This window comes from Cibotium barometz, chromosome 33 (genome assembly GCF_041138505.1).
Source record: "Cibotium barometz isolate CiBa-2024 chromosome 33, ASM4113850v1, whole genome shotgun sequence".
Taxonomy (NCBI): Eukaryota; Viridiplantae; Streptophyta; class Polypodiopsida; order Cyatheales; family Cibotiaceae; genus Cibotium; species Cibotium barometz.
The window spans coordinates 37,341,712-37,485,890 of record NC_141078.1 but is presented as its reverse complement, the minus strand read 5'-3'; the positions used below and the strand labels follow the sequence as shown (position 1 = coordinate 37,485,890).

Sequence of the window (144,179 nt, the reverse complement as noted above, 5' to 3'; positions counted from 1 at the left end):
GTGATTACATCAATAATAAGGAAAAGATGCCTAGATTATGACTAATTACATCACTAATCTTGATTAGGAGTCTAAAAATAGTAATTTTTCATAGTCCTAATCAGCCCAAACTGAACCTATAAGGTTGTAGAAATAGATCTCCCGATTCCAACGGTGCTTACGAAATCAAATTCCGAGTTTGGGACCTCAAGTTATGACCAATTTAGTGCTTGCTGGAAAATAGCTGAAAAAATGACGATTTTATTATCTCCTAATTAGTGCTTAATTAATCCCTATCTCAATTAACAAAATGCATCTAAATGCTTCTATTAATGCTAGGAATGCAATGCTTATGATTTTTTTAATTTTTTTTAATTAATGGGTGAGATTAAAAATTAATTAGATCTGGTTTACTTCATTGTACAAAACTTTACAGAGAGCCAAAACAGACATTTCGACTCCATTTTTCTTTAAAAATCCAATGAGAAAACATCAAATAAATACTAATCTACTCCATACATTATCAACAAGAACCTCAAATCAAATGAAAAACACAAAATCTAACAACAAAAACACAAAATAACCCACTCAAATCCTTAAGTGAACCAACCTTATCCTTTTTTTCTCTTCTCCCACTTAGGATATTTTCACACAATTAGCTCACAAAATGAAAAAATACTTGGAAAACTATCAAAAACTACCACACAGGCTAGGATAACAACCATAAATCCTTGACAGCCACGCCAATGTTAATCCCTAATGCTAAATGCCAAAGCAATCAAACAGAAATGCAATGTACCTACACAATGTACCTACACACTCCCATCGATCAAGCTTTAGGTTTAGACTCACCGATTAATATGCCATGGGGTTTAAGTCAGCTTCCCAAGGGAGGCCTTCCAATCATCACTATGTGTAGTAGCTAGCTCGAATGGTAGCTTCCATTGCCTGTCTCACCGAACAATGTTGATAGATAGACCAAGGACAACTCCTCTCACAACAAGAAGCTATGGAGATAGAGAAGAAAGCCCTCAAGCTCACACACTTAAGTTTTTCCACGTGTTGATGAAGCATGTCTCAAACATTTGATGCAACTAGATTGGTTGCATGTCTCAAACATTTGATGCAACTAGATTGGTTGCTTGTAAATGTCAACTTTCAAGGGAATAATAAATATGTGGAGTGGCTTTTGCTGAGGTTTCCAAAATGCTTTCATTTCAAAACCCAACTTAAAGACTTTATTCCCAATCGGCTTCCACACTCATGGAAGAGTGTGAAACGTTTAGGCAGCTCTCCAGCTCTCAAGATTTTTAACTACCTTCAATCAAAAGGGTAAAGGACCATAAGAACTCGCCACAAAAGTGGGAAAAAATTTAAATTTAATATAGAATCCCTATTCGAGTTCTGTGGGTTTTGGGGTAGAAAACACTTTATGGGATGCATCTCATTATATCAGTACTTTCTCACTATGATTGAAACAAGAAAATTGTTGACATAAACTGGTGAGTGCAGAAATCATGCCTACCAAGACTCACAAAGCTCTGTGGCAAGCTCAAAAGTAACTATGAAAAAGAGGAGGCCAGAATTCCATGATCTGTCTACCTTGGATGCTGAAGGATGGACTGTCAAACACAACTATTCAAAAACTTGGCTAGTTGATGCGGGTGAAAATAGAGAAAGAGTCCAGGTGTGCTTAATGAAATACGAGCCTGACCAGCAAAAATGGGTATTTGTGTACCATTCACTTGTATGTTACTCAATTCTACAAGAGCCGGGAGTACAAGAGAAGCTGCAAGCCATGAGACTTGGTCATTTAGCAAGCTCTTGGTCATTTAGCAAGCTCTTGGTTAGAAGATTATGATCCTATTTAGATTTTGAAATTCCTCAGCAACTGTGATGCAGATTTGAATATGGGGATAGTGGAATTGGGAGGTCACACAGTGGAGGTTATTGCCATTAATAAAGAACTTATCTTAGAAGCCCTCCAATTTCCAACTTCACCTCGATACATAAAACTCACAATGGAAAGCTTGGATTTAAAGTAGGTACTTAAGGAATTGGCAAAAGTAAAATGCAGGAGTACCTTTTAACATCATCATAGATCCAGTCCTTTATAAAAGCAAGCCAGGATCTATGCATGCTTTTGCAAGTTAAGTACACAGACATACACAATAGAATTAATCTAAGACCACTGTACATGTTAACAGCTGGAAAAGAAGATGATCATGGTTTTCAAATTCACAAGGATGTACAAGCTTACTGCAGAGAACACAAGAATACTATAGCAAGTCCATTCTTACTGTATAAGATTTTTATCTTTGGAGCAACAAAGGCACTTGCTCTGAAAGGGTTCCTTATACCAACTCCCAGGATGGAAAATCCAACACAGGAAGAAAGCCGATTAGGAGAATTTTCTAAGGAAAATCCATAACAGGACAAGGGAATAGAGGCTACAATTGATAAAGGAAAGGGCAAACAGGTGAAAGAAGATACAACAATCTTAGAAACTTCGCAAAAAGCAGGAGCAGAGGACACATGAAGGCACACGAAGCAGAAACCTCTACAAGACCTTAGAAGAGGCTAAGAACTAGTGAAAACAATGAAGATCCTGAGGTGGGTAGGATTCACGAGGCGATGATGTGGTAACTCTGCTCGGATTGGAAAGTGAGGATTCCAAGGAGGATCCAAGCAAAAAGTTATTGAGGTTAATGAAACCCTTAGTGGAAACTGTAAAAATATTTTACAACAAGCAGAAAGTAGACAAAAACAATAATATTATGCAGCAGCAAGAGGAATGTATTACCAAGTTTGAGGCAAGGGTAAAGGAGAATGAACAACAAGATCAACTCATAGTTGACCTCCTTGCACATCTTGAAGAAGAAAAATAAACATTTACATTATGGGATACAAATTACAATAAGCTTAAAGGAGATAAGGAGCGACTTGAAAGGACAAATTTAGATTTGATAAAAGAGAAAGAGGCAACGAGTAAGGAGCTAGCCATTGTAAAAAGTGAAAGAAGTCAGCTACATGAGGCAGCAAAGCATCTCTCAACAACAACTCAAAGAGACATAAGCCAAGTTAGCAGCAGAGGAATCACTCAATGCATAGAGATTTATTGCTCGTTGAAAGGACAAATTTAGATTTGATAAAAGAGAAAGAGGCAACGAGTAAGGAGCGACTTGAAAGGACAAATTTAGATTTGATAAAAGAGAAAGAGGCAACGAGTAAGGAGATAGCCATTGTAAAAAGTGAAAGAAGTTAGCTACAGGAGGCAGCAAGCATCTCTCAACAACTCAGACATAAGCCAAGTTAGCAGCAGAGGAATCACTCAATGCATAGAGATTTACTGCTCGTTGTGATGATGAAGTGAAAAAACAACTTTGTGAAGCCAAAGAAAACTTCATCACACAACTGCAAAAACATCAGTAGAAGAAAAGAAGACAGTATTGAGAAGTAGAAAGCACTTTCTTCCCAACTAGAAAAAGCATAAAAGGAATGCCTTAAGTTCAAAGTAGAAGGAGAAGAAGAGAAAAGAACTGGAGTCCTCTTCACTCTACAATTGGTAGAACTCAATGGAGAGTCCTCCCCAAGAGAATAGGACCAAGGTACGCTGCTAGATACTACTACAAACCATGCAAGCCAGTTGGCTACACTAGCAGTCGCACCTAGAAACCTTGCACAAACCCAATCCTTTTTTACATCGGCTCTTCTTCTATTCCTCATTGAAAAATAAATTAATTTTGAGTCTGCCCTTATACATAAGGATGTAGAGTATATGGTCCAAATAATTTCTAGACACAATGCACCTACATTAGTAATGGCCAATTTTCACAATGACTTGGACTGAAAAATGCTAAAGACATCTTTGTGGTTCCAATTCATCCTATAGTACTTAACTTCAAAGCATGAGTGAGAGTCTTGATGCATTCTCAAGAATTCATAGAAGATAAAGAGATAATCCCCTTAGGTTTGCCAAAAAAATATCTCATTTGATTCTCCTTGCCCCAGGGATTATATAGCTAATAGCATAACTTGGCTGACCACATATGGGCTCTATGAGGCAAGGAATTGCTACAATTATCTAAAGATTAGAAATATCAAGTCTTACCAGCCTTTGGTATATGGAAGTTATACCTTCTATTGTGCACTCATTTAGAAAATCTAGAAGCACAGGGTTCAAGAGAATTTGATTTTATTCACCTTAACTACCCCATACTGAAGGAGGAGGAAGAAACAAAGTTAGAAGAAGGTATTCATGATTACTTCCAGGATAAGCCTGAAAACCCAGATGTAGATGAGGATAAGATCAAGAAACTAAATAAATTAACATATCCTTATAGCATGTCTATCTTCTCTACCTCTCTTGGGCAAAGCACATCCAAAAGTCAACCAAGCAGTCAAGACAAGCCTATATATCAAAAAGAAGTGGATACACCTCAAGAAGATGTAAAGTACCACGAGCTCAATACTTAGTATATGAAAGGAAAAGATGGACACACAATGCTCAATGGGCAATTTATGAATTGAAGCAGTTGTTCTGGAGAAGATGTACAAGTACCATGAGCTCAATACTTAGTATATGAAAGGAAAAGATGGACATACAATGCTCAATGGGAAATTTATGAATTGAAGCAGTTGTTCTGGAGATTAAAGGTCAGTCTAGAAGCAGCTCAAGAAGCACATGCTATTAATCTAGAATTTGTAGCAGTTATTGTGACCCTGATTCAGAATTGTGAGACTCAAACCAAAAAGATGCTAGGAGCACTCATGATATCTTTCATCAAGAAAGGGAACACTGGGAAAGTAGGAAGGAAGTGGTTGTTAAGGAAGTGGTTGTTAAGGAGGTGGTTGTTAAGGAGGTATAAAACCTGGAATACACTCTGGAAAGAATCACATAAGAACAAAACCTATTGGCAAATAGTGACATTTCTTATAGAGCATGCATTTGATAGATGGAAGAAAGATCATCCAATAGAAGGAAGAGGTGGATATGATCTACCACCAAAGTACAATGAAAAGAATCAAGGATGGGAGGGTGAACAACCTGAATGGTGGTAACAATACTTATAGGTAGAACGATATGCCTATACTTACTTCCACTCCCCATGCATATTAAGAGTTGATCCATGTTATATGCCATATCCTAGATGATGGACAAGGAAGGAATTCATAGATAAGAGGGACAGGAATCCTCAATGTATCTTTAATTATCCAAAGTTCAAACTGTCTACCTCCTTCACAAAACGATCCAGGAAATGCACCAACAACTATTATTATGCATGGAGGTAGATTCCAGATCTGGCTTTTATGGCTACCATCAGGTTCATATAGTTATTAATCACTCTCATAGATGTGCCTCACAAAGGTACAAGATGGGGAGCTCAAGTTACTTTATGATCTAAATATAGGGCCTAACTCTCATATGTGCCTCACAAAGGTACAAGATGGGGAGCTCAAGAGTTACTTTATGATCTAAATATAGGGCCTAACTCAGATCGAGCAACTTTCTACTTCCATTGTCTCAGAATTTTGTTTGGACATATGTTGTGTGATTTTGAGACTATGGTGGATACAAAATTATGGCCCCCCTACAAGGCATTCAGAAGAAAATATTCCTTGGAGCTGTGACAACTATATTGGCAAGTATTTGCCAATCATTTTCTATAAAACTGAATGTAGATTACTCATGTCCAAATTGTAAATATAAGTCAAAGTTGCCTTCTGTTTTGTTGGGCAGAGGGCATAGTTCATTTCTTATTTATTTAGAAAAAACACATAAAAATATATTGTCGCTAATGGTCTTCCCAACCATTAGCATAGTCCTTCTTGTTAAGGGTCGCTTGAGATTTTTCAATCAAAGACATACTCCAACATTGAGTCAAGCACTAGCACGTTGTATCTATGCATTCACTTTTACTATCATTTTTTTATTATTATTATTTATTTATTAAGAGAGAGAGAGAGAGAGAGAGAGAGAGAGAGAGAGAGAGAGAGAGGAGATTACTTTGAAACCTTGCCAGCAACAAATAGCCCTTCAAGTAAATCTTCGGATAGGGGGACCTTGGCAGTGGTAACACTAGCCCAAGGTACGCCCTATCACTTGAAGAACCCATCAATATGCTTTACTTGCACATCATTCCATTTTCTTTTTGTGACGCATATAGGTGCTTGCATTTTTCAAGCGCATGAATTAGGCACTCTTTGTTGGTTTCTACCTGTGCACATGCATTTCACTTTAAAACCTCATCTCAGCAAAAGCCACTCCACATATTTATTATTCACTTGGAAGTTGACATTTACAAGCAAACAATCTAGTTGCATCAAAGGTTCGTGATGCACTTCATCAACACATGGATAAACCTTCAAGTCAAACTTCCATGTCCCCAGATTCTTCTACAACGACACATGGATAAACCTTCAAGTCAAACTTCCATGTCCCCATCAAAGGTTCGTGATGCACTTCATCAACACATGGATAAACCTTCAAGTCAAACTTCCATGTCCCCAGATTCTTCTACAACGACACATGGATAAACCTTCAAGTCAAACTTCCATGTCCCCATATTCTTCTACAGCGACACATAACTAACCCCTCGACTTAATTGCATAGGTCCGAGGATGGACCTACATACCCCATTTATGGCGGTTAACTGGGCAGATGGCTTCAACTAGACTTTTTCGAAGCATTCGGAGTAATTACAAGTGATTGGCATCAAAGGTTTTATTAGTTTGGATCACTTTGTAGTTTTGTCCACTCCAGCGGTTTTTTTTGCACTTAATGCATAACTTATGAATTTTTCCTCTCTAATAAGCTGCACACGATGTAAACAAGGGATAACCAAGCTAAGTGTAATGCAAGCATCGAGTTCACATGTATACTAGTATTCTAGATGATAGATTTACTCAATGGCCACCTGTGCTGCCTGGGTCCTTGGCCAGTTAATAAATTTGTATAAAGGATAACTTATCTAATGAGAATGGACACTTCCCTTGTGTGAGAATAACTTATCTAATGAGAATGGACACTTCCCTTGTGTGAGAATAGAGAGATCTTGCTTCTTCTTCTTTCCTCTATCTCTTATGCGTGAGTGAGAGAGTGAGTGTGAGCTTGAGGGCTCTCTTCTCTATCTCTATAGCTTCTTGCTCTGTGAGAGAGATTTGTCCTTGGTCTATCTATCAACATTGTTCAATGATAGGAAATGGAAGCTACCATTCGAGCTAGCTACTACACATAGTGGTGATTGGAAGGCCTCCCTTGGGAAGCTGAATATACGGGTACAACCTTACACACCACGATATATTAATCAGTGAGTCTAAACCTAAAGCTTGATCTATGGGAGTGTGTGGGTACAATGTATTTCTGTTTGATTGCTTTGGCATTTAGCATTTGGGATTAACAGAGTACGATAACCAAAATGCATCAAAAATAATCATTGTGCTTAAAGAGAATACACCAATAGGGTACACAACAATAGGGTACACAACAAAGCAAGTATGGGTGCCTAAAAGGATTGACAAAGGCAAGGCCAAAGTAGAGGAGGCATGGACCAAGAGAGATAGGGAACAACTTCAAAAGCAAATCCAAGAGCTCTCATCAACCTCTAGCCTCAAGGAGATTCCTTTGGTCTAGGTCCCAATAATCCCTACTTACTAGGAGCATAAGATCCTCTTGTCCCAACAACAAACCTAATTCCAAGAAAGACCAAAGAGCCCCTCAAGTCTTCAATTCTTACATCCCTCAAGTCTTCAATTCTTACATCCCTCAAGTCTTCAATTCTTACGTCCCTCAAGTCTTCAATTCTTACGTGGGTAGAAGCTTTATTGGTAAAAAAAGTCACTACCAATTACATATCAAATCACGGGACATAAGAAGTTGTTGCTCACCCAATAGAAACACAAAGCAAAAAGGAAAGCTAGTGTGTAACCCATCACAATGTCAACTCATCAAGGCCAAAACAAGGGCATAAGAGTCAAGATTCCAGGTACAAAATGCCAAAACAAGGGCATAAGAGTTAAGAATCGGGTTACAAAAAGCAAAAAGATTTCAAATGTAAATCCTACGCACATCACATGGTGTCTTTCAACGATATCTTTCAAGTCAAGTTGTTTGTGCAAGAGGGGCAAGCATAAACATCAAGTTAAGTTATTACCTATGCAAGATTTATGTTGGATGCGGTAGGCATAAGAGTCAAGTCCATATCTAAGTCAAAGGAGTGAAGGAGATATGTCCCATTTATGCTCTATTCACATAAAAATTTTAAGCAAAGCCTCGACTTTGAGAGCCTCTTGGTACATTTCTGAAGGGGGGGACACTAGCGCAAGAGGATGGAAGGGAAACATTTCTCTACTCGACCTAGTGTACTACCCATTGCTCTGAGAAGTGCTTATTTAATTCTTTCTCACACCGCATGATTATACCACAAAATTCACCAAGAAACCAAGATAAAAACCTCATCGCACCCCATGGGAGCATACTTACACAACATGTTTTGTGCATTCAGATTCATACCCAAGTGTGCCTATATTACAAAGACATCCCAAGTTTGAGATCATCATCAATTTTGGACTGTTGATCTTGATTTCAAATCACAAATCCCAAAATTAGCAATTCTGATCCGATTCCAAAATTAACAATCCCAATTGTTGATCCCAAAATTATTAGATCATCCACCTTTTTGATCTCGCTGATTTCATTTTTTTGATCGTCATTATGTTCGAGTCGCCACCATTTGGATTCGAATAGATCACCACCTTTCGGATCGTCACCATTTGGATCATCACCTTTTGGATTGTCGATCGTTTGGATCATCACCTTTTGGATCGTCGATCCTAAATTTTAAAGTTTACTCAATGGTTTTCGAAAGAAGCTGAGTACGTGTCTCTTCATAGTGCTAATGCGTCAATTTTTAATAGGCTTTCTAAGTTTTTAAGTTCCCAATGCTGAGCTGTCTCGATTTTATTGATTCGTTTTATTTTTTTAATTCCCAATGCTAAGCCGTCTCGATTTTACTGATTTGTTTTATTTTTTAGATTCCAGGGCTGACGTGTAGAGATCATAATAACTCATTGGGGAAATTCTTGAAAAATAATTGTGGCTGAATTGACGGCTCAGATGCTCCCTCCCATGACTCCCATCCATGACGGTTGTCATGTAAGCCTAGGATCAAGTGCAGAGTTTATGAATGAGTGAAAACATGAATCAGGACCAACCCCATTGCCAAAACTCTACCAGAATTGGTGTAGAGGCCTACAAATTCACTATATTAATTGCTAATTTCATTACTTGAAGTAATCATATGCACAACTTGCTTAGGGGCACACAATAGATTGCATATAGCAGAGCTGCAAGAAAGTGTTGGAAACCATTCCATACCACATAACCACCGACAAGGTGGGTTACTTCTGCACAAAGGAAGTGGGGGATTCATACACGCTTAAGTTCCATACCACATAACCACCGACAAGGTGGGTTACTTCTGCACAAAGGAGTTAAAGCAAGTGGGGGATTCATACACGCTTAAGTTCCATGTAAATGCAGACAATAGTTATTATGCAATGGTATCATCCAATAGAGTGCTACCACCTAATTCTAGAGGATGTAGAACTAGCCAACTACTCCAAAAAGTGGGCCTCCTAAACTTATTTAGCATGGGGTATAGATTACTTTAGATGCCCTCAAGTACTAAATTCTTATCATCACTAGACAACCAAGGCTTTCCAAGTTGATCCTATCCAAAGCCAAGGAGGATAGAGAGTGATTCTCAGGCTAACCATAGAGAGGACAAAATGCCACTGTTGCCAAGAGTCAACCATGCTTGGGTAATGCATAATACATCAGAAGTAGAAAGAGCTACCATGTTTGGGTAAACAAAGATTACAAAGCCCCATTAGACTGCTGTGAGACTGCAGTACCTAATTAAGTCTAGCAAAGTAATATGTACTACTTTTCTTTCTACAAGCCCATAAGACTACTGTGAGACTGCAGTACCTAATTAAGCCTAGCAAAGTAATATGTACTACTTTTCTTTTCACAAGCCCAATAACTTGATTGAAGTTGACTCAGGTGTGAAATTAAATCTCTACAAGGCATATAGAGATAGAGAGCAGGATGGCAAAGTTGCAGTTTAGAATTTTGATGAGCATGTTTACATGGAGATTGATAAGCTCCTAACACTAGGAGGAGAATCCTCAATGTAGGACTTCTTCTTACACGGATTGTCTGCTCAGGCATTGAAGCCCTTCATGCTAGAGCCCATGGAGAAGCTAGTCTAGGCATCTACACAAACTCCAAAGAAGCCAAATAAGAAGGAAGAAAACTCACCTAGGCCAACTCTCCTACCTACAAAGATGCCAAGAGTGGAAGACTCCTCAGACCACTACAGAAAGGCCAGCTGGAGCCAAAGGCCAAAAGCACAAGCTTGGTGCTCAGGGGCATTAACCTATTGATGACCTTGGAGTCTAACACTGACTTATAAAGAACACACTCTCTAGAGCCACAACCATAAGGGAAGGGTAAGGAAAAAGAATAGGTGGTGTAGACTATGTAGTGTGTGGCAACAACAAGTAACATGAAAAAGAGGCCACCCTAAATGCTAAGCAAACAATCGAATGGAGGGCTAGAGATGTATGTGCCAGTAAGGTTGCCTTTGAGAATGCTTAATTTCCCAAGGACAATTGGACATCCAAACATTCAAATGGATGGCTAGAGATGTATATGCCCGGTAAGGTTGCCTTTGAGAATGCTTAATTGCCCAAGGACAATCGGACATCCAAGTTGGGTTTATTGAGTTGATCCAACACTATGTTACACTATTGGATGTGAAAGGAGATGCACTGCATAGACTCACAGACAAAACACACACACGAGCTCAAAGAGTGATAGAGACTATAGAAATAGCTAGAATGTACTTAATAGATAATGAGCGAGGGGAGTGCAACGGGGAGTACAACGTACTAGTAGCCCTAGCAGGTCTGACATGGCTGCTAACACACTAAGGGTGTGTTCTCATCTTCTAAAGGTAATAAGTTTGGAGCTTATCGGAAAGCTTCAATATTCTCCCTAGAAAGGGGCTTAATAAATCCATCTGCCACATTGGCCTGTGTCGAATGTAGGTCAAGGCTATCTCTCCAACATGTAGCCATTCCGTGATATAGTGATAATGCACCTCAATGTGCTTCGTCCACACATGGAAAACTAGATTTTGTGCAACTGCTAATGCGCTATGACTGTTAGTGTAAGACACTACTGTAAAACAATGAATAGTGCAGATTAGTTTTGGAGAAGCCCATTTGCAAGTGTGGGTGGATATTTGCAAGTTTGTAAGATTTTGGTAAGTGTAGGACGTGTAAAATCTTATGGAAAGTGACCTAAGGGCAAGCTTAGGTATTAAAAATATGAAAATAATGAAAAATCTCATAATTGAAGGTCGTGGGAAGAAAAACGTAGAGAAGGAGAACGATTTCGATCTCCAGCCATTCTTTTCCCTATTTCTTGTAATCTAGTGCATGCAATCCCCTACTTAGTAGTCTTGCTTAGCAATCTCTTTTACAGTTTCTTATGGGATTCAAGTTAATGGAGTGAAACACTCGATAGAGTAGTGCTTAGGTATGGCTGGATGAGTGTTAGTCTTTGATTAGGTGAGCTTTATTTTTCATCTCCATATCATCTTTTTAAGTATATGTGGTCAATTATGGATCAATTGGGGTGTTAAAGAGGGTAATGTTAATACATAAATGAAGGACTACTTTGTTTGATGTTACTATGTTGTTAGAGCTAGCTTATTGGTGAGTGTCATGTGTGACAGATTGAAGCTAACAAGAAGACGTGAAGAGAATTTAGGATTGTGCTCGTGAGGATGCTTTGCAACAATTAAGTGTGGGGGAAATGACAACCCAGTATTTCATAGCAAAAAAGTGGTTATTTTTGGCAAAATTGGGATCAAGGTGGTGTTTAATGTTATTTCCCAATAAAAGAATTTATTTTAGGCAAGAAATTAGTTTTGGGGAAGCCCATTTGCAAGGGTGGGTGGATATTTGCAAGTTTGTAAGATTTTGGCAAGTGTAGGACGTGTAAAATCTTATGGAAAGTGACCTAAGGGCAAGCTTAAGTATTAAAAATATTAAAATAATGAAAAATCTCATAATTGAAGGTCGTGGGAAGAAAAACATTGAGAAGGAGAACGATTTCGATCTCCAGCCATTCTTTTCCCTATTTCTTGTAATCTAGTGCATACAGAAGTTTGTTAAAATAGGGGAGATTCAGTTTTTTTTATATAGAAATGATTACTAAGAAATCTTAGTTAGGGGATTAGATTATAAGCTTTGGGATTACTTTACCAAGAAGGTTGTACTAAAGAACTCTTAGTTAGGGAATTAGATTAATCTTGGGACTTTTTTTACCAAGAAGTTTGTGCTAAAGACTAAGGTCATAACCTTAGACACTCAATAGAGTAGTGCTTAGGTATGGCTGGATGAGTGTTAGTCTTTGATTAGGTGAGCTTTATTTTTCATCTCCATATCATCTTTTTAAGGATATGTGGTCAATTATGGATCAATTAGGGTGTTAAAGAGGGTAATGTTAATATATAAATGAAGGAATACTTTGTTTGATGTTACTATGTTGTTAGAGCTAGCTTATTGGTGAGTGTATGTGTGACAGATTGAAGCTGACAAGAAGATGCAAAGAGAATTTAGGATTGTGCTTGAGGATGCTCTGCAATTGAGTGTGGGGGAAATGACAGCCCAGTATTTCATAGCAAAAAAGTGGTTATTTTTGGCAAAATTGGGATCAAGGTGGTGTTTAATGTTATTTCCCAATAAAAGAATTTATTTTAGGCGAGAAACTAGTTTTGGGGAAGCCCATTTGCAAGTGTGGGTGGATATTTGCAAGTTTGTAAGATTTTGGCAAGTGTAGGACGTGTAAAATCTTATGGAAAGTGACCTAAGGGCAAGCTTAGGTATTAAAAATATTAAAATAATGAAAAATCTCATAATTGAAGGTCGTGGGAAGAAAAACGTAGAGAAGGAGAATGATTTCGATCTCCAGCCATTCTTTTCCCTATTTCTTGTAATCTAGTGCATGCAATCCCCTACTTAGTAGTCTTGCTTAGCAATCTCTTTTTCCATTTCTTATGGGATTCAAGCGGATGGAGTGAAATGGAGAAGCAGAAAGGGGCTAGACGGGCTTTGTGAGAAAGGAAATTGAACAAAATTGAAGAGAGAAGGTTTAATTGGAGCATACTGGAGACTGGAGATGGAATAACAATGTGCACAGGATGCTAGTGAAAATTTTAAAAAAGTAAAATTTTACTCATAAAAATGTTTCAAATTGCCTTCATAATTAGTGAATTCATCCAAACCTTGATGTTATAGTTTTTTGTGTTATATAGTGGTGTAAAAAATCTATGGACGATTATCTAAACTTGATTGGAGTCCATTTGCAAATTTTTAAAAATCAAAAACCTATTTTGGGACACTGAAAATGGTATATTTTAGTCGTAATAATTAGTAAATCAATGAGTCAATTATTGAGGTCTTGAGGGAAGATGTATTTAATTGTTTTTTCATCACAGTAAATTTTTAAAGTGGTAATGATGAGAAAATGTGGAAATATATTTTTTAATAAAAATTATGAAGTTTGAGAAAACGTCCAATGCAATTTCGGTAAGGAATTAGGTGAGATATTGAATTGAGAAATTTTTTAATATGTTGGAAAAATTGTAGAAAAAAATTTAAAGTTACCAAAAAGTTGTAGATGGAATATGGTTTCTTAATTAATGGAATATGAAGAATTGAATAAAAATTAGGTTTTATGGTCAATTAAATACATGATAATTATTAGAGCTATTTTATACAATGAATGTTTGAATATAATCTTAATATCCCTAATTCAATAGGATTAAGTGCTTAATTATACACTTTACATAATTAGAGTATAATCAAGGTTAGCATAATAGAATTGGTTTAATTATGTTTTGTATAATGTGACCCTCAATTGAGTAAATAGAGATGAAAAGAAGCATGAGTCTAATTTTGAGGGATTCAACAGTGCCCTTGATCTTTAAGGCATATTCATTGAGGGACATGCTTTTCTTTTACACAGTATACAACTCTTGCTTTAACTGCAACTTCCTTGCCTTTGTGTTCATCTGAAACATCTGAACCAGATTCTACCGTGCAAGTGCTAGAGTGTTTGCATCCTTATGTGTCCTATCATAGTGTCTGTGACACTAATTGAAAGCCAGTACTACATGACTTTTCTTGCGCCCTGATTCCAATCCTTGAATGCCTTTATATCTTCATCAGGAGTGACATTCTCCTCAGATAACTCTGGAGGCTCCTCATTGTCTCCTTCTTCATAATCCCAAAATCCTTTACCCATGAAATTGGTCATTCTGAACTTCCAGGCATGGAAGTTATTCTTATCCAGCTTCTCACTAACAATCTGATTAATTCCGCCAGACATGTTTTCCTGTAGCAGCAATCAAATAACTTGCAAATAGACAACTTCTGTATGTAACCTGTAATACAGCGCAGTATCTCCTGTGACTGCTCTGCAGAGCGGTACTTCAACACTGCCTGTGTGTCACCAAATGTGACCAGAGTACATGTACATACACCCAGTATCAACAATACACCCAGTATCAACAATGCATGTGCAAACCAGTATCAACAATGCCTGTGTGTCACCAAATGTGACCAGAGTATATGTACATACACCCAGTATCAACAATACACCCAGTATCAACAATGCATGTGCAAACCCTGTTTGCACTTCAAAAATGCACTTCTGCATTGCAATAACCAGATTTTGAGCATAAATAGTTCTCTAAAAGAACTTCAATAAAACTGCATAAAACTGTGGACCCTGCAGTGACGAAACGAGGCCCGTATAACGTGCTCGAAACATGAATTTGGCTGAAAAATCTAAGTCCAATAGGACAATAATATACCTGCCCTATAACTCCGCTCTCGCGAAGACAACTCCTCAATCGGAGATGTGTAGCTCCTAGAGCTACTCAGAGGGTGTTGTACCTAAACCAAGAAGGGGAAAGAGATGATGGTGCTCTTACCCGTGTAGTACCACTTCCTTCCTTGCTTATTCTTGCCTCTTGCTTGTCTCCTTTGCTCTCACACGAACCAGGCTCTGATACCATAAAGAGAATGTGGAGGAGAGGGAGAGCTTCAAACCCTAGCAAGCAAACACACACACAAGAGAGAGCAAGACACAAGAGAGAGATGGATAGCTGAATTCAACACGAGGCATTTTGCTCCTCACTATTAGAGGCATTTAAGGATGTCTAGTTTTGAAGGTTTTCATCCTGTCTTATAGATGTCTGATGTGATGTTTTTAAGCAAGGCTGCATAAAATTCTGGAAATGTCAATTCCGAGATCGATCTTTCTTTTGCCATTGCTTCACTTGGTTTAGATGAGGAACACCTGGTATTGGTCAAGCTAGAGTTGACGGATGTAAGGGGGTATAGAGTAGTCAAGAAATCCACGAGTGTTTGAGCTTACTCTATTCTTGTGGGAAATTCTTTTATCTTATGTGGTGTATTTGTTTGGGGGAGTGTGATAGACTTTATAGTCGACAAAGATGAAGGTGAGGTTTTAGCTTATTTGCCTATAGTTAGTATGCCTTTTCATAGTTTAGTAGCATCATTGCCTCTTACCTTACAATAGAGTGTATGATTTAGATGCAAAAGCATGATACTAGGAAGTGGAAGCTCAGACTTGGATAGAATTGTTTTTAGTGGATACTGATCCCGATGATGTGGGTAAGCTACTGTTTGGAGCTTACTGAGGATGAGATGTTGAGATAAGGTAGACACCATGAGAGTTTAGGACTTTAGGTGTTTATTTGTTTATTTAAAAATAAATAAATAAATATAGTAAAAACCTAAAATTTTAGTTTTGGATAATGTTTTTTGGTGTAGTTATGGTGCTATGAAACAAGTTCTAAGTTAGAAGTGTGATGAATGTTGTGGTATGAGAGGAGCTGTAGATGCAGACAAAGAGCGTAGGTAAAGAAGTCAAGTTTTGTAACAATGTGAAATATCAGGTGTATCCAAAACTTCTATTTATTATTGTTAATTTTGACTTAATGAGTTATTTTTAAAATTTATTAATATGAGTGGTTGAGAAAATGTGTAAGCAAGAAATAAATGTGAAAAGGGAAGTCATAATTGGTATACATTCTATGAGAGTTTGCTAGTTAAATTATTTTTAAAGCTAGACCTTCCTTAGAGGCCGATTTAGTCCTAGCTGTACTTAGACTCACTTTACGGTGTGTGTGAGAGTATGGTGAGATACTCAAGCTACCTCTCGAGTAAATGGTTCATAGCTTGTGTTCTAATGTCAGAATTAGGTTTTAAAGTAAACACTAGCAATATGTGTTTTTTTTTAATGAGGGAAAAGATAAAAGATAGAAACATGAAAGAAGAAGGAAAAAGGGCGGGGAAATTTGAGCATTACAGGAAGATAACCATTGCATGAGGATACTTGGTAGGTTCCTTCACTTTTGTAATGGGGCCTTGGACGATGGGACCCTATAAGAGGTGGCAATAAAGGAAAACTCGAAGATCACTATCACCATGATAGATTCTAGTAGGATCCTTGGTTTTCGTAATGGAACCTTAGGGGCGGATGCTTTGGTTTTCCATGGGGTAGGACCTTGCGAGATTCTAGTAGGATCCTTGGTTTTTGTAATGGAACCTTAGGCCGATGCTTTGGTTTTCCATGGGGTAGGACCTTGCGAGATTCTAATAGGATTCTTGGTTTTTGTAATGGAACCTTAGGTCGATGCTTTGGTTTTCCATGGGATAGGTCCTTGCATGAGGAGGTAAAAGAAATTGTGGTTATAAAATTGTGAAGGAAGGTGTGGAGAGGTTTGTTAAAATAGGGGAGATTTTGTTTTTTTTTTGAGAAATGATTACTAAGAAATCTTAGTTAGGGGATTAGATTATAAGCTTTGGGACTACTTTACCAAGAAGGTTGTGCTAAAGAACTCTTAGTTAGGGAATTAGATTAAGCTTGGGACTTTTTTACCAAGAAAATTGTGCTAAAGACTACGGTCATAATCTTAGACACTCGATAGAGTAGTGCTTAGGTATGGCTGGATGAGTGTTAGTCTTTGATTAGGTGAGCTTTATTTTTCATCTCCATATCATCTTTTTAAGGATATGCGGTCAATTATGGATCAATTGGGGTGTTAAAGAGGGTAATGTTAATATATAAATGAAGGAATACTTTGTTTGATGTTACTAGCTTATTGTGGTGAGTGTTATGTGTGATAGATTGAAGCTGACAAAAAGACGCGAAGAGAATCTAGGATTGTGCTCGTGAGGATGCTTTGCAATTGAGTGTGGGGGAAATGACAACCCAGTATTTCATAGCAAAAAAGTGGTTATTTTTGGCAAAATTGGGATCAAGGTGGTGTTTAATGTTATTTCCCAATAAAAGAGAGGCGAGAAACTAGTTTTGGGGAAGCCCATTTGCAAGTCTGGGTGGATATTTGCAAGTTTGTAAGATTTTGGCAAGTGTAGGACGTGTAAAATCTTATGGAAAGTGACCTAAGGGCAAGTTTAGGTATTAAAAATATTAAAATAATGAAAAATCTCATAATTGAAGGTCGTGGGAAAAAAACGTAGAGAAGGAGAACGATTTCGATCTCCAGCCATTCTTTTCCCTATTTCTTGTAATCTAGTGCATGCAATCCCCTACTTAGTAGTCTTGCGTAGCAATCTCTTTTACCGTTTCTTATGGGATTCAAGCGGATGGAGAGAAATGGAGAAGCAGAAAAGGGCCAGACGGGCTTTGTGAGAAAGGAAATTGAACAAAATTGAAGAGAGAAGGTTTAATTGGAGCATACTGGAGACTGGAGATGGAATAACAATGTGCACACAACGCTGGTGAAAATTTTAAAAAAGTAAAATTTTACTCATAAAAATGTTTCAAATTGCCTTCATAATTAGTGAATTCATCCAAACCTTGATGTTATAGTTTTTTGTGTTATATAGTGGTGTAAAAAATCTGTGACAATTATCTAAACTTGATTGGAGTCCATTTGCAAATTTTTAAAAATCAAAAACCTATTTTGGGGCACTGAAAATGGTATATTTTAGTCTCGTAATAATTAGTAAATCAATGAGTCAATTATTGAGGTCTTGAGGGAAGATGTATTTAATTGTTTTTTCATCACAGTAAATTTTTAAAGTGGTAATGATGAGAAAATGTGGAAGTATATTTTTTAATAAAAATTATGAATTTTGAGAAAACATCTAATGCAATTTTGGTAAGGAATTAGGTGAGATATTGAATTGATAATTTTTTTTATATGTTGGAAAAATTCTAGAAAAAAATTTAAAGTTACCAAAAAGTCGTAGATGGAATATGGTTTCTTGATTAATGGAATATGAAGAATTGAATAAAAATTAGGTTTTATGGTCAATGAAATACATGATAAAAATTAGGTTTTATGGTCAATGAAATACATGATAATTATTAGAGCTATTTCATACAATGAATGTTTGAATATAATCTTAATATCCCTAATTCAATAGGATTAAGTGCTTAATTATACACTTTATATAATTAGAGTATAATCAAGGTTATAGCACAATAGAATTGGTTTAATTATGTTTTGTATAATGTGACCCTCAATTGAGTAAATAGAGATGAAAAGAAGCGTGAGTCTAATTTAAGGGATTCAACAATGCCCTTGATCTTTAAGGCATATTCATTGATGGACATGCTTTTCTTTTTCACAGTATGCAACTCTTGCTTTAACTGCAACTTCCTTGCCTTTGTGTTAGTCTGGAACATCTGAACCAGATTCTGCCATGCAACTGCTGGAATGTTTGCATCCTGTATGTGTCCTATCATAGTGTCTGTGACACTAATTGAAAGCCAGTACATGACTTTTCTTGCGACCTGATTCCAATCCTTGAATGCCTTTATATCTTCAGTAGCGGCATTCTCCTCAGATAACTCTGGAGGCTCCTCATTGTCTCCTTCTACATAATCCCAAAATCCTTTACCCATTAGGAAATTAGTCATTCTGAACTTCCAGGCATAGAAGTTATTCTTATCCAGCTTCTCACTAACAATCTGATTAATTTTATCAGACATGTTTGCTTGTAGTAGCAGTAATCAAATAACTTGCAAATAGACAACTTCTGTATGCAACCTGTAATACAGCAGTATCTCCTATAACTACTATAGAGCGGTACTTCAACACAGCCTGTGTGTCACAAAATGTGACCAGAGTACATGTACATACACCCAGTATCAACAATACATGTGCAAACCTTGTTTGCACTTCAAAAATGCACTTCTGCACTACAATAACCATATTTTGAGCATAAAGAGTTCTCTACGAGAACTTCCAGAAAACTGTGAAAAATAGCCTGCAATGACGAAATGGGGCCCGTATAACGTGCCCGAAACATGAATCTGGCTGAATAATCTAAGTCCGATAGGACAATATACCTACCCTATAACTCTGCTCCCGCGAAGACAGCTCCTTAATCGGAGATGTGTAGCTCCTGGAGGAGCTACTCAGAGGGTGATATACACCTAAACCAAGAAGGGGAAAGAGATGATGGTGCTCTTATCGTGTAATACCGCTTTCGTCCTTGCTTGTTCTTGCCTCTTGCTTGCCTCCTTTGCTCTCACACGAACTAGGCTCTGATACCATAAAGAGAATGTGGAGGAGAGGGAGAGCTTCAAACCCTAGCAAAGCAAACACAAACACAAGAGAGAGCAAGACATAAGAGAGAGATGGATAGTTGAATTCAACACAAGGCATTTCGCTCCTCACTATTAGAGGCATTAAGGATGTGTGGTTTTTTGAAGGTTTTCATCCTGTCTTATAAATGTCTACTGTAATGTTTTAAGCAAGGCTGCATAAAATTCTGGGAATGTCAATTCCGAGATCGATCTTTCTTTTGCCATTGTTTCACTTGGTTTAAATGAGGAACACCTGGTATTGGTCAATCTAGAGTTGAGGGATGTAAGGGGGATATAGAGCAGTCAAGAAATCCATGAGTGTTTGAGCTTACTCTATTCTTGTGGGAAATTCTTTTATCTTAGGAGGTGTATTTGTTTGGGGGAGTGTGATAGACTTTATAGTCGACAAAGATGAAGGTGAGGTTTTAGCTTACTCTATTCTTGTGGGAAATTCTTTTATCTTAGGAGGTGTATTTGTTTGGGGGAGTGTGATAGACTTTATAGTCGACAAAGATGAAGGTGAGGTTTTAGCTTATTTGCCTATAGTTAGTATGCCTTTTCATAGTTTAGTAGTATCGTTGCCTCTTACCTTACAATATAGAGTGTATGATTTAGATGCAAAAGCATGATAGGAAGTGGAAGCTCGGACTTGGACAAATTTGTTTTTAGTAGATACTGATCCCGGATGCAAAAGCATGATAGGAAGTGGAAGCTCAGACTTGGACAGATTTGTTTTTAGTGGATACTGATCCCGGATGTGGGTAAGCTACTATTTGGAGCATACTCAGGATGAGATGTTGAGATAAGGTAGACACCATGAGAGCTTAGGACTTTAGGTGTTTATTTGTTTATTTAAAAATAAATAAACAAATATAATAAAAACCTAAAATTTTAGTTTCGTATTATGTGTTTTGGTGTAGTTATGGTGCTATGAAACAAGTTCTAAGTTAGAAGTGTGAAGACTGTGGTGGTATGAGAGGAGCTGTAGATGTAGACAAAGAGAATGTGGTGGTATGAGAGGAGCTGTAGATGTAGACAAAGAGAAAGTGTAGGTAAAGAAGTCAAGTTTTGCAACAATGTGAAATATCAGGTGTATCCAAAACTTCTATTTATTATTGTTAGTTTTGACTTAATGAGTTATTTTTAAAATTTATTAATATGAGTGGTTGAGAAAATGTGTAAGCAAGATATAAATGTGAAAAGGGAAGTCATAAGTGGTATACATTCTATGAGAGTTTGCTAGTTAGATTATTTTTAAAGCTAGACCTTCCTTAGAGGCCGATTTAGTCCTAGCTGTACACTTAGACTCACTTTACGGTGTGTGTGAGAGTATGCTAAGATACTCAAGCTACCTCTCGAGTAAATGGTTCATAGCTTGTGTTCTAATGTCAGAACTAGGTTTTGAAGTAAACACTAGGTTAGCAATATGTGTTTTTTTTTAATGAGGGAAAAGATAAAAGATAGAAACAGGAAAGAAGAAGGAAAAAGGGCAGGGAAATTTGAGCATTATAGGAAGATAACCATCACATAAGGATACTTGGTAGGTTCCTTCACTTTCGTAATGGGGCCTTAAAGGATGGGGCCCTATGAGAGGTGGCAATACAGGACAACTCGTAAGAAGATAACTATCACCATGATAGATTCTAGTAGGATCCTTGGTTTTCGTAATGGAACCTTAGGGGCCGATGCTTTGGTTTTCCATGGGGTAGGACCTTGCGAGATTCTAGTAGGATCCTTGGTTTTTGTAATGGAACCTTAGGCCGATGCTTTGGTTTTCCATGGGGTAGGACCTTGCGAGATTCTAGTAGGATCCTTGGTCTTTGTAATGGAACCTTAGGTCGATGCTTTGGTTTTCCATGGGGTAGGTCCTTGCATGAGGAAGTAAAAGAAATTGTGGTTATAAAATTGTGAAGGAAGGTGTGGAGAAGTTTGTTAAAATAGGGGAGAGTTAGTTTTTTTGTTTTTGAGAAATGATTACTAAGAAATCTTAGTTAGGGGATTAGATTATAAGCTTTGCCCAAACTACTTTACCAAGAAGGTTGTGCTAAAGAACTCTTAGGTAGGGAATTAGATTAAGCTTGGGACTTTTTTACCACAAGAAGAACTCTTAGTTAGGGAATTAGATTAAGCTTGGGACTACTTTACCAAGAAGGTTGTGCTAAAGAACTCTTAGTTAGGGAATTAGATTAAGCTTGGGACGTTTTTTACCAAGAAGTTTGTGCTAAAGACTAAGGTCATAACCTTACTCGATAGAGTAGTGCTTAGGTATGGTTGGATGAATGTTAGTCTTTGATTAGGTGAGCTTTATTTTTCATCTCCATATCATCTTTTTAAGGATATGTGGTCAATTATGGATCAATTGGGGTGTTAAAGAGGGTAATGTTAATATATAAATGAAGGAATACTTTGTTTGATGTTACTATGTTGTTAGAGCTAGCTTATTGGTGGTGAGCATTATGTGTGACAGATTGAAGCTAACAAGAAGATGCGAAGAGAATTTAGGATTGTGCTCGTGAGGATGCTTTGCAATTAAGTGTGGGGGAAATGACAACCCAGTATTTCATACAAAAAGTGGGTATTTTTGGCAAAATTGGGATCAAGGTGGTGTTTAATGTTATTTCCCAATAAAAGAATTTAATTTAGGCAAGAAATTAGTTTTGGGGAAGCCCATTTGCAAGTGTGGGTGGATATTTGCAAGTTTGTAAGATTTTGGCAAGTGTAGGACGTGTAAAATCCTATGGAAAGTGACCTAAGGGCAAGCTTAGGTATCAAAAATATTAAAATAATGAAAAATCTCATCATTGAAGGTCGTGGGAAGAAAAACGTAGAGAAGGAGAATGATTTCGATCTCCAGCCATTCTTTTCCCTATTTCTTGTAATATAGTGCATGCAATCCCCTACTTAGTAGTCTTGCTTAGCAATCTCTTTTACCGTTTCTTATGGGATTCAAGCGGATGGAGTGAAATGGAGAAGCAGAAAGGGGCTAGACATGCTTTGTGAGAAAGGAAATTGAACAAAATTGAAGAGAGAAGGTTTAATTGGGGCATACTGGAGACTGGAGATGGAATAACAATGTGCACACATTGGTGAAAATTTTAAAAAAGTAAAATTTTACTCATAAAAATGTTTCAAATTGCCTTCATAATTAGTGAATTCATCCAAACCTTGATGTTATAGTTTTTTGTGTTATATAGTGGTGTAAAAAATCTGTGACAATTATCTAAACTTGATTGGAGTCCATTTGCAAATTTTTAAAAATCAAAAACCTATTTTGGGGCACTGAAAATGGTATATTTTAGTTGTAATAATTAGTAAATCAATGAGTCAATTATTGAGGTCTTGAGGGAAGATGTATTTAATTGTTTTTTCATCACACAGTAAATTTTTAAAGTGGTAATGATGAGAAAATGTGGAAATATATTTTTTAATAAAATTTATGAAGTTTGAGAAAACATCCAATGCAATTTCGGTAAGGAATTAGGTGAGATATTGAATTGAGAAATTTTTTAATATGTTGGAAAAATTCTAGAAAAAAAATTAGTTACCAAAAAGTCGTAGATGGAATATGGTTTCTTAATTAAAGGAATATGAAGAATTGAATGAAAATTAGGATTTATGGTCAATAAAATACATGATAATTATTAGAGCTATTTCATATAAATGAATGTTTGAATATAAGCTTAATATCCCTAATTCAATAGGATTAATTGCTTAATTATATTTTTTACATAATTAGAGTATAATCAAGGTTAGCACAATAGAATTGGTTTAATTATGTTTTGTATAATGTGACCCTCAATTGAGTAAATAGAGATGAAAAGAAGCGTGAGTCTAATTTTGAGGTGCTTTACTAATTATAAATTAATTTTTAAATATATATAATTTTTAGAGTTATTTTCAAGAAAACAGACTTTCTAGATCAAAAAGACACAAGCGAAAAAAAGCCTTGGTAGAAGAGCAGAGCAAGAACCAAGAGGATATTGGCCTAGATAGAGAGTAAAGAAGATGACACAATGGACTTAAGACTGGTCCCTGATCATTGTATAAATCATATATAGTGGGTGAATGAATAGTTATTTGCCTTACAGCCAAACACTCTAAGGAAAGGGCAAGAAGGAATCTCATATGATAGACCTCCTAAACTCAAGAAAGTAGATTATAGCTGAACCTAGGGAGAAGCCCAAACTAGTGTTTTTTGCTAAGGACCTGACTCCAAATGAGGAAAAGGAATTGATAGACCTGCTAAAAGAATTCAAGGATATGAAGGGAGTGCCACCCAAGGTGGTGAATCTCATAGTGGAATGGACATTTTCCAGGCAAAGTAACAGCAACAAGGAAGATCTTACAGTTAGGGTTATGGTGGTCATTTGTATAGGAAGAAAAGTGCAATAACAAAGTGATAAACTTTTGTTGTGATTTCATCTATGAAATCGAGCACACTGATTAGGTATCACTCATTGTTATCATGCACATTCAATGCATAGAAATCTAGCAAACGTATCAGACTAACAGTCTCGACGTAGGAATGGACACACAGGAAGTGTGAAGAAATACAAACACTACCTTTTGGCCAACAAATTTATATTCTTTGTGAATCACTAGGCATTGTTATGTCTTGTTAATAACACTTGTACCATGGGTAGAATTACACGATGGTTACTTCTACTTTTGGAGTTTGACTTCACAATCATTGTTAGGAAAGCAACATAACATGTTTTACCTTATCATCAATATCACAAATTCCTAATGGCGAGCCTACCCCAGGAGAATCGATGGTGATATGCAAAATGTGTGATTTTTTTAGATAGACATGGTGCCTAATTGGAGTGAAAAATTATCTTGATATCTCACATATAGTTTTTTTGCAAGATCAACCATTGATAAGAGTAAGATGTGACAGCTTATTAAGCTAGTTGCACCATATCAACTGGGTAAAGATGATATTCTATGGCAATGTGTGTCCATGAGGATGAATTTATAATGAGACAATTATATAAGCTGGATAAAGATGATATTCTATGGAAATGTGTCCATGAGGATGAATTTATAAATGTGTTAGTAGATGCACACTTTGAAATTGCAAGAGGACACGTCGCTAAGGGAAGTGATAACACGAAAAGTTCTCCAAGCAGGACTATGGTGTCCCAACACTATTTGGCAATATGGCTAAATTTGTCAAAGGTTACGATGAGTACAATCCTTTGAGAAATATGGAATTGGATTCGTAGGACTCATTAGCCTTGCCATGTATAAGATCTAAGCCTACTACATCATAGTAAAGTGACATATTATTTTAAGAAGTGGGTGGAAGTTAGGGCTACTAGGAAAATTGATGCTTGTACCAATACTAAATTCTTATACAAGTAGGTCATTTCTAGGTTTGGGTGCCCCCCTTGGATAGGAAGCCAGGTCCTCCACACTCCACCAAGAGCTTCCCACTATCACCTTCGACGTCTTTGACGCCAATGCCCTCCGACCGTTGTCACCACCAGTGCCCTTCAACATCTCCGACGTGCATGGCCAACTACGATGGCACTCATGGAGGCAACACCCCTCTCGCTTTCCCAAGGGATGGCGATATCCTCTTCAAGATCCTCTTGAGCACCATCTTCCACTTTTGACAAAAGATCTTCCCTCTACACTACATGATGAGGGTTGGGACTTCGAGGAGGAGGGCACCCAAGGAGGAGGAGATAAGGGGAGCACACTCACATAGACACATGCTCTCGGACACACTCTCTCTCTTGTATCACATTCATTGTAGCACCTTGGGGCAGTGAGCACATTCTTTGTTGGAGAGCAGAGTTTCTCTTGTATCATTCCTTTCAGTATCTTGATATACAATGTTAAACTCTTGTGGTGTTTGGTCTATCTCTCTATGTGAGCGAGGTGAGTGAGTGGTTAGTGGTGGGTGTGGTGTGAGTGAGAGGCCTGTAGGGATACTGCGATGCTAGGTGGTGGTCGGAGAGCACAATAGACAGTGTAGAGTGTAGGTCTTGCATGTCTAGCCAGTGAGGTCGACTTGCGTCCAAGGATTTATGTAGATCCTTCATGGTGGACCTAGCCACCAAGGGCATCCCCACCCTCACCACCGCCTACATAGCTGAGATCTTTTAGTTTCCCACCACTCCTAAGCCTACAGATAACATGGGGTATTCCAGGATTCCAGAGGATGATTGGGTCCTTAACCTCCAGGAGTTAATCCCTGGGATGATCCCTTGACAGAAATCTGCTCGTGAATCGGCATACCCTATCATTTCCCTCAACGACGCCAGCACCTTGGTGTCTCCATACTCGCTTCAACCCCCACATGCATTCATCTACTATCTCCTCACTCGGCTCACCCCTCATCCCCAGCCAGGAGTACTTTGCCTCCCATTGTTTGATGCATTTCTCTCTTTGCACACACCACTTGTCCCTTTTATTGGGCTGCACTCATCTCCACCATCCTCCACTTTGCTGTTGCTCATCTCATGTCTACACGCACACTAGCCTTATGTTTTGCTCATCCATTGTTCACACACATTGCCCGCTATTTTTACACTCACTCGGTGGCTCATCCTAAGCGCCATCCCTCACCGGACCTTGGTTCCCCCTCCCGACCTCGCACCCGAGCCCGCGTCCTTAGGGAGGCGCTGATCCCATCGACTACTGTCCCTTTTTCACCCTCGCCATCGACACCCTTCTCATCATCGACATCCACACCACCACCACCCTCGTCACATCGACACCCTTCCCATCATCAACATCCATGCCAATGCCACCCTCACCATCTACACTCTTCCCATCATCGACGTCCACACCACCGCCACCCTCGTCATCACAACACACTTCCCATCATCAACTTCCACACTACCACCCTCGTCATCACCACCCTTCCCATCATCGACTTCCATGCCACCACCACCCTCATCATCAATGGTTGCACCATCTCAATTACCTCCATGGCACCCTCGCCTCCCATTCTCCTTCCCTAGATCCCTTCTTCCCCGGGACCGGCATCACACCACATCTCCTCGCCACCCCCATCTCCCTCACCTTCCCAGCAGCCTTGGAATCTCTTCCAGCAGAGGTTCCTCTCCCGTTGCGTAGTCCACCCCGCCCCTCACCTCGCCCTGCCTCGCCTATTTTTTTTACGCCTACTCCCCGCATCACCACCTCATCTTCCACTTCGCCCCACTCTCCTGACATGGACATGAGTTACTTACTCCAGCCTCTTCCACCCTCATCATCCCCTGCGACACCTTCTCTCTCGACAGCACCACCACCTATTCCACCGACCTTTACCTCCACCACTCCCTGGGTTGGGTTCTTTCCAAGTCTCCCTCAGACAGTCCCGACCACTCCCTCCAACCTGAAGATAGGCTCCCTTTGGAGTGCTATTTTGTGGCTGACACATTGATGGAAGCCTCTTGATTGATCACGACCATGGGTCTCATCCACCAGCGAATCGTGGGGGTTTTCCTTCACCGACGCCAAAACTGACACTTGCGTTAATTGATCTATTTAGCAAAGAGGGCCGCTCAAGAGGCCTAGACTGAGGATACAGAGGAGGCCCTTCAACCGTTATAAAAGGAGACCATCGCACATCAGAATGGTGAGCTCTTGGGGCTTTGTGAGGAACTATTTGAGTTGTATCTATCTCCCATTCTTGATGAGGATGTCATGGTAGCCATTCGGGAGTAGGAGTGCACCCTTTTGGTAGAGACCCAGTAGCAACATGGGTCAGAGATGCAGGCGCTCTGGTTGGAGCATGAGATAAAGCTCGCCACCTTTCAAGATGCGCATGCGTTCACTCTTACAAAGTTCAGTCTCAGTAGCATGCTCGTGTGTTAGTCCATCTCCGTCAGCAGCCTTCATCTGCAGAGGGCGACCTTGTGGAGTTCCAGTGTCTCATCGAGCGTGGCATCGTTCGGTTGGCCACCCACATTCCACATTCACCACAGATCCGATAGGGCATGAGACCGAGGCCTTATCACATACCACTCATGATGGTTGATCGGTCTTCTGTATTTCTATTTTTTATGTTTGCTTATAGGCATATATTGGCCATGGCCATGTTTTATTTTGTATCTTTGTATGCTTGGACTTCATGAGAAGTTTTTCCCGAATGAAGTGGCCAGTGATTCTTGTTTAGATTGGTTATGTGCTTTTGTTGGTGTCAGTGTAACCTTCCTACTGGATGCTTTGCTTGGGGGATGATAGTGGTGTCAGTGTAACCTTCCTACTGGATGCTTTTCTTGGGGGATGACAGTGGTAATATAGGTAGAGATGGCTTTCTAGATGAAGTTCCCAGGAGCTCTTAGAAATGACTTGCTGGATGAAGTGCCCAGGAGCTCTCAGTTCGATCACTTATTCCACAGCTCGCTTACTGGATGAAGTTGCCCAGGAGCCTAGTTGAATCATTTTTATTTATGATATATCTCTCTAGAAGGTTTGCATGGAAGGATCATTGTATGAGGTATATCTAGGAGCCTAATTGTCAGATGTTTTGCCCAAAGGCTAGGTTGCTAGAGAACCACCTGTGTTTTTTCTGTGCCATTCACCAGGACGGTGAATTGAGCAGAAGTGGGCGACATGTGGATAAGAAGCTAGGTCCTCCACACTCCACCAAGATCTTCCCACCATCACCTCCAACATCTCCGACCATCGTCACCGCCGCCGATGCCCTCCGATTGCCCAGAGCCCTCCAACCACTTCAACCGTCGATGCCCTCTAACATCTCCGACCGCCATCATCGTCGGTGTCCTTCAACATCTCCGATGTGTATGGCCAACTCTGATGGCACTCATGGAGGCAACACCCCTCTCCCTTTCCCCAAGGGATGGCGAGATCCTCTTCAAGATCTCTTGAGCACTGTCTTCCTTTCTTCCTGACGAAAGATCTTCCCTCTACACTACATGATGAGGGTTGGGACTTCGAGGAGGAGGGCACCCGCCGATGAGGAGGACACCCAAGGAGGAGATAAGGGGAGCACACTCACACAAACACACGATCTTGGACACACTCTCTCTCTTGTATCACATTCATTGTAGCACCTTGGGGAAGTGAGAACATTCTCTGTTGGAGCATAGTCTCTCTTGTATCATTCCTTTCAGTATCTTGATATACAATGTTAAACTCTTATGGTGTTTGGTCTATCTCTCTGTGTGAGCGAGGTGAGTGAGTGGTTAGTGGTGGGTGTGGTGTGAGTGAAGCAGAGAGTAATAAACAAAATCCTATGTGGTATTTTGAAAAAAACTATTCAAGCCAGTAGAATTGATTGGGAACACAAGCTTATAGCTGCGCTATGGGCTTATTAGATGTTATACAAAGTACCCTGTTGGGGCTGACCTATGGGGTCAAAGTGGTGATGCCTATGAAGTATATCATTCCCAATTTGAGAATTGCTATCAATGAGAGGTTAACAGAAAATTCCATGATTGAGAGGTTAACTAACCTAAAAAAACTAGAAAAGACTAGACTACTAGCCATGCATGGGCTAATGGTGGAAAAGCTCCGACATAAAAAATGGTTTGACTAAAACATTCAGGATAAGGAGCGTAAAGAGGGAAATTTAGTGTTGTTATTTGGGACATGGAGTAATAAACAAACTAATCTTAAACTCTGGGAATCAAGACCCTTCAGGATCACTAAGATCACTCCACAAGGGTTAGTCATAATTGATGGTATTGAGACCAATGGGTACATTAATGAGAGCAAGCTGGAAATTTATTATGGAGACCTAACTCAAGACATGCTTGCTCAAATACATAAGAAGAAAGAGGAAAAGAAAGAGGAAAAGAAAGAGCAAGACATGCTTGCTCAAATACATAAGAAGAAAGAGGAAAAGAAAGAGGAAAAGAAAGAGCAAGACATGCTTGCTCAAATACATAAGAAGAAAGAGGAAAAGAAAGAGCAAGAAACGGTGAAAAGATGCCCAAGAAGAGGCTACAGCCGAGGCTATAGCCAGAATCAACAAAGCAAAACAACAGATAGGAAAAACATTATCCACACCAACATGGCTATGCTATCATCCATGAAGAATGATGACTTGGATATTGAACCTGCAAAAGGGTCAATATTCAAGTGTTAGTAGCTAGAACCGCTAACACAAGCATAACTCTAATTGACACAGGGGAAAATCATAACCTAATGTCATATGAAACATGGGAACCTCTGGGAAACCAAAATTGGTACAGACTAATGCAAAGGTGCATAGTATCCAACTAGTGTGGTAAAGGTTGAAGGTTGATTGAATGTGTGCGTTCTTATCAATAATAACCCTATGGTTGAAAAGGTATATATTATGCATGTAAGTGTAATAGAAGAGTAGATATGGTTAGGAAGAGTATATATTATGCATGTAAGTGTAATAGAAGAGTAGATATGGTTAGGAAGAGCATGGATTGTCATATGAAACATTGGAATCTCTAGGTAAACCAAAATGGATCATCATATTATGAAATGTGGATTGTCATATGAAACATGGGAATCTCTAGGTAAACCAAAATTGGTACAAACTAATGCAAATGTGTGTCGTATCCATGCTAGTGTGCTAAAGGTTGAAGGTTGTCTGAATGTGTAAATTCTAATTTCTTATCTCAATAATAACCCTATGGGACCGAAAAGGTGTATGTTATGCCTATAGGTGTTATGGAAGAGCAAATATTGTTGGGAGGAGCATGGATTGGTGCAATGGATTGTTCCACATAATGGAAAGAATAGACCATCCAAGTGCAAACAAAGAAATTCAGAATAACATTACCTCTTTGGTCTCGCTAAGTTCTAAGTTCAAAGGATGATCCAACAAGCCAAAAGATTTGTATTGAAGAAAGACAAGTTAAAGTAACAACTCCAATCACAGCTTATAGGGGTCTTGTTCATATGTCTACTTATTATCAAAGTTGTTGAATCAGGATATGAATCGGGATATGGCTAAAGTTCTTGGATTCATCTAGGTATATCTTTATGTTGTATTAGCAGACATGCAAATTTCACATTGTGAAGTTTTCATCAACCAGTTGATATTGTTTTAATTCTTTCTATTTTTAGTGATGCATATGCCCTATTAACTACGTTTGTTATAATAATTCTTTCTATTTGTTTATGATCCTTAGTGCTAGGCTCCATTATGTGGCTGAGTCTGCCCTATATCTCTAAAGCTCTGACAGAAACTCAATACATAGACCTTTGTATGAATGTATGCTTTTACGCGCGTGTGTGTGTGTGTGTGTGCGCGCGCGCGCATGGGGGGGTTGTGTGTGGGAGCATATATTGATACCAAGTTCTACACCCACTATTGGGCGCACTGATGACATTAGTGGGGTTGTCAGAGTATCCACCATAATTATGATGGAGTTGATGGTTTATTGTCTTGTGGATGACTACCATGAGGTTATAAGTTGCACATTCTTATAAGGTGAATTTGGCATGTTCCTAGATTCATCTAGGTATATATTTCTTTCTTGATATGGTTGGCTCTTGTGCCCGTATCTGACTTAGGATCTTCTTTTGGACTTATGCTTTTATAATGCCTAGATTATGGAATATTATAGATTGGCAGTGGATTTGCTACACTTGATGAACATTTCAGTATTAGGCTTATACAGTTGTGGACAACTACTTTATAAGACGGAGGGGATGTCACCATTTGGTCCCTTCACCAATTTTTATCAGTGTTTTGGGGAAAGCCCATACACAGAGAAGAACCAAGGTGAGAATAGGGATTTTCCACAAAAGAAAGTTGAAGCATTTAGCGACAAAGTTTGGCCTAAAAGATGGCTATAGAGCATGAGCAACATGGGATTTTATTCATCAAAGTGACTTATAAGTCATGGTTTTCACACATCATTAATGAAAGCAGAGATTGAGCATGTCAAAATGTAGTTATATGCTAGGGAAGAAGAGCTCAAGATGACATCACACAATAGTTTGACTTGTGCGCTCCCTGAGCTCCCCCCCCTCGTCGGTTTTACCTAGGGCCCCCCCATCCCTCTCTACACCTCCCAATCTATTATTTTCTTGTGTATTTGGCCCTAGAGTTGGCAATGTTTCCCGGTGTCTTTGTTCTACTAGGACATGTTTAAGGGCCTCCTTGAACTTCACCTCTATTTACATCTCCTTATTTATAGGGAAAAAGATCTCTCCAATTTTGGAAATATTCTCCATGTCCTCTGTATCCTAGGAGTGTAAGATAATTTCTCTTAGGAAGGGTAAAGGTTTCCCTTGGCACAAAAGCTTGCATATGCAACTCCTCTTCCCATTGGGATCCTTTGCATATTGCTCGATGCATAACCCTCAATGGTAGAGTGAGCCTCTTGTTTCCATATCCAACTATAAGCAATGTTCAACTAGCCACTAGAAATTGTAAAGGAGCTTGAAAGTCTCTCCTCCACTTGCTTATAATCATCTGAGCATCTTTAATGGATTCCTCATTACTAGACTTGCTTTGAATGAAGACCTCTCAAGAAAAACACACTCTCATGTGTGTTGGCCAAAGGACCAAATCCACCAATATTTGAGCTATCAGCTTCTACAATGATCTTCGAAGGATGGGTTGGTTGAGGGATTACTGACCATCAAGGCTCCATCTTTTGCATGTTCCTCTTGTTTACAGGGGAAGCAACACTGAGCTGCCTTTCCGAAGGAGGCGACACAGACATCTTTGACATCACTTACTCTCATTCATGCAGACTTATGTGGTCCTATGAGTACCGCATCTTTGAGTAAGGCGTTGTACAAGCTCGTGATGGTGGATGATTTTACTAGATATACTTGGTTTTTCTTTCTGAAGACCTAGGATGAGACTTTTCAGCACTTTTGTGATTGGAAAGCTGAGGTGGAAAAAGAGACCGGTCACTCGGTCAAGGCTCTTAGGACCGAAGGAGGGGGTGAGTTCACATCCCAAAAGTTTCAGCAATATTGCAAGACACATGGCATTCAGAGACAGCTTACTACATTATATACTCCATCACAGAATGGAGTTGCCGAGAGGAAGAATAGGACCATTATGGAGATGGCCCGTGCTATGCTTGAGCATTCTTCATTACCTCGACATTTCTGGGCTGAGGTGGCTTCCACTAGTGTCTACATTCAGAACAGGTCTCCTACTACTGCTCTTCCTGACAAAACGCCATATGAGGCTTTCCATGGTGAGAAGCCCTCCGTTGTACATTTTCGGATATTTGGGTGTACGACGTATGTTCATGTGCCTAAGGAGCACCGCTCCAAGTTGGACTCAAAGTCTCAGCGCATGACTTTTCTCAGATATAGCACTGTGTCCAAGGCATATCGTCTTATTATGATCCTCAGGCCGGTAAAGTTGTTGTGAGCCATGATGTGGTGTTTGAAGAGACTCCTACATCTTCAGAGGGGGGTGGTGAGCTTCTTCTTCCTTCACCTCCGTCTCCGCCTCCTTCTCCTCCTCCTCCTGCTCCCACTGTTTCTATTACACCTCCAGCTGAGGATACTCAGTCAGATGATGATAACCCTACTCCTCCTCCGACGAGTTTGAGCAGATCTGTACCTGGTTGGTATTATCAGATAGTTCGTGATTCTGGGTTACGTGAGCTTCCTTCTGCTCCTCTGCCTGGTTCTCTTCGACATTCTTCCAGAGTTATAGGGAAACAAATTCATGAGGGCAACATGTTTGTTAATTATGCTCTTATGTCTACAATCATTAATGGTCCTTTTGATCCCACTTCTATAGATAAGGCTCTTTCACATGAGCCTTGGCATCATGCTATACAGGCAGAGCTGGATGCTATCGAACGGAATGTCACTTGGATTTTGGTGCCTCAACCTGTAGCGTAAGGTGATTGGTGTGCATTGAATTTTCAAATCAAAGTTCCGAGTTGATGTTGCAGCTTGGACAAGCACAAGGCGAGGTTGGTTGCCAAGGGTAATGCTCAGCGCCCTGGTGTCGACTTCGATGAGACCTTCGCTCCGACGACCCAAATGACTACCATTCGCACCATTCTTGCACTTATAGGACATCATACATGGCCTGTTTTCTAGATGGATGTCAAGTCAGCCTTCTTGAATCCAAGATGCTACCAATCGCCTTATCACGAATGGTAATCTCATAACGAGAAAAGATCACCTCCGCACCCTAAGCTGTAAGAGCACTCACTGACAAAAGGTTGAAAGCTAAATCTGGAATATACAGAATGTCAGAGAAGTACCTCTTGTCCTCGTCAGAACGGAAGATGGGGACAGTGCCATGTCCATGCATTGGCACAGAAGAAGAATCACCTAGAGTGATCTTGCCTGACCTGGCAGTGAAGTCCTTGAAAACCAATCTCGATGGGGTGTCATATGAGCAGTAGCACCGCTAATCAACAATCCAAGACCATGACTGAGAAGTCACAAGAGCAAGTATATGCCGAGTACGTACTAAGAGAAGTATGCCATCATCCTTCTTGGGTTGAGACACCGTCATTGAGGAAGAGTTCTTTGCTACTTCATCACGCTTCTTCTTGTGACATTGGGGTGACTTGTGACCCTTCTTGCCACAATGATGACATTCAATGTCCTTATTCTTTGAAGATTTGTTACTTTATCCTTATCTCGGAATCCTTGGAGTTCTTGTCAAAACCCCCTTTTCCTTTCTTTTGTTGATTCTTTCTTTTATCTCGTGCTGCCGCCAAAGCTCCATCAGGGCCACCAGAGGTACCAGTCCGCTCTTCTCTGCATGACGGAGAGGAGAACTTCCTCCCAAGTAACTAAAACAGGACAAGGAGAAGAAACAAGAGACTAAAAGTATGCATCAAACCTCTCTGGAAGTTTGGAGAGCAGCCGAATAGCCATATCCTCTGTGGAGATGTCCTTGCCACCACAAACAACAAGCTCGTCCCGGAGATCTTTCATCTTCGAGAGATGAAAGAAAGCAGATAAAGATGGAAAGGCAGAAACTGATAAGTTCATTAGTTGCTTTTCCAATGCCAAAATCCGACCTGGAGGCTTAGTCTCATAGAGATCTACAAAAGCCTTCCAAACTTCATATGCAGCATCTGCTGTACACACATGAGAGAGAACAGCATCCTGACAGTTCAACATCAAAAAGGAGAAAACGCGTCGATCATTCGACTGTAAAATATCAATCTGTGCCTGAGTCGCACCACCGGAAGCAAGGGGGTAGCATTGGCTGGTGTAACAAGCCAATCCCAAAGATCCACGCCACGCAAGGTCGATTTCACCTTCACCTTCCATAGGGTGTACTTGGAACCATCCAACTTGGCAGACTCAACAAACATATGAAGAGAAGTTGGTGTAGCCATCACAAAAGCTTGGGCTCAATCTTAAAAAAAATGCACAAACTCTGAAGAAGAAGTGTCCTCCACAGGTACCAAGAGTGCCACCAAAGCCTGCAACACCACAAACCCCCTTTGCAAAGGGGAAAGGCCATTGGTGGAGAGGAAAACACAGCACAAAAGGTTGCTGTCCCTGTAGAAAACAGGCCACCTATGTCCAATCTCCAAGTGGGAAGAAAAACACTGATCAGAAAACACCTGATGGCTGTGCAATTGGAGAAGCCAAAACTAGAAGAGAAGTGATGAGAAGTTGCTGCCCAGAAAATGCAGCAGCAAGGGTGTGGATCTGGGAGAAAACACAGAGGAGAAGGTGCTAAAAACAGGGCTGAATCTGGGGTAGCAAAGAGGTTGGTAAACCGGGAGCGATGATACCATGAAAGAGTGCACAGAGCGGAAGCAAAGTGGCACTAGAATGTGCTGAACAGAGAGTGCAAGAGAGAGAGATATAGAGAGAACTATGCTGAATATACTGAAGCAAAACAATCCCAAGCAAGAGACACACAGTCTCATAAGTGAGGGAGCAAAATATGTACAAGACTGAATGAGAAAAGAGAGGCCAGCACCCACTATTTATAGTAAGGGAATGCTGGCCGAATGGAGCTGCAAAACAGGCCGACTGGAGCTACTGGACATGGCTGACTCGTAAATGCCAGAAAGACTGGGAAAAATCCCAAAAAAATAGTAGAAAAAGGTGTGGCTAGGCCACAAGCAAGGGCCATGCAAAAGGGACCAAATGGGCACCATAAAAAAGCAAAATCTAGGGATGAATATGCTAACACTTGCTAATAACAATCTTCAAAGAACACCAGCATGAGATACCGCAGACAATAAGTATTTGACCACACTCTTCTAAAGTGGTGTACCTGTGGGAGAATTTCCTATTGTAAGGTCAATAATAACTTCTTTTGGGGTGCTTACTATAGTGTTGCTTGACTCTCCTATTATTGGAATAACAAGGTATTCTATTATTATATCTTTATCAAAGATATAACATGGTTTCTCTCCAGCGGGTCTAGTTGACTGGATAGGTATAAGATGTTCTACATCATCATCTTGTGGTTTGATTGCAAAAACTTTCAATCCAAAGTGAGGACATAATATTTCATCAAAATCATCAGCTTTAGTAATATAATAACGACCTTGTACAGTTCTAACAATGGGATCTCTCCAAACCTCCCACAAAAATATGAAAAGAAGTGCTCTCCATGGCAAGAAAAGCTCTCCGAAAACCAGCTCAGAAACACATAAGCTCTCAAAAACCCATCTCACAAACATACAACAAAGTAATGACAACAAATTCAAAGTCTAAACACGAGTTCTATACATATTAGAATTTTAAAAAAAATATACTCATTTTATAAAAATGATTATAAATAATATCATAAATACACAAAATCTAAAATTCATTTTCAATAATTATACTATTTAATAAATGCATGCATAACTACCTCTCACTTAATGATTATTCCATAACTAACTTCTATATAATGATTATTCCATAACTAATTCTTAGATAATGATTATTCCATAGTCCACTATCATATAATGATTGCATGACTTTTATATCCTGCCGTGATCCCAATTTAAGTTTTAACCTTTTCATCATCTCTTTTATGATTCCATCCATTTTTATTTCAAATAAAGAGTACATACTTGTATTGCCCAACAATGCATGGGAGAATTTGAAGACATTAAAAAGGCAACATTTGAGCATGTCTATCATCATCATGGTCATTGTCATCATCATAATAATAATAAAGGTCTCTCCTTTAAGTTTAGCCACAATTTTTAAGGTTTTATAGATGCTTTAAATTGATCAAGAGAGTGTAAAAGAGTTCCATAGTTACCACTTGTTTTTTATCAAGATCCCATGGCTACATGGCAATGTGGAACGCGTGTTATTTGGAAGGAAGGGAGAAAGCCCGTTATTTGAGAGGGGGGAGAGAGAGCACGTTATTTAGGGGGGAGGGAGAGAGAGAGAGAGAGAGAGAGAGAGAGAGAGAGAGAGAGAGAGAGCGTTATTGGGGGGTGCTTGCCCACTAAGGGCGATCGCTATCCCTCTATTTATATCACCTCTATTTATATCCATTGTTTTTTTGCTCTATTTTGCTCTTATATCTTTTAGGACTCTTACTTTCTTGTTTATTGTCCTTTTGTGTTACTCCTCATGACGTCTCCCTAATTCCAAGCATGGACACAAGTCTCCTTGATGTTCAGATCGTTTTGCATGTATACTGCACCATGGATACTATCCATGGAATTACTTTGCCGCATGGTCACGTTAGTGTGTCGATAGAAGATGTTGAATTGGGAGAAGTTCCTCTTCCTTTTCCCCTCGAAGATGGTGATATCAAACAAGTTAAATCAAACCAAAGAATACATCATTGTGTGGCCAGCCAGAGATTGTGTAAGTCTTATTTTATCTCTCTCCACTTTTCGAATTATGCTCTTTTTAGTGATTTTTTTTAGAGCAATCTGTCTTGTATATGTCGATGTGTTTAGATTGTTACAAACACATCAAAGGAAAGCCCACATCCAAAGCGTGCAAAATGTGTAACGAGAGCACACCTGCTAGGCAACAAAGCCAAGAAGTGATAAGTACCAAGATGAGGAAGAAAGTGCAAGAGGAAGATGATGATTGGAGTCCTCCTTGAAGGAATCCAAGTCTAGCTGCTAAGTCTTCGAAGAAAGGTGGTTCTTCAAAAATCATTAAAGAATCTAAGGAAGCAGGACAGGTGGAGGATGGAATTGAAAAAGAAGGTGAGAATGAAGAGAGTTTCATGGTGACTCCTACAACTTGCTTGCAATTAGAACTCCTACAAGACAATCTTAATAGAGTGAAGGTAATTGTTAAACCAATTTTTATCAAATCTTACATAAGGTATCTTTTGGATTACCAAGCATAACGCGTGTGTATGCGTGCATTTCAAGTGGTGAAATCCACTCCTTTGCCACCTATTCCCTTGTGCAAACTTGTACCTAACCCCTCTATACGAAGAGTGCAATTTAGGTACAAGAAGCTGGCAAGGGAATTTTATATGAATGACTATGTTGTCGATAGATGCAAGCTCATTTGCTCCATCATCTCATCCCGTAATCCTGTTAGAGAAGTGACTCAGGATGATGTTATTACATGGGATAACATCTGGCAATTGAAAAACGAGGAGTTCGAGAATATGATCAAAGGCACAGAGTGAGAATTCATGAGCAACACAATGTTGTATGTGTGGGACGGTAATCATCGAGTTGTGGCATGGATGAAGGAGATTAATAAATGTGAGTCTACTTAAACTACATAACTTTTTTTAATGTGGTCTTTTGTTTTATAAAATAGTTTTGGGACTAATTAGATTTGCACTATCTAACTGTAGCATTCAAGAATGTCGCATCAAGACATCCTTCTGTTGATGCTATCCTTATTGAATTCAATGAGAATAGTGAGGGGGAGGTTCTCACAGTAATCGCTCGCTTAATCAGGTAAGAGAATATATGTTTTAAGACTCTTTGAATTAGGGATATTCGACGTACTATATTCTAATCTTTTATCATAACCTTAAATTTTGTTGCTGTAAGATAAAATAATTATGAACCTTAAATTGTTGTCGTAAGATGAACAATGCATGGATGGACAAGCATGCCTCAACACATAAAAAAAGGGTTTCCCATCTTGGTATAACTGCGAGCTTTCAGAACTTTCTCAAATAGTATTCTAAGTAAACCTTCAATCTTTAGACATTTACAATATATGATAAACATTTGCATATCATCCACTAATGTTGAAATTTGTGAATAATAGGATAAGTACCTCACGAGTCACATCCACCCGAGATATTGACCCCCTAGTAGATAGTTTGTCTGCACAAGAGTTTGAAGAGAGATGGAGAACAACATTTTATAAAGATGAAAGAAAGTGGGGGTATACTACAAGGCAGCTGGCGGTGATTGGAAACCTTGCATATGGGAAAGGTTTATTTGAGTAAGAAATCCTACACTATTTCCTTTGTTTATTTTGTAGGCAACAACATTTTATTTGTTTATTTTGTAGGCAACAACATTTTATGGTTTTAATGTTGCAATTTAATTATTGTGTTGTGTTGCAGGCGACTAGTGCAAGTTAATTGGGACAAGAAACTGGATTGTGTTTGACAGAGGATAGGCTATACTGCTTGGCAGCTAGCTTGTTGTGCCAAATGACCACACAGAGCACAAATTTTGGATGTTTTGATTGATGGTGATTTGTAGAGACTGAAGGATTCACAAATCCCTAAAAATATGAAATAGTAACTTTTCATATCTTCTTGATATTTACAAAGTACTCTATTTTGTTTGAATAACAATTTCAATGGCAATGTAGCAAATGCAAGTTTATTCAAGGATTGGCTTCAAAGAGAAGTCATATGGCATGAGATTGGAGCGCAGGGTGTAACCATCCTTGGAGAAATATCAAAAAAGTACAAGGTAATTTTTCCAAATACATTCTTTGATGACCTCGTCGATCTTAAGAGAATATATTTTAGGAAGCTGTTCGAGGAAATGGTGGGATCCCTAAAGAAACAAGGTATGGTAGCTTTGAACCCTAATGTCGTGTGAAGGCTACCAAGCATGATGTGATTAGGTATGTAACATTCCATAAAGCATACTTACTACTTGGTTGTAATCTTATATTTGTAACTGAAGGGATATAATAATGTGTAGATGGATTTGTAAGTGCCATGCGGAGAGATCTATTGTAGATGTGCCTGCAATCTTAAAATAATAGCGCAATCCAAAACATGAAAGCACTATGTATACAGAACAGCAACTTCAAGACCTTTGGGATGCAGAGATATACAAGAGATGCCCATTGTTGACTTTCCAAGTGGCAAATTTCCCAAGATCGAGAAGGAGATGTATACTCAGGCTTGTAAAGTAAAGCAATCAACCATGGTATGAAGTACATAATTAGATATTTCACTTTAATTTAAATATTGTTTCTTATATCTGTTTAAATGGTGAATTCTATTATGAAGCCTAGAAGTCTACGTGACAAATCACATGTTCAAGGTAGTAAAGGTAAAGGTAAAGGTCTTATGAAAGATGAAGGGGATGATGAAGATGAAGAGGATGATGATGATGAAGAGGATAATAATGATGAAGAGGATATTGATGATGAAGGAAAAAAAGTACCAAAAAAGGATGCAAAATGAAGGGAAAAGGAAAGTCACTACAGGAAGAGGACGACTTTGATATCTCTCCATCAGAATATGACGAAAGAGATTCTAATGATAGCACACACAAGATTGAGATAACCCCAAAAGTTAAAGAAGTTGGTCATGCAGCAACACAGGCAGGGCACTCTTTTAATTGCGGTTCATTGGTATTATTGTTACATTATTTGCATACTAATATAGATTAAGTTATGGATTCAGATAAGCTTGGCAACAAGAGGTGAAGCGCCAAATGCACCATTGCACCAATTCATCCACCTAGCCTAGGTGACTTGACTCCAATCCAAATGAATTTGTCAGGTATGATTTTACTCATTGGTAATAATAATGTAAAGTATTTGTGTGATGCATACACTTACAAAATGTACGCTTTAGAGGAGTGTCTCGACATACCACGACAGTAGTCCTCGTCGATGCTCCTAGCGAACATCAAAGTGCTAATTCCTCTACCGCTATAGAAGCCTCGGCGTTAACAGGTGTAATAATCAATTGTGACCACATGTGAAATGATTGTAAAGGTGTGTCTTTTATATCATATAATAACAATTAATGTATAACTCTACTCAACATAGTGTGGCAGGACATCATTCTACAAAGATAATGACATGTTTTGGGGATCCTTTGAAGATAGGCCGTGCACTTCTCAACTAGCAGTGTCCACCAGAGCTAGAACATGTCTTTGATATGTTGTTGAAGGCCAACATGGGAGACAGGACCTTTACTGTTAAAGGTGTCAATACAAACACAACGTTGATTGTATTGTAATGAGGTTGCCCATAAGAGGACGTTCTGTTTATGGTTTCCCCAATGACATTGTCCCACCATGAAATCTCTGCACATGTGAGTGATGAGATTATTTTTCCTTCATTAAGACCTTATGTGTTATTGTGCATATGTTGCGTGTGTGTATGTCATGCTTATGTTTTTTGTGTATGTCATTCTAATTAATGCCACATAGATGGAGAGGAGCATGCATTGCTTCAGATTTGTGAGAGACCATCTTAGATGATAATGGCTCTATTATTGTCATCGCTACTGTGTATCAAGTGGCAACCATTATAACTCATGCCGAGTGGTCTGGCTTCTCCTTGGACACCTTGGTGAATGTGCGATGTACAACGTAGATTAGAAGGGCCTTTGGACAAGAGGTAAGCAACACTAACCATAGAGGTTTCTATTGAGCATCACTTTTTGCTACAAAAAATCATCTCATACTCTTATGCAGATACATACCCTCATCGCTACTACCTTCACGAGCATACTTGGACAAAACCATACACAACCTCTCTCACTTGATTATATCATTGATCCTTGCAACATGATGCACTGGGGTAGACGCCCAAATGGAACAACATAGCGAGGTATAGAGTTAACTCTTCATGTGCTCCTTACATTTTTTGTGGAATTAAAAGAGATGTCTTTGTAGGTGGATCTCAGTGTGGATATGACTTTTGGGATAGCTTGTTGAGGCGTTAATGTAAAGCAAGGGCAAGTGTTAGTAGAACTTTATGCTAGTAGATGTGGAGATTGTGCTATGGTAGCATGTAAATTAGGCATGAATATTGTTTGTATTGATCCTGAAGAGGATGTAGTGGAGGGTGTCTTAATGAAGATTTCATTGTAGTGCAGTAAACACATTTCTTTGTGAATATTCAAGTGACTGGGTCATGATCTTATTTGTAGTAACTGTTTATGATTGTTTCATGATCTTATTTTTCATATTAAAAAGGAGAGAAAGAGGGCAAGAGCAACACATGTTGGGGTTTTACAATAAGACATCATTCCTCTTTGCAACAATATTTATATACATGTCATACAAACTAATAAAAAATTGACATTTTCTGTTTTGTGTGAGAATGAATAAGATAGTAAAGCGTTTGTAGACTCGAGGATCTATACGCAAAACATGAGTTAAGCTTTGTTGAGAAATGAGAAAGAAATATAGAGAGAGTGAGCAAAGAGAACGACAGAAAGAGTGAGTGAGAGAGAAAGAGAGAGAGGGAGCGAGAGCAAAGAGAAGGGAAGAGAGAGAGGGAGGATAAAGAGAGTGAGCAAAGAAAGGGACTGAAAGAGTGAGAGATAAGGGTAGAGAGAGAGAGAGAGAGAGAGAGAGAGAGAGAGAGAGAGAGAGAGAGAGCAAAGAGAAGGGTAGAGAGAGAGAGGGAGGCAAGAGTGAGCAAAGAGAGAGAGAGAGAGAGAGAGAGAGAGAGAGAGAGAGAGAGTGAGCAAAGAGAAGAGCTGAAGAGTTAGCAAAGAGAGAGAGAGAGAGAGAGAGAGAGAGAGAGAGAGAGGGGGGGGAGGATAAAGAGAGAGAGTAAAGAGAAGGATAGAGAGAGTGAGCAATGAGATGGATAGAGAGAGAGATGAGGATATAGAGAGCGAGAGAGGGAAGGAGGATAGGAGGTAAGAGAAGGATAGAGAGCTACAAAAGAGAGAAAGATAGAGAGAGTTAGCAAAGAAGAGAGAGAGAGAGAGAGAGAGAGAGAGAGAGAGAGAGAGAGAGAGAGAGAGAGAGAGAGAGAGAGAAGGATAAAGAAAGTGAGCAAAGAGATGGATAGAGAGAGAGAGGAGGATATAAAGAGTGAGAGAGGGAAGGGGCATAAGAGGTAAGAGAAGGATATAGAGAGCGAGAGTGGGAAGGAGGATAGGAGGTAAGAGAAGGACAGAGAGGGAGGGTGGGAGAGTGAAAGGGAGGGAGGTTGGGTGGGAGAGTGAAAGGGAGGGAGAGAAATGGATGGTGGTAATAGAAGAGAGAGAGAGAGTGTGTTAGCAAAGAGAGACAAGGATAGAGAGAGTGAGTGAGGGAGGGTGGGAGAGGGAAAGGGAGGGAAGAGAGAGAGGAGGAGGGACGAGGGTGGGAGAAAGAGAGAGAGGGTGGATTGGGCGGTGGTGGGGCAAGGAGATAAAGAGAGGGAAAAGGGTGGAGATGAGAGAGAGGGAGGGTGGGAGAGTGAAAGGAAGGGAGAGAGAGAGAAGAGAGAGGGAGGGTGAGAGAAGGAGAGAGAGGGAAGGTGGGAGAGTGAAAGGGAGAGAGAGATGGAGGGTGGGAGAAGAAGAGGAGGATATAGCCCACACCACACTCTCTCTCCTAGAGAGAGAGAGAGGGAGGGTAGGAGAGGGAAAACGAGGGAAGAGAGAGAGAGGGGGGGAGGGAAGAGGTTGGGAGAAGGAGAGAGAGGGTGGTGTGGGCTGGGCTAGGCTGGGCGGTAACCATATTTTGGCCGAAGCTCGTGAGTCTATTCTCAAGGCTCAACAAGCTTACACTAGACAAGCTAACAAGCATAGAAGACCAAAGACTTTTGAAGAAAATGATTTAGTTTGGCTTCGTATAGAACAGCATAGATTAAAGTCTATTGAGAAACATCCAGCCATTAAATTACCTCCATGATTTTATGGGCCTTTTAGAATTACTGCTAAGATCAATGATAATGCTTATTGTTTGTCTCTTCCTGACCATTGGAATATTCATAATTCCTTTCACATTAGTCTACTTTCGACCCTTCAAAGGTACACCACCTTCTACCCCTGTTTATGATGACCCACCTCTCCTAGAGGTTGATACATAAATTTTAGTTCCTAAAGCAATTCTTGATCGTGAGTAAACTACAACTCACAATGGCAATGTTTATGTCAAATATTTGGTTAAGTACATGAATAATCCTGTCGCAAATCTTAGTGGATTCCAGACCATGCCCTTGTTACACACTCTGCCCTAATTGACTCCTTTCATAGACAGTTGCAGTGCATTTTACACTTGGTATTGAGACCGGTGTAGTCATGTGGTCACTGATTTGATGTATCACATGATTGGCAGATTATTTTGGTATTTGATATTGATATGTGTGAAGGTCATCGATTTGAGGTATCACACATGGTTATTTATCCGTGCAAAGGTCACCAAATTGAGGTATCACATGTAGTTGTTTAAATATGCAAAGGTACCAACTTTGAGGTATTGCATGTTTAGACTGAGGACAGTTGCTTATCACCAGGGAGGAATGTTGGAATTATTCGAATTATTTGGCATTTATGGATTTATTTGATGTATATTTATTTTATGTGCAAGCGAGATTGATCACCTCTAACTTGTCACATATTTTGAGTTCATATTGTGAATGTCAGTGTAGATCAGTGGCAGGATTAGTGTGCGGGATGTGCATGGATCCACTGGGCTTCTATCGACGAAAATTTATTGATGCATGGCGCGTGGCGATTATTTATGATCGGTAATGGAAGTGATATTTTATGTGTACATTAGTGTGCAACATTTTGATATACATTAGTTCTATTTCATGAGTGAACTTTAGAGTGTTTACACTTTTGTATTTAGGCTTATGCAAGCCCAAAGTGGAGATCCATATTTTTTGCTACATGTATTTTTGGCTCTTGCTTTTTGTACAAAGAAATATATTTAAATACACCATGAAGAGGACGTGAGCCACTCTCATGGTGGTGGGGGAGATTTAACCCATTCTTATGTTGTGTGCATAAGCTTTCATCTATTTGAAGTATTTTTCTCAACTTTTTTTTTTAATGGAGGGCCTACCGTGAGCTCTAACACCCTCTTCACTATGTCTCTTTGGTGTGTAGTTTAGGCTCTAGAACAAGGGTTGGGTTGCCATATAGAGCCCTTAGCAAGCCTACATTGGGGTCTCCTTGGTTTCGTGGCTGCACATATGTGTCTACAACATCTTTAATATAACAAGTCGCACAGCCTTTAGCTACCTAGTGTAATTCCAAGTATAGGTGGTTGTGGCCCAAGAACAGGTGGAGATGCTTCTATTCTCATAATTCCACAATTCCCATAGGGGGCCCACTTACCGTTTGTGGTCGGGTTGTCGACAAGCTAGGGGTTTGTACAATTCTATTGGCAAGATTGTACCGACACACAGGGGTGTGTTGGTACAACATGCCCTTGTGTCATGGCAGTTGGTGTATCTTCTATAGTAACCACACCAAGGCATAGTTCTTCCTTGGGAATATAAGAAATCTTCTATCAAGTGGCCACACCACCATAATATGGACACACCTTCCTAGGTTCCCTAGGAGATACTCTCCACTTTGCCTCCATATGTCCAAACACTTTGTCTATCACATGGTACTTGTTGCAATTAGTCCTGAAGGGCAGAGCTACCAGTGTAGACATAGTTGGTATTGGATCCATGGTTTTCTTACCATCCTTCTCAAAATGTCTCTCATATGTTTACTTGATATAATGGACAAAGCGTCAAAGCGTGAATCTTGTCCTCCGAATGCTTCATGTTGTTGTTAAAGTCAATGGCATCTACACAACACTCTCATTGAATGTCGCTTTTTTTGTATATACAAGTAATGATTGAGAAATTTCTCCTTCAAGCTATTTAGGAAGAGTGCAATCAACCTTTGCTAGCTTGGCTTCTCCTTCAATGGCATCTACACAACACTCATTGAATGTCGATCTTTTTTGTATATACAAGTAATGATTGAGAATTTTCTCCTTCAAGCTATTTAGGAAGAGCGCAATCAGCCTTTGTTGGCTTGGCTTCTCCTCATCTAAACATTGAAAGTAATAATATCTTATCTTGCAAATGTACTCTCTTAAGGTCTAAGAGAACAAGTGGAGAAAGCTTCATTCGACCTTTGAAAATTCTACTTGAAATAATGCAGTGTGAACAGCCTTATATGTGGACTTGTAGATTGGATTGAGAGTATTGAACATTCTCTAGCTATTTCATCAAAAGCAAGGGTTTTAGTTGGGTCGTCAGTGGTTCCTAAGCCTTCACCAATTTTCTCAAACACTTAAGTGATCTAGGGCATCTTGGGTTCCATCGTATTTGTTCATGATTCTCTAAACTTGATGAGCGCTAGATCGAGATTGGTCTCTCACATCCCTCCCAGGTGATGCTGGTTCACCAATCTGCATTCCCCAGCCCATTCCATGTTCATGAGAACATAGGAAAATAACACTTTTTTAATAAGCATGGGTAAAGCTAGCAAACCATGAAATCTAAAGAAATTGGTTACTTTCTAGCTGTGCAGTGTGGCGCTAAAGAAGTTACTTTCCACCCAACCTAGGCAAGAATGAGATTGCAATTCTCGTGGGTTTACCAGACTACCTGCATCGAGCTGAGCTCCAAGATGTTGTTTGCATTTTGTCACTTCAATCTCTGATAGATCACTTAGAGTGTCCTTCACCATCATTGCTCAAACACACAAGAAAGAGTCTTTGTCTCACTCAATCTCACATTCTCATAAGCATTTGCAAGCATAAAAGAGGTAGGACACGTAAGAAAGAACTCTCTTAAGCGCACGCATACACACACACACACACTCTCTCTCTCTATCTCATACACGCGTTTACCAAGAGCTTATATGAATTATGTGTAAAAGTTTCCAAAACATAAGTGAAATTTCACTTATATACGTGGCCAATATATTCACACTTGAAAGACCAAACGATGACTTGGCTTTGTACTCACAACCTTTACAAAATGACATTACAAATCATTGTAAAGCTAAATGCCCATAGTTTTAGAAACAAATCATTGTTTGACCTTAAGGTATATACAAATCATTGTATATAACTTAAGCTAAATGCCCATGGATTATTATATTGAATTATAAGGGTGATTACAATAAGTGAAGTCCAAAATGGCTTAATAATGTCACCTTTGATTTTAAACTATACAAGTAAATGCCATTTAAAATGGCTTTCTATGTTTTTTAAACTACATATCACTTAAAGTACTTTGAATGGTTTCTTTCTTTTTACTTAAATTACTTAGGCCAACAAATTTTTTTGTTAAATTATTGTATTAATAAATATGAATGCTATGAGGATGACTTCATGATGTGCAAAAGAAAGGAATGCCGCATTTCCAAAAACAAAACACCATGACAAACATGTGCAAGAGAAGGCAACCTTAATGTCCACATGGAGCATAAAAGCATTAAAAAGCCACTTCTTTGGCCTTAAATTTGACAAGTATAGAAATCACTTTTAGATTTGAGAATGGCTTCATGAGAAGCATCATTTGAATATAGAATAGGTCATAGGAATGACCATTCTTTGGGGGAGAGAGAGATATGCTTAAAAAACATTCTAATTTAAGCATAAATGTAAAATTTATAAGATTTATCACTAGAATTCATTAGAGAGTTCCAATTGCATTAAAGAGCCATTCAATTGAATGCTTCTCAAGCTTGAGAGGGGCTGAGAAGTGAGAAGTGAGAAACATTTAGAGATTAAGAAAAAGAGGGGTTGAGAAGTGAGAAACATTTAGAGATTAAGAAAAAGACCATAAACTCACACTTTACCTCTTGTTTTGCTTGATTCTTTAGTCATTGCAGAGGCCCCCAACCAATCAATTGGTTAGTATGTTGAGGAAGGCTCCAAAGAAAATTGAAGAGAGAGAGAAACTTTCAAAGGACACCCATTCTTGAAAATATTGTGGCAAACAAATAATATATGCATCACTTTTTATATAGTCGTTTTTTATTGCTCAATTATTATATCACTTTTATATGTACTAGTGGGCTAACCCATGCTTCGCACGTCTTTTCAAACCTCCAAATTCAAATTCTACCCTAACTTGCTCAAATCTTCTTCTCTCTTCTTGAACCTCCAAATTGTTGACACGTGGTAACTTTGTGAAACTCTTCCTATGAGGATAACTTCATGAAGAATAAAAGAATGAAATAACAAGTGTATACATAATAATTTATTTTGGGACCAATATATATATATTTATATACCAAAAGGTTGCGTTTACATCTTTAAGAGGGCCTAAAGTATTCATAATAAATTTCTATGACAAGTACATGCAAAACAAGACAACTTTTGCCTCCACATGTATTAATTTTTTGGGGATTCAAAGGACATCCATAATTCTTTTTATTTTTTTCCATAAACAAATAAAGATACATTTCTTTTTGTGTAGTTTTTCTGTACTTCAAGATAAGCATGGATAGGAGGGAATTAGCGCAAAAAGGTTGGGTGAAGAGAGGAGAGGCAAGCTAGGCAAGCTACTTGCAACCATCAGTGGTAGGAAAACGTGACTGATACTAACCATTGATATACCATTGATGCATTTGATGCTTAACCACTTTTACTTTCCTCGAGCTTGCAAATGTAAGAGATTACACAAACTAATATATGTGTTCAACCTTGTGGTGTAGTATGCTTTTCTATGCAAGATATAAGTGGACGGTGTGTTGTTGCATTTTACCATTCTTTAACATTTTGTAAAGTATGGAAATACTTTTCTTAGATAAATGTATACTGCTCCTTCCCTTGCTAAGATAAGTGGGCCGTGAGTCTTGGATAAATGTGCAAAGATGCTAAGTGAAGGCATGAAGCAATATTGGGGGTAAAATCGTTCTTTTGTGTGATTTTCACGACTCAAATTGAGAAAAAATGGTTGTAAGTTTGACTAGCCCTAATTTTAAAGATTAAAATTTTTAAAATTTAAGGTATAAAACTGATTAATCTTTTATGCATTTTTTCAATAAAAACCGGTTGAGCTTGAAGGTTATCCTTTTTGTGTGAGTGGTTAGAAAAAAAAGTAACTTAGGGTTCTCCCTAATACGTTGTTGGGTGAGGGTGATATGCATATACCCATAAAAGCAAATCTATACCTTCCATCCCTTTGATTAACTGAGTCCTCATTGGAAGTAATGTCGTTGTAAGACCAATGACACTAGCTTAAATAACACTTTTTCAAGCATGAATAAAGCTAGCAAATGAGGAAGTCGAAAGAAATTAGTTGCCCCTTGGGTGTAGCATGCTAAAGAAGTTACTTCCCACCTAACCTATGCTATCTCTCATAAGAATTTGCAAGCATAGAAGAGGTAGAACACATAAGAAAGAGCTCTCTCAAGCATACACACACACACACTCTCTCTCTCTCTCATACACGAGTTTACCAAGAGGTCATTTATATATTGTGTAAAAGTCTCCAAAACATAAGTGAAAATTCACTTATATACTTGGCCAATATATTCACACTTGAAAGACCAAAAGATGACTTGGCTTTATACTCACAACCTTTACAATGACATTACAAATCATTGTAAAGCTAAATGCCCATATCATTATATGACCTTAAGTTATATACAAGAAACTTAAGCTAAATGCCCATAGCTTATCGTATTAAATTATAAGGGTGATTACAATAAGTGAAGTCCAAAATGGCTTAACAATGTCACCTTCTATTTTAAATTATGTAAGTAAATGTCATTTAAAAATAAGGGTGATTACAATAAGTGAAGTCCAAAATGGCTCAATAATGTCATCTTCGATTATAACTTGTCATTTAAAATGGTGTTCTATTTTTTTGAACTACATATCACTTAAAGTACTTTAAATGGTTTCATTCTTTTTACTTAAAGCACTTGGCCAACAAATTGTTTTGTTAAATTATTTCATCAATGAATATGAATGCTATGAGGATGACTTCATGATGTGCAAAAGAAAGGAATGCCGCATTTCCAAAAACAAAACACCATGGCAAACATGTGCAAGAGAAGACAACCTTAATGTCCACATGGATTAGCTTTTGAAATTTCAAAAAGGACGCCCATTCTTGAAAATATTGTGGCAAACAAATAATATATTATATAGTCCTTTTTTATTGCTCAATTATTATATCACTTTTATGTACTAGTGGGCTGACCCATGCGTCGCACGTCTTTTTATTGCTCAATTATTATATCACTTTTATGTACTAGTGGGCTGACCCATGCGTCGCACGTCTTTTCAAACCTCCAAATTCAAATTCTACTCTAACCTCCTCAAATCTCCTCCTCTCTTCCTGAACCTCTAAATTGTTGCCATCATGTGGCAGCTTTGTGAAACGCTTCTTTTATATAATATAGAGAAGAGATATAAAAATATAGAGATGAATGCTATGAGGATAACTTCATGAGAATAAAAGAACCAAATGACAAGAGTATACATAATAAATTCCCATAACAAGCACACCAAGACAAGACAACTTTTGTCTCCACATGTATTAATTTTTGGGGATTCAAAGGACATCCATGATTGTTTTTTTGAAATTTATTTATTTTTGCCATAAACAAATAAAGATAAATTTCTTTTTGGGTAGTTTTTCTATACTTCAAGATAAGCATGGATAGGAGGGAAGTAGCGCAAAAGGTTGGGTGAAGAGAGGAGAGGCAGGCTAGGCAAGCTACTTGCAACCATCAGTGGTAGGAAAATGTGACCAATACTAACCATTGATATACCATTGATGCTTAACCACTTTTACCTTGCAAATGGAAGATATTACACAAAGTGGTATGCTTTTCTATGCAAGATATAAGTGGACGCCGTGGTGTGGCGTTTTACCATTCTATAACATTCTACAAAGTATGGAAATACTTTTCTTAGGTAAATTTCTACCGCTCCTTCCCTCGCTAAGACAAGTGGGACACGACTTTTGGACAAATGTGCTAAGATAGGCATGAAGCAATGTCGGAAAAAATCATCCTGTTGTGTGATTTTCACTACTCGAATTGAGAAAAAATGGTTGTAAGTTTGACTAGCCTGAATTTAAAAGAAGTCAGTTTGACTAGCTTGAATTTAAAAGACTTAAATGGTTGCAAGAAACTAGCCTGAATGGTTCTAAGTTTGACAAGCGTGAATTTAAAAGATTCGGAATTTTGAAATTTTAGTTATAAAACTGATTTACCTTTTATGAAATTTTTCAAAAAAAACCGGTTGAGCTTGAAGGTTATCCTTTTTGTGTGAGTGGTTGTGGACATCACACTTCAAAGTTCATGCCTGATACCTTTTTGTGTGAGTGGTTAGAAAAAAAAAAAGGTATCAGGCATGAACTTTGAAGTGTGATGTCCACAGTCCCTAGAGAGTGCCACATAAAGTAATTTGTGTAAAAATTGGAAAACCCCCACACCCCTCAAGCACTGCACTGAACTACATATCTACTCTCTACGCACACGTACTTCTTCCTCTGTCTCAAAATGACTCCAACCCCAAATGATTCTCCCCAAGAAGACGCTGGCAAGAAATTCGTCCTTGAATCCAAAGGTATGTGTCTGCACTTCCCATACTTCTTGTAATGACAAGGGATGAAGCACAGTCTTGCTTCATTAACAAGGATTTTGGGCACATCCTTGAGAGTTCTTAATTTCTGTTGAGGTTTTAGATTAACAAAACTTGATCTCTGGCCAGGCATGGTAACACACGTAATGTTTTCCTCAAAGTATGGAGAAGGATTTTGTGCCAGGCTTGTGTTGTTGCGGGCCTTGAGGCGTGATAATCCATGTGGTGATATGGCTCTTGTTAACAGGCATGATACTAGAATGCCGCACAGTAAAAAATATGACATTTCTCTTTTTTGATGTGGCTATAATGCCTTGCAGGCACATGGGTTCATGCTGGCTACCATCTTACTTCTGCCACAGCTGGTGCTCCCCTCCTGACATTGCCTTTTGCCATGGCATGCTTGGGCTGGGCCCCTGGTATGCTTGCCCTGACTGTATCGGGCGTGGTTTCCTTTTATGCCTGCTACTTGTTATCTCTTACCATGGAAGAACTGGAAACTCGAGGAATTCGCTGTCTCCGCTTTTGGGATGTTGCAATGCATCTCATGGGTATGCAATCTGCTGCCTAGTTTGTTGAATGTATCGCCCTTATGGCAAAATATAAATGTTGGAAATGCATATTTTGTTGGCAGAAATGGTTTTACAATCTCCTGCAAGGAGTCCAAAAAGCATCACCAAGAGCCAGTAATCATACATTGACTGAACCCCCATAGATACAAATAAAAAGAGCCCATACACTGACTGAGCCCCTATAAATACATCATAACCAACAAGGTACAGGGACCTTTAGCAACCCTAACACAACTGAACTGCCACTAGAAACTGCTCACTACTCAACAACAACAAAAGAAAAACCTCAGTATTCCCGGGACATCACCAGCCCCATGCTAAGACGACTGAAGCCAGAAACCCACACATATTTGACAGGAACATGTTGTGACTGCTGCTTGGCAGGACTGTCCAGTAATACACCCATTTCTTCTTTGGGGTTAAACCAAAATATGACTTTTCTGCGTTCCAAAGAAGTAGAACTATCCGGTCTAAACACAATAGCGAGCAGCTAGCCTCATGTATATACAACCATATCTACGACTTACACAACAGAGTCTAGTATGCTACAGAATTCCACCCATTGATCTGAATCATAGACAAAATATTCATTTTTCATACTATAATGAGATTAGCCGCTTCCACTCCTTTAACATCAGAATCGGCAAAGCATTCCTGAAACACCAAATCTCCCAAAGGCATGTAAACCTGACCTTTCCAAATAGATTGTTACTCTTTCAGCTGCATCTAGAGACTTTCCCAGTAGCCAATTAGACCAGGAGGCACTATATTACAGGAACCCTTACACTCATGTGTTCATCTGAGCCCACATCCCTTTCCAGGCTAAAAGCAATGTAGACAATCTTCCAGACTGGGTTTGCATTTGCTGCATTTACCAGAGGCTATATTCCTCCCCAAGAGCTTAGAGCCTAGGGGTGGCCCCCCCCGTCAAAAACTTCCACAAAAGGCATCTAGCTTTGCAAGGCAACTGGGAGCTCCATATGTTACTCCATATGTCATAAGACCGGTCCATCTTCCACAACCTGTTAAGATACAACACATTATTCTTAGTACAAGCTAATTTTAGGAGAGCACTGGTTGGTGGTGATCTTGATATTCTCATGGTTCAGGAGCATCATCATCACCAGGGAGGAGTATGCATCTCTCTGAGCAGAGACTCTTGTCCCCTTGGTGGAAGAGCTTGTTGGAATGCGCAGCGGATATGAGACAGACTGCTGAGAGCACAACGTAGCTGGACACCGATATGAAGATGAGCAAACGCAACAGAACCACCAACAGGAAAAGTGCTGAACTGTGTGTGGAAGAGAAAATGCAGAAGAGAGAGTGAGGTTGTGTGAACTCTGCACTATATACAAGATCCGGTACAACAATACCCAACTTGAAAGTGGGGGGGGCAAGGGGCCATTTTATATGGCCCTAGGTTGCTGGTCGGCCAGTCTAAAACGGGCCGACAGCAGCCACTGCTCACGACCAGCACCATGCACACGACCAGAAAAAGAGCCAGTCGTCCGGGTGCTTGCAGTCGGCCAGGACACCGGAACAGGTCGGGTAGCCGAACAGCAGTCGGCCAGTATCAAAAGACAGCCGACAGCCCTCCACACCTTAGGAAAAATGGGAAAAATACATGGAAGTGAGGAAAAATGGGGAAACACCAAAAAATGGGTGGTCACACCCACAACAGAGGCCCTGGTGTAATATACAGACAGGAGATGATTGCTAACACCCCCTCTCAGTTCTTGGATGTGGAACCAACCCCAGGGAACTGGAGTGCCGCCAGAGCATAGCCTCAGGTAGAGACTTAGTGAAGAGGTCCACCACATTGTCCTCCGTCGAACAATAAAGAAGCAAGATGTCACCAACCAAGATCTTCTCACGAACAAAGTGATATTGTATCTCTATGTGCTTGGTCCGGGCATGGAAGACCGGGCTCCGAGCAATAGCGATACAGCTGTGGTTATCGCATTGGATGATCGTGGACTCCTTTTGTGGAAACCCAATCTCGCCAAGCAACCTCCGTAGCCACACAACCTCGCAAGCAGCACCACAAGTAGCCCGGTACTCCGCCTCTGTAGACGACAAGGCAATAGTTGGTTACCTTTTGCTGCACCATGAAACAGCTCCTGAGCCGAGGGTAAAACTGTAGTGTGATGTAGATCTCCTCGTGTCTGGATCTTCTCCCCAATCTGAGTTACTCTAGCCTTGGAGTGAGACTCGGTCCTTCATTTCACCTCCAATGTCGTAGAAGAGTCCAAGATCCCTCGTACCCCGCAGATACCGCAAGATCCGCAATCCTGCATCCCAATGAGACTTCAACGGCGTCTGCATGAATGAGCTCAACAGCCCCACAGGAAAGCTCAAGTCCAATCTGGTGTTCAACAACTGGGTCAATGAACCAACCAGCTTCCCATCAACGGGCTCACAAGGATCATTCATTGTAAGCTTCATTTTCGGGTCCATCGGTGATGTGATAGGCTTGCAATTCTCCATCTCAAAGGCCTCAAGCTAAGACAATTGAAGCCAGAAGTCCCCACATATTTGAGAGGAACACGTTGTGACTGCTTGGCAGGACTGTCCAGTAATACACCCATTTCTTCTTTGGGGTTAAACCAAAATATGACTTTTCTGCGTTCCAAAGAAGTGGAACTATCTGGTATAGACACAATAGTGAGCAGCTAGCCTTATGTATATACAACCATATCTATGACTTACACAACAGAGTCTAGTATGCTATAGAATTCCACCCATTGATCTGAATCATAGACAAAATATTCATTTTTCATGCTATAATGAGATTAGCCACTTCCACTCCTTGAACGAACCTCAGAATTGGCAAAGCCCCATCAAAAACTTCCACAAAAAGCATCTAGCTTTGCAAGGCAACTGGGAGCTCCATATGTTACTCCATATGTCATAAGACCGGTCCATCTTCCACAACCTGTTAAGATACAACACATTATTCTTAGTACAAGCTAATTTTAGGAGAGCACTGGTTGGTGGTGATCTTGATACTCTCATGGTTCAGGAGCATTGTCATCACCAGGGAGGAGTATGCATCTCTTTGAGCCAGACTCGTCCCCTTGGTGGAAGAGTTTGGCACAATCATCCTTGGCTGTGCGTAGTTGACTAGAAAGCTACAAAAGGGTGCATTCTTGAATTTCAAGGGGCCAAAGAAAATAGTTTTTCCAGCCAATTCAACCCCTTCCATTGACCCTTGTAAGTCACCTGAGCTTTTGGTGTACCATCTGTGATAGCACCAATGCCTAGGGCTGGTTTAGATCCGCAAATCTGCCAAATTGTATGGCCAGTCTAGCTCTTGTATGAACCTGCATATCCAAGATACCTAAACCGCCAGCTAGCCAGTGACACTTCCTAAAAAACCAGAGGGCAAACGAAATGAACAAATGCCAACAGGATATGATTAATCACAGTAATCCTGGCATGGAAAGGGAGAAGTACAAAGTCCCACCTTTTCAACTTAAAGGGTCATCCTATTGAGAACCCACTCCACCAACTGTTTATTGGAGGTCCCTGCACCAATAGGGCAGCCCAAATGCTTGAAGACTTTACTTTTTCAACTGCTTGGCAGCCCCATCTGGTAAGGTCAAAAGAGTCCTCCCAAGTTAGGCTAATAACGCTTGACTTATATAGATTGCATTTAGAACTAGAAGCAATAGCAAAGATTTGTACCACAACTAAGGATCTTTTGACATTCTCAAGATCGGCTTGAAGAAACAAAACGGAGTCATCGGCAAAGCATTGAATCACCCTCTGTTTCTCACTTGTTAATCTCAATCCTATGATTGGACCTTTTTCACATCGCCATAGCCTCTGCCATAGCCGAGAAGGGCATGGAGCTCTCGTCACCACCCAACCGTAGAGGATGAGATTGGTGTGGTTACACTAATATGTGGCCTGCTGTCCACATTAGCATGGCCATTTGGCCGTCCGGTCACTCGGCCGCCTAGCTCTATGGCTAGCTAGCGTTCCGACTGAGGTATCCTTACCCCTAGACTCTGGATGCACTTGCCAGCCGCACTCTGGTGTTTGCGCTCTGCATCTAGTCGAGCTTTCACGTGACATTACCACCCCTTAAGATTAGTTTTCGTCTGCGAAAACAAACTGGGGAAAAGATTTGGTAAATGTTCTTAGTTGGTTCCATGTTGAGTCTTCCTCCGGCCTATTCTTCCACTTAACAAGTGCCTATCGATACACAATATAAATCGTGTTTCGATCTCTGAACCCAAGAATCGTTTTGGTTCATGTGGAAGTGACTGTGACTCCAAGAACTCAACCAAAACTTAGGACAAACTATATTGTCATGAAAAACTCGATGCACTAGAGAGCTCTCCGGCAACTCAAGTTTGTAGGCTATGCTACCATCTATAGCTCTAGGCTATAGGAGATCTAGATTGGAATCCATATATCAAATAAATGGAGTAAATCTAGTCACATTGAATGTTTCAAATTACTCTAAGAAAATTCCAAATATGGCAAGAACTCCTTCCAATTGGGTTGCGTGTTTGCTAACGTATGCACGAAGCATATCCTCTAGCACTTGGTTGACTTTCTCCGCCTGACCATCAAGCTATGGATGGTCGGCCGTACTCATACTTAGAGTAGTTTCCAATTTTTTTAAGATTTCCCTTCAAAAGGACTATTCGAACTTCCTATCCCTATTAAACACTATATCTGTGGGTAGGGCATATAGTTTTAGAGACGTTTGGTAAAGAGGCTAACAAGCTCAAATGTTTTTACATCTATTAGTTGGAATAAACTTGGCCATCTTAGTCAACCTATTCATTCTTCTCTTCAAGAAGAGTTTTTGTCTGCAAAAACGGTCAAGAAATGTAACATGCGTTGCGGAAGCGTGTTCATGATTAACGCTAAGCAAAGAAGATAACGCTAATCCTATGTTTAGCAAAGACACAAAAGAGGAGGAGAGATAGACCTAATCTATTGTATATTGCCAAAACATGCTATATATACAATGATCTTGCTGATTCACAACCCTAATTCAGCATCCACCAAACATAAGCTAAGGATTGTCCTAGGATGACCTAAGCTCTGATACCAATGTAACATGCGTTGCGGAAGCGTGTTCATGATTAACGCTAAGCAAACAAGATAACGCTAATTCTATGTTTAGTAAAGACACAAAAGAGAAGGAGAGATAAACCCAATCTACTGTATATTGCTAAAACATGCTGTATATACAATGATCTTGCTGATTCACAGCTTCATGATGCATACCAAAGATCCTTGCAATCGAACAAGAGAAGCTCCTGTTGATCCACCATTGTGTCCTTGCTGCCTTGCAGACTGTGACAAATGGATCCTCTTGATCTTTGAATGATGATTCTAATGAATGCCTAATGATCCTATTTATAGGAAAAAGGAATGAATTCGTAATCAAGTCAGTTTTGCCTATTTTTCCCACAAAACATTGTCCAAACAGTCATATTTTGTGTCCAAACTATGCCCAGAAGGTGTCCCAACGATTGGGCTATGTCTTGGGTACTTCCGAGAGCTTGTAGGGCTGCAAAATTTGCTCTAAATCTGCCCTTGAATCTGCCCATATATTTGCTAATGAGAATATACATGTCTATGAGCATTGGGATGAACGGATGCACATGACAAGAAAGCTATAAACAAGTGTTTGTGTGCATCTACGACTAAAACTTTCTTAAGTACTACAATAAAGAAAAGAAGACACACGTCATGTATATTCCTTAAGTACTACGACCAAGGAAACATGTAACGCTAGTGTTTCATTTGGAAATACTAAACCATAATTGCCACTTGCAACAACTATGAAAGATGTTAATGAAACACAAACCACTACTAAGGCATCAAATAACATCATACCTTTGTATACTTAAGAAGTTCTTGAATCCTCAAAAACTTCATAATGAATGTTCTTCGACATCAAAGGGATTTATTTGCATGTTTTACGACATCAAAGATATTTCTCTTGTGGTTAGAAACGACATGGAGTTCAATGCAACAAGTTTGTGCAACTATTATAAGTTTTTAGCGGAGTGTTCTATAATGTGGTAAAATTCAATTGAGATTACATATAGTGTAGGGATAGCCAGCTATGTCTCTATGGACATGTCTTTGGGTTACCATGCTGACATTTAAATGTTAGCAGTACCGTCCAAACACACCTCTACAAGTGTGGGCTCACTGGACACCTCCACTAGTAACATTAGACAAACCAGTTGGTAAATCATTCTCAACTATAGACAACAATTCCATAAACCATTTTCAACCACTAACAATGGTTTACTACCAAGCAAGAATTGAGAATTCCTTTCTTGTTTAACTGGTTTGTATATACGTATGCTACGATATGTGGTTTAGGTATGCCTCCAACACACCTTACATTGATTTACAAATAAACTCAATCTCCGTACTTCGAGGTTGCTATCACATAAACATCACTCATCCAATTTGTGTTTAGCACCAATATGAAGTCTCATGTATAACATTTTCTTGTTGCCTCCTCGTTATAGTGGCAATGCATTACCTACCCGTAGGTGGCAATATACTACCCAACTCTAATTGATGACAAACAAGGAATATAGGGTGTCATGTGCAAGACATGCACTAGCTAATCCAAGGGCTAATCCTGAAGGGCAACAAGATAAAGAACCAGATAGAACCAGTTTTGGAGCTGACTGTGGAGCTATAGCAGCTAAGGTATGGGCAGAAAGGCAGTGGGACTACTACCCAGGAAGCTGTCGGCCAGTGTGCAAGAGGAAGGACATGTGTTAGCTGTGCAGCAAGTCAGGTGTATTGACCAGGGGACTTGGCCGATAGTAGGTCGGCCAGCCTACCAAGGCATTCAAGGCCTATAAATAGGCAAAGCTTGGTTCACTGTCACTCATTCAGTCCAGCTAGGACTAAGTCATAGACTAGGCATAGATTAGGGTATCTACCTTTTCAAGAAGACATCCTATGGCTGTAAAGATTGTACTACCTTTTTGTACATTATAATATATTGAATACTCATGTATCTCTTTCTCTCCTCTCTCTTTTTTGTATGTGTTTTTGCATCAGTATGTTCCAAGATGGTGTTTAGGGTTGAAAGAAGCCTCCCAGAGCTTCCGCATCTGACATTGGTATTAGAGCATTAGGCTCAGCAGGGCTAAACACTAATTCAGTCCCAGATGAAGGTGCGCAGGTCCAAGGTACAGGAAAGTGCACAGGTACGAGGCCCCAAGAAAGGAACACAAGACATGGAAGAATTCCCAGGAGTTTGGTTGGTGGTGTTCCACAAAACCCAAGGGAATGGTAGTCCTGTGAGTCGGGTGCCACTTGGGGTACACCAGGAAAGGCTCTCATGCAATGGTTCTAGGGAGGATGATCCTCAAAGGGGTGGAGTGAGAGTGTCAGACTCAATACTCAGGAAAGAAGACCAGAGACAGTGTTCAGGGATAGGCTAGGAATGGAATGGGGACTAGATGGAACAGATGCAGAGATCTTCATTAGAGTTAGAGTGGATTTGGAGCCCGGGTGGGCTTTTCAATGAAAAGGTTGCCAAGAAGGGAAGGATGACAGGTTGGGACTCCGTGAGTAGACAATGAGATGATGACAGTCATCGAAGAACACAGATTGGAATCCCATCATCAAGTTTAGCAAAGGAGGATGTCATGTGCAAGACATGCACTGGCTAATCCCAGGGCTAATCTTGAAGGCAAACAAGATAAAGAACTAGATAGAACCAGTTTTGGAGCTGACTGTGGAGCTATAGCAGCTAAGGTATGGGCAGAAAGGCGGTGGGAATAAAGTTGTCAGCTAGTGTGCAAGAGGAAGGACATTTGTCGGCTGCAGCAAGTCGGGTTTATTGTCCAGGGGACCTGGCCGATAGCAAGTCGGCCAGCCCACCAAGGCATTCAAGGCCTATAAATAGGCGAAGCTTGGCTCACTGTCACTCATTCAGTAGGACTGAGTCATAGACTAGGCAGAGATTAGGGTATCTACCTTTTCGAGAAGACAAGCTATGGCTGTAAATATCTTCCCTTAGTGCTAGGCTTCATTATGGTTGAGTTTGCCCTGCATCTCCGGAGGTTTGACAGAAACTCAGTACGAAGGCCTTTGTGTGAATATATGCTCTTATGTGTGTGTGTGTGGAGTGCGTGTGTGAGAGCATATCTTGATACAGAGTTCTACACCCACTATCATGCATTGATGACGTTAATGGGGATGTCGTAGTATCTAGTCCATACTATGCATAATGGAGTTGATAATTATATAGTCTTGTGGGTTGACTACCATGAGTATATAACATGCACGTTCCTAAAAGGTGAATTTGGGCATGTTCCTGGATTCATCTAGGTATATAACTCAGCCGTATTAGCGGACATGCAGATTTCACATTGTGAAGTTTTTGTCCGAGTTGCGGGCCGCGGCCATTTGATATTGTGCTAATTCTTTCTATCTTTAGCGGTGCATCTGCCCTATCAACTTCTTATTTGCTGTACTAATTCTTTCTATTTGCTACTTCCCTTAGTGCTAGGCTTCATTATGGTTGAGTCTGCCCTGCATCTCTGGAGGTTTGATAGAAACTCAGTACGAAGGCCTTTGTGTGAATATATGCTCTTGTGTGTGTGTGTGTGTGGAGTGCGTGTGTGAGAGCATATCTTGATACAGAGTTCTACACGCACTGTTGGGCATTGATGACGTTAGTGGGGATGTCGTAGTATCTAGTCCATACTATTCATAATGGAGTTGATAGTTATATAGTCTTGTGGGTTGACTACCATGAGTATCTAACATGCACGTTCCTAAAAGGTGAATTTGGGCATGTTCCTGGATTCATCTGGGTATATATATATATTATAATATACTGAAAACTTAGCTATGTGTGTGTGTGTGTCTTCTCTCTCTTTTGTGTGCGTTTTGCATCAGCATGTTTCAAGATGTTGTTTAGGGCTGAAAGAAGACTCCCAGAGCTTCCTCATGTGACATTGGGTCCTCGTATAAACTTCATAAAATATTTCCAAAACACAAAGTAGTACACGTTGGCTTTTTTTTGGGGGGGTGATGTTTGCATGGTAAAGTTGAACAACGTCCACTTTGTCTATCAAAACTCCAAACCCTTCCCTCCATTTGGTTAAGTAATTCCGTACTCATGGATATACTCTTCTCGAGTTAAAATATCCAAAGGAGCTATCTCTTATAAGACGCTCAAGCCACTTACTACAAAATGCTCATTAGATTGATCTCAAACCCCTAGCACTACGGCACAAAGCTAGGGCATTTCAGTACCAAATTCTTGTTAATCCAATGTCATTGGATCAACAGCTATATCAATCTCTGAACTCTACGGTTCAACATCTAACTATGAGTCTCTGCCATGATAGTAGCCTTAGACTCAAGCTTCGGTGTGGATAAAAATAGCAAAGTCCTTTAAGAACTTGCCCAAATATTTTGTGGATCTATGACCGCTCCCTACTACAGGAGGCCTACAGATCGGAAGACAATATACACATATTTAGAACACTTAATTTAACTATTATTAAACAATGGAAACAACATCAGCAACACAAATATTGGAAATACTGAAAATACAAATGACACCAGCACTGGGGCCGGAAAGGGCCGCCCCCCCCTCAATACTTTTTGTATTTCTTGGAGTATTTATATTTGTACAAGTGTCACGGGCTTGCAGGCCATATTTCTCTACAAGGGAGTGAAAACAACTAAATAGAACTGGTTCAAGTCGATGAAGAGGTGTTGGGTAGAGTAGCCCCAAATCACAGGCTCATTCCCACCTTCACTGGGTGGACACTTGCCTTTCACTGGTCTTCCGGGAGACTGTGCACCAACAGGCACGCCCGTACTAACGCAGGCCAAGGGTGCACTGCGGAGGGAATGTGGCCTGGTTCTCCCCAATGAGCTTTTCTCCCAAATTCCCTGGTGAGTCTAACCTTCATTGGCTCTCAGAAGCTCTGAGAGTGCGGTTAACAACACCACACAGGGAAATATACTAACTACACCAGGAAGAAGCCTGCAAGCTGTGGCGGCAGATTATATAGTTGTTGATGATCTTGTTGAAGTTGAGAACATATATCCGGTTTTTGTCATTGTCATGTGTGTGAGAGCTCTCTTGCTCTGTTGTGGTTTTCATTCATTTGCTCAATCCCGACTCCTAGAGTCTGTTATGTGTTGCACAGTTTTTTTAGAATACATAGATAATCAAGTTGTGTGAATTAAAGATTTTGTCTTTGGTTTTGGTTCAATTCTGTGTTGCGTGGATGGAGCTCTTTAGAAGACAAGGCGATAACTAAAGAACTGTTTAAGGTTGAGTCTGTGTTGGGCCAGCTAGCCTGAGTAGGGGTTGATTCTGTGTCAGCTAGACATCAGAATAGTTAGCAGGTTGTGTTGGGAACCTGTTCTGATCTATTTGGTTTGATAGGAAGCAATTCTAAGGCATAGCTGACTGTTTTAGGTCTGTCTGAGGACAGCTGTCAGAAGGCTTGGTGTTTTATAGGCTTTCTGTGGCAGCAACATAGTTGTCTGGTACGATACCGTACGGTTCGTACAATACCATACCATATGGGAAAATGCAGTATGATATAAATTTTTTTCTTATCGCACGATAAAATATGGTGTTTTAAAAAAATACTTATAAACTTAGGCATTACCAATTCGAGATATGGAGTATTTTAAAAAGGAGGGAAGCATCATCGTACAGAGGAAGCTCAAACAACCATAGACAAGCAAAAAAAAGACCATTACCTCCCAAAAAAAATATTTTTTTTGGAAAAAAAATTTCCGAAATTTTCTTGGAGAAAAATTCATACGAGTCCGTACGGTATTCCGTACAATATGGTGTCGTATGCCGTACGGAAACAACTATGGGCAATAGTCTGACATTGGTGGTCAATTGATTGATTCCAAGGTTGGGTTCTAGGTTCGTTTAAGAGTTTTGAGGCTCCTGTGGTGGTAGTTGACTCAAGGGAGAGAGATTTTGTGTTAGCCAGATCAGTTTGGTTAATTGGGTGGAAAGAATCCACTTGGAGGCAGCTGTGAGCTTGTAATAGTCAGCAGAGAGCATGTTAAGTGATATTCTGCTTAGTTGAGAGGTCCTTGAGGGTTTGTAGCTCTCAGAGGACATTTGGGGAAGTTTCAGAAACACTGTGGACTTTGGAAGTAGAAGGTTCTGTAGCAAGATTCCGAGGCAGAACTCTGCTGGAGGAGGATCAAGGAAGGATTAGAGAAGGGTCGGCAGGACATCTAGGAAGGTGTAGAGGTCGTGTCTATCTAGTCCGTGAATGCTGGAGGATAGTGGAGGACACAAGAGGATCAAATTTGGACTGGGGAAAGCCATCCGAATTCGGAAGCAGAAGACAGACAAAATCTGACTTGTCTGTGGCAGCCAAGAGAGTTTATGATTAGACAAAGGTCAGCTGCTTAGTTCTGAGAGGCTTTAGGACAAGGACTTGAGGCTAGTGGACGATGGAGGACACTTTGGGACTCTGAAGAGCAGATTTCTGACAGGATACAAAGAGAGGACTTAGGAGGCAGAGTCTCAGCACTTCTTAATCAGTTGGAGATGAGTTTAGTCAGCTGGATGTCAGCTCTGGTCAGGAGGGGCTGTTAGGTAGTAGATCAGTGCCATTGGAAATAGGAGCTAACCTTAGAGGACAACCTGATTCAGCTGTTGGATTGATTAGGGAGGTTGGGACATTGGGGAAGCTGAGGACCAAGGAATAGTGGCTGGGTGTTCTGGTGCCTTCTATTGTTATTTTTACTAGGCTGTGGTGCTTATGATAGACTCCTCTCACGGTGGTGTGCTTCAGACGGAGCTATAGAGGCAGTATCTCCTGAAGCCATCAACGTCTTCAAAAGATTACTAGGGTCTATGAGACAAAAAAGGTGTTACAAAGTATCCAAGTGTTACATTATGTCCATGAAATGACTCAATCATGGAAATTCATATAAAATCCCAAATTAGAGCTGAAAGAAAAAACAGTTATGTAAATTTCAGTGGTACAGCGATCAATGATACAATGAGAGAGAGAGAGACAAAGAGAGGATTAGAATTAATTGTACTCTTTCATTCTCCTTGTACAGGACCTACTTGGGCTTATTATGTTGTGGCTCCTTTACAGTACATAATCTGCTTCATGACTGTCATATTAGCGATACTACTTGGTGGTCAGACATTAGAGGTATTTAACTAGTTTTTCAGCGGCTTTTGTTGAACTTTTGTTCATTATTTCTCATGCAATATGACTCAAGTGTAAAGTTTAAGAAAAGTGTAGTGTATAATCATTGCCAATAGCTTTCTAACACTTGAATAATATTTTTTAAATCCTAGTAACATGTGTCTTTCAAGATTGGTTGAGTGCACAAGGGGGGTGAGTATGAGAAATTTTGTCACCATGCAGGGGGGGCGAGTATGAATTGGTTGAAGGAGGCGAGTATGATGAAGAGCAAGGGGGGCGAGTATGAAGTGGTTGAGGGAGGCGAGCACGATAGAAGGCCATGGGATATGACTTTCAGCAGTTTTTGTTGAACTTTTGTTCATTATTTCTCATCCAATATGACAAGTGTAAAGTTTAAGAAAAGTGTAGTGTACAATCATTGCCAATATAGCCAATATAGCTTTCTAACACTTGAATTGTATGTCTCTTTCAAGATCTGTCATACAATGGGGCTAACCATGAATTTCTAAGTCATGTTACCTCTCCTTTTGCATATTCATGCTGCAAGAGAATCTTCAAATCGAATGATAGTCAGGACAATTGAGTTGTTGCATGCTTGTACCTAGGCCAGATTAAGCAGCAGGACAGGGAAGGCTTGGTTGCCCTGGCAATGTTGTCCCTCATGCTGTGATTGAGCTGGTAGGTGTTAGATATCAACAGTTCACCCTTGTTGGGTATTTTGGAGCTTCATGTGTGTGTACCATCCCGTGTGTGTCCATCCTGTTTGTGTACCCACTTGTGTCTCTATGTGAACAGCCCCTAAAGGGGTGTGAACACTCACTTATATGTATGTGAGTTAAGGTGTGTGAAACCACTCTTATGAATGGATAGGGTAAGTGTGCCATGTGGCACACTCCTATTTGTGTGTGTGATCATTGTGAGTCAAAAGATAAGGCCTGGGGCCTATAAAAGCATTGTACTTGGTGAAGCATTACAACAAAAAAAGTCAATATCATTGAGTCGTGCAATCTATTCTCTCTCTCTAGAGCTTTGTTCTCTCTCAGATTTGACATTCCAAGTTCATAGCTCTAGTCTTTGTTTTCTTTTGTACCATGATGAGATTTCTCATAGACATACTGGGTCTTTTGAAGACTCATATGTGTACCTGGGGATTACATTTACGACTCTGCCAGGAAGATTTACTATGGCACAGGTAGCTAGGGATAGACTCAAACGAGGGTATGCAGCTCTGGCCATGCTAGAGAGACAGTGTCACCAGGTACACTTCCAGGAGCCCTGTACGAAGGGGTGGTTGTTTGACACACTAGTCACCCCTGCTTTGATGTATGGGCACCTGGGCTCGCCACCTCCACATGGTCTCAGATAGAGAGGCGTCAGATTCTCATGCTCTCACGGATGATCCGTAGCAAACCCTCCGTCCCACATGACATTGTCCGGACGGCCGGACGGAGTTTGCTGCACCTCCTATACTAGTAGAGGCCCTCTTCCAGATGATATGCTTCATACAGAGGATCAGAGATATGCCATCAGATCGACTCTCACATAGAGCTTTTGAGGCATCCAGGCAGCTCGTAGAGAGTGGAGATAGGAGATCATGGTATTCACAGATGATACAATGGCTCACTCAGCATGGTCTTGACATAGATCACCTGCCACCTTTCCAGTATGATATACATGCACCACACATCCAGCTCTCTCACAGTCAGAGGAACAGAGTCCTTCGGCAGGATTTATGGCAGCGATACACTCAAGAGACTTGGATTACACCCAGTCAGCCTCTACCGCCGAAGATGCTATACTACAGAGATCAGTTTATGCGTATCTCAGCGGATGGATTCATACAGAGACCTGGATACATGGATGTGTACATGCCTCACAATGCCCGAGTGGTGATTGGCCAGCTCAGAGTGTCATCACACCAGCTTGAGATTGAGGCAAATAGGGCAGCACGGATCCCCAAAGCAGAGAGGATATGCAGACTATGCCAGGAGGAGGTTGAGAGTGAGGAACATTATGTATGCAGATGCAGAGCATATAGTGTCATTAGAGAGAGATACACCACCATCTTCAGTGGACATCCTCCACTCCGCCAGATCATGGAGTCCGCAGACCAGCATAGATTTGGCCAGTTCTTGCTAGAGACACAACGCCACAGAGAGACACTGCTACTGACTCATACCACAGGGAGAGGTGGGTGACAGCTCCAGCTCACTGATTTCTTCCAGAGATCTATCCCAGTGCCTACCTTGACACAGGAGGGGGTTACACTTCAGCGCGCTGCGGATCTTCGAGCCAGACGGAGACCGAGAGCATGAGGCTACCAGACTCCCAGACTACATCAGAGGGAGATCACAGAGATACGGGCTCGACATCAGCACCATATCCAGGAGCGGCTAGCTCACTTACACTCACACCCGGAGATCATGCTCCGAGGTATTTTTGCCTCGCCATCGCCTATGTATCACATATTACACCCCCATTATGGTACTGGTTGGAGCTAGACAGATCTGCATTGCATTCTTGTATACCCTGCGCATATAGGTTGCATAGTGAGCCTCTAGCAGTAGTGCTCCATCCATCACACCCCCCCACTAGCTCAGTACTTTCATAGTTTATTTCATGTTCATTTTGTCCTTTTTTTTTTTGGACATCCAGAAGACATTGACAGTTGTACATTGATTTGTCTCATAGGTCGAGTTCGGCCTCTAGTAGACGTTAATATAGCTTTCTTTCTCTCTCTCTCTCTCTCTCTCTCTCTCTCTCTCTCTCTCTCTACACACTCATAACCATGGACATCTTTGAAACACCTTAGCTCAGCTGCATACCTGTACTAACTCGAGGAGTAACAATTGGTATTAGAGCCTGGTTTGTGTATTCGCTTTGTCATTAGGGTTTTTCTGGTTTCTTGCTTCTCTGCATGCCCATGCTCCCTGCTCTGAGCCCTCTGGAGTCTGCTTCTGTCTTTACACCTGCCTTACTGCTGCCTCTGCTCGTTTTCATGCACTTCTGCTTGGGCCGCTGCTGCTGACCCGCGCACCGCCAGCCCATGGGTGCAGCTAGTGGAACAGGCGCCGCTGCTGTCTGCCTTACAGAACCTATATAAAGGCACTTTAACCTCATTCAAAGCATCATCTCTTAAGTGCTTGCAAGAACCCCGGCTGGTGTGCGGCCCGAGGCAATCCTAGAGACAAAGAACACAAGCAGAAGGAGAGGAGATCATGACCAGAAGAACTTTTTGAAGACAAGCTGTATTTTCAGCAATAACCTTTTGTATGCATCATAGATAGGTATGCATGATTCGGATCTACAATCCAAGAACCATTGTATATATGGGCATTCAACAATATACACTAGATTCGGGTTACATCTCTTGTCTTCCGTGTGTTTGCAAGTTATGTAGGATTAGCATTAATCTCTCTTGCTTAGTGTTAATCAAGATTGGGCTTCCATAGGCATGTAACACCTTTGATCCTTAAAGCACCAGCAAAGGGTACGTTTTGCACTCAAAGCACTTTCTTTTTTTAGGCCTATTTTTGAGCATCCTCTTGCTTCTTTCAGAGGCACCAATTAGCGGAGTGATCTGGCTCATACACGTGTAAGAGAGGCCTGCATCCACGGCCTTCTAGATAAAAGAGAGACAGTTTGGTTTTGCCTTTCTTGGGTCTTTCTTGAGAAGCATCTTCATTGTCTTGAAAGTTGTCGTTACATCGCAGCCTCACCATAGCCATGGGAGCGAGGAGGGGAAGAAAACTTGGCTCAGATTCACCACCCAACCATAGATATAATGTGTGTATGTCCACACACACTCACCTAGCTATGTGTAGGCCTGCCCATATACATTGGCCGGCCAGCCGACCGCCCAGTCACCTGACCATCCCGCTCTATGCCGGTTATGGTACTCCGACCGCTAGGCATCTCACCCCTGAATCCCACTAGCTCCCGCCGGCCATGCTCCGAGGCTCAGACTCCGCTAATTTTCGAGCCGTAAGCGTATTACACGCTACGTGACATTACCCCCCCTTTAAGAATAGTTTTTGGAAACAAACAGGGAAAAAGATTTGGTAAACGTTCTTAGTTGGTTTCATGTTGACGCTTCCTTCGGCCCATCCTTCCACGTAGTAAGTGCCTATCGATACATAGTATATCTTGTGTTCCGATCTTTGAACCCAAGAATCATCTTTGGTTCATGTGGAAGTGATTGTGGCACCAAGAACCCAACCAAAACTTAGGACAAACTACGTTGTCCTGGTGGACCACTGTTTTTCGTATTGTCATGAAAAACTGGATACACTAGAGAGCTCTCTGGCAACTCAAGTTTGTAGGCTATGCAACTATCTATAGCTCTAAGGCTGTAGGAGATCTAGATTGGAATTCATATATCAAAATAAATGGAGTAAATCCAGTCACTGAATGTTTCAAATTATTCTAAGCAAATTCCAAATATGGCAGGAACCTCTTCCAATTGGGTTGCCTGTTTGCTAACATATGCACGAAGCATATCCTCTAGCACTTGTTTGACTCTCTCTATCTGACCATTAATGTCATGTGCACAGTGTGTATCTACCGTGTGCTATACGCATGCAAGACTAGTTTCGAGGCTTGGGGAAGCTTGAAACTAGGCAGGCTGATTGACGAGCTGAGTTAGGGGAATACTAACGGGCGGGCACCCAAGTATGGACGGGTGGGCGCCCAAGTGTGGACGCCCGATGACCGGCCAAGAGCCTATAAAAGGGTGGCCAAGGTTAGTTATTGATTATAGAGAGTCTCGCGAGTTTGTGAGAGCTCTATGGTCTTGGAGCCTGGATCTAGTGCAGACGTGCACTTGCTTTGTGCAGCCGAGGCCGGCAGCAATCTCGAGGCCCGCGAGGGCAGCTTCGTGGTGGTATGGGACGTCGCGAGGAGGAGATTGGTCGGTACGTCAACCTAGTTAGCTCAGCTCGTGGCTCGGTGGGGACAGCCAAGACTGTGGGCTTGCCCACGGCTGTCATGGTTGGGAGGTGAGTCAGGCTTGCACCCCCTTGCTTGTTTGTTTGTTCGTTTGTTTGCAGGATCCGAGTTCGAACCAAGATCGATCACGAGGGATCCGTGGGGATTTGACAGTGGTATCAGAGCATATCTCGTGAACGAGCAAGTCGGTAGGTAGAGAAGAAAAGGTCGAAGAAAGGTATGTGTTAAAAAGCTTGCTGTTTTTTCTGTGCATACTGCAGATTTCAGATTTGGTATGTGTTTTTCCTTCATCAAGGACACCCATATTGATGGGAGATGGTAGTTAAGTAGGGTTGATTGCTTTTGCAAAGAAGAGGCATGTTTGTTGTGCAGTCGCATAACCTGCAGGGAGAGAAACAAAAAAAAAAAAAAACGCATGTTTGCTTTTCGTTGTTTTTTGGCGCATGAGAGAGAGAGCGAGAGAAGAGCTGGCGAGTGGGTTGCTGGCCGGGTTCTGTTGACGTGGCAGGCAGGCAGGTACGTAGCAAGCGGGCGGGTGCGTCACAAGGCGGACTAGGCCTGTAGGCAGTCGGGCGGCCAAGCCTGCCAAGCCAGGCGGCTTGCGCAGCCACCCCAGGCCGGCCAGGCTTGCGTAGCCAGGCAGCCAGGCCTACGCAGCCTAGCGCACCGGCCAGGCCAGGCCACGCACAGCCGGCGCCCAGTCCACGTACAGCAGGTTGGCGCCCAGGCCACGCACAGCAGGCGGGCGCCCAGGCACTCGTGGTGGCAGGCGCAAGATGGCGACTAGTCAGCAGCGAGACGGCAGGCGTGCAGGCGACGGAAAGAAAGCAGCCGGCAGCATGGCGACGTCAGCTCACCGTCAGGCTAATCCAGGAGGGAAGCGAAAAAAAAAAAACGCAAGTAAAGCATTACGTTTTTTTAGTGCTTTCGTTTTTTTTGGGGAGTTTAAATTTTTTTTAAAAAAAGGTTTAAAAGTTCTCTCCTCTCTAAGGTTTCCAAGGTGTTTTTTCTTTTTTAAGAAAAGAGAATATATATATATATATATATATATATATATATATATATTCAAGAAAAAAAAAACACAAAAGCTAAAGCAAAAGCTAAGCCTAGCTTTTTGAGATTTTTTAGCTTTTGGGAAACCTTTATAAACCCCCTGAAGTGGGCTTCTTGCCACACATCTCTCAAGTTCTCAAGTTTTCAAGCTCTCAAGCTCTCGAGTTCGCTCGCACTTTCATTGTGCAAAGACCGAATTTTCTCTCCACGTACCTTCTTCACGATGTCGACCCAAGAATCAGAGTTGGAGCCCCTCGTGAAACGCGAAGGCTTGTTGGCTACGGAAGGTACCGATGCCGATTTTTTTGACGATTTTGTGTCAAAATCAGATTTCCAAGAGTTCAAAGTAGCTCTCGAAGCTTCTTCGTCGGAACGTCAGGCACAAATCGCAGCCCAGATACAAGCTTTGCAGAACTCCATCACTCTATTGACCACTACCCTCTCTACTTTCTCGGGAATGGATACCTTGGCTTCAGCTTTAGGCCCCAATATTACTCCGGAACCGTTCGGGGGCGAGCAAAAGCAACGCACCAAGGAGATCGTGGACACGTGGCTACACAAGTGGCAAGTTCACTTTCAGTTTCATCCATATGATGATGGAAAGAAGAAACAATTAGCAGCAGGTTTCCTGTCCGGCAAAGCTTTGCTTTGGTGGAAGGAACTCAACCCTAAGCCAACGACTTGGGCACAATTTGAAGACGTTTTCAAAAAAGAATTCCTCAAGAAAGAGGATGATTATGATGTTATTGCCCGGTTTTCAGCTTTGACCATGACCTCGCAGCACCTCACTTATGAGGTCTACCTCCAGAAGTTTCGTGACTTGCAGATGAAAGCTACAAAGATGGATCCCACTACTTTGTTGGGGTTTTTCGTAGCTGGTTTACCCGACTCGTACCGATTTATTACAGGTTAAAAATAACAAATGTAAAACTTTGGACGAGGCCATTCATTCAGCTCGTATCTATGATGATACGATGGTCTCTTCCAAGTCGAAACCCGTTACCGAGCAGGGGAACAAGCATAAAAGAAAGTTCTCCCCACCTATGGCTAACACGAATGAAGGCAAGTCTTTGGACCAACCTTCGAAGAATTCCAGTTTGACACCAGCGAAGAAGAAACGACTCCTTCGGGCTTTGAAGCTCAAGAAGGAAAGACGTTGTTTTATCTGCGAAGAAAAAGGACACATGCATAACGAGTGCCCAAAAGCAAAAGGGTACCAAGTCAAACAGGACGCATAGATAATAGAATGTTCTTCTCCTCCCCACTTTCTGCAATGTATTGGCTATAGAGAGAGAGAGAGAGAGAGAGAGAGAGAGAGAGAGAGCCTCGTCGGGCCAGTGCACCGCTTGTAGCATCTACATTGACAATGGCATGCCACTCCACTCATGCCAATGCTCTAGTTTAGGTGGTCCCCCCCTTATATGGGTGAAAGGCCAAGACTTGTTGTAGAAATGCACTTCGGGACTGACCAGAGTTTTATCTTCTTCATCATCTTCATTTGTTTAATTATCCATGTTAACTTGATTACTGTTTGGCTGTCTCTTCATTGTGTGTATTGTGTCTCTAATCATGCAATTTTTAATAGTATTAAATGGTGAAAGTCTAGTGGGGTACACTAGTGTGCTGTGTTGTGATTGTTGTGTGAGTGTAATGGAATGGGGCAGAGAAGCCGCACGTCTCTCTAGTAGTGTGACAGGTATACTGCCCTAGAGTGAAACCTTGAACCCTTGACACCATAGTGGGGTTTATTGGGATTCGGAGTCGTATGCATGTGTGTCCATCTCCTGTGTTCACCCTATGTGCCACCAATGTGTAAGTGTATAGGTGTGAACACCCCTTTGATATGTAAGTGTGCTTATATGTGTGTGAACCTACTCTTATGAGTAGATAAGATAAGCGTGTGTGACATAAGCGGTGATGTCATGGCATATACCAAGTGTCATTGTTTAGTGTGATTGAATGAGTCAAAAGATAAGGCTTCTAGTCTACAAAAGGGCATTGTAATTTGTGAAGAAAATTATCAATCAAATCTCTAATCATTGAGTCGTGCAACACAATCTCTCTCAAGAGCATTGTCTTCTCTCTCTAACTCTCTCTCTATGGCATGACCCCGCAGGCCCCTCCTCCGTGCCCGCGCTGCGCACTGGTGGTCTCTCCTCTCTCTGTGCTCTCTCTTTGCGCTACCCATGATGTAGTGCGCCTGCCCACCTCGCACTTGTGCAATGCCCTCTACCCACCTGTCGCACCCAACTGCGCGTAGGGTGCCTGCCCGCCATTTGTTTTGCTCTGTGCGCACCCACTTGCGTGCGGCATGCCTACCCGCCATCTGTCCTGCTCTGTGCGTAGGCAGTCCGCCCTCCTTTTCCCACCCACCCTTGCTCAGGCCCCCAAGGCACCAAGTAGGGGGAAACATGTCTCAATCCCTGGAGGGAGAACATGATGGTGAAACCATCTTTCACACCCCCACAAAGGCACCAAATGCTACCGTAGAAGACTGAGGGAAGGGATCATGTCCCGTGGCTCACGAAGACTTGCGAAGATGGCCCGACGAGATGAGGCCCTTTATGAGGAGATAAAGCTGCACATAAGGATAGAGATGGGCACCATGTGACAGGAGCTTGAAAAGGAATGGACTGCTAGATATTTGGGATGCCAGTTGGGATTGATATTTCTCCTGCATAGCAGTTTGCTCCGGTACTTATGAGTATTCGGAAGAAGCTCCTCCATTGGAGCTCCAGGAGATGAGATTTAGCCTCCAGAGCTTTGGTGTGGCTAATCAGGTTTTGCTTGCCTCAGCTCGGTTTATTACCTCTTGTTGGTGCTTCTCTCGTGCGTGCATTGGCCAATTGCGGAGATTGATCCGCAATTTTCTCTGGTCGGGCTTGGATGGCACCTCAGACACTCGTGCTAGGGTAGCTTGGCTCACAGTTATTCAGCCCAAAAGAGAGGAGGGCTTGAATATTATCGATTCGGATGTTCAGTGCAAGGCGTTGCTTTGCAAACTTGTGGTCAGAGGTTTCCTACCAGGCACTGAGCCTTGGAAGGATTTTTTCTTATTTCAGATTTCCAGATGTACACCTAGGGTCGGGAGAGACTGGATGCCCAACACACGTTTTTTGTTCACAGAGGCTGATATTAGGGCACCATCTTCCCCTCTTATTGCAGCCATTGTCAGAGCATGGAGAAGCATGAGATATTTTTTGTGACAAAGGCTTCCTAGGTCTTTGGATGAGGCTGACCGACAACCTATTATGTGGAACGAGTTCATTAGGGATGAGGCTGGTCGGCCACTTGGTGCATCTCGTTATATGCAATGGTCAGGATGGGAGAGATGCGCATACACAGTTCTTGCTTGGAAGACCTTTAAGAGTCTTCCGGAGGATCGGAGAGTTACATCCACTCAGCATCTTAGGGGCTCTCACATTCGTATTGATCAGATTGATGCAGATATTCTGCATGAGTGGCTTTTTGGGACCTTTCACGGAGACTATCATCCGAGTTGGTTGGGAGTTTTTTCGAGGATAGGCATACCTCTGCAGGTCATTGCTCTGCCAGGCCAGGAGGATACAGATTTCCTCATTTATTCTATCATGCCTGGTGGGAGATTGAGGAGATGTAGTATGGAGGAGATTATACCAAATACTAGGCTTAGTCCAGTGAGGATTGTTGGTCGCTCGGGGAAGCACTGGTTCATTGACCCTTCTCCTCAGATAGTGACTCATGGCTCTTGGTGTTTGTGGTTATATGGTGGCAGTCCTATCAGATATCTTCAGTGGGATCCAGGAGAGTGGGAGTGGATTGATGCCTTTGATCCTTTGAAAAGCCTTCCTTTTTTCAGTTTCACTGTTCGGAATGCCAGGCTTCTCCTCACTCGACAGATACATAGGATCCCTACTCTCAGGCCTCATTGGGAGAGCTATGATATTTCTCCAGTGATACATCGCAGATATTGGCATAGACTTTGGCACTCATACAGAAGGAGCCAGATCTCTCATTTCTTTTGGTTATTCTTACATGGTGGTCTCCCCACCAATCAGTGGGATCAATTTTCGGTGTAGCACCTTCCTGTCCTAGATGTGCGGCAGATTCTGAGTCCATACAACATTGTCTATGGGGATGCAGCATTGCACAACAGATTTGGAGTCCTGTAGCCCAACTTATGGGCAAATTGAGTGGCTGAGCCCTGCATGTGACTTGGGGGGCAATCGCTTGGTTCTCCCAGTTTGGTCCGCAACTTTTTTATGAGGGCAGTGGTACAGATTCTGTTTTTTTCATTCGTAGAGGTATTGCCCAGCATGGTTTATTGCAGGATGTTCCTCACTCTGATTATACACCCCCTAGACAGAGGATTGACACCAGTTGGGAGATTATTGCCAGTATTACAGCATGGCAGATCTGGAGAGCTAGATGCACGGAGGCTATTGAGGGTGTCCAGATTTTTGGGTCTCAGTGCATTAGTACTATATGGGGTGATATCATCCACACTCTTATGGCTACTTGGCCTCGCATTCAGGGCCCCTCTCGTTCTGCGCAAGCAAAGCGTGTGATATTTATGCGGGAATGGGACCATGGCATCTTCTTTTCCTCTAGTACCACAGGTCTTACATGGCATCCTCAGTGGTTGAAATCAACTTACATATTGGGGTGATTCTATTCTCTTCCGGCTTATAGCTGTGATTGTTGTATGTTTTTCTCATACTTAATAGAAGTCTCTTTCTGAGAAAAAAAAAAAAACCAATGGCACTTTCTAAAGCACCAACTGCGACGAAGAGGATAACGCAAGCTCCCCGAACCTCCCTCTGTCGACTGTGTCGCCCCCCTTCCTTCCTCCGCCCCCCCCTCTGCCCCTCCCTCTCTGTTCGCCCCTGCTTCTGTCCGCCCCTGTTCCTGGTCGCTCCTCTTCCTCCGCTGCTGTCTCCAATCTGCGCCCCTTCCCCTCCTGCTCTCCTTGTTCGCCTCCCCTCCTCCCTCCGCCTCCCCTCCTTCCTCCGCCTCCTCCTTTCTGCGCAGCCTTTGTTGCGTTGCCCTTCCCCCGCCCTTCTTCACCCGTTTTTTTTTTTGTTTTTTTTGGGCCCCTTTTCCACCCTCCCTTTCTTTCCTCCACCTCTTTGCCTGCCTCTTCCCCTTGGTTCGGATTGCTCCTCATCCGGATTGCATGATTCGGATCTACAATCCAAGAACCATTGTATATATGGGCATTCAACAATATACACTAGATTCGGGTTACATCTCTTGTCTTCCGTGTGTTTGCAAGTTATGTAGGATTAGCATTAATCTCTCTTGCTTAGTGTTAATCAAGATTGGGCTTCCATAGGCATGTAACACCTTTGATCCTTAAAGCACCAGCAAAGGGTACGTTTTGCACTCAAAGCACTTTCTTTTTTTAGGCCTATTTTTGAGCATCCTCTTGCTTCTTTCAGAGGCACCAATTAGCGGAGTGATCTGGCTCATACACGTGTAAGAGAGGCCTGCATCCACGGCCTTCTAGATAAAAGAGAGACAGTTTGGTTTTGCCTTTCTTGGGTCTTTCTTGAGAAGCATCTTCATTGTCTTGAAAGTTATCGTTACATCGCAGCCTCACCATAGCCATGGGAGCGAGGAGGGGAAGAAAACTTGGCTCAGATTCACCACCCAACCATAGATATAATGTGTGTATGTCCACACACACTCACCTAGCTATGTGTAGGCCTGCCCATATACATTGGCCGGCCAGCCGACCGCCCAGTCACCTGACCATCCCGCTCTATGCCGGTTATGGTACTCCGACCGCTAGGCATCTCACCCCTGAATCCCACTAGCTCCCGCCGGCCATGCTCCGAGGCTCAGACTCCGCTAATTTTCGAGCCGTAAGCGTATTACACGCTACGTGACATTACCCCCCCTTTAAGAATAGTTTTTGGAAACAAACAGGGAAAAAGATTTGGTAAACGTTCTTAGTTGGTTTCATGTTGACGCTTCCTTCGGCCCATCCTTCCACGTAGTAAGTGCCTATCGATACATAGTATATCTTGTGTTCCGATCTTTGAACCCAAGAATCATCTTTGGTTCATGTGGAAGTGATTGTGGCACCAAGAACCCAACCAAAACTTAGGACAAACTACGTTGTCCTGGTGGACCACTGTTTTTCGTATTGTCATGAAAAACTGGATACACTAGAGAGCTCTCTGGCAACTCAAGTTTGTAGGCTATGCAACTATCTATAGCTCTAAGGCTGTAGGAGATCTAGATTGGAATTCATATATCAAAATAAATGGAGTAAATCCAGTCACTGAATGTTTCAAATTATTCTAAGCAAATTCCAAATATGGCAGGAACCTCTTCCAATTGGGTTGCCTGTTTGCTAACATATGCACGAAGCATATCCTCTAGCACTTGTTTGACTCTCTCTATCTGACCATTAATGTCATGTGCACAGTGTGTATCTACCGTGTGCTATACGCATGCAAGACTAGTTTCGAGGCTTGGGGAAGCTTGGAACTAGGCAGGCTGATTGACGAGCTGAGTTAGGGGAATACTAACGGGCGGGCACCCAAGTATGGACGGGTGGGTGCCCAAGTGTGGACGCCCGATGACCGGCCAAGAGCCTATAAAAGGGTGGCCAAGGTTAGTTATTGATTATAGAGAGTCTCGCGAGTTTGTGAGAGCTCTATGGTCTTGGAGCCTGGATCTAGTGCAGACGTGCACTTGCTTTGTGCAGCCGAGGCCGGCAGCAATCTCGAGGCCCGCGAGGGCAGCTTCGTGGTGGTATGGGACGTCGCGAGGAGGAGATTGGTCAGTACGTCAACCTAGTTAGCTCAGCTCGTGGCTCGGTGGGGACAGCCAAGACTGTGGGCTTGCCCACGGCTGTCATGGTTGGGAGGTGAGTCAGGCCTGCACCCCCTTGCTTGTTTGTTTGTTCGTTTGTTTGCAGGATTCGAGTTCGAACCAAGATCGATCACGAGGGATCCGTGGGGATTTGACAGTGGTATCTGAGCATACCTCGTGAACGAGCAAGTCGGTAGGTAGAGAAGAAAAGGTCGAAGAAAGGTATGTGTTAAAAAGCTTGCTGTTTTTTCTGTGCATACTGCAGATTTCAGATTTGGTATGTGTTTTTCCTTCATCAAGGACACCCATATTGATGGGAGATGGTAGTTAAGTAGGGTTGATTGCTTTTGCAAAGAAGAGGCATGTTTGTTGTGCAGTCGCATAACCTGCAGGGAGAGAAACAAAAAAAAAAAAAAAAACGCATGTTTGCTTTTCGTTGTTTTTTGGCGCATGAGAGAGAGAGCGAGAGAAGAGCTGGCGAGTGGGTTGCTGGCCGGGTTCTGTTGACGTGGCAGGCAGGCAGGTACGTAGCAAGCGGGCGGGTGCGTCACCAGGCGGACTAGGCCTGTAGGCAGTCGGGCGGCCAAGCCTGCCAAGCCAGGCGGCTTGCGCAGCCACCCCAGGCCGGCCAGGCCTGCGTAGCCAGGCAGCCAGGCCTACGCAGCCTAGCGCACCGGCCAGGCCAGGCCAGGCCAGGCCACGCACAGCCGGCGCCCAGTCCACGTACAGCAGGTTGGCGCCCAGGCCACGCACAGCAGGCGGGCGCCCAGGCACTCGTGGTGGCAGGCGCAAGATGGCGACTAGTCAGCAGCGAGACGGCAGGCGTGCAGGCGACGGAAAGAAAGCAGCCGGCAGCATGGCGACGTCAGCTCACCGTCAGGCTAATCCAGGAGGGAAGCGAAAAAAAAAAAACGCAAGTAAAGCATTACGTTTTTTTAGTGCTTTCGTTTTTTTTGGGGAGTTTAAATTTTTTTTAAAAAAAGGTTTAAAAGTTCTCTCCTCTCTAAGGTTTCCAAGGTGTTTTTTCTTTTTTAAGAAAAGAGAATATATATATATATATATATATATATATATATATATATATATATATATATATATATATATATATATATATATATATATATATATATATTCAAGAAAAGAAAAACACAAAAGCTAAAGCAAAAGCTAAGCCTAGCTTTTTGAGATTTTTTAGCTTTTGGGAAACCTTTATAAACCCCCTGAAGTGGGCTTCTTGCCACACATCTCTCAAGTTCTCAAGTTTTCAAGCTCTCAAGCTCTCGAGTTCGCTCGCACTTTCATTGTGCAAAGACCGAATTTTCTCTCCACGTACCTTCTTCACGATGTCGACCCAAGAATCAGAGTTGGAGCCCCTCGTGGAACGCGAAGGCTTGTTGGCTACGGAAGGTACCGATGCCGATCTTTTTGACGATTTTGTGTCAAAATCAGATTTCCAAGAGTTCAAAGTAGCTCTCGAAGCTTCTTCGTCGGAACGTCAGGCACAAATCGCAGCCCAGATACAAGCTTTGCAGAACTCCATCGCTCTATTGACCACTACCCTCTCTACTTTCTCGGGAATGGATACCTTGGCTTCAGCTTTAGGCCCCAATATTACTCCGGAACCGTTCGGGGGCGAGCAAAAGCAACGCACCAAGGAGATCGTGGACACGTGGCTACACAAGTGGCAAGTTCACTTTCAGTTTCATCCATATGATGATGGAAAGAAGAAACAATTAGCAGCAGGTTTCCTGTCCGGCAAAGCTTTGCTTTGGTGGAAGGAACTCAACCCTAAGCCAACGACTTGGGCACAATTTGAAGACGTTTTCAAAAAAGAATTCCTCAAGAAAGAGGATGATTATGATGTTGTTGCCCGGTTTTCAGCTTTGACCATGACCTCGCAGCACCTCACTTATGAGGTCTACCTCCAGAAGTTTCGTGACTTGCAGATGAAAGCTACAAAGATGGATCCCACTACTTTGTTGGGGTTTTTCGTAGCTGGTTTACCCGACTCGTACCGATTTATTACAGGTTAAAAATAACAAATGTAAAACTTTGGACGAGGCCATTCATTCAGCTCGTATCTATGATGATACGATGGTCTCTTCCAAGTCGAAACCCGTTACCGAGCAGGGGAACAAGCATAAAAGAAAGTTCTCCGCACCTATGGCTAACACGAATGAAGGCAAGTCTTCGGACCAACCTTCGAAGAATTCCAATTCGACACCAGCGAAGAAGAAACGACTCCTTCGGGCTTTGAAGCTCAAGAAGGAAGGACGTTGTTTTATCTGCGAAGAAAAAGGACACATGCGTAACGAGTGCCCAAAAGCAAAAGGGTACCAAGTCAAACAGGACGCATAGATAATAGAATGTTCTTCTCCTCCCCACTTTCTGCAATGTATTGGCTATAGAGAGAGAGAGAGAGAGAGAGAGAGAGAGAGAGAGAGAGAGAGAGAGAGAGAGAGAGAGAGAGAGAGAGAGCCTCGTCGGGCCAGTGCACCGCTTGTAGCATCTACATTGACAATGGCATGCCACTCCACTCATGCCAATGCTCTAGTTTAGGTGGTCCCCCCCTTATATGGGTGAAAGGCCAAGACTTGTTGTAGAAATGCACTTCGGGACTGACCAGAGTTTTATCTTCTTCATCATCTTCATTTGTTTAATTATCCATGTTAACTTGATTACTGTTTGGCTGTCTCTTCATTGTGTGTATTGTGTCTCTAATCATGCAATTTTTAATAGTATTAAATGGTGAAAGTCTAGTGGGGTACACTAGTGTGCTGTGTTGTGATTGTTGTGTGAGTGTAATGGAATGGGGCAGAGAAGCCGCACGTCTCTCTAGTAGTGTGACAGGTATACTGCCCTAGAGTGAAACCTTGAACCCTTGACACCATAGTGGGGTTTATTGGGATTCGGAGTCGTATGCATGTGTGTCCATCTCCTGTGTTCACCCTATGTGCCACCAATGTGTAAGTGTATAGGTGTGAACACCCCTTTGATATGTAAGTGTGCTTATATGTGTGTGAACCTACTCTTATGAGTAGATAAGATAAGCGTGTGTGACATAAGCGGTGATGTCATGGCATATACCAAGTGTCATTGTTTAGTGTGATTGAATGAGTCAAAAGATAAGGCTTCTAGTCTACAAAAGGGCATTGTAATTTGTGAAGAAAATTATCAATCAAATCTCTAATCATTGAGTCGTGCAACACAATCTCTCTCAAGAGCATTGTCTTCTCTCTCTAACTCTCTCTCTATGGCATGACCCCGCAGGCCCCTCCTCCGTGCCCGCGCTGCGCACTGGTGGTCTCTCCTCTCTCTGTGCTCTCTCTTTGCGCTACCCATGATGTAGTGCGCCTGCCCACCTCGCACTTGTGCAATGCCCTCTACCCACCTGTCGCACCCAACTGCGCGTAGGGTGCCTGCCCGCCATTTGTTTTGCTCTGTGCGCACCCACTTGCGTGCGGCATGCCTACCCGCCATCTGTCCTGCTCTGTGCGTAGGCAGTCCGCCCTCCTTTTCCCACCCACCCTTGCTCAGGCCCCCAAGGCACCAAGTAGGGGGAAACATGTCTCAATCCCTGGAGGGAGAACATGATGGTGAAACCATCTTTCACACCCCCACAAAGGCACCAAATGCTACCGTAGAAGACCGAGGGAAGGGATCATGTCCCGTGGCTCACGAAGACTTGCGAAGATGGCCCGACGAGATGAGGCCCTTTATGAGGCGATAAAGCTGCACATAAGGATAGAGATGGCCACCATGTGACAGGAGCTTGAAAAGGAATGGACTGCTAGATATTTGGGATGCCAGTTGGGATTGATATTTCTCCTGCATAGCAGTTTGCTCCGGTACTTATGAGTATTCGGAAGAAGCTCCTCCATTGGAGCTCCAGGAGATTAGATTTAGCCTCCAGAGCTTTGGTGTGGCTAATCAGGTTTTGCTTGCCTCAGCTCGGTTTATTACCTCTTGTTGGTGCTTCTCTCGTGCGTGCATTGGTAAATTGCGGAGATTGATCCGCAATTTTCTCTGGTCGGGCTTGGATGGCACCTCAGACACTCGTGCTAGGGTAGCTTGGCTCACAGTTATTCAGCCCAAAAGAGAGGAGGGCTTGAATATTATCGATTCGGATGTTCAGTGCAAGGCGTTGCTTTGCAAACTTGTGGTCAGAGGTTTCCTACCAGGCACTGAGCCTTGGAAGGATTTTTTCTTATTTCAGATTTCCAGATGTACACCTAGGGTCGGGAGAGACTGGATGCCCAACACACGTTTTTTGTTCACAGAGGCTGATATTAGGGCACCATCTTCCCCTCTTATTGCAGCCATTGTCAGAGCATGGAGAAGCATGAGATATTTTTTGTGGCAAAGGCTTCCTAGGTCTTTGGATGAGGCTGACCGACAACCTATTATGTGGAACGAGTTCATTAGGGATGAGGCTGGTCGGCCACTTGGTGCATCTCGTTATATGCAATGGTCAGGATGGGAGAGATGCGCATACACAGTTCTTGCTTGGAAGACCTTTAAGAGTCTTCCGGAGGATCGGAGAGTTACATCCACTTAGCATCTTAGGGGCTCTCACATTCTTATTGATCAGATTGATGCAGATATTCTGCATGAGTGGCTTTTTGGGACCTTTCACGGAGACTATCATCCGAGTTGGTTGGGAGTTTTTTCGAGGATAGGCATACCTCTGCAGGTCATTGCTCTGCCAGGCCAGGAGGATACAGATTTCCTCATTTATTCTATCATGCCTGGTGGGAGATTGAGGAGATGTAGTATGGAGGAGATTATACCAAATACTAGGCTTAGTCCAGTGAGGATTGTTGGTCGCTCGGGGAAGCACTGGTTCATTGACCCTTCTCCTCAGATAGTGACTCATGGCTCTTGGTGTTTGTGGTTATATGGTGGCAGTCCTATCAGATATCTTCAGTGGGATCCAGGAGAGTGGGAGTGGATTGATGCCTTTGATCCTTTGAAAAGCCTTCCTTTTTTCAGTTTCACTGTTCGGAATGCCAGGCTTCTCCTCACTCGACAGATACATAGGATCCCTACTCTCAGGCCTCATTGGGAGAGCTATGATATTTCTCCAGTGATACATCGCAGATATTGGCATAGACTTTGGCACTCATACAGAAGGAGCCAGATCTCTCATTTCTTTTGGTTATTCTTACATGGTGGTCTCCCCACCAATCAGTGGGATCAATTTTCGGTGTAGCACCTTCCTGTCCTAGATGTGCGGCAGATTCTGAGTCCATACAACATTGTCTATGGGGATGCAGCATTGCACAACAGATTTGGAGTCCTGTAGCCCAACTTATGGGCAAATTGAGTGGCTGAGCCCTGCATGTGACTTGGGGGGCAATCGCTTGGTTCTCCCAGTTTGGTCCGCAACTTTTTTATGAGGGCAGTGGTACAGATTCTGTTTTTTTCATTCGTAGAGGTATTGCCCAGCATGGTTTATTGCAGGATGTTCCTCACTCTGATTATACACCCCCTAGACAGAGGATTGACACCAGTTGGGAGATTATTGCCAGTATTATAGCATGGCAGATCTGGAGAGCTAGATGCACGGAGGCTATTGAGGGTGTCCAGATTTTTGGGTCTCAGTGCATTAGTACTATATGGGGTGATATCATCCACACTCTTATGGCTACTTGGCCTCGCATTCAGGGCCCCTCTCGTTCTGCGCAAGCAAAGCGTGTGATATTTATGCGGGAATGGGACCATGGCATCTTCTTTTCCTCTAGTACCACAGGTCTTACATGGCATCCTCAGTGGTTGAAATCAACTTACATATTGGGGTGATTCTATTCTCTTCCGGCTTATAGCTGTGATTGTTGTATGTTTTTCTCATACTTAATAGAAGTCTCTTTCTGAGAAAAAAAAAAAAAACCAATGGCACTTTCTAAAGCACCAACTGCGACGAAGAGGATAACGCAAGCTCCCCGAACCTCCCTCTGTCGACTGTGTCGCCCCCCTTCCTTCCTCCGCCCCCCCCTCTGCCCCTCCCTCTCTGTTCGCCCCTGCTTCTGTCCGCCCCTGTTCCTGGTCGCTCCTCTTCCTCCGCTGCTGTCTCCAATCTGCGCCCCTTCCCCTCCTGCACTCCTTGTTCGCCTCCCCTCCTCCCTCCGCCTCCCCTCCTTCCTCCGCCTCCTCCTTTCTGCGCAGCCTTTGTTGCGTTGCCCTTCCCCCGCCCTTCTTCACCCGTTTTTTTTTTTGTTTTTTTTGGGCCCCTTTTCCACCCTCCCTTTCTTTCCTCCACCTCTTTGCCTGCCTCTTCCCCTTGGTTCGGATTGCTCCTCATCCGGATTGCATGATTCGGATCTACAATCCAAGAACCATTGTATATATGGGCATTCAACAATATACACTAGATTCGGGTTACATCTCTTGTCTTCCGTGTGTTTGCAAGTTATGTAGGATTAGCATTAATCTCTCTTGCTTAGTGTTAATCAAGATTGGGCTTCCATAGGCATGTAACACCTTTGATCCTTAAAGCACCAGCAAAGGGTACGTTTTGCACTCAAAGCACTTTCTTTTTTTAGGCCTATTTTTGAGCATCCTCTTGCTTCTTTCAGAGGCACCAATTAGCGGAGTGATCTGGCTCATACACGTGTAAGAGAGGCCTGCATCCACGGCCTTCTAGATAAAAGAGAGACAGTTTGGTTTTGCCTTTCTTGGGTCTTTCTTGAGAAGCATCTTCATTGTCTTGAAAGTTATCGTTACATCGCAGCCTCACCATAGCCATGGGAGCGAGGAGGGGAAGAAAACTTGGCTCAGATTCACCACCCAACCATAGATATAATGTGTGTATGTCCACACACACTCACCTAGCTATGTGTAGGCCTGCCCATATACATTGGCCGGCCAGCCGACCGCCCAGTCACCTGACCATCCCGCTCTATGCCGGTTATGGTACTCCGACCGCTAGGCATCTCACCCCTGAATCCCACTAGCTCCCGCCGGCCATGCTCCGAGGCTCAGACTCCGCTAATTTTCGAGCCGTAAGCGTATTACACGCTACGTGACATTACCCCCCCTTTAAGAATAGTTTTTGGAAACAAACAGGGAAAAAGATTTGGTAAACGTTCTTAGTTGGTTTCATGTTGACGCTTCCTTCGGCCCATCCTTCCACGTAGTAAGTGCCTATCGATACATAGTATATCTTGTGTTCCGATCTTTGAACCCAAGAATCATCTTTGGTTCATGTGGAAGTGATTGTGGCACCAAGAACCCAACCAAAACTTAGGACAAACTACGTTGTCCTGGTGGACCACTGTTTTTCGTATTGTCATGAAAAACTGGATACACTAGAGAGCTCTCTGGCAACTCAAGTTTGTAGGCTATGCAACTATCTATAGCTCTAAGGCTGTAGGAGATCTAGATTGGAATTCATATATCAAAATAAATGGAGTAAATCCAGTCACTGAATGTTTCAAATTATTCTAAGCAAATTCCAAATATGGCAGGAACCTCTTCCAATTGGGTTGCCTGTTTGCTAACATATGCACGAAGCATATCCTCTAGCACTTGTTTGACTCTCTCTATCTGACCATTAATGTCATGTGCACAGTGTGTATCTACCGTGTGCTATACGCATGCAAGACTAGTTTCGAGGCTTGGGGAAGCTTGGAACTAGGCAGGCTGATTGACGAGCTGAGTTAGGGGAATACTAACGGGCGGGCACCCAAGTATGGACGGGTGGGTGCCCAAGTGTGGACGCCCGATGACCGGCCAAGAGCCTATAAAAGGGTGGCCAAGGTTAGTTATTGATTATAGAGAGTCTCGCGAGCTTGTGAGAGCTCTATGGTCTTGGAGCCTGGATCTAGTGCAGACGTGCACTTGCTTTGTGCAGCCGAGGCCGGCAGCAATCTCGAGGCCCGCGAGGGCAGCTTCGTGGTGGTATGGGACGTCGCGAGGAGGAGATTGGTCAGTACGTCAACCTAGTTAGCTCAGCTCGTGGCTCGGTGGGGACAGCCAAGACTGTGGGCTTGCCCACGGCTGTCATGGTTGGGAGGTGAGTCAGGCCTGCACCCCCTTGCTTGTTTGTTTGTTCGTTTGTTTGCAGGATCCGAGTTCGAACCAAGATCGATCACGAGGGATCCGTGGGGATTTGACAGTGGTATCAGAGCATATCTCGTGAACGAGCAAGTCGGTAGGCAGAGAAGAAAAGGTCGAAGAAAGGTATGTGTTAAAAAGCTTGCTGTTTTTTCTGTGCATACTGCAGATTTCAGATTTGGTATGTGTTTTTCCTTCATCAAGGACACCCATATTGATGGGAGATGGTAGTTAAGTAGGGTTGATTGCTTTTGCAAAGAAGAGGCATGTTTGTTGTGCAGTCGCATAACCTGCAGGGAGAGAAACAAAAAAAAAAAAAAAAACGCATGTTTGCTTTTCGTTGTTTTTTGGCGCATGAGAGAGAGAGCGAGAGAAGAGCTGGCGAGTGGGTTGCTGGCCGGGTTCTGTTGACGTGGCAGGCAGGCAGGTACGTAGCAAGCGGGCGGGTGCGTCACCAGGCGGACTAGGCCTGTAGGCAGTCGGGCGGCCAAGCCTGCCAAGCCAGGCGGCTTGCGCAGCCACCCCAGGCCGGCCAGGCCTGCGTAGCCAGGCAGCCAGGCCTACGCAGCCTAGCGCACCGGCCAGGCCAGGCCACGCACAGCCGGCGCCCAGTCCACGTACAGCAAGTTGGCGCCCAGGCCACGCACAGCAGGCGGGCGCCCAGGCACTCGTGGTGGCAGGCGCAAGATGGCGACTAGTCAGCAGCGAGACGGCAGGCGTGCAGGCGACGGAAAGAAAGCAGCCGGCAGCATGGCGACGTCAGCTCACCGTCAGGCTAATCCAGGAGGGAAGCGAAAAAAAAAAAACGCAAGTAAAGCATTACGTTTTTTTAGTGCTTTCGTTTTTTTTGGGGAGTTTAAATTTTTTTTAAAAAAAGGTTTAAAAGTTCTCTCCTCTCTAAGGTTTCCAAGGTGTTTTTTCTTTTTTAAGAAAAGAGAATATATATATATATATATATATATATATATATATATATATATATATATATATTCAAGAAAAAAAAAACACAAAAGCTAAAGCAAAAGCTAAGCCTAGCTTTTTGAGATTTTTTAGCTTTTGGGAAACCTTTATAAACCCCCTGAAGTGGGCTTCTTGCCACACATCTCTCAAGTTCTCAAGTTTTCAAGCTCTCAAGCTCTCGAGTTCGCTCGCACTTTCATTGTGCAAAGACCGAATTTTCTCTCCACGTACCTTCTTCACGATGTCGACCCAAGAATCAGAGTTGGAGCCCCTCGTGGAACGCGAAGGCTTGTTGGCTACGGAAGGTACCGATGCCGATCTTTTTGACGATTTTGTGTCAAAATCAGATTTCCAAGAGTTCAAAGTAGCTCTCGAAGCTTCTTCCTCGGAACGTCAGGCACAAATCGCAGCCCAGATACAAGCTTTGCAGAACTCCATCGCTCTATTGACCACTACCCTCTCTACTTTCTCGGGAATGGATACCTTGGCTTCAGCTTTAGGCCCCAATATTACTCCGGAACCGTTCGGGGGCGAGCAAAAGCAACGCACCAAGGAGATCGTGGACACGTGGCTACACAAGTGGCAAGTTCACTTTCAGTTTCATCCATATGATGATGGAAAGAAGAAACAATTAGCAGTAGGTTTCCTGTCCGGCAAAGCTTTGCTTTGGTGGAAGGAACTCAACCCTAAGCCAACGACTTGGGCACAATTTGAAGACGTTTTCAAAAAAGAATTCCTCAAGAAAGAGGATGATTATGATGTTGTTGCCCGGTTTTCAGCTTTGACCATGACCTCGCAGCACCTCACTTATGAGGTCTACCTCCAGAAGTTTCGTGACTTGCAGATGAAAGCTACAAAGATGGATCCCACTACTTTGTTGGGGTTTTTCGTAGCTGGTTTACCCGACTCGTACCGATTTATTACAGGTTAAAAATAACAAATGTAAAACTTTGGACGAGGCCATTCATTCAGCTCGTATCTATGATGATACGATGGTCTCTTCCAAGTCGAAACCCGTTACCGAGCAGGGGAACAAGCATAAAAGAAAGTTCTCCGCACCTATGGCTAACACGAATGAAGGCAAGTCTTCGGACCAACCTTCGAAGAATTCCAATTCGACACCAGCGAAGAAGAAACGACTCCTTCGGGCTTTGAAGCTCAAGAAGGAAGGACGTTGTTTTATCTGCGAAGAAAAAGGACACATGCGTAACGAGTGTCCAAAAGCAAAAGGGTACCAAGTCAAACAGGACGCATAGATAATAGAATGTTCTTCTCCTCCCCACTTTCTGCAATGTATTGGCTATATAGAGAGAGAGAGAGAGAGAGAGAGAGAGAGAGAGAGAGAGAGAGAGAGAGAGAGCCTCGTCGGGCCAGTGCACCGCTTGTAGCATCTACATTGACAATGGCATGCCACTCCACTCATGCCAATGCTCTAGTTTAGGTGGTCCCCCCCTTATATGGGTGAAAGGCCAAGACTTGTTGTAGAAATGCACTTCGGGACTGACCAGAGTTTTATCTTCTTCATCATCTTCATTTGTTTAATTATCCATGTTAACTTGATTACTGTTTGGCTGTCTCTTCATTGTGTGTATTGTGTCTCTAATCATGCAATTTTTAATAGTATTAAATGGTGAAAGTCTAGTGGGGTACACTAGTGTGCTGTGTTGTGATTGTTGTGTGAGTGTAATGGAATGGGGCAGAGAAGCCGCACGTCTCTCTAGTAGTGTGACAGGTATACTGCCCTAGAGTGAAACCTTGAACCCTTGACACCATAGTGGGGTTTATTGGGATTCGGAGTCGTATGCATGTGTGTCCATCTCCTGTGTTCACCCTATGTGCCACCAATGTGTAAGTGTATAGGTGTGAACACCCCTTTGATATGTAAGTGTGCTTATATGTGTGTGAACCTACTCTTATGAGTAGATAAGATAAGCGTGTGTGACATAAGCGGTGATGTCATGGCATATACCAAGTGTCATTGTTTAGTGTGATTGAATGAGTCAAAAGATAAGGCTTCTAGTCTACAAAAGGGCATTGTAATTTGTGAAGAAAATTATCAATCAAATCTCTAATCATTGAGTCGTGCAACACAATCTCTCTCAAGAGCATTGTCTTCTCTCTCTAACTCTCTCTCTATGGCATGACCCCGCAGGCCCCTCCTCCGTGCCCGCGCTGCGCACTGGTGGTCTCTCCTCTCTCTGTGCTCTCTCTTTGCGCTACCCATGATGTAGTGCGCCTGCCCACCTCGCACTTGTGCAATGCCCTCTACCCACCTGTCGCACCCAACTGCGCGTAGGGTGCTTGCCCGCCATCTGTTTTGCTCTGTGCGCACCCACTTGCGTGCGGCATGCCTACCCGCCATCTGTCCTGCTCTGTGCGTAGGCAGTCCGCCCTCCTTTTCCCACCCACCCTTGCTCAGGCCCCCAAGGCACCAAGTAGGGGGAAACATGTCTCAATCCCTGGAGGGAGAACATGATGGTGAAACCATCTTTCACACCCCCACAAAGGCACCAAATGCTACCGTAGAAGACTGAGGGAAGGGATCATGTCCCGTGGCTCACGAAGACTTGCGAAGATGGCCCGACGAGATGAGGCCCTTTATGAGGAGATAAAGCTGCACATAAGGATAGAGATGGGCACCATGTGACAGGAGCTTGAAAAGGAATGGACTGCTAGATATTTGGGATGCCAGTTGGGATTGATATTTCTCCTGCATAGCAGTTTGCTCCGGTACTTATGAGTATTCGGAAGAAGCTCCTCCATTGGAGCTCCAGGAGATTAGATTTAGCCTCCAGAGCTTTGGTGTGGCTAATCAGGTTTTGCTTGCCTCAGCTCGGTTTATTACCTCTTGTTGGTGCTTCTCTCGTGCGTGCATTGGTAAATTGCGGAGATTGATCCGCAATTTTCTCTGGTCGGGCTTGGATGGCACCTCAGACACTCGTGCTAGGGTAGCTTGGCTCACAGTTATTCAGCCCAAAAGAGAGGAGGGCTTGAATATTATCGATTCGGATGTTCAGTGCAAGGCGTTGCTTTGCAAACTTGTGGTCAGAGGTTTCCTACCAGGCACTGAGCCTTGGAAGGATTTTTTCTTATTTCAGATTTCCAGATGTACACCTAGGGTCGGGAGAGACTGGATGCCCAACACACGTTTTTTGTTCACAGAGGCTGATATTAGGGCACCATCTTCCCCTCTTATTGCAGCCATTGTCAGAGCATGGAGAAGCATGAGATATTTTTTGTGACAAAGGCTTCCTAGGTCTTTGGATGAGGCTGACCGACAACCTATTATGTGGAACGAGTTCATTAGGGATGAGGCTGGTCGGCCACTTGGTGCATCTCGTTATATGCAATGGTCAGGATGGGAGAGATGCGCATACACAGTTCTTGCTTGGAAGACCTTTAAGAGTCTTCCGGAGGATCGGAGAGTTACATCCACTCAGCATCTTAGGGGCTCTCACATTCGTATTGATCAGATTGATGCAGATATTCTGCATGAGTGGCTTTTTGGGACCTTTCACGGAGACTATCATCCGAGTTGGTTGGGAGTTTTTTCGAGGATAGGCATACCTCTGCAGGTCATTGCTCTGCCAGGCCAGGAGGATACAGATTTCCTCATTTATTCTATCATGCCTGGTGGGAGATTGAGGAGATGTAGTATGGAGGAGATTATACCAAATACTAGGCTTAGTCCAGTGAGGATTGTTGGTCGCTCGGGGAAGCACTGGTTCATTGACCCTTCTCCTCAGATAGTGACTCATGGCTCTTGGTGTTTGTGGTTATATGGTGGCAGTCCTATCAGATATCTTCAGTGGGATCCAGGAGAGTGGGAGTGGATTGATGCCTTTGATCCTTTGAAAAGCCTTCCTTTTTTCAGTTTCACTGTTCGGAATGCCAGGCTTCTCCTCACTCGACAGATACATAGGATCCCTACTCTCAGGCCTCATTGGGAGAGCTATGATATTTCTCCAGTGATACATCGCAGATATTGGCATAGACTTTGGCACTCATACAGAAGGAGCCAGATCTCTCATTTCTTTTGGTTATTCTTACATGGTGGTCTCCCCACCAATCAGTGGGATCAATTTTCGGTGTAGCACCTTCCTGTCCTAGATGTGCGGCAGATTCTGAGTCCATACAACATTGTCTATGGGGATGCAGCATTGCACAACAGATTTGGAGTCCTGTAGCCCAACTTATGGGCAAATTGAGTGGCTGAGCCCTGCATGTGACTTGGGGGGCAATCGCTTGGTTCTCCCAGTTTGGTCCGCAACTTTTTTATGAGGGCAGTGGTACAGATTCTGTTTTTTTCATTCGTAGAGGTATTTCCCAGCATGGTTTATTGCAGGATGTTCCTCACTCTGATTATACACCCCCTAGACAGAGGATTGACACCAGTTGGGAGATTATTGCCAGTATTACAGCATGGCAGATCTGGAGAGCTAGATGCACGGAGGCTATTGAGGGTGTCCAGATTTTTGGGTCTCAGTGCATTAGTACTATATGGGGTGATATCATCCACACTCTTATGGCTACTTGGCCTCGCATTCAGGGCCCCTCTCGTTCTGCGCAAGCAAAGCGTGTGATATTTATGCGGGAATGGGACCATGGCATCTTCTTTTCCTCTAGTACCACAGGTCTTACATGGCATCCTCAGTGGTTGAAATCAACTTACATATTGGGGTGATTCTATTCTCTTCCGGCTTATAGCTGTGATTGTTGTATGTTTTTCTCATACTTAATAGAAGTCTCTTTCTGAGAAAAAAAAAAAAAACCAATGGCACTTTCTAAAGCACCAACTGCGACGAAGAGGATAACGCAAGCTCCCCGAACCTCCCTCTGTCGACTGTGTCGCCCCCCTTCCTTCCTCCGCCCCCCCCTCTGCCCCTCCCTCTCTGTTCGCCCCTGCTTCTGTCCGCCCCTGTTCCTGGTCGCTCCTCTTCCTCCGCTGCTGTCTCCAATCTGCGCCCCTTCCCCTCTTGCTCTCCTTGTTCGCCTCCCCTCCTCCCTCCGCCTCCCCTCCTTCCTCCGCCTCCTCCTTTCTGCGCAGCCTTTGTTGCGTTGCCCTTCCCCCGCCCTTCTTCACCCGTTTTTTTTTTTGTTTTTTTTGGGCCCCTTTTCCACCCTCCCTTTCTTTCCTCCACCTCTTTGCTTGCCTCTTCCCCTTGGTTCGGATTGCTCCTCATCCGGATTGCATGATTCGGATCTACAATCCAAGAACCATTGTATATATGGGCATTCAACAATATACACTAGATTCGGGTTACATCTCTTGTCTTCCGTGTGTTTGCAAGTTATGTAGGATTAGCATTAATCTCTCTTGCTTAGTGTTAATCAAGATTGGGCTTCCATAGGCATGTAACACCTTTGATCCTTAAAGCACCAGCAAAGGGTACGTTTTGCACTCAAAGCACTTTCTTTTTTTAGGCCTATTTTTGAGCATCCTCTTGCTTCTTTCAGAGGCACCAATTAGCGGAGTGATCTGGCTCATACACGTGTAAGAGAGGCCTGCATCCACGGCCTTCTAGATAAAAGAGAGACAGTTTGGTTTTGCCTTTCTTGGGTCTTTCTTGAGAAGCATCTTCATTGTCTTGAAAGTTGTCGTTACATCGCAGCCTCACCATAGCCATGGGAGCGAGGAGGGGAAGAAAACTTGGCTCAGATTCACCACCCAACCATAGATATAATGTGTGTATGTCCACACACACTCACCTAGCTATGTGTAGGCCTGCCCATATACATTGGCCGGCCAGCCGACCGCCCAGTCACCTGACCATCCCGCTCTATGCCGGTTATGGTACTCCGACCGCTAGGCATCTCACCCCTGAATCCCACTAGCTCCCGCCGGCCATGCTCCGAGGCTCAGACTCCGCTAATTTTCGAGCCGTAAGCGTATTACACGCTACGTGACATTACCCCCCCTTTAAGAATAGTTTTTGGAAACAAACAGGGAAAAAGATTTGGTAAACGTTCTTAGTTGGTTTCATGTTGACGCTTCCTTCGGCCCATCCTTCCACGTAGTAAGTGCCTATCGATACATAGTATATCTTGTGTTCCGATCTTTGAACCCAAGAATCATCTTTGGTTCATGTGGAAGTGATTGTGGCACCAAGAACCCAACCAAAACTTAGGACAAACTACGTTGTCCTGGTGGACCACTGTTTTTCGTATTGTCATGAAAAACTGGATACACTAGAGAGCTCTCTGGCAACTCAAGTTTGTAGGCTATGCAACTATCTATAGCTCTAAGGCTGTAGGAGATCTAGATTGGAATTCATATATCAAAATAAATGGAGTAAATCCAGTCACTGAATGTTTCAAATTATTCTAAGCAAATTCCAAATATGGCAGGAACCTCTTCCAATTGGGTTGCCTGTTTGCTAACATATGCACGAAGCATATCCTCTAGCACTTGTTTGACTCTCTCTATCTGACCATTAATGTCATGTGCACAGTGTGTATCTACCGTGTGCTATACGCATGCAAGACTAGTTTCGAGGCTTGGGGAAGCTTGGAACTAGGCAGGCTGATTGACGAGCTGAGTTAGGGGAATACTAACGGGCGGGCACCCAAGTATGGACGGGTGGGCGCCCAAGTGTGGACGCCCGATGACCGGCCAAGAGCCTATAAAAGGGTGGCCAAGGTTAGTTATTGATTATAGAGAGTCTCGCGAGTTTGTGAGAGCTCTATGGTCTTGGAGCCTGGATCTAGTGCAGACGTGCACTTGCTTTGTGCAGCCGAGGCCGGCAGCAATCTCGAGGCCCGCGAGGGCAGCTTCGTGGTGGTATGGGACGTCGCGAGGAGGAGATTGGTCGGTACGTCAACCTAGTTAGCTCAGCTCGTGGCTCGGTGGGGACAGCCAAGACTGTGGGCTTGCCCACGGCTGTCATGGTTGGGAGGTGAGTCAGGCCTGCACCCCCTTGCTTGTTTGTTTGTTCGTTTGTTTGCAGGATTCGAGTTCGAACCAAGATCGATCACGAGGGATCCGTGGGGATTTGACAGTGGTATCAGAGCATACCTCGTGAACGAGCAAGTCGGTAGGCAGAGAAGAAAAGGTCGAAGAAAGGTATGTGTTAAAAAGCTTGCTGTTTTTTCTGTGCATACTGCAGATTTCAGATTTGGTATGTGTTTTTCCTTCATCAAGGACACCCATATTGATGGGAGATGGTAGTTAAGTAGGGTTGATTGCTTTTGCAAAAGAAGAGGCATGTTTGTTGTGCAGTCGCATAACCTGCAGGGAGAGAAACAAAAAAAAAAAAAAACGCATGTTTGCTTTTCGTTGTTTTTTGGCACATGAGAGAGAGAGCGAGAGAAGAGCTGGCGAGTGGGTTGCTGGCCGGGTTCTGTTGACGTGGTAGGCAGGCAGGTACGTAGCAAGCGGGCGGGTGCGTCACCAGGTGGACTAGGCCTGTAGGCAGTCGGGCGGCCAAGCCTGCCAAGCCAGGCGGCTTGCGCAGCCACCCCAGGCCGGCCAGGCCTGCGTAGCCAGGCAGCCAGGCCTACGCAGCCTAGCGCACCGGCCAGGCCAGGCCACGCACAGCCGGCGCCCAGTCCACGTACAGCAGGTTGGCGCCCAGGCCACGCACAGCAGGCGGGCGCCCAGGCACTCGTGGTGGCAGGCGCAAGATGGCGACTAGTCAGCAGCGAGACGGCAGGCGTGCAGGCGACGGAAAGAAAGCAGCCGGCAGCATGGCGACGTCAGCTCACCGTCAGGCTAATCCAGGAGGGAAGCGAAAAAAAAAAAACGCAAGTAAAGCATTACGTTTTTTTAGTGCTTTCGTTTTTTTTGGGGAGTTTAATTTTTTTTTTAAAAAAGGTTTAAAAGTTCTCTCCTCTCTAAGGTTTCCAAGGTGTTTTTTCTTTTTTAAGAAAAGAGAATATATATATATATATATATATATATATATATATATATATATATATATATATATATATATATATATATATATTCAAGAAAAAAAAAACACAAAAGCTAAAGCAAAAGCTAAGCCTAGCTTTTTGAGATTTTTTAGCTTTTGGGAAACCTTTATAAACCCCCTGAAGTATGCTTCTTGCCACACATCTCTCAAGTTCTCAAGTTTTCAAGCTCTCAAGCTCTCGAGTTCGCTCGCACTTTCATTGTGCAAAGACCGAATTTTCTCTCCACGTACCTTCTTCACGATGTCGACCCAAGAATCAGAGTTGGAGCCCCTCGTGGAACGCGAAGGCTTGTTGGCTACGGAAGGTACCGATGCCGATCTTTTTGACGATTTTGTGTCAAAATCAGATTTCCAAGAGTTCAAAGTAGCTCTCGAAGCTTCTTCGTCGGAACGTCAGGCACAAATCGCAGCCCAGATACAAGCTTTGCAGAACTCCATCGCTCTATTGACCACTACCCTCTCTACTTTCTCGGGAATGGATACCTTGGCTTCAGCTTTAGGCCCCAATATTACTCCGGAACCGTTCGGGGGCGAGCAAAAGCAACGCACCAAGGAGATCGTGGACACGTGGCTACACAAGTGGCAAGTTCACTTTCAGTTTCATCCATATGATGATGGAAAGAAGAAACAATTAGCAGCAGGTTTCCTGTCCGGCAAAGCTTTGCTTTGGTGGAAGGAACTCAACCCTAAGCCAACGACTTGGGCACAATTTGAAGACGTTTTCAAAAAAGAATTCCTCAAGAAAGAGGATGATTATGATGTTGTTGCCCGGTTTTCAGCTTTGACCATGACCTCGCAGCACCTCACTTATGAGGTCTACCTCCAGAAGTTTCGTGACTTGCAGATGAAAGCTACAAAGATGGATCCCACTACTTTGTTGGGGTTTTTCGTAGCTGGTTTACCCGACTCGTACCGATTTATTACAGGTTAAAAATAACAAATGTAAAACTTTGGACGAGGCCATTCATTCAGCTCGTATCTATGATGATACGATGGTCTCTTCCAAGTCGAAACCCGTTACCGAGCAGGGGAACAAGCATAAAAGAAAGTTCTCCGCACCTATGGCTAACACGAATGAAGGCAAGTCTTCGGACCAACCTTCGAAGAATTCCAATTCGACACCAGCGAAGAAGAAACGACTCCTTCGGGCTTTGAAGCTCAAGAAGGAAGGACGTTGTTTTATCTGCGAAGAAAAAGGACACATGCGTAACGAGTGCCCAAAAGCAAAAGGGTACCAAGTCAAACAGGACGCATAGATAATAGAATGTTCTTCTCCTCCCCACTTTCTGCAATGTATTGGCTATAGAGAGAGAGAGAGAGAGAGAGAGAGAGAGAGAGAGAGAGAGAGCCTCGTCGGGCCAGTGCACCGCTTGTAGCATCTACATTGACAATGGCATGCCACTCCACTCATGCCAATGCTCTAGTTTAGGTGGTCCCCCCCTTATATGGGTGAAAGGCCAAGACTTGTTGTAGAAATGCACTTCGGGACTGACCAGAGTTTTATCTTCTTCATCATCTTCATTTGTTTAATTATCCATGTTAACTTGATTACTGTTTGGCTGTCTCTTCATTGTGTGTATTGTGTCTCTAATCATGCAATTTTTAATAGTATTAAATGGTGAAAGTCTAGTGGGGTACACTAGTGTGCTGTGTTGTGATTGTTGTGTGAGTGTAATGGAATGGGGCAGAGAAGCCGCACGTCTCTCTAGTAGTGTGACAGGTATACTGCCCTAGAGTGAAACCTTGAACCCTTGACACCATAGTGGGGTTTATTGGGATTCGGAGTCGTATGCATGTGTGTCCATCTCCTGTGTTCACCCTATGTGCCACCAATGTGTAAGTGTATAGGTGTGAACACCCCTTTGATATGTAAGTGTGCTTATATGTGTGTGAACCTACTCTTATGAGTAGATAAGATAAGCGTGTGTGACATAAGCGGTGATGTCATGGCATATACCAAGTGTCATTGTTTAGTGTGATTGAATGAGTCAAAAGATAAGGCTTCTAGTCTACAAAAGGGCATTGTAATTTGTGAAGAAAATTATCAATCAAATCTCTAATCATTGAGTCGTGCAACACAATCTCTCTCAAGAGCATTGTCTTCTCTCTCTAACTCTCTCTCTATGGCATGACCCCGCAGGCCCCTCCTCCGTGCCCGCGCTGCGCACTGGTGGTCTCTCCTCTCTCTGTGCTCTCTCTTTGCGCTACCCATGATGTAGTGCGCCTGCCCACCTCGCACTTGTGCAATGCCCTCTACCCACCTGTCGCACCCAACTGCGCGTAGGGTGCCTGCCCGCCATCTGTTTTGCTCTGTGCGCACCCACTTGCGTGCGGCATGCCTACCCGCCATCTGTCCTGCTCTGTGCGTAGGCAGTCCGCCCTCCTTTTCCCACCCACCCTTGCTCAGGCCCCCAAGGCACCAAGTAGGGGGAAACATGTCTCAATCCCTGGAGGGAGAACATGATGGTGAAACCATCTTTCACACCCCCACAAAGGCACCAAATGCTACCGTAGAAGACTGAGGGAAGGGATCATGTCCCGTGGCTCACGAAGACTTGCGAAGATGGCCCGACGAGATGAGGCCCTTTATGAGGAGATAAAGCTGCACATAAGGATAGAGATGGGCACCATGTGACAGGAGCTTGAAAAGGAATGGACTGAGCAGATGCATACCCAAAAGAAAGTGATATACAAAACGCTGAAGGAAGAGATATATGCCCAATTGAAGGGAGAAATGCAAGCCCAAGTACGGGATGAGTTGGAATTAGCCCAAGCTTTGATGTACACGGAAATGAAAAAAGAGATGGAGAAATGGAAGGATGACATGCTTCGGGAGATTGGATATTGATCATCAGGTTTGGTGACTTGGAGAAGAAGGCCTTCCTCTCCAAAACGATGGTCCTTAAGGGGGAAAAGATTTATTTGGATGAGGACCTTACACCGGCAAAGATAGCACACCAGAAGGAACACATGCCGCGTGTGCTTGAGGCAAGGAAAGAGGGGAAATGGGCGGTATACAGAGATGGCCGAGTCATCATTACGGAGAGGAGGCCCGCTTGACGGTGTGCGGCCTATGAGACCTTGCGATTCACTGTGTGGAATTGCAATGGAGCCCTTAGAACAGATGCAGGATACTTTGAGGATACTTTCAGATACAGTGATATAGCTATGTATATGGAGACCCATCAGTGCACAAACAAGAGGCTTCCTGACGTGCGGGGTTATAGATGGGAATTAGTGTTCCGCCATCAGCCACGCACAGTGGGAGGTACCAGAGGATCTGGAGGAGTGGCAATACTTTTCAAGGAGGAGCTTTGTGACAAAATACATGTGGTACATAGAGATGCAGATGCGAGGTACATGTGGGTCCGAGTATGCACAGAGGGGCTCCGCAAGCTATATGTGGCGGTATGCTACTTTCCCCCAGCAAACTCCAGGTTTGCACCATCAAGAGAGTCGCCCTATACGCCACTATATGATGATATCATGAGGTTTTGCCAGCATGGGAGACATTACTATTGGAAGACTTTAATGCACCTATAGGCATAGAGCAGACAGAGCTGTATGATACTCATGAGGCTATGTACCGGGAGATCACAGCAGAGGATGTAGGGTTGCAGAGATCAGCACAGGATGAGGGGGAGATTACAGATTATGGCAGGCATTTCTCACACTCGGGATTGCACATGGGTTGGTCATATACAATGGCTTATCGAGATGGCAGGGATCAGATGCTCTCACATGCTGGAACTCTAAAGGGGGAGCGAGCACAGTGGACTACTTGATGGGATTTTCTTCATCGATACCTAATGTGCGAGATTTCACGATTTCCAGTCGGCCCATTGGCATAGCAGCCAATCATGCATACCTGAGTTTCACACTAGTAGGTAGATCCCCGAGAGATGGGCCAGCCACTCATCTACGTAGGTACTTGAGATATCAGTTTACACGTGAGATAGCTAGGGTTTACCGAGATGCAGTATCTAATGGCTTGTTTGCTTTAGACCCACATAGCCCTTTGGACGAGATTACAAGAGGATTGGTAGGTGTACTACATGCATCCGCCTCATATGCGTTTCCCTGCACTATGATCCCTTCCAACCCCTCCCCCCTCCCCCCTCCCCCCTCCCCCACAGCTTTGCCCCACATAACAGTTGGTATGATGATGAGTGTCGCGAGACACTCACACAGCTACAGCGTGAGATTGCCATTGGGACTCACACACAGAGACAGGCTAGGATGATCTTTCGGCGCCTTGTGCGAAGGAAGAAACGAGCCTACCTGGCTATGTTAGAGGAGGAGATCTACCAACTCTTCCTGGGGAAGGACAAGAGGGCATGGAAGATGTTTCAGGAGAGACAGCCTGGTACTTTGATTATTGCACCTGAAGCATGGCATGCTTATGCTAGAGAGCTGTATGATGCACCAGGACAGGCCCCCACCCCCCCTCCACTGGGAGCTAAGCAGCACCTTTTTTACTATGCGGATGGTGCTAGATGCGATAGACAAGTTACAGAATGGAAAGGCACAGGATCATGATGGGCTAGTTGGAGAGCACTTCTCATATGCGCGTGAATACTTTGGCTCCGCTGATTGTACATGTGTGTAATCGTGCCATTTGTGAGGGTTTCCCAGCAAGCTGGACAGAGCATACCATTGTACCACTCTTTAAGAGTGGGGACCCCATGGTACCAGGCAACTACAAGACGATCATGATTGGTCATTACTTGGCGAAACTATATGGCTCTATATTGGAGTCGGAGCTGAGCGGTTGGGTAGAGAGGCATGGTCAGCGAGCACAGGGACATGCCGGCTTTAGGAGAGGATTTACTACCTTGGATCACATACTTACACTTCAGGCACTTATCGAAGAGGGCAGGGCACAGAAGAGAAGGATATACTGCAGCTTTGTGGACTTAACGCAAAGCCTTCGATACCGTACCATGTGCCAGGCTTATGCATAGATTGCAAGACATTGAGGTACCTGAGGATATGCAGTGGGGGATATATGCTTTGTATGAGTCTGTGTGATAGGCAGAGTCCGAGCTCCAAGCGGACCATCTGATATGGTGACCAACACGATAGGGGTGAAGCAGGGATGCCCGCTATCACCCACCCTCTTTGGACTGTACATGGATGTGGTCTCCGATTATGTAGATAGATTGGGAGGCCCAGGGGCATGCCTGGCAGGGGTTTTGATACCCATCTTGTTATATGCAGATGATATTGTTCTAATTTCAGACTCTCCGGAGGGATTACAGAGACATTTGGATGCATTACAGGCATTGTGTGTAGACAAATATGACAGTGAACCTTGGGAAAACAAGGTAATGGTGTTTAACACCACACAGGCATGGGTAACGAGATTAGAGTATCAGTTCACTTTCTGAGGGGAGCCAGTTGAGTACGTCAGGTCATATGTCTATTTGGGAGTTACTTTCACAGGACCGCGTTTCTCCCTGAAGGAGGCAACAGCAGCTAGATTAGCTATAGGGCATGCAGCCTTGGGGATACTTGAGAGGCAGTGTGCACACATACAGTTTCAGGAGCCGCGCACCAAATTGTGGCTATTTGATACACTTGTCACACCGACCCTCCTGTACGGAGCTCCAATTTGGGGGCTCAGCATACATCATAGATTTCAAAGAGGGATGGAGGCATATAGAGAGACCACTGATTATGATGATTGCCCGCATGATTCGGAGCAAATTATCGGTACCACAGGAGATTGTTCGGGCTGAGTTGGGTGCCGCACCAGTAGTGACCGAGATCCTATTCCAAGCAGTTACCTTTTTACATCGACTATGGGAGCTCCCTCAGAGCAGAGGTACACCCGATTGGCATTGACCTCATCCATACATGGCATTGACGACAGATCATTGAAACTGCCAACATAAAAAAACAATGGCACGATAAGGCAATGATTTAAAATGCATTGAACAATGGGACGACGTGCTGAAGTGACGTGAACCTGCGCTGCTGCCCCCGCCTGGCCTCTGTTGCCTCCGCCTGTTTCTTTGCTGCTCCCGCCTGCCTCTGCTACTTTCGCCTGCCCAACTGCTGCCTTCGCAACCCCCCTTCCTTCGCCTGACCAACTTCTGCCCTTCGCTAGCCTTTCAGTCCCCGCCTGCCCTTCAGCTGCCCCCGTTAGCCCCTCTGCTGCCCCCCGCCTGCCCCTTTTGCTGCCCCCGCTAGCCCCCCTTTTGCTGCCCCCGTCAGCCCCGCTGCTGTCCCCCGCCTGCCTTCGCCTGCCCCCTTTTGCTGCCCCCGCCAGCCCCCCTTTTGCAGTCCCGCCTCCCCCTTTGCTGCCCGCCCCCTGCCTTCTTCAGTCCCCGCCTGCCTCTCTGCTGCCCCCGCCTGCCCCTTTGCCCTTGCTTCCCCAGCTGCTCCCCGCCTTTGCCCCCCTTCCTCTGCTCCCGTTTTCCCAACAGCTATTTTATCTGGATTCAAGTCGGCCGCCCACTTTTCTTGATTGGTCTTATGGCTTTTTTTGCCGCAGCCAATCTCTCATCACCCCCACTGGCCAGGAGAATTATCAATTTTTCACAAGACGAGCTCACCTCTCTTCAGCAGCACGACATTGACCTTGCGGTCGTCCAGACTACCCTTGTTCCGAGAGTTTATGGTTCCCACCCCTCTCGTTCACAGGCCCATGAATGGCTTCTAGCAGCTCTCCCTTCGGAGTTGATTGTGCACTTTCAGGATACTCGTTTACTTGGTCGAGGCTTCTTCTAGGTGGACTTTCATTCTTCAGAAGCTACTTCTCAGGCTTTGGCTAGCAGCTCCTTTCCTCTTGGTCCTAGGAAGATTTTCTTCTTTCAGTACCAGGTGGGCTTTGATCCAGTGGTGGAGGATCAGCGCCTTACCCCGGTCTCACTACGGTTCCCTGCTCTTCCTCGGTCCTATTGGAAGCTTTTAGCTTCCATAGGGGCATCCTTTGGTTAGGTTCTAGAGGTACCAATCCTCCCGAGCTCTCCCGCCTCAGCTGTTGAGATATCGAGCTCATCTAGTGAGGCGGTGGACACTGATGACCCGCCTGGGGGATAGGCCCCACACTTACACCACTGGCATGGTTGGTGAGATCATGGGTGATATGCGGCTAGTGGGATGACAAGCTGTGTGATAGCCATTCTAGAGACTGGCATAGTTATAGTGCCAGCTCATTTAGTTGGGTTTACACTATAGAGAACCCTAGTATGTATTTGGTTGAGTACCTTTTCATATAGTGTGTACTCTTATCTTTGTATATGGTGTGTTGAGTGTTGTGTGAAGAAGAAGAAGAAGATTTTTAGCCTCTCACCTTGTGTGTTCTCTTTTAGGGTTTTGTGAGTGTGTGTGTGCTTGCAAGAGCTCAAGCTCTCTTCTCTCCTGCATCTTTTCATGGTATCAGAGCGTGGTTCATGCTAAGGGCTGAGCTGCAAGCAAGAGAAGCACAGGAAGGGGTACGAGGGTAAGAGCTTCAACTACTCTTCCCTATTTGTGTTGGCGACTACACCCTTGTCGGGAGCTCTACGGGAGGCACTGGCAAACGATCTCTGATTGAGGAGCTTTTTTCGCGGGAGTAAAGCTAAAGGGCAATTATGTTGTCTTATCGGACAAATTTTTTCGGGCCAAAAACGCGTTTTGGGCGCGTTAGGATCTCCGTTTTTCAGAAAACAGGCGATTTCGAGCACTGCGGGTAAGTCATCGATTCTCTGCAGAACTCTGTTTTAAGAACTGCAGGAAGACAGATTGGTTGCGCAGACATTGTGTGTGCTACAAGGAGGTAAAACAGTTGCCATTGGGTGTATGTATGCACATTGAGGTCACTGGTTGTGACATTTGAGTGTAGTACAGTACCGCTGTAGAAAATACAGCAATTTGTGCAGGACAAACCAGAGTGCTGTTTTTGGTAAATTTGTGTGTCTGGCAAGATGTCAAATGATGGCATAAACCAGATTGTTGCTGAGAAGCTTGATAAGAACAACTTCCATGCTTGGAGGTTCAGGTTGACAAATTTCCTGATGGGAAAGGGTTACTGGGACTACATAGAAGGTGAGCATGAAGAGGTACCGGAGATACCGGAGATCAATCTAACTGTTGCAGACGTGAAAGAGTTCAAGGATTGGAACCAAGGAGCCAGAAAAGTTATGTATTGGCTCTCTATCAGTATACAGGACACCATGATTGGGCACATACAGGATGCCAAGTCCCCCAAGGAGGCGTGGGATACCTTGGTAAAACTCTATGAAACGAATACCAAGGCACGAAAGATATAGTTGAAGAATGAACTTCATATTGTGGAGAAAAAGAGTATGTCTGTGAATGACTATGCATTGAAGATCAAGGGTATTGTGGAATCCCTTGCATCTATTGGTGTTTCAGTAGATGATGATGATAAGGTGGAAGTCTGTCTACGTGGTCTCGGGCCACAATACAAGGCGTTCAAGACGTCTATTCAGACTAGGGAAAACATTCCCAATTTCACAGATTTGGTGTCTATGTTGATCATAGAAGAGAAGAGCTTGGGTGAAGACCAACAGTCTTCACTCACAAAACAAAAACAGTTCAGAGTAACAGGCCTTCCACACAAGTTCAGGAAGAGGACGAGGTAGAGGAGGCCATGGACGCAGCCAAGGAGGTGGTCGAACAGGTAATCAGAATTATGGCCAGCAGCAGCAACAACAACAGTCCCAGAATTCACAACAACAACAGTCCCAGAATTCACAACAGCACGCAGGTGGAAGAGGCCAATTCAGTGGCAGGGGGAGTCAAAGAGGTCGTGGAAATTGGCAAAGGTAGTATAATGATACACGTGGATGCTTTTATTGTGGTAAGCCTGGACATGTGCAAGCAGATTGTTATAAGAAGCAGGCTGACATGCAAATGGAAAATTGCAGCAAAACAACTATGCATCCTCGAGCAGAAACAATGAGGATAATGAAAGGTTGTTTGTTATGCAGCATGTCGTTAATGCCATGTTTGAAAATGTTGAAGCAGCACATAAAGATGATGTATGGTACATTGATTCAGGTGCTTCGAACCACATGACAAGTCATGGGGAGTGGTTCAAGGAGATGAAAAACCTTGAAAGACCAGGTTTTGTGGAAACAGGGGATGACACTGCTCATCCAATTGCCCATGTTGGAGATGTGCCATTGTCTATGCAGGATGGCAAAGTGAAGTACCTTGCAGATGTACTTCATGTTCCGAACATAACAAAGAATCTGGTTTCAGTTGGCCAGATGATTGAGCAGGGTTTGCAGGTTTGGTTTAACCCTGTTATGTTGAAGACTTTAAAGACAAGGGCAAGTTGGTTGCAAAAGGCAACAGAGTGGGCAGAATGTTTACATTGAATATGAACATGCCTGAAGTGAGTGCTGCGATGTTTGCAAATGGTTCAGGAATTGTTGCAGACACAGACATCTGGCATAAAAGAATTGGACATGTGAATGTGCAGAGAATGAAGTCTATGCAGACTAAAGGAATTGTGATAGGGCTGTCAAAGTTTAAAGTTGAAGGTATACAGAAAATATGTGAAGCATGCCAATTTGGAAAGCAAACAAAGCATGTATTTCCACGTGACAGAAATATGAGCAGAAATGCACTAGATGTTGTGCATTCAGGTGTATGGGGTCCTACGAAGACCATGTCTATGGGAGGCTGCAGGTATTATGTGACATTTATTGATGACCACACAAGGAAAGTGTGGGTATACTTCATGAAGGAGAAGGGTGAGGTGTTCACTCATTTTCAGAATTTCAGAGTTATGGTTGAAAAGCAAACAGGAAAATATGTAAAGTGCCTAAGGTCAGATGAAGGGGGAGAGTACTTCTTCAACGAGTTCTCTGAATTTTTGAAGAAGAATGGTATTCGGAGACAGTTTACATGCAGATACACTCCGCAGCAAAATGGAGTTGCTGAGCGGAAAAATAGACACATTGCTGAGATTGCGCGAGCATTGATGTGGGAGAGAAGAATATGCCACAAAGTTATTGGACTGAGGCTGTTTCTATAGCAGTTTACATCATGAACAGGACTCCAACTGCAGCTATACATGATGTAACTCCAGAGGAGAGGTTTACTGATAGAAAACCTGATTTGTCTCATCTGAAAGTCTTTGGATACATTGCATATGTGCATGTGCCAGATGAGCTGAGAACTAAGCTGGATCCAAAAGCTGAAAAATGTGTGTTTATTGGATATTCCCTTGAGCAAAAGGGATACAGGTGTTATAACCCTGGTACACGTGAGTTGAGGGTAAGCAAGGATGTTGTTTTTGATGAGATGAGCAGCTGGTATGCTACTGAAAAAGAAGCTGTTGGGACTGATGTGAGTGGAAATGTGGTTGCACAGAGTGCAAGTCAGCAATCACATTTGAGTGGACCAGGAGATTCCTCATCTAGTGGTTCAGTTGATAGACCATGGAGTGGCAGGCTGCGTCATAATACCAGTCCTGCAAATGTGATTAGTACATCACATAAAGGCAAAGAGAAAGTGATTGAGTCCCTTAGTATGCCTGACATTTCTGTAGGGCATTCTCATGTTGATGGAGAGTCTAGTGGCTCAGAGATGAGCCTTGATGAGGATCTTGGGATACCAGCTATGAGAACACCTGGTGTAAAGAAGGCTATGGAAGCCATGAATGCAAAGCTGTGAAGATTTGGGAGAGTGAAGAATCCTGTGCAGAGGTTTACCTATGGTGGTTATGTGGCATATCACTATGCATACATGGCAAAAGTTGTACAGGTTGTAGAGCCCACATGCATTGATGATGCTGTTGGAAATGTGTGTTGGGAGAAAGCTATGGATGAGGAGATGGATGCACTATATGGAAATGAGACTTGGGATTTAGTGCAATTGCCTGAAGGCAAGAAAGCCATTGGATGCAAGTGGGTGTACAAAGTAAAACATAACAGTGATGGAAGCATAAGCAGGTACAAGGCTAGATTGGTAGCCAAAGGATATGCGCAGACATATAGCATTGATTATGAGGAAACTTTCAGCCCAGTTGCCAAGATGGCAACACTGAGAGTTGTGATAGCAGGGACTACGTCAAAGAAATGGTCTTTACATCAGATGGATGTAAAGAATTCATTCTTGCATGGGGATTTGCAGGAAGAGGTGTATATGTTGCAGCCACCTGGTTATGAGGATGTGAGTCACCTCGAGCATGTTTGCAAGTTGAAGAAAGTCTTGTATGGCTTAAAACAAGCACCAAGAGCATGGTCTAACAAGATTTCTGAATATCTTGTCACTATTGGCTTTCATGTAGCCAATGCAGATTTCTTGCTGTATGTGAGACACAGTGATAGAGGGGTTGTGCTTGTTGTCATCTATGTAGATGACCTGATCATTACGGGGGACCATGATGCAGAGATCTTTGATGTAAAGATCTTGCTTAGATAGTAGTTTGAGATGAAGGATCTGGGGGAGCTCAGATATTTCTTGGGCATTGAGGTGATTAGGTCACCACATGGTATTGGATTACTGCAGAGACAGTATGGCTTGGACATGTTGTCCAAGTATGGTATGACAGGGTGTAAGCCTATCTCAGTGCCATTGGATCAGAATGGCAAGTTGAGTGCAGATTCAGGAGAGATTTTGGAGGATCCTACTATGTATAGGCGCATAGTAGGAAGCTGGATCTACATGACGATCACCAGGCCAGATTTGAGCTATGCTGTTGGATTGGTGAGTTAGTTTATGCAGGTTCCTCGGAAGCCGCATTTGGATGCATTGAGACGCATACTGAGGTATGTGAGGTCTACTTTGCATTGTGGACTATTTTATGAAATTGGGACAGAGATATGTGTACATGGGTACACAGATGCTGATTGGGCTGGTAGTATCTCAGATAGGAGATCTACTAGTGGCTTCATGTTTTCTTTGGGGAGTGCTGTGACTTGGAGCAGCAAGAAGCAGCCTACGGTTGCTCTATCCAGTACAGAGGCCGAGTACAGAAGTGCTACTATGGCAGCATGTGAGGTGGCTTGGTTAAGAAAGCTACTTGCAGATTTGGGTCTATCAGTGGATAGACAAGTTGTCATTTTCTGACAACATTAGCAGTATATAGTTGGCCAGGAACCCAATTTTTCATGCTCGCACGAAGCATATAGAGGTCCACTACCATTTTGTCAGAGAGAAGGTTTTGGCAGGAGACGTTGACCTTGTTTATGTCAGCACACAGAATCAAGTCGTTGACATCTTCACCAAAGCATTGGGTACAGAGAAGCTCCGCAGATTCAGGGCTTCACTTGGTGTACATGAGATGGAGTTGAGCTCGAGGGGGAGTGTTGAGATATCGAGCTCATCTAGTGAGGCGGTGAACACTGATGACCCGCCTGGGGGATAGGCCCTACACTTACACCACTGGCATGGTTGGTGAGATCATGGGTGATATGCGACTAGTGGGATGACAGGCTGTGTGACAGTCATTCTAGAGACTGGCATAGTTATAGCGCCAGCTCATTTAGTTGGGTTCACACTACAGAGAACCCTAGTATGTATTTGGTTGAGTACCTTTTCATATAGTGTGTACTCTTATCTTTGTATATGGTGTGTTGAGTGTTGTGTGAAGAAGAAGAAGATTTTCAGCCTCTCACCTTGTGTGTTCTCTTTTAGGGTTTTGTGAGTGTGTGTGTGCTTGCAAGAGCTCAAGCTCTCCTCTTCCCTGCATCTTTTCATCAGCTTCTGCGGCCGTTACCGCCACTCTGGATGGTGTACCCCGGGTCCTTGTGCTTGTTCCTGATCCATCGATTACTGATGATTATGTTATGCTTTAGAGACCTGATGGATCTCATTTCCGCCAGAGGATGGAGATTGCAGGCAGACCTGACCAATGTCGGATTTGTCGTCGACACGGTCACATTGCTAGAGATTGTTCCAGATCGAGGAGCCATGCTAGGAGGCGGCGTGGTCTTGCCCATCAGAGGCCTTTTGCAGATGCCGAGACTCCAGCTGCTCCTTTGCCACAGCAGACCACACAGCGTTGGGTTGTGGTTAGGGATGGCAGGCACCCTCGGACCCCTGTACCTGCCCCTTCACCCACACCCCCTGTGGAGCACCCTAACCCCTATGCAGCTCTTGCCTCACAGGATGTTGATCCTTTTTTGGAGGATGAGGCCTTGCAGGCACATGATCTGGATCCCTCACAGGAGGATGCTGCATTACAGTTACAGGATGATTGCACCCTTGAGGATGATGTTGCACATTCGCATTGTCATGGTACCTTTCCAGTTCTGAGGACTAGCCTTGGCTTTTCCCCGTAGTGGGAGAGAGAGGTAAGGTTTACATCGTCAGATTTTCCCTCCCTTACCTATGCGAGACGTACTTCCGCCTCTAAAGGGGGTCCTTCGTCGACCACGAGATCTGGTCGTTCCTACTCTGAGTCTTTATGAGGATTGTCTCTTGGAACATTCAGGGTCTTGGGGGTTTTTTTCCGCGTCGACGGAAATAAATTGTAAAAACCCAGCTTCATTGTGTAGTCACTGGTGGACCTATGGATATATTGCTCTTGCAAGAGCATAAACTGGATGTTAGTCAGTGTGGGAGATTAGGCAAGCTTCTCTCGGGACACACCTTTTGGTCACCGGCCCTTGGTACCAAGGGTGGTGTTTGTATCTCTGTTTTAGCTTTGATCTTGCCTTGCATCATTAGACATGGTGTCATTTTGCCTGCGAGAGCGCAGTGGATCCTTCTTGTGCAGGGTACTACACGCATTGGTATTCTCAACCTCTATGCTCCTAACCATAGAGGTGAGAGGATTGCCTTTTGGAAATCTCTCACTACATTGATGCCTCTTGCCGACCATTGGATTATTGGTGGGGATTTTAACATGGTTGAGATGCCAACGGATAAAAGAGGTGGACATGAGGGCTTGGTGCATCCTCTTGAAAGAGCGTCTTGGGAGAGGTTTATACTCTCCATTCATGGTAGAGATTGTTGGCATGTGGATGACATTTTGAGGAGTCCATCCACTCTTCTTTATTCATGGTCTAACTGGAGAAGAGATGTAGGATGCATCTATGCACGGTTAGACAGATTTTATGTGGATGATTGGGTGCTTGACAGAGGTGGACATACTTTGATTGCTACAGGCACCTCCAAATCGGATCATTGCCCAGTGGTTTTATGTATTAGAGACACGAATTGCCATGGATCAGCACCCCATGTACGCATCCCTGATCATTTGTTTTCAGATGCAGAACTATCGCGTCGTATGCTTGATATTTGGAGATCTCATGACTTCTTACAAGCCTCTCAAAGCCTAGCCTCTGCTCTCTGTGATATTAGTGACTTTTATCACACATGTGCCCTGTCTAAGAGGCAAGAGGCCTTGGACTTAGAAAGGGCTATCAGACGTAGATTGGCTGCCTTGCAGAAAGAGCACGAGAAACATCCTCATGCTCAATGGGTTGCAGATTCTTTATGTACTATTAGAGCAGAACTTCATCACTCTCTTGAGCAGCACGCGGAGTACCGTTTCCATGCCCAGGAATCCTTTTGGACACAGGTGGGTGGCAGATGTAACAAACATTTCTTTGCTTCTCATGGCCCATCTCATGCCAGAGATAGTGTGAGGAAATTGCAGGATTCACATGGCACTCTTCACTCAGATCCTCTTATGGTTAGACAGATTGCCACCGATTTCTATTGCCAGCTTCTTAGTGCTAAGCCGCATTCTGATCTGAGACATAGGGCACAGAGGAAGGTTTGGAATGCATTGCCACATTTGATCACCGAGGAGATGTGTGCTGCTCTGGATGCCCCTTTTTCTATGCACGAGTTCAGTCATGCTCTTCATGCCTTCCCTCATGGTAAGTGTCCAGGGGAGGATGGCCTCTCCCCTGTTTTTTTCACTCCTTTTTGGGATGAGATTGGGGCTGAGATAACATCGGCTTTGCGGGAGATGTGGGACACAGGTTCTATGCCTTCTTCTCTCACTAAGGGGCTTATTTATCTTATTCCTAAGAGTGGGGATAAGACATTGATTGGCCAGTGGAGACCTATCACCTTACTTGGGACTGCCTATAAGATTCTTGCTAAGGCAGTGAGCATCAGGCTGCAGCCAATTTTGCAGGATGTTATTCATGATACCTAGAATGGATTCTTACACGGCAGGAGCATCTTTGATAACATTTTCTCGTTTTGGGAGGCCGTCGAATGGGCTAAAGCGAGCAATCAGCCCTTAGCCATTCTGCTCTTGGATTTTGAGAAGGCCTATGATAGAGTGGATTGGGACTTCCTTGAGGGTACTCTTAGTCATATGGGCTTCTCTCAGAGATGGATCAAGGGAGTTTCATGCATGTATCGTGATGCCCACAGTAGAGTTCTTACTTGCGGTGATAGAGGAGAGCGGTTTCAGATTTCTCGCTCAGTACGACAGGGCTGCCCATTAGCCCCTTTATTATATATCATAGTTGCAGAGGCCATGAGCATCTTTCTCCGCTCCACTGCTGGTATTTCAAGATTGAGGTTGCCTCTTCGTAGTCATGAGGAGTTGGTTGACTGTGAGTTAGCTGATGACACAGCCCTGTTTTTGGAGGCTTCACATATATGCTTATGTTCCTTCCGGGTAGCACTAGAGGAGTTCTGTTTGGCAGCAGGGGCACTCATTAATTGGCACAAATCTGTTGGTTTTTGGGTTAGTGATTCACCGAGAGTTGATTGGGGTGCAGAGCTTGGTTTTACTTGGATCAGCAGAGGATGCACTGCTAGATATTTGGGATGCCAGTTGGGATTGATATTTCTCCTGCATAGCAGTTTGCTCCGGTACTTATGAGTATTCGGAAGAAGCTCCTCCATTGGAGCTCCAGGAGATTAGATTTAGCCTCCAGAGCTTTGGTGTGGCTAATCAGGTTTTGCTTGCCTCAGCTCGGTTTATTACCTCGTTGGTGCTTCTCTCGTGCGTGCATTGGCCAATTGCGGAGATTGATCCGCAATTTTCTCTGGTCGGGCTTGGATGGCACCTCAGACACTCGTGCTAGGGTAGCTTGGCTCACAGTTATTCAGCCCAAAAGAGAGGAGGGCTTGAATATTATCGATTCGGATGTTCAGTGCAAGGCGTTGCTTTGCAAACTTGTGGTCAGAGGTTTCCTACCAGGCACTGGGAAGGATTTTTTCTTATTTCAGATTTCCAGATGTACACCTAGGGTCGGGAGAGACTGGATGCCCAACACACGTTTTTTGTTCACAGAGGCTGATATTAGGGCACCATCTTCCCCTCTTATTGCAGCCATTGTCAGAGCATGGAGAAGCATGAGATATTTTTTGTGACAAAGGCTTCCTAGGTCTTTGGATGAGGCTGACCGACAACCTATTATGTGGAACGAGTTCATTAGGGATGAGGCTGGTCGGCCACTTGGTGCATCTCGTTATATGCAATGGTCAGGATGGGAGAGATGCGCATACACAGTTCTTGCTTGGAAGACCTTTAAGAGTCTTCCGGAGGATCGGAGAGTTACATCCACTCAGCATCTTAGGGGCTCTCACATTCGTATTGATCAGATTGATGCAGATATTCTGCATGAGTGGCTTTTTGGGACCTTTCACGGAGACTATCATCCGAGTTGGTTGGGAGTTTTTTCGAGGATAGGCATACCTCTGCAGGTCATTGCTCTGCCAGGCCAGGAGGATACAGATTTCCTCATTTATTCTATCATGCCTGGTGGGAGATTGAGGAGATGTAGTATGGAGGAGATTATACCAAATACTAGGCTTAGTCCAGTGAGGATTGTTGGTCGCTCGGGGAAGCACTGGTTCATTGACCCTTCTCCTCAGATAGTGACTCATGGCTCTTGGTGTTTGTGGTTATATGGTGGCAGTCCTATCAGATATCTTCAGTGGGATCCAGGAGAGTGGGAGTGGATTGATGCCTTTGATCCTTTGAAAAGCCTTCCTTTTTTCAGTTTCACTGTTCGGAATGCCAGGCTTCTCCTCACTCGACAGATACATAGGATCCATACTCTCAGGCCTCATTGGGAGAGCTATGATATTTCTCCAGTGATACATCGCAGATATTGGCATAGACTTTGGCACTCATACAGAAGGAGCCAGATCTCTCATTTCTTTTGGTTATTCTTACATGGTGGTCTCCCCACCAATCAGTGGGATCAATTTTCGGTGTAGCACCTTCCTGTCCTAGATGTGCGGCAGATTCTGAGTCCATACAACATTGTCTATGGGGATGCAGCATTGCACAACAGATTTGGAGTCCTGTAGCCCAACTTATGGGCAAATTGAGTGGCTGAGCCCTGCATGTGACTTGGGGGGCAATCGCTTGGTTCTCCCAGTTTGGTCCGCAACTTTTTTATGAGGGCAGTGGTACAGATTCTGTTTTTTTCATTCGTAGAGGTATTGCCCAGCATGGTTTATTGCAGGATGTTCCTCACTCTGATTATACACCCCCTAGACAGAGGATTGACACCAGTTGGGAGATTATTGCCAGTATTACAGCATGGCAGATCTGGAGAGCTAGATGCACGGAGGCTATTGAGGGTGTCCAGATTTTTGGGTCTCAGTGCATTAGTACTATATGGGGTGATATCATCCACACTCTTATGGCTACTTGGCCTCGCATTCAGGGGCCCTCTCGTTCTGCGCAAGCAAAGCGTGTGATATTTATGCAGGAATGGGACCATGGCATCTTCTTTTCCTCTAGTACCACAGGTCTTACATGGCATCATGATGCTCCTCAGTGGTTGAAATCAACTTACATATTGGGGTGATTCTATTCTCTTCCGGCTTATAGCTGTGATTGTTGTATGTTTTTCTCATACTTAATAGAAGTCTCTTTCTGAGAAAAAAAAAAAAACCAATGGCACTTTCTAAAGCACCAACTGCGACGAAGAGGATAACGCAAGCTCCCCGAACCTCCCTCTGTCGACTGTGTCGCCCCCCTTCCTTCCTCCGCCCCCCCCTCTGCCCCTCCCTCTCTGTTCGCCCCTGCTTCTGTCCGCCCCTGTTCCTGGTCGCTCCTCTTCCTCCGCTGCTGTCTCCAATCTGCGCCCCTTCCCCTCCTGCTCTCCTTGTTCACCTCCCCTCCTCTCTCCGCCTCCCCTCCTTCCTCCGCCTCCTCCTTTCTGCGCAGCCTTTGTTGCGTTGCCCTTCCCCCGCCCTTCTTCACCCGTTTTTTTTTTTTTGTTTTTTTTGGGCCCCTTTTCCACCCTCCCTTTCTTTCCTCCACCACTTTGCCTGCCTCTTCCCCTTGGTTCGGATTGCTCCTCATCCGGGTTCAAGTCGGCCTTTTTCTTCAATTAGCATCATGGCTAATCAATCTCCCTCAGCCGGGCGAACCATTGTTTTTTCCGAAGCCGAGCTCACGGTCCTCTACGCCGAAATCGAGAAAGACTCCAAAACGACCCTCATTGCCAGAATCTTTGGATCTCACCCTTCCCGTCTCCAGGCTCGGGATTGGGTCCTAGCGGCTCTGCCCTCGGACCTCGCCTCACACTTTCAAGATGTCAGGTTGCTTGGAAGAGGTTTCTTCCAAGTGGATTTTGATTTTGAGGACTCAGCCTTAGAGGTTTTGAAGGGCAGCCCTTTGCCATTGGGCCCGAGGAAAATATTCTTTCTTCCCTACTCTAGTTATTTTGACCCTGTTGAGGAAGACCAGAACCGTTTCTTGATACTCTTGCACGTCTGGATAGGTTTTATGTGGATGATTGGTCCTTGGATAGAGGAGGCACCATTGCTATTGTGCCTGGCACCACCAAATCCGATCATTGCCCCGTCGTTTTGTGTCTCAGGGAGCTTGGGGCTCGCTCGGCCTTTCCCCGTGTCCGTATCCTTGACTCTCTTTATCTAGATGCTGACATCTCCCTTCTGATTAGAGAGAGATGGAGATCTTGTGACGGTCCTGATCCTCGTCATAATATTGCGCTGGCTCTTGAGAGGACCAACCATCATTGTCATAGCACTGCCTTGTCCAAGAAGAAGGAGGCTCTGGACAAGGAGAGAGCTATTAGGCGTAGGATTGCTGCTCTTCAAAGGGAACATGAAAGCATCCACATGTGTCTTGGATTACAGACCTCTTGACCACAGTTAGAGCAGAGCTGCAGTTGGCCATGGACAGGAGTGGTGAGTTCGCGTTTCATGCGAACGAGGCTTTTTGGACTCAGATGGGTGGCAGATGCAACAAAGAGTTTTTCTTAGCACACATGCCTTCACATAGCAAGGATTTTGTGAGGTACTTGCAGGATTCACAGGGTGAGGTTCAGATTGAGCCTGATAAGGTGAGGGGTATTGCTTCAGATTTTTATCGGTCTTTGTTGACTGCAGAGGTGCCCTCTCCTCAGAGAGATGTGGCACAGCAGAAAGTTTGGGAGTGCATGCCCAAGCTCATTACAGATGCTATGTGTTCTTCCCTGGATGCCCCTTTCTTGAAGGATGAATTCCTTCACGCACTGCATGCTCTTTCCAGTGGTTCATGCCCAAGGGATGATGGTCTTTCTGCCGCGTTCTTTATTCTTTTTTGGGATTATATTGGAGATGCTATCACTGTTGCCCTTCAGGAAACGTTCTTGTCGGGTATGATGCTGCCATACCTCACGGAGGGGCTGATTCACCTTATCCCCAAGAGTGGGGACAAGACTGACATCCAACAATGGAGGTCCATCACCCTCCTTGGATCTGCATATAAAATCTTAGCTAAAGCCTTGAGTATAAGGTTGTAGCCGATTCTCCAAAGGATTATCCATGATACACAGAATGGGTTCCTCCAAGGAAGGAGTATATTTGATAACATCTTTTCTTTTTGGGAAGCTATCGAGTGGGCAAAGTCTAGTCAGCAGCCTCTTGCCATTCTTTTGCTTGATTTTGAAAAAGCTTATGATGACAGAGTGGATTGGGATTTTTTGGAGGGCACTATGGCACACATGGGGTTTTCCCAAAACTGGATCAGAGGGGTGTCCTGCCTATACAGGGAGGCTCATAGCACTGTTTTAGCTTGTGGGGGGCACGGCGAGCGTTTTCAGATTTCCCGTTCACCGCTCCCCTTCATTCCCCGTGGTTAGGTCCCTCCTACAGGCCTGGGACTACCTGAGGAGTTTTTTGGTACACATCCCCCCTCGTTTAGTGGAGGAAGCTAACCCGTAGCCCATGCTGTGGAAAGATTTGATCTTAGATGTGCATGGTAGGGCTCTTGGGGCAGGTATGCATATTCTTTGGGCTGGTTGGGAGACCCTATGCCCCACTTCTCAAAAACAAGTTTCCAAAAATCACTCGTAAACTTAGAGTCCCTATCACTGACTAGGTCCTGCGGTAACCCGTACAGTCTAAACAATTGCTCGATAAACTGCCGTGCTAATTGCGTAGCATTTCCTTCTGTCGTGTTAGCCATAGGTGCGGAGAACTTTCTTTTATGCTTGTTCCCCTGCTCAGTAACTGGTTTCGACTTGGAAGAGACCATTGTATCATCATAGATACGAGCTGAATGAATGGCTTCGTCCAATGTTTTGCATTTGTTATTTTTAACCTGTAATCGGTATGAGTCTGGTAAACCAGCTACTACGAAGAACCCCAAAAGAGTAGTGGGATCCATCTTTGTAGCTTTCATCTGCAAGTCTCGAAACTTCTGGAGGTAGACCTCATAAGTGAGGTGCTGCGAGGTTATTGTCAAAGCTGAAAACCGGGCAACAACATCATAATCATCCTCTTTCTTGAGGAATTCTTTCTTGAAGACGTCTTCGAATTGTGCCCAAGTCGTTGGCTTAGGGTTGAGTTCCTTCCACCAAAGCAAAGCTTTGCCGGACAGAAACCTGCTGCTAACTGGATCTTCTTTCCATCATCATATGGATGAAACTAAAAGTGAACTTGCCACTTATGTAGCCACGTGTCCACGATCTCCGTGGTGTGCTGCTTTTGCTCGCCCCCGAACGGTTCCGGAGTAATGTTGGGGTCTAAAGCAGAAGCCAAGGTATCCATACCCAAGAAAGTAGAGAGGGTAGTGGTCAATAGAGCAATGGAGTTCTGCAAAGCTTGCATCTGGGCCGCGATTTGTGCCTGACGTTCCGACGACAAAGAAGCTTCGAGAGCTACTTTGAACTGTTGGAAATCTGATTTTGACACAAAATCGTCAAAAAGATCGGCATCGGTACCTTCCGTAGCCGGCAAGCCTTCGCGTTCCACAAGGGGCTCCAACTCTGATTCTTGGGTCGACATCGGAAGAGGGTACGTGGAGAGAAAATTCGATCTTTGCACAACAAAAGTGCGAGTGAACTTGAGAGTTTGAGAGCTTGAAAACTTGAGAGATGTGTGGCAAGAAGCCCACTTAAGGGGGTTTATAAAGGTTTCCAAAAAAACTAAAAGCCCCCAAAAGCTATCTTTGGCTTTTGCTTTTGTGTTTTTATATATATATATATATATAAGTTCTTTTTTCTTAAAAAAAAGAAAAAGAAAAAAAAAACACATTGCACCTTAGGGACCCTCAACTTTTGGAAAAAAAGGTTTAATAAAACTCAGGAAAAACAAAACGCCGTGTCGAATTGGGCGTTTGCTTTTGTTTTTTTTTTTTGGGTCCCCTCGGGAATAGCGCCGTCGCCACCTGTGTGTCTGCCGGTTCCTTCGCGCCAGCCTACGCCTGTGCCAGTCCGCGTAGGTGTGGCCACAAGGCGGCGTAGGCCTAGGCGCCTGCCTCGCTGGGCCTGGGCGGCCGCTTGGCCTGGCTTGGGCGCTGCCTGGCTGGCTACGCAGGCCTGGCCGCCTGGCTTGGCAGGCCTGGGCGCTGCCTAGCCTGGCTACGCAAGCGTGGCCGCCTGGCTACATAGCCCTTGGCGCTTGGCCCGGCCTGTAGCTGCCGCCTTTGCCTACACGTACAACACTTTATGACCAGCAACTCCACTCGATCAGCCCTGCAGCGTGTGCCTGGCTCGCTTTCTCTCGCTCTCTCGCGTTCGAACCAAAAGCAACAAAGATGCTTTTTGTGTTTTCTCTCTCTACGTTCATGCGACTGCACACACGAATCTCTCCTCTTCTTTGCAAAGCAAACGACCCTACTTAGACTACCACCTCCCATCAACATGGGTTTCTTTGATGAAGAAAAACACATACTGAATCTGAAAACCACAGTATGCACCGAAAAAACAGCAAGCTTTTTAACACATACCTTTCTTCGACCTCATCTTCTCTACCTACCGACTTGCTCGTTCACGAGGTATGCTATGATACCACTGTCAAATCCCCACGGATCTCCTCGTGATCGTTCTTGGTACGAAACTCGAATCCTGCAAACAATAAACAACAAAGGGGACGCAGGCCTGACTCACCTCCCAACCATGACAGCCGTGGGCAAGCCCACAGTCTTGGCTGTCCCCACCGAGCCACGAGCTGAGCTAACTAGGATGACGTACCGACCAATCTCCTCCTCGCGACGTCCCATACCGCCACGAAGCTGCCCTCGCGGGCCTCGGTTGCGTAAAGCAGGTGCACGTCTGCACTAGATCCAGGCTCCAAGACCAAAGAGCTCTCACAAACTTGCGAGACTCTCTATATCCCAATAACTAACCTTGGCCACCCTTTTATAGGCTCTTGGCCGGTCATCGGGCGTCCACACTTGGGCGCCCGCCCGTCCATACTTGGGTGCCCGCCTGTTAGTATATCCCTAACTCAGCTCGTCAATCAACCTGCCTAGCTCCAAGCTTCCCCAAGCCTCGAAACTAGTCTTGCGTGCGTGTAGCACACGGTAGATACACACTGTGCACATGACACCTCTCCTCTATCAATGAAGGCCGAAATCTTGTCGACGTAGAGGCCAAAGAGAGTGGGAGACAATGGGCATCCTTGCTTCACTCCAATGGTACCGGAGATGTCCTTTGATAATCCTCTTGGGGATCTCACCCGCCCTATGACTGACTCGTATAATGCCATGGTCCCTGAGATCATGTCTGATGGTACCCCCAAATCTTAGAGTCTTTGTAGTAGTCTGGCTCGAGGTACTGTATCAAATGCTTTGCGGAAATCCACAAAGCAGTAGTAAACCTGTCAGTGTTGTGCTTTGGCCTCTTCTATGATGGCTGGGAGGGTGAAGATGTGATCCAAAGTGGAGAATGACCTACGGAAGCCTGCCTGCCCTAATGTTATGTGCCCTTTCTCTCTGCTAGTGTGCTAAGCTCCATCTCAAGTACTGACCCATAAATTTTGGCTAGTGTGTGGCCAATCATAATAGTCCTATAATTGTTGGGGTCCATGGGATCTCCGGCTTTATGGATGGGTGTGATGATATGGGTTATCCAGGTGGGTGGGAAGCCTTCCGAAAGAGCCCGGTTGAACTTATGGAGTAGGAGAGGTGCCAGAGTCTCCCCTGCATGGGAGATGTGCTATGCCAAGAGGCCCATCCTGGTCCTGTGATCTACTGTTTTGGAGTCTCCAGATGGCTCGGGCTACCATGGCGGGTGTGAAGGTGTATGTGATGGTGGTGGGATGGGGGACTGATCTGGTACTTCGTATAGGGATCGTGCATATGTGTACAATGTGCCATATGGATGGAGATATGTGTTAAAATATTGCATCTTCCTTTTATGCTGTCGTGGAGCTGTCGGCCTGTTTTCCTACGGCCGACTGCTTCATGCACAAGTATATAAGAGGTGCTCCCTTTATTCATTCTATCATATCATTCCTTGCCCTATTTGCTGGCTCTTGTACTCTGTAACCTCAAGCTAATAAAGCTCAGTTCTTGCTTGCAATCTTTCTCTCTCTCATGTTCATTGCTTCCGCTTGTGCACATTCTTTCATGGTATCATTCGCCTAGGCTGCTGCACAATCTGTTTCTCTGCGTTTTCTGCTTCCCTAGATTCTCCAGGCTGTAGATCCTTCAAACAGTGGCTGCGTTTCTCCTTTCTTAGCTGCGTTTTCTGCTCTACAATCTCTCCAACTGCTGTCGGCCAGCCCCCAGGCTGCGTTTTCTTCTACAGAGGCAAGTGGAGGCGGTCTAGCTGCAGATTCAGTGAGTGCATCAGACAAGTGGCACATCAGCTCTTCTCCCTCCAAGATCCCCTCCCTCTTTTGGTCGGAGGTTCCTGGTGGTGTGTTTTTTGGGTTTCTTTTGCTGCTGTCCAACCTGCATCTTCAGAGGGGGCTATTAGTCCCTAGTTGGATCCTGTGGAAAGGTGCTTGAGAGAGCACGTGGATTGCTTAGCTACAGAGGTTGTTTGAGACATAGCTTCTTTGAGGCAGACATGGGTCCCCCCTGCACGAACAAGGAAGACAAGCTCAGTGGTACAAACTATGATCGCTGGAAACTATAGATTAAGGTCTGGTTCACACACAAGGGTCTCTGGGAGATTGTTTAGGGTCACGAACGAAAGCCCGAACGCCCTACCAGCTCTAGGAAGTGGACTCAGGACCAGGAGGATGCCTTTCTCGCCAAACTTTCAGCTTGGGAGAATCAAGACTCAAAAGCTCACTGTGCATTTGTACGAGCCATCTCACCAAAGGTCTCCCCCGCCGTGCAAACATTGGATTGTGCTGCTTCTGTTTGGAGAAAGCTGACAGACCTATATGCACGGGACTCTACAATGCGGTCTGTCAACCTATTGGGTCAGCTCTTTTCTCTAGAGTTTACAGCAGGGACTTCCATGCAGTCATTTGTGATGAAGGTTAAGGTAATTCATGACCAATTAGTGGCAATGGGTACTGCCTTGACCTCTTCTCAGTTAGCTGCTCTCCTCCTCATCAGGCTTCCTGCAGATTATGACATGGTTTCCTGAGCTTTGCGGGTTCAGATCACAACATGTTCCCTGGAGTTTGATGATCTGTATACTCTCCTCTTGGAAGAGGAATCCATCCTAGTTTCTCAGGGGAAATTGAAAGTTTCATCGTCTATTGGACCTGATCAGGCACTCTCGACAGTGCAGAAGAAAGTTCGGAGTCGGTGTTACAAGTGTGGGAAGAAAGGCCACTTGTCAAAGGATTGTCAGTCAAAGGACAAGGGCAAGTCTTCCAAGAAGGGCAAAGACAAGTCACATGACACTGACACAGACTCCTCTAGTGACAACCCTAGCTCTCCCAAGGCCTTACAGTCTCGAGAGAACATGACTGGTGTCCTGCTCTAATCCTAAGGGCATCCCCCGCGTGTTGTCTTCCAGAAACGGCTTGTGGGCGGATGAGGGAGCTTTCAAAAGCTCTCTTATATTAAATCTGGAGCATGGGACCCGTGTGTCGGAGTTCCAAGTATGAAGACATGCGAGTTCACTTGATGGTCCGGATGAGTTCCAGGATCAACCCAGTTTCCTTCATGGTTCGGATGAGTTCCAGAACTATTGGTTAGCAGAGACCATGGACAGGATGTGTTCCATGTTCAATTGTTCGAGGTTATTGGATGTGATGTGTTCGAAGTTCTACTTTGAGTTTGGAGCCAAACAGATTTTCTTTTGCTCTTTATAGTGGCATTATGTTCTCTGAAGACAACAAGCTGATGTGACATGTGAGAGATTGACCGTCGTAAACACAACCTTAGGCTGACTAAACTTCACTTAATGATGCTTAAGAAATAGACAGATAGTGTCAATGCAATGCAATGCAGCTATATTAAATGAATGGGTTTACAATGAGATCTAAATAGATCTATGATGCTGTCCTAGATGAAGATCCTTCTCGGGATGAGATGGATGAGCTGAATGCTGAAGATGAGGACTGTTCCTTGCTCCAATGCTGAGGACTACCCTTCGATGCCAGCTTCCCTCTATGTAGGAGGTAGGAATGATGACTTAAATGCTGAATATGCTGCCTATGGTGCTGAATATGCTGATTTGATGACTATCTGCTGGATGAGCTGCTGTCCCACTGACTTTCCCTTGTCTCCTGGGAAGGAAACGCTGAAGGGAATGCTTGGAACTAATGCGATGCTGTCTGTATGCTGAAACGCTGATGTACTGATGCTGAACTGATGAACAGATGATGAACTGATGCTCTCCTTGTTGCCTAAGAAGGAAACGCTGAGGAGAGGATGATCAATGCGTTGCTGATCTGAGATCTATGAACTGAACTGAGATGGACTAAATGGATGCGCTTCTTATATATATGTGGGAATAATGCTGGTCGGCCAGCCTTGCTGCTGTCGGCTGGTCATAAAGTGCTGTCAGCTGGTGCTAACAACCCCGACCTGATGCAACTAAATGCCTTATATGCTTATGAAGGCTAAGGTACTGATGTTGCTTATGCTGATATATGCCTGAATAATGCTTAAATGTCCTGCTTAATGCTTGATGATGCCATGCCACTTGTACACCTGATGGGTGTGCACGTGACAGCTAACATGTGCATTTTCCGAGGTGTACTCAGTACTGGCCATGCTGAGGTGTCCATGGTCGCACCTTCGTCATCAGTTTTCTTCTAATTTTTTTGCACACTTCAAGATGCAGAGGGGGTGTTAAAATATTGCATCTTCCTTTTATGCTGTCGTGGAGCTGTCGGCCTGTTTTCCTACAGCCGACTGCTTCATGCACAAGTATATAAGAGGTGCTCCCTTTATTCATTCTATCATATCATTCCTTGCCCTATTTGCTGGCTCTTGTACTCTGTAACCTCAAGCTAATAAAGCTCAGTTCTTGCTTGCAATCTTTCTCTCTCTCATGTTCATTGCTTCCGCTTGTGCACATTCTTTCAATATGATGGGTGTGGGTGGGCGTTTCTCTTGGATTTCCTTCCAGCCCTTGTTATAGTTCACACCTTTGAGAGATTGGTATAAGTCCTTGTATTGGCCCTTAACATGTGCTCGTTTCTTACGTCTGCTTGTGTATTATTGGTTAATCCTTTGAGCATCTCGCTCTCCGATTTGGCCAGTTGCAACCTCGCATAGGTGACACTCATGTGTTGTGCGGCATTCCTGATCATACCAATTGTTTTGGGACATGGTGCCGGTTGGGGGTCTGGCAGTGGTGGATGGAAATGCCGCTATGGTAGAGGTGTGTAAGATTGTGGTGAGCTGAGAGGTGAGGTTGGCTAGTGGGAGATTGGGGTCTACATATGTTAGATGTTGGTAGAGATGGTCAGAGTAAGTTGAGTCCCCATCATGGTGGAAGTGAATCTGGGTGTTGTGTGAGATGGGTGGTGGTGGTGGTGGTGAGGACGGTTGGGAAAGCTGAGGCTGAAGGAGAGATAGGCATGGGTGTCTCAAAGGGGGCGGGTGGGAATGGTGAAGGCATGTATGGATGTGGCTAAATCCGGGGATCACATAAGGTAATCCATTGTACTTGAGCCTCCGCCATGTGGGAAGCATGTGAGAGCTCCGGAAGAAGGCCAACGGGACATCCCGTTGAGGATGGCTAAGCCATGTGTGGTCCCCAGCATGAGGAACTCCCTGCCTAATGTTGATGTCGTGAAGCATTTCAACATAGTACTCATAGTATGTTGACATGTACGTGACATCACATAGTCGAGCACCAATGGGCCCTTATCACCATAGATCAGACTCCTCCCATGTAGGTTGTATAGTCAAGCACTAGTGGGCCCTAGTCACGATTAGCTTAGACTTCTCCCATGATGATGAGTGTAGAGGCATCCTACCATAGGGCATGTTACAAGTTGACTTCCACATCTAGGATATATGAGATCATCTACCAAGATTAAGGAGGGATAAGGACTTGCAGTAACCGGGTCTTTTTACTGAGACAACCGATGATTTTCTACTACCACAAAATTTGGTGGAGGCTTTTTGTGACAGTAGCGCAACAGGTGGCAAGCCAGCACAGGATATTTTTTTTGATTGGGAGGTGTTTAGTCCTTGGGGATATCTCTTTATTAGGGTGAGATGCTTGGGAGGACTATGTGAGGAGGTCTCTAGCACCATCAGAGTGAAACAAGGATGCCCATTATCTCCGACCCTCTTTGGATTTTACATAGATGAGATCTTAGACTTCATTGATAGAACCGAAGGTGGAGAATCTTTTCTAGGAGGTATTCTTGTTTCCATCCTTTTATATGTTGATGATATTGTACTTATTGCAGATTCTGAGGGGGGGCTACATAAGCACACAGATACGTTACAGGATTTTTGCGCACAGAGGGGGCTCTCAGTCAACCTTGGGAAAACCAAGGTTATGGTATTCCACACCTCCTACCCAATTGTTGTAGGCCATATAGAGATCACTTACATGGGTGGTGCACTCATATGTCTATGTTGGAGCTACCTTCACTATTCCACGCTTCTCTCTATAAGACAGGCAACAAAGGATAGACTCACTAGAGGATATGCAGCTCTAGCCTTAGTGGAGAGGCAGTGTTTCCAAGCGCATTTTTAGGAGTCAAGGACAAAGGGTTGGCTTTTTGACTCCCTAGTCACCCCGATACTTATGTATCTAGCTCCTTTCTGGGCACGAGGTTTAGCCCTGGCAGATTGGCAGTGCATAGAGCGTCCTCAAATCATGATGCTATCACGAATGATATGCAACAAGCTGGTCTATGACCACCCGACTGAAAACTTTGGGCGTTCTGGTCAATGGCCACCCGTAAATAGAAATGAGCATTCTAGCTTAATTAGCTACTCAAAAGATATACAAATCACAATTCATGCTCTATGAGCCATCTGGTAATTCCTAACTCACATATGGAACAGTTTTGATCAAGACAATGATCAATTTCAAGAACAAAGCAAGAGAATGGTTACACATACATTAGTCTTACACATGATACTACATGTGTGGAAGCCTTCCTGTATTGATTCACAGCCCTAAGCTTGATTAAGAACAAGATGCTGATTTAAATATGATTAAGACAGAGGAGAGAGAAGAAGAGAGAGATTGGTGTCAGGGTTTTTCTTGTATTTTTATATGGTACAAAAAGGTGGTTGAATGAGTGTACATGGTATAAGCCTTTGGTCAGCCCCACGGGGGGTGACCTCTGGCCCTACATGACTTCTACTGATGAAACGATGAATGAGAATGCTCAATTATGAGTGATGCTTATATATATATATATATACGGGCGGAGATTGTGGGAGGCCATTTGCCATGAGTAGAGCATGATAGAGAAATGATTAGGAAAAGGGGAGAAAAGGTTAGAGTAGGGCATTAGGCGGTGGTAAAGTATTTAAAAAAGTTGCCTAAAGGGGGAAAAGTGACGAGTAGGAAGGCGGCAGAATAAGGAGCAGATTGTTGGTTTTTTTTTTGGCGAGGTTTTTTCTTTTTTTTTTGGGGGGGGGGCGGTACTGGACAATATAGAGACGCAAATTGCGAAGGAGGCGGTGGCAGGAGTTGAGTAGAAGAAGAGGCGCAAGATGTGGCTAAAAAAATAGAGTGTGTGATGGCGGCCATGGGGGCACCTGGGGGGCGAGCAAGGAGAAGTTGCCAAAATTGACCGCGCGGGGGTGTAGGAGAAGTGGTGTGGGGAGGCGAGGGGGAGAAAGGAACCAGGCAAGAGAGGGAGGCGCAAGGGAAGGTGAGGAGGAGAGGAGGCTTGCTCCAAAAAAACAAAGGTATGGTGGCGACCAAGGGAGAAGGCAAGCATAGTTGTTTCCTACGATACGATGCCGTACGGGAAAATACAGTATGATATAATTTTTTTTCTTATCGTATAATTATATACGGTCTTTTTAAAAAAATACTTACAAACTTATGTATTTTCAATTTCAAAGAGAAAACAAGTTGTCACAAACCCAAAATTCCATTAAAACCAAGTTGAAAACATACATACGCTAAGTCATACAATGCGAGGCACTCTAGGTGTAGGTAGTACAAGAAGAAGTGTAAAAAAAAGAGAGGCTATAGGGTTGGGGCTAGAATTTAGATGAAGGAGGCTAGATGGAGAAGTGATCACTATCAAAATCTGAGCTCTCGCTAGGATCATCTCCATTGGAAGAGTGCCCAATCAAAGTGTTCGCCAAAGTCACCTTTGCTAAGGATGTTGCCCTCGTCATCAAACTCGGACTCTCTAATGTCCTGTGACAAGGCAATCGGAGGGTACTATTGTAAAGGAGTAAATTGATAAGCTCATAGCTGCAAATTTCATCTATGAGATCTCTTGGGAGTTGATTACAGGATGGGGGAGGGCAGTCATAAAGTTGATGGGGACCGTTGCCATAGTGAGTGGTGCAGGGGGGTTGGGAATGAGTGGTGGAAGGTAGGTCACTTGAGAAGTAGGTTGGCAATGCAGTGTGGAAGGTAGGCGGCAGGATGGTAAGAGAAGTAGCAACATAATGCGTGGAGTTCGGGTTTGTTGAGGCGTGGTGTGGGGCTTGTTGCTAATTTCAAATAGTAACAGTCTTTATCTTCATGTCCCCCCCCTTTCACGAAAGGAATAGTATCTCCTCTTTTGGCATTCCTGGACGGTGTGTTCCAGAGACTCACATACGGCACGCCACAACCCCTTCTTGGCTTCTTGTTGGGTCTTCAGTTCCTAAATCTCGTTGGAGCAAAGTGTTTTCATTTTTGGCTCACTTTGAGTTCCTCCAGTTCCCGCTTCAGCTAAGCCACTGGATCATCCAATGGTGTTGTCATTGGATGTATAGAGCCCACATCATGCTCAAACATGAGACATGCATTTTCTAGTTGGGAGGCTAGCTCTTTTAATTCCAACGACGTGGTTGGTGGTAGCCGACTCTCCCGAATCTCTGCTGGGTCGTCTTGGGCAAGGCTTGCATCACCCATTGACGCACCATGAAGTCGCCAAGGTAAGTCGGCAGGCGTGCCACCAACACTGTAGTTCGTGTCATGAGTTCTGACACCATAGTCACAGGAAACGGCCTTTTCAGTCCCTAGAAATGCGTTTCTCCGTTTCAGGACCCCATCCGTTTCCATGGCCGTTTCTCATTTCCCAAGTGATATTGTCACAGGAAACGGCCTTTTCAGTCCCTAGAAATGCGTTTCTCCGTTTCAGGACCCCATCCGTTTCCATGGCCGTTTCTCATTTCCCAAGTGATATTGTCACAGGAAACGGCCGTTTCCACCCCTAAAAACCCGTCTCCCCGTTTCCATTCCTCAAACGTTTCCGTTCCTGTTTCTCGTTTCTGGTGACTATGTCTGACACACTCTCCCTTGGTAGCAGTTAGAGTTACCCTAGCTCTTGGAGAAGGTGGTCCTCATAGTTACCGGAATGAAAGGTGTGGAGGAAGGTGTTCTTTAGGGTGGCCTAGTCCGCAAAGTGGTCAATTGGCAACTGACTGAATTATTTGTATGCAGAGCGTTTTATAGTGGACGGGAAAAGTACCAAGAAGACATCCGCCCGCTCCACACCTCAGCTCTTGCACATAGAAATGGACCGCCGGATGTGGTCATCTAAATTTCAGCGGTGGATCCTTTGAAAGTGGGAAGCTTGACATTTGCTTGGCCCAACAGTGTGGAAAGGGGTTCCACCGCAGGAGGGTTGGCTGGACCACGAGGATTGGTTGGGCCTCCTCCATTGTTACCAAAGGTGAGATTACCAAGGTTGGCCGCCATAGGGAAGGGTGGAAAGGGGTCCCTATGTGGTATGTAATTGAACCTCTTCTGACTATAGCAGCGTATTGAGAGGGGCTGGGCCGACTGCACTACAACGAGAGCATGTATTGGGCATACAGAGGACATAGAGACAAGAGGTGAGCTAATAGGAAGGACTCTTAAGTTTCAGTGGTCCCACCAGCGTGTCAAATTTTTAGTGTACCTCTAGCAGGGTTGGTTGCCCAGCACACCAAAGTGGTGGTTCTCCTCTGGACAGTATGTCCGGAGTCCTCAATACTCACGGCACAATGCACACATAAAAAGACTAAGACAAATTAGAATATGAGCATAGCACAATGACAAGATTACTGTAAACAACACTTGCATTACTCCCAAGACGCAATGACACACAGATGGAATAACAAGTGACTACAGCACTCAATGAATAAGACTCACTGAACAGGACTAGATGGAAAAGGATGTCCCCAAGGATGGATAAAAGATGTCCTCAAGGATGAGCTGAGGGCCATTTAAATGATTCTTGCAAGGCATGGTGGAGTCCGTGGAGTCGGTGGCATCTCCTATCTCTGGTAGATGCCCATCGGAGTGACCGTGTGGTGCCTTCGATACAGTGGCTGTGCCAGCCAATTGTCCAGGCCGGTGGGCTCTAAGGACTGCCAGCCTGTCCATGTGTGAAATCAGGCAGTGTCCAGTCGAGAGAAGTTCTGGTCAGGTAGATGTAGCAAGCTGCAACAGGCTGACTCCATGAAATGGCCAACCAGCACACATTAAGGGTATAAATATTCTCTGCACTCGAGGCTTCTGAGAGCAGAAAAAAAAAACTAGTGTTTGGAGAGTGAGGAATAATCTGGCTGCCAGCTTTGCTTCAGAATTTGGGAACAGCAGCAACTTGGTCTTGGATCAACAGGAAATTGATCATCATTGTACTTTGAGCATTCAATTGTACTTCATTTATTGTACATAATACAGGATTAGCATTAGGATTACTGGTGTGTGTATCGTGTTTGCTTGTCTCTGCTGCACTTTCCTCTCTGTTAAATAGTTTCACAACATTTTAGTCTTGCAACACACATAGGTGCGAACGTGCACGCACACACACACACACACACACTCACACACAATAGGTTCACTTCAAGAAGGGGCAGTATGTATTAATGACTCTGATTATCTTCTCCATTTCAACATGCCTTTTGTAGGGGATCTTTAGGAGTGCTATATCTCATGAACACTTGAGACTGTATGAATATACCATCATATTTGGAGCTTCTACACTTCTGCTGTCACAAATACCATCTTTCCATTCTCTCCGATACTTCAACCTTTTGTCGATGTTGTTGTACCTTGGTTTCAGTATTTGTGTCATTACTGGATCCATCACTTCAGGTAAAACAGGTGGCAAACATTTACCTCTTCATTTTCAATTCACCATGTGCAAAAAATTCTTGCGCATATCCCAGTCCTTTCTGTCAGCAGGCTTTTGCCCTGGTGGCTGTCGCAAGACCCTACCCAGAATGGGACATACATACGTATGTACATACATACATATATACATACACATTTTTTTTTGGGGGGCAAAAGGCCATGTTCTATTGCTTCACTGTACAAAGAAATAAGTCCTAAAAAAAGAGGCGAACTTCTTAAAGAGCAGTCACAGAAGTTAAAAGCACTGAAAAAACACACGTGTGTGCATGCACGTGTGTGTATGTGTACATACATACATACACATATGTATGGATGTATGTATGTTTATGCATGTATGTGTGTGTTAAGTGTTGGGGCTTGAACTCACGCCCCCTTTTGGGACACACATACACGTGGTAAGTGTTGGAGTTTCAACTCCCCTTTAGGATGCACACGCGTGCACACATGTGCTCACACAAGTGTAGACACACGCGCACACACATACACACAAAAACACAAACACGTATCTATCCATGCATGTATCTAACAACGCATGCAGGGATAGATATGTGTGTGTGTAACTCTTTAGTAAAAAAAGATAGACAGGTGTGTGACAATGCATGCATGGATACATAGATGTGTGTGTGTGTGTGTAACTTTTTATTAAAAAGAAATGCATGTGTGTCTTTAGTAAAAAAAAAAGATGCATTTGTGTGTGTCTTTAGTAATAAAAGAAGCTGTTTTAACCTGAAGTATTGGTTCTTTACACACGAAGTCGAGGTTTAAATTCTAAACAGTGTTTTTTCTCACTCCCAGGGATGGCAGCTCGAGCACCGCCTAAGGATTATTCTGTTCAAGGCTCACATATTCATATATTGTTTGGGGTGTTCAACTCCATATCTATCATGATAACCACCTATGCAAATCCAATAATTGTGGAGATACAGGTATGGTGTGCGGATCCCAAGCTACATGTGGTAAAGATTGCAGGAAGAAAGCATGAGTCTCCAATGATGTGAGCAATGACTGGCAAGGGATGTCTAACATATCATACCATCTAATTTATGCTATTGAAGCTCTCAAGTCTCCAAAAGGGGGGCTTCACAACTAGTAGCAGACACGAGAAGAGCACCGCCACACGAGAGTTTACCACAAAGCAATCTCACTCAGTTCTGATTTATATAATTAATGTAAAACACAAGTTTTTATATATCTCACAAAAAGAGTTAAGCACATCCCACACTTCACTCCACCTCACCTTGATTAACTCACTTTACCTATATTCACTCCACCTCTCTTCTTAAATCAGTGGAATGGGTGGAGGGACACACGTTATAAACAACTTTTTTCCAGATGCATTCAACAAAATAAGGTGGGCCAATTGGATTGGCTGAGATTGCAGGTTCAATCAATGCAGCTAGGGCCCAATCAATGTAGTGTCCACGTTGTGTTGGGCTTGGCCATGCCAGATTCTTTTATGCTTGTCCACATCCGTGACTGGGCACAAGTTGTGGTCGCCTTGTGAAATCCAGAAGGAACAGACAGGGGAGGGTGTCTGGTGGACACATATTTATCCTCCCTTATTTTGATTTGTGTGTTTTTTGTATAGGCAACACTGGCACCTCCGGTGACAGGAAAGATGCTGAAGGGATTACTTGTTTGTTACTCAGTTGCGCTGTCCACCTTTTTCTCAGTTGCCATTTTGGGTTATTGGGCCTTCGGAAATGCTGCAGGAGGGATTGTCTTTACCAACATGGAACCTCTAGTGCCCAAGTGGCTCTACATTCTTGGCAATGCCTTTGTATGCCTACAACTCATTATAGCCACAGTGGTAACACTCTTTTATTATAGGATTTTGATGGGCTATCCATGGATTGTTGGTATTGCATAGATGCCTTGTTTGCAAATACTGATGAGGATATTTGCCTTCTGAGCAGGTCTACTTACAACCCTTATTTGCAAAATACGAAGGACTGGCGGTAGATGTGAAGGCAGGAAGGTTCTCCTTTCGCAATGTTCTTCTGAGAATCTCGGGTCGCTTTCTTATTGTAGTTGTTGCGATCCTCTTTGCTTCCATGTTACCCTTTTTTGCAGATATTAGTGCTCTGATGGGTGCATTTGGATTTGTCCCATTGTGCATAATCTTGCCATTGGTATTCTATTTATTGGTTTTTGGAGATAAAACCATGCGGCTTAATATGCTGTATTTGATGAACAGTGTCATCATAGGGCTTGCTTCCGTAGTGACAGTTATAGGCACCATTGCTGCAATTCGTCAGATTGCATTGGATGTAAATACATACAGGATTTTCCCCTCCATATAGTTGGTCCAAGCATAGGTTCAAAAAGAAGGTTTTAGAGATCTGGTTATATCACTGAGCATGATTATAATCAATTCAAGAAGTAATAATTTACGTGTGCATATGCTAGTGGAAAAACCAACACATTTGGGGAGTTAACAAGGTAAGGCCATAGAAGCTTGTAGAGAGTAAAAGCTATTGAACCTTGCAGAAAGTGTGCCTGCCCTTTCTGCAAATGTTTTTATACAAATGGGTATTTCCATGTTTTTATACAAATGGGTATTTCCATGTATCGACTTCGTGGTATAATAGACGTCCAAGCATGCTCCCATGGCAACATTGCATAATCAAATGCTGCCTTTGAATGGAAGGGGCTGCATGGCCTTAAGATATGCCGCCTTTGAATGATTTTGGGCTTGAATAGAGGACAATTTCAAGGTTTTTTACACTTGCAGTTGATTGATCTAATTATGGTGAGGATGGTCTCAAAGATCAGGGCTTGGGTTGTTTAAGAGTTGAAATTGTTGCAGTTAACATGCAATTGTTTGATTTTTAAGCAGGCTTAACAGTGCATGTAGCCAAAAGACTTTGGTTGCACTGCTCTCTTTAGGAGTTAGAAATACCTCTAGAATTCAAATGTTTTTGTGATGAGAGCCCATGTGATCGCCTTCTTCCCCCTTGTCATGCCAAGTGGACCCTGTTGTACTAAGTACCCCTCTGGCCCTCACCCAGAGTTATGGATTGGTGGGTGATTTTTGCCTTACGAATCATCCCGTCGTCTCCACCATCTCCTCTTCCATGTTGTGGGTCCTTCCCTCTTTTTGCAAGTTTCTTTCTTGGTGTAGAAGCAAAACACATTTCCCAAGCTTTGAATTCTTTATTGGGGGATGTTTGACTGAATGCTTGTAGCTCGTGTAGATTTTGGCATTGAATCTTCATTCTTGACGATCTTTCCTAATTTGTATACTCATGAATGCTTGTGTGAGCGTGTGTGTGTTGTAGAGAGTGGTAAGTGAGTGTAAGCTAAGGTCCCACCATTTCGCTTCATTCTGTGCAAAACTGTGCAGAAGGTGTGTGAGGAAGGGATTTTGGGAGAAGGATTAAAGGGTGTTTTTGTTGTTTTTTGTTTTGATTTGGATGTGGGTTTGCTTTCCACTCCTCTATACAGTAGCAGAGAAGACAAAACTTGGGTCATTAAGTTGTGTTTAAGGCATTCTAACTAGTTTAAGGGGCCATTACAATGTGTTTAAAGCATGCTAACTAGTTTTTTTTTCTCTACACAGTAATTGAGATGAAAAAACTAGGATCATTAAGGTGTGTTTTTTTTTCTCTCTTCTCTGTACAGCAGCAAGGATTTGTGGGTTTTGAGTTTTCTATGTTTTTGTGATTAAATTGCAAAAAAGTATTTTGAAATAGCATTCCCCATTATAATTAGTAGATTAAGTAAGCATTTTGGTATTAATTAGGAATTGATCAGCGTTTTCGTAATTCTCTGCATAAACTTGTAAAAGAGCATAATTAAGGAGATAAATTATATTAATGAGCTTAATTAATGTGTTGGATTTGCCTCAGGTTATTGTTAGGTGTAGGTAGCAGCAATTTACAGTGAAAAATTTGATTGAATCTAAATTTTAGTAATTTTTATGCTTTTCTACTATCTTGTAGAAAAATACCACTGTGACCGAGGCGTCAAGATTGAGCAATTTATAGCTTCACATCATCGATTTATTGCTCGTAGGAATTTGCAATTTTTTTTTTTTGGAGTTCGCTCTAATTGATTTTCTACAAATTTGCCTTGATTTTTAGGGAGGTAGGTGAGTGGATTGGAGAACTTGGGGAGGAACACTTTGTTTAAGAGTTCTAATTACAGTGCTAATTCAGAATTAAAGGCCTCAATTATGTTCTAATCATGTTTAAATATCAATTGCTAATTATCTTGCCTTTTAATTGATTTCTAGCTTAAGAAAGATTTCCAGGCTCAAGCAATTTTTATCCAATTGTAACTAGAATTAGCAAACTAGTGACGAGGGCTAGACCCTCATAGCTTCATAGGGCTCAAAAATCTAATATTTCTAGCACTTTGTGAAGGTAGGGAACTTAGTTTTTGAGCCAATGTTGGTAAAAAAGTTATTGGTCTTCCACAGTCACAATGGGTTTTTATGCTGTTTTGGACTGTTCCTGATCATGCAATACTTGCTGACCACCTACTGTCTGAAGTCGTCTCAATTCTCTCCACCAGCTTGTTGCCCATCATAGAAACCAGAGTGCCAAGAGGGAACAATTAGTTTTCCTATTTCTTCCTCTATGGGAAAATTTGCAATACATATGATTAGTGAACTAAACTTGCAATTCTTACAAATCACATTTAATGCAGCTCTCTCTCTCTCTCTCTCTCTCTCTCTCTCATGGAATAATTAAACCACACTAGAAAAATATTAAAAGAAACCGGTACTCTCTATAGACGTTTGCCTGTCTTAGCCTCAACCTGTCTTGGCTCCTTGTCTGTAGGTACATGCTTGCAACTTGCAGTGGATGTAACTCTCTGGTCTTTCGCTAGAATATAGTCAAGGTCATACTTAAAATTACAGGAATAGTGTTGATCAATTTTAAGAAAACTTTACTTCCGCAAGCTGTTTTGATAAATTCGATTGTATGTAAGAATAGACTACTTTGGAGAGGTCATTTTTAAGAAAACTTTACTTTTTCTATCAATTAGCTTTTTAGTATACATATATTATTATTATATGATATAAAAGTATATATATTTTAACTTTTGATATTTATATTATTTGAATTTGAATAAAGATAATTATAATAATAATTAAACTTAAATTATTTATAACAATCATTTTGGGCACGCATATCTATCAACATCCAACGTTGAGTCTCATAAAATATATTCCTAACCACCACCAACTCGTTTCCATTATCCCATCCAATGATATGCACTTATATCAACTACGCCAGTCAATTAATTGACTAAAAATATAAATAACCATATGAAACTTCATATCATCAAGACGATGCAACCAATACTTCCATGCATGTACAGATTCACCCATGTACACGTAAAGTAAACTACGATCGTCCGGATTTAGAAAGGCATCCCAATCTAAACCTGTCTAGGAGAATTCACAACATAAAAACTTGGAAATAAAAATATTCCATGAATTCTTTTAAGAATCCATAAATACACATGTGAATATATAAAATATTCCATGAATTCATACTCATAACACTTGGAGATTTCCTTAAGACACTTTCTTACATCCTTCCACAAAGCAAGAGTTTCTTGTAAAATTTTGCCCAACGATATAGTCAATGGTGTTAATAAAATTGTTTGCAAAACAAATCCTTGTCTCGAGGTTTTCTCACTTTTCAAGGAAAAGATATAGTCACTTTTGCCCAAAGATATAGTCACTGGTGTTGACAAAATTGTTTATAACAAATTGATGTCTTGAGCTTTCCTCGCTTTTCTAGGAGAAGGAGATAGCATTGGGAATCAAATGGATCTTGTTTTTGTGAATGGTCAAATGTTGACCTTATAAGAGAGTCAAGGTTAATTCCTCCCTTCTCATTGATTGTTGGGATGATGTAGCAACACATCAATAAATGATGGGACTTTAGGCCTTGGAGATATGGGAGTCAAATGTTGCCATATTTTGCTAGAGGTTAGATCTACAAAGGATTTGCTTCTAGGGTTCGTTCAATAACTGTTGGACGAGTGTACTAAGGATTTGCTTCTAGTTGCGAGGTTTTGTACGCTAGGTAATGATCTTTCTTTTTTCCTTTCCTTCACCAACAACGACTACTCTCCTCTTTTTCTTTCTTACTTGTGTCAGCGTTTGGAACTCTTTTAAGTAGAAGCACCAAGACCATGAGAACCTTTGTCCCCCGTTCAATGAGCATCTTTAGCATGGGATCTCATTATTATTGTATTGACGGGTGTAAGAATGAGATTCTTGTTTTTCTAGTTATGCAAAACACCCAACATGTTTTAATCCACACCACAAATCTTGAACACCACACTTCAAACACCATCTTTCTACGGGAATAGGATTGACCACAGTAGGGGAGACCTTGTAAGCTTTGTTCAAGAACTCTACCTTTATGTGAGGTCCTCCACATGTATAACACTCTCCTAGTCAATGAGTTTATGTAACTCAGGTCGTGTTGTTGATGCAATATTTATCAAAGAAGTGTATTCCTCTGATGCAACCATTGTGTAGCTAGGCAGTGTGCCAAAATACTCAAGAGTATTGCGGAGTATCTGAACTTTAGATAGGCAACTAATAAGTATATTCCAACACAAAGGCCTTAGAATTACCCCCCCTCTTTTTCTCCTACTTGATGGATAGGAGTGACTCTTGGTGGGGCATGTTAGGATGACAATACAAGTAGAGGCATTTCAATTGACCTTGTTCCTTCTCTTGGCATAGTTGGATTTGAAGTCATAGCTTCTATAAAGCAAGTGGCCTATGAGGGGAAAGCAAAGCTGATGCTCCTACTGCCTGATTTACTTTTAGACTTGAGTTGAGCCTAAAGTGATGGCTAGTGTCTTCATTCAACCCATTTGAGAAAAATAACCACACCATAGATTTGGCCTTAGTTTTAGGTGCAAACACTCAGTTGTTGTATGATTAGCTTTACAGTATGTGCACCAAACCATGTCTCTCCTTGGATAGAGAGGGAATGATCGTGAACTCATCTTTCAATTCAGCTCCCTGCCCCCCTAATCATTCATTGCCACAAGCCATTTTGAAAGATACCTCAAAGCCATGAATTTTCTTGAGGGATCCCATGAAATTGTCATCATAATCAATGGCATTTAAAGCACATTTTAATGCATATTCATTGAAGGTCATGTGCCTTCGAGCGTAAAGCATGCCATGCAATCTTTCACCCCCATAAACCTTATAAGAAAAGAGAGGTTAAACGGGTTTAGCTAGGTCTCTCCTCAGTTCACACTTGCTATAGAGATACTTGGCCTAGTTTATGTACTTACGTATCGTCTCTCCCTCTTTTTTCTTAAGTGTATAAAGGTGGTTTATTGAACTCCACTTGGAACCAGTTCTGACTTAGAACCAATTCTGATGTAAGAAATATAAAAAAGATTGTTCCAAATCTTCATATGCCACTTTTTCCTCAGGTTCCAATGTTCAAAATCATTTAGTAGCTTCGTACTCTAGGGTGAATCCAAAAGCTTTGATCCTTGTGGGATCATCATTCACTTCCAAGCCTTCAGAAAATTTTTTGAAGGTTTCAGGATGGCCATAGGAATCTCCCAAACTGATAAACTTGTTCATGGCCTAGAATTTCTTTTGGCATGTTCTCTTTCCATGAGAGCTAGAGGGGTAGTTTACTGTTGGGGAGAGCATCACATCCTCTAGTGTCAAGAGCTCTTGCAATAGCTTTAGCCATTCTTGTATGACATTGTCAGTAGCAATAGCATGCACCCTGGGAGGTGTAGGTGGGTGCTAAGTGATGCAATCTTGTTGTTAGTAGTATAGGACCTTCGGCCATGTGCATTGGTTCCATAGGAGAAGAAACCTTTGTTTATATCATCAGTATACTCACTACCAAAGGATATGTATACGTGAGTAAATGTGGAAACATGGTATTAACAGTGTGATATGGCTCATGGCTTGAGTACTCTTCATCATATATCCCATCATGATGAAGGTTAGCTAGTGTAATCCATGAGAAAGAGGAAGTGCTAGTCTCAAAGGGAGCACTGTCAAATGTGAATTTCAAGAACCCACTAGTGGCTCCAATGTCCAAAGTCCCCTTGGAGATAACTTCATCCACATTCACTCTTGCACTCTAAGGGAGCACTGTGAAATGTGAATTTCGAGAACCCACTAGTGGCTCCAATGTCCAAAGTCTCCTTGGAGATAGCTTCATCCTCATTCACTCGTCCATTCACACCCACCGAGGTAGAACCAAATCCTGAAAAATCAAATCTTGACAAATGTGGAAGCGATGAAACCCTACTAGTCTCTAAGGGAGCACCGTGAAATGTGAGATTGAGGAATCCACTAGAGTCTCCAATGTCCCAAGTCCCCTTGGAGATAGCTTCATCTTCATTCACTCTTTCATTCACACACACTGAGGTAGCTCTATTTTCATGGTCCATATAAACATACTTTGTACAAGAAATAAAATGTGGAAAAATTTGTAACCCTTCCCGCCCATCTCTACGAAGCTCTTATTTCTTTCTATATTCTCTTTTTCTCCTCCGATGAGATGATGTCTCCTCTCTATCAAAGAGATCGATTGTACCAAATTACTTCATATCTTGATAAATCATTGAAATACTCATGTGTGAGACCGGGTTGGGGGGCAAATTGGACCCAATATGGTGTTTATGTCTCTATGCTTTATTTTCTTACAAATTATTATTTGAAGTGAACGTTTGATTATTTTGATTTCAATTTGTTCCACTGCGCAACACCAAGCGCTGGGTATCTAACTATAAAAAAGAGGAAGATGGAAGGATAATGAAATTTTCCTGGAAAGAAAAAGTATTCCTGAGGTTCCATTGTTAACAAGCTTAGTCAATACCAGTTTTATGAGGGCAAAGATGTGAATGCAACTATTCCAACTTCCTATAAAGGAAATAAAATCTTTGCCATCCTAGATGATTGGGCTAGAGTGAGCATCACTATAAGAGCTTGTTAAGAAAAGTGGGGAAAGCTTGAGCTAGAGTCTTGAAAAAAATGGTTGACAGATCACTTGAAAGACTTATAGGGAAGGTCAACCAAATGCATATCATACCTTCAGAATGACCTATAGGGAAGGTCAACCAAATGCAATTGATACCTTCATAATGACCTATAGAGAAGGTTAGCCAGATGCATATGATACCATTAGAATGACCTTTAAACATAATTTTATCATTATGGACTTCAAATGACCCACTAACTATGATGTTATCCTACACAGGTCGTTCATGAGACAATTGTAAAGGTTTTATAACTGGGCTAATCACATCTATCTATGAAAGATGATGAAAACTTGCCAAATCATAGGGTTCATCATGTGAGCTTGGACCTTGAGTCAAATGCCACTTTGCACTGATGTTGGTCATTAGAAACAAATGTTTGATGTGCCAATGCAAGATCTCAAATATGGAGAACCATGTTTTTAAGGAAAAAGGAAAGTTTATCATTGAGGCATGGGCACTGAAATTAGAAATATGGAGGCAAAAATAGATTAACATAATAAGAAAATTACTTCGATTCTTGATCCCACTTATTATGAAAGCTGGGCTCATTTCTTTGATCATTCAACATAGTTTGAACACCTTTGGATAAAGGGTCCATAGTTTTCCACAACTTATAATTTGGGCAACCTAAAGTGGTCGGATGCCTATTGAAATTCGTAGGGATCTTCAACTCACCAAGGATTATAGCTATTGCAAATTTCACCCTATTTTGACTAGTGGGAAGTGCCAAAAATTACTTAGATGATTTACTAGCTAAAAATGGTGCATCCCCACTTATCAGTTGGGGACAAGATTTTGGAGTTGCCCTTACGAGATTAGCCTTAACACTAATAACAATTCTCATAGTGTTTTGATGAGCCGGGCATCCCCAAATCAAAATACCAAAAGTTTATAAGCTCTTGACACATAAAATCAACCAAATGACAATAAAACTAACTAGGGGCATAATAATTAAGCATTTGTTGCATTTGGCATGGGCTTACTTGCTTTCCTCACTTTCTATAAACTTTTCAACATTATGTGAGATTTTTAATAATCTTTTACTATTTTTTGAAGTCACTTTTTGAGTTTTATTAAACAAAAATACAAACAAGGAGCTCAAAACAAGGCACGTAATTAATTTTGTACACAATTTTGCAACACAATTCTCATTGTGTTGCTCACTTAGGCTCGATTTTCTATTCTTTACTCATTACAGTATATGCTCTTTGAACTTGTCTATGTTCTTCTCCTACCTTCTGTGCACATTTTATGTAATCTTATTTTCGTGCGCTCTATTTTCTCTCTCTCTCTCTCTCTCTATATGTTCACACCTGAAGCTCTTGGACAGTGAGAAACCAAGTTTTCAATATTGTGCCCAATCTGGGGACAAGCACTTGTCCATATCTCGAAAACCCAATTGTATTTAGAGCAGATAGGTTCTACTTTTTATAGAGATGCTTGGGAAAACTGATACATTATATGCAAAAAGAACCCAAAGATGAATAGCTTTGAAAAAGGCACAGGAGGGACATGGTTTAGTATAATTCCCACCTCTATCCAAGGGGGGACATGGTTTGGTGCATGTACTTTAAAATTAAACCATCGTGCTACATAATGTCCACACTTGGAACCAAGGCTAAATATGTGTTGTGGTCATTATATGCGCGAATGGGCAACCATGACACTAACCGTTCTATAGATTTGATCCGGGTCTGATTGTAAATCAAGAAACGAATTTAGCTATGGGAGTGCTAGCCTTGCCTACTCCTCATAGGCCACTTACTTTACAACAATGACATCCAACACTAACTACTATAAGAGGAGGAGATAGAACCACTAAGTTTCCTCCATATGTTTTACCACCCCAACCTACCCCACCAAGAGACTCCTATTCATCAAAATTGGGAGTAGGGAAGATCATCTGAGATCTTTACTCCTAAATATACTTATGAGTTTCTTGTCAAAGGTTCAAACAATCATGAGTGTTTTGTCTTTTCACCTGGCTACACAATGGGGTTGCATCAAAAGAATACACTTCTCTGATGAATATTGTTGCATCAACTCAAGGTACGGACATTAATGCATTGATTAGAAGAAGCTCTACTATCTTGCCATGCATGTGGAGGACTAATATTTAATTGGAGTTTCCTAACAAAGGTTAGAAGGATGCCCTAACCCTACTCTCTTAGAAAGATGGTGTTTGGGGTGTGGCATGAATGAGAATTTACTCAAAGAATTCCCCTATAGACCACCACAACCTATAAGTGGAGGACCATTTAGATTGATTGTAGCTCTAAACATGTTAGACTTTTCAAAACCAAAAAGCTAGCCGACATGTTCTTACTCCCATCAATGCATTACGACAAGATCTCATGCTAAAGATACCAAGTTTAAGGTTCTTGAGAATTTGTCCGCATCTAGAACAGAGAGAGCTGGCTGACCTCCAAGTGCCAGCCAGGTTCCCACTTAGGAAGCAAAACATAAGAGGAAAGTATAGTTATTGTTGGTGAAGGGAAGGATAAAACAAAGATTGTTGATATCTCATTTTCTAGTCTTTTCTTGTGGAAGGATGTGAAAGAATGGGTTGAGTCTCAAAGCCATGTGTTCTGACTTTGAGGATGAGGATGGCATCAAAAAGAGATCATAAGAGTAACCTAGAAAGGAAAAGCATTCCCAAGGTTCAACAAGCTTGGTCAAATCCAATTTTACAAAGGCAAGGGCCTGACCATTCAAATTTCCTACAAAGGAAATAAGATCTCAACCATCCTAGATGGTAAGGCATCGCCCCACAAAGGCTTGTTGTGAAAAGTGGGGAAAGATCTGGGATGGAACCCACTGGAGTCTTTGTTAAAATGGCTAGTGGATCACTTAAAAGCCCTTTGGGGAAGGTCAGCCACATGAGAATAGACATCTTTGTAATGACATTTGAACCACCAACTATAATGTATCCTTAGTAGGCTATTCATTAGACAATTGCTTATGATCCCATGACTACTATGCACTCAAATAATTCATCGAAGACAAATATATTTACATGCTGTGCCAATGCAATATCTTGAATCTAGAGAACCAAATTTTTGAGGAGAAGGAAAGATTCATCAATGAAGGTTTGGAATGTCGACCTTAATAAGATTGAGGCTGAAATGTCTATTACTGAATGATGTCGAGCTATGATTGAGAACCTAAAGGACATGTGCACATATGACAGTCTAGATAGACCTATGCTCTCATACCAATAAAACATGCTAAGCAGAAGTGTTCTTTTTTTGGTAGAAGTGATTTTATATTGTATAACAGTCAAGAAATATGACTATGGATTGCACTTAATGATAATTAATACACAATTAAATATACATAGAGGACATAAGAGATTCACCTAATCAATTTAATGTATTAATTGCTTATGATTAATTATTTTGCCTTGGCTTGCACTCTATGAAAAAAAATGCTTACTATAACTTACCCACTAGATAACATCCTAAATACACAACCCTTTCATCATTGTTCTTACCAAATGATTTTTGTTCAATGGGTGGTAACCTTTGGTGATTATTTTCTTCTCTCAACTTTACTCAATTTTTTTATACATAGTTTTAAGTCTTACTTTTATATCCATTCGATTGATAGTGAGGTGCTATCCTTGGATGATTACTCAAATTTTGTAAACTTAGTTATGAGTTCTTGCATCATCCTCATTCAATTGATATTTTTAATAAAGCATAGTGTAAAATACAATGTATGAATGACTTATTTAAGCTCCTATTTCATAATACTCTTCCTCTTGTTGATTATAGTGAGGTGCTATCCTTGGATGATTACTCAAATTTTGTAAACTTAATTATGAGTTCTTGCATCATCCTCAATCAATTGATATTTTCAATAAAGCATAGTGTAAAATACAATGTATGAATGACTTATTTAAGCTCCTATTTCATAATACTCTTCCTCTTGTTGATTAAGACGATGGATTATATTGCACTCTATTGTCTTTAAACACACTTGCACATGCACACATAATTATCTGAAGCTCCTTTTTCTACTACTAATTCTCACCTTCCTTGTCCCTTCCATGTCCACTCGTCCATCTCCTCCTCTTACAAATGCTGAGACCTTGGGCTATGCATAAACCTGCTCACCTGTGAGACTGCAAACTGAATGTCCGGCCTCGTAATGCATACATAAATGAGGCAACCAACAGCTGCTTGATAGAGTGTGACATCAAAGTGATCTCCAGCAGCATCATGAAGACTCAACTTCAAACCTGTCTCCATTGGAGTAGCAATAGGCTTGCAGTCTTCCTGACCAAATCTCTGCAACAATGTCTCAATATACTTTGTCTGACACAAAGCAATACCTCCATCACACTGCTCAAATTGTATCCCCAAATAATGATGCAAATGCCCCAAATCTGACATCTCAAAAGAGGCATTCAAATCAGCCTTAAAATCAACAATATGACTCTCATTTGGTCCTGTGAGCAGCATATCATCGACATAGAGAGCAATGATTAGATGTACATCATCCACACGTTTAACATACAAAGTGCTTTCTATTGGACTATTCTGAAAACCATGTGCAGTCAAATATGCATGTATCTTTTCATACCAAGCTCGTGGAGCTTGCTTTAAACCATATAAAGCCTTTTTCAACCTGCACACTTTGTTTTCTTGCCCTCTTTGAACAAAACCATGAGGCTGCGTTACATACACCTCCTCATGCAAATCTCCATTCAAGAACGCAGTCTTTATGTCTAACTGATGTACATTCCAACCATTATGAGCTGCCAATGCACAAATGCTACGAATGGTAGTCATACGACAAGTGGGAGCAAAGGTCTCATCAAAATCAATGCCCTTTTCTTGAGCATAACCCTTTGCAACAAGTCTAGCCTTATAGCGATCAACACTGCCATCTGGCTTTCGTTTCAACTTAAAAACACACTTACATCCAATGACCTTTTTACCAATAGGCAAATCACACAAAGACCATGTACCATTCTTCATTATAGCATCATATTCACTTTGCATTACAGCCAACCAATTTCACATCAAATGAAAGAGGTTCTTCCTCTTCACACATACTAGACACAGCCAAAGCATAACAATCTGATGCATAAGAGGCATAAACCTGAACGAGTACGACTAGAAATAGGTGCATCAATTTTACTATCACACGCAAGGTTTGCACCAGCCATTTAGGCATACCTCTAGCCTGCTCATTTTTAGCCCTATCCTCATAAATTACATCCTGTAAATCTGCATCAGAAATAGGTTGATCTATGATGTCGTTTGAAATTTGCATAGGCTGAATATTTGCCTCATTTTTAGGACTTACATTTGAATTTCCACCTGTAAAACAGAGGCAACAACGTATCAAATACATCCCATGAGCTCACACCTGTCTCTTTGGTAAATGATAACAAAGGTTGCACATCATCTTCCACAAAAACAACATCTCGACGACTAATCAAGATACGCTTTGACTGCGGATGATACAATCTGTAACCCTTGCTCTCAGCACTGTAACCAACAAAAATGCATTTGACAGCCTTATCATCCAATTTTCTACGTTGTTGCACAGGCACTAAAGCATAGGCCAAGAAACCAAAGACATACAAGTAACCAATAGAAGGCTTCCTACCATGCCAAGCTTCGTATGGAGTAACAGACTGCAAGGCCTTAGTGGGACACCTGTTGAGTACATATGCAGCACACATGACAACCTCAAGCCAAAACGCATGTAGCAAAGCTTGGCTCTTGACCATGTGCCATCTCCATAAGTGACCTGTTTTTCCTCTCAGCAACACCATTTTGCTGAGGGGTATACGGCACTGTACATTGGTGTTTTATCCCATGACTAGCTACAAATGCATCAAACTCTTTAGACATATACTCCCCCCCACGATTAAAATGGAGGGTGCCCACAGTACAATTGGATACATTTTCAACCATAAGCAAAAATTGTTTGAAGCACAAAAACACTTCAGACTTTGCCTTCAGTGGATATACCCATGCATGCCTTGAGTAATCATCAATGAAAGTCACGAAGTACAAGTGTTTACCAAATGATGGACACTATGTACAAGTTGCAATTTGCGAGTGGCCCGCACAAAACCATCCTTTGGAAACACAGAACGCTGCATTTTGCCCAAAATACAGCCTTCACAAACATGTTTTAATGGTGCCTCTAGAGGGGGCAATGAAGCAACCATATCAAATTTCTGCAAACGCAGCAAACTAGCAAAGTTCAGATGACCAAAACGAGCATGCCATAGTTTTGCATCTGAAACTGCCTTTTCATCAGAAACTGCATTTGCTGAATCTTCCACACACTTGTCATAAGAATTGAGCCTATACAGCCCACGAAACAAGGTGCCAGATGCAATAATCGTATCACCAGAAGTCAAATCATGAACAGTACATCTGGCATCCACAAATTTGACTACAAGTCCAAGTCTAGCAAGTGCAGAGACAGACAATAGATTCTTCTTTATCCCTAGCACATACAAAGCATCTGAAAGTGTGAAAGCGCTGCCATTTGCAGCAGTAAGCATAATTTTACCAACGCCCTTCACTGGGTAAGAAGCATTATTGACACGTGACAGTATTCCCATTAGAGACAGCCTCAAGACAAGTGAACATATCACGATGCGAGGTAATGTGCTTTGTAGCACCACTGTCAAAATACCATACATTAGAGTCAACAGAAACTGCCAAACATGCATCATGTACTGGCAATACACACTAAACGCCCATTCTGTATCCTGCACAACATTTGCAGAATTTGCATTTGTAGAAGCATCCCCTAGCATCCGCTATTGTGGCTGCATTTGACTCTTTCTTCTTTGCCTCTTTATTCTTAATGACATGATCAGTTGCTTTACAATAGTTGCACTTGATCTTTTTCTTGCCTTTATCAAGAGCCTTCTCACACCTATTGTTGCTACCTGTGGAAGGAGAAGAAGTTGCAGACCTATTAATAGGAGAAGAAACAGTGGAAGGGGCTGCATTACCACTTCTTCTCTGCTGGGCAGCAACAAACGCCTAATCAACTGCACGCTGCCTAGCCCTGTTTTGCCTGGACTGCGCTTGTTGCAAGAGCTTGTTGACTAAAGTATCATACTTGACAACATCAGGTCTGTCCTCAGTAACAAGTCTCGACGCGGAAGCAAAAGTCTGATATGACTCAGGTAAAGCATCAAGAAGAGTCTGCACAAGAGAATGATCAGGAATAATCTCACATGTAGAAATCAACTGTTCCTTGAGATCTTTAATCTCAGCAAGAAAAACATTCATGTCATCATCTTCCTGCATAATCTTCGATTCTAGCTCTTTACGCAGGTAAGAGATTTTTGCCTCGTTTACGACCTGCATACAAACCAGCTAGAATATCCCAAGCCTATTTTGTTGTTTTAGCTGAACGAATATGTGGAGTGATGTTACATTTGATAGAAAGTGCAATCAAGGCATGAGCCTGCACATCTTTACCATCCTAACAACAACGAGCTTGTTCAGCAGTGGGTAAAATAGCAGCAACAGTAGAGCTGCTAGAACCTGCAACATCCTCAACAGATCCTACATCCATAGAACCTGGACGTACATACCCTGCATAATGTTCCACACTCCTTTTGCAACCAAAACATGCTGCATCATGTATGCCCAAAGTGGGTAGTTATTGTCTCCATTCAGTTTGTCATCAGCAGAGCAGACAACATGCGAAATACATCATTGCTGTTATCAGCCATGGCCACTGACTGAAACTGATGCAAAAGCTACCTGTGTAATGAAGCAAAGACTGAACAGAAAACAACTCATGCTATGTAGCACGGTCCACAATAGAATACGTATGCCTATTTTGCAGAAAACTGTATTGTCGAAATTTCTGCACAAAATGACGAAAACACCTGTGCAGAACTTGTAATACAAAAACGGAGCCCGAAACGACCTCAGATGCAATTTCTGAGAACGCAAAGCCCTACAAGCCTATCTGCAAAGTATAGGGACATGCAAGAGCTCGTGAAATCTCACCTCAATCAGAGAACATGAGTCAGAGGGTGCTGGCGGCGTAGCCCTGGGAGCCGATGCCTGCTCTGATACCAATTGTTGGAATTAGGGTTGCAAGAAAGCACACAAAGCTTGGAGAAGAAGAAGCAAGAATGCACATAACACACAATGTATTAGATTGTGTCAATGTACAAAAGATAAGTTAGCCCTAGAATGATGGGCGTATATACAATCCGGGGAAAAAAACCTCCTAAAGAGGAAAAAAGTGCCCCGACGGTCCTAAGTGTGTTCACACACATCACTGCCTATATATATAGCAACAACGGAAGAGGAGATGTTGGAGACCATAGAGGATTATTTGTAAGGCAAAAAACTCCTGCCAATTCATATGGGGTCCATTGTTGTGAACACACTCATGGGTGTGCTAATGCTGGGAAACATGACAACCAAGTTGGTATGACAAGGGACAATATAACAATCAAGGTGGCATAACAAAGAGCAACACATGGGCTTGTCACAAGTACAAGCAAGCCCTTAAAAATGCCTGGTTTCTACTCTAACCCATTGAAGACCATATTAGGGAGTTTGGGAAAATCCCATTACTTTGGGAATTTTCTTTTCAATATACTTTTTGGTGTATTTTTTAGCATACCAATTCCAAAGTTGTCGGAGAATGTGG

At 42.9% G+C, this 144,179-nt stretch overlaps 1 protein-coding gene across 7 annotated transcripts; it reads left to right on the top strand.

The window, feature by feature from the left end:
* The first annotated feature begins 51,024 nt into the window (after positions 1–51,024).
* Positions 51,025–129,064, top strand: LOC147619531 (GABA transporter 1-like). 7 transcript variants are annotated; one of them, XM_086773212.1, is made up of 8 exons: positions 51,035–51,240; positions 51,385–51,477; positions 51,576–51,806; positions 63,912–64,009; positions 126,284–126,470; positions 127,305–127,435; positions 128,098–128,289; positions 128,426–129,064. In XM_086773212.1, exons 1-8 carry the CDS (start codon positions 51,174–51,176, stop codon positions 128,810–128,812), a joined length of 1,386 nt encoding a protein of 461 aa, XP_086629338.1. In that variant the 5' UTR covers positions 51,035–51,173; the 3' UTR covers positions 128,813–129,064. The 7 variants fall into 7 exon arrangements, with proteins under 7 accessions (XP_086629340.1, XP_086629338.1, XP_086629337.1 ...); XM_086773211.1 differs by having other exon boundaries at positions 128,098–128,319; XM_086773214.1 differs by lacking the exon at positions 51,385–51,477 and having other exon boundaries at positions 51,025–51,240.
* The last annotated feature ends 15,115 nt before the right edge of the window (positions 129,065–144,179 follow it).

What these genes read in the sequence shown, in the direction of transcription:
- LOC147619531 (XM_086773211.1), top strand. Translation starts at nt 51,174, where the DNA reads ATGACTCCAACCCCAAATGATTCTCCCCAAGAAGACGCTGGCAAGAAA. An exon ending in TGTTGCAATGCATCTCATGG is followed by an intron (nt 51,807 to 63,911) that starts GTATGCAATCTG and finishes CTCCTTGTACAG; the next exon opens with GACCTACTTGGGCTTATTAT. An exon ending in CAATAATTGTGGAGATACAG is followed by an intron (nt 127,436 to 128,097) that starts GTATGGTGTGCG and finishes TTTTTTGTATAG; the next exon opens with GCAACACTGGCACCTCCGGT.